Source organism: Camelus dromedarius, chromosome 9, assembly GCF_036321535.1.
Source record: "Camelus dromedarius isolate mCamDro1 chromosome 9, mCamDro1.pat, whole genome shotgun sequence".
Taxonomy (NCBI): Eukaryota; Metazoa; Chordata; class Mammalia; order Artiodactyla; family Camelidae; genus Camelus; species Camelus dromedarius.
The window spans coordinates 50,906,244-51,050,422 of record NC_087444.1 but is presented as its reverse complement, the minus strand read 5'-3'; the positions used below and the strand labels follow the sequence as shown (position 1 = coordinate 51,050,422).

At 43.1% G+C, this 144,179-nt stretch overlaps 1 protein-coding gene, 1 non-coding gene and 1 pseudogene across 2 annotated transcripts; 1 reads left to right on the top strand and 2 right to left on the bottom strand.

Moving 5' to 3' along the window:
* Positions 1-12,926: 12,926 nt before the first annotated feature.
* Positions 12,927-13,063, bottom strand: LOC116155002 (small nucleolar RNA SNORA70). Its single transcript, XR_004139036.1, has one exon. It is a non-coding gene; the product is annotated as a small nucleolar RNA SNORA70 (small nucleolar RNA).
* Positions 13,064-14,711: 1,648 nt separating this feature from the next.
* Positions 14,712-15,738, top strand: LOC105091186 (zinc finger protein AEBP2-like; annotated as a pseudogene).
* Positions 15,739-38,034: 22,296 nt separating this feature from the next.
* On the bottom strand, positions 38,035-88,494 carry N4BP1 (NEDD4 binding protein 1). Its single transcript, XM_031458501.2, has 7 exons — positions 88,225-88,494; positions 62,312-64,002; positions 55,141-55,271; positions 53,541-53,637; positions 46,589-46,696; positions 44,803-44,910; positions 38,035-42,754 (listed from the first exon to the last, which is right to left on the bottom strand). Exons 1-7 carry the CDS (start codon positions 88,420-88,422, stop codon positions 42,397-42,399), a joined length of 2,691 nt encoding a protein of 896 aa, XP_031314361.1. The 5' UTR covers positions 88,423-88,494; the 3' UTR covers positions 38,035-42,396.
* Positions 88,495-144,179: the final 55,685 nt, after the last annotated feature.

The window sequence follows — 144,179 nt, the reverse complement described above, 5'->3', positions numbered from 1 at the left end:
ATATCAATCCTGTTTCCTGCAGGTTTCTCCAGCAATCTGGCAGGTAGGTGTGGCCATGTGACTTACTTCCAGCCAATGAGGTTTAAGTATAAGGTTGCTGGTGGGAAGAGGTCTAAGAAATCTTATGCTTTCTTGATAAAAGGCCACCAACATAGGTCCTAGTTCTTGTCCATTTTCCTCTTCTTCCTTGCTTGTATACAGATGTGATGTCTGGAGCTGCAGCAGCCATCTTGTAATCAAAAGGAGACAAGCATGAACATAAAAGCTGGCCTATTAAGGGCAGCAGAGAGGAAAGATAAAGAGAACCTAGGCCCCTGCTGACAGTTTTTGGCAGCTGAACTAACAATAAACTGGATTTGTTATGTGAGAAAAATGCCTCCTTATGTGTTTAAGTCACTGTAATCAGGTTTCTATTATTTGAGTGAAAAGCAATCACAACTGCTATAGTTACAAATGTAATGAAGAGAGGAAGTAATAATATATAATATTATATTGGTGTGACAGGGCAGGGGAGGAGAGAGAGTAGTATAAACAAGTTAAACATTCATCTCTCATAACAGGAAGTCTAAAGAGATAAATCAAAACCAGCTATATATACCCAAAAGAATTGAAAACAAATGTCCATACAAACACTTGTAAATGAATGTTCATAGCAGCATTATTCATAATAACCCCAAAGAGAAAAAATAGACCAAATATTCACCATCAACTAATTAATGGACAAAGTGTGGTACATCCATCCATACAATGGAATATTATTCAGCCATAAAAAGAAATGAAGTACTTAAACATATTACAATATGGATGAACCTTGAAAACATCTTGCTAAGTGAAAGAAGCCAGATAACAAATGGTCACATATCGAGGGGGAAGGATAAATAAGGAGTTTGGGATTAACATATACACACTACTATATATAAACTAGATAAACAACAAAGACCTACTGTATAGCACAGGGAACTGTAGTCAATATTTTGTAATAACTCATAGTGGAAAAGAATCTGAAAAAGAATAGATGTATATGTATAACTGAATCACTTTGCTGTTCACCTGAAAACTAACACAACATTGTAAATCAATTATGCTTCAATAATAAAAAAAAAGTTACATATTGTGTGACTATCTATATGAAATGTCCAGAAGAGTCAAATCCATAGACACACAAAGTAGATGAGTAACTGTAAGGGCTGGGGGGAGGAGCAATGAGGAATGAGCGCTAATGAATATGGTTTTCTTTGGAGGGGTGATGAAAATGTTCTAGAATTAGTGGTGATGGTCACACAACTGTATGAATATACCAAAAAAGTCACTGAATCGTACTCTTTAAAATGATGAATTTCGTTTCATGTGAATTATACTGCAACAAAACAAAAACAAGAACAGAAACAGCTACGTAGGTGGAGTATGAGAGACACGGACGGGTCCACCGAAAGCCACACTTGAAACTGATTCCCTCTTAGGAGCCGGAGCGGAACTTGAGTGGGAACAAGAAACAACTAACTTTTCATTATTATCCCTTCTGTATCACTTGATCTTTTTAAACATGTTTGTGTTACTTTGACAAAAGAAAAACAAGTGGCATAAGAATCTTTCTTTCTTTGTAGCCTTGGCTAAGTTTAGCGACTCTGGTGAGGGAGAACTTTTTCTCTCTCTCATTCCCAGGCATGTTGCCAACTTACATCCCTTTCCTTTCTGCTGGTCTCTGCCAACGTGGTGTCAGACACTGAAAACTAGCTATGAAGTAAGAAAGCTTCTAAGAAAAATAAAAAGCACATTCTTAACTAAAATCACACATTTATAATTCTTCAGGCCCATGACTAGCACAATGTTTTTCATAATAAGGAAAAAGTGAGAAATATCCTAACTCAAAAATAAACTCCAAATCCCTTTAAGAGCTTTTCACAAGAATAAGAAAGGAGTGTGTTGAACAGCAGTAGCCTGTCACATCAATCGGAATCTTAGTTCCAAACCAGTGGGACCAAACTCTGAAGATAACAAAGTGGAAGTTTAGGCTCCCCCACGGGCAATCTGTTTACCTGGAGAAGGCACTTTCCTCCTGCAAAAGACTAAGAAAGGCCTGTAATCTAAGGCTTTAACCACCTCATCCTTAATCCACAGCCCCGACTTCTTACGAGATGGAACTCCAATGGAGAAGAAAAAAAATAGACATACTTTCATTGATGCCCTATGATGTCAGCACCTGGTTGAACGTTTGATGGCGAGAGTGAACGTGGAGGGGGTGTGTTTCTCCCCAGTCCCACCCCTGCTTCTGCCTCCCTGTGACTTCTGCCAGATCCGTATGCAGAACCTAAAACAAAACAATTCAGAAGCGCTTTCAGCTTCTGCTGGCTACTTCTGGTTGTTGCCCAACCCAGAAGCACAAACTGCCTACGTATTGCTTAGAGCAAGGAGCAAAAGCTCTGGCTTCTAACATGGACAGACTCCCTGGAAGTCGATCTGTGCCTTTAAAATTCTTCAGGCCCAGTAAAGATCTTTTCTCATTCCACCTGCTTCTTATACCACAATCTCACATTTTCTCTCTGCTTTCTTAAAGCATCCTGACCCTCATGTGCCCTCGCCACCCCCACTCACCCCAGGGGAATTTTTTCATACGCTCCAGGAGTTACAGGGGATGGACAGAAGAACTCGGATGCGGGCAGCCGGTCCTTGATCTTGCCGACCTCACTGCCGGCCTTCGTGTTGTTTTCATCAAGCCCCACAGAAAGTGGGCCCAAATGGGAGGATTCTGGTTGATTTTAGTTATTAACCCGTGCAGTGCTTCCTGCCAGCATTGCCATTTTGAGTTGAGAAGGCCTACATGAGCCGAAGGAACAATGACAGTGGAACTTACGATGCCGCGTTTGAGCGTCAGGAAGAACTCAGCTCCCACTTCATACCCATAATGAGAAAAGAGGGCACCCGCCACCCCCGACGTGGGCTGAGTGGCAGGATGGCTGCCGACAGCACCAGGCTCACCTCCTGCCAGCTTGGTAACATTCGTGAAATGGGTGTCTTGTTCCCAGTAGTTCCGGCAGATCTCAGAACTGAATCCCATCGACCTGGTTGGAGGCACTGTGCTCATCCCTCTACCAATCGCTGCGGCCAAGTGGGAGGCTTCCGATTGGCTATGCCTAGGTCACGTGTCCACCTGCCTGGAATACGTGGGCTGATTGTATGGGAGGGAAACTGGGGGTGTAGTTATCAAGAAGAGGGGGAGGTAAATATCAGAGAGACTAGAACAATGGCCTTATATATGTCTACTTAAAAAAACAAACAAACAAAAAAAGATGAGCGCAAACCCTGGGGACATGCACGTCACTCACAATCCCGAGACAGATAGGTCTTTGGGAGCATTGTCTCCGCACTATTTAATAACACGCTCTTTGTCACTTATTTATTGAGCGCTGGATGTACTCAGTGCTCTGAGCTCGGCAAGGAGGTCTGGACAGTAAGACAGAGTCATAAAGTAAGCACATTTGAAAATCTCTTGATATAAATGACCCCCCCCCCCAAAAGGTCATCTGTGTCCCCCATTCACGTTGCCTGGAGCCCTGGTTCCCTACACCCTGTCCCAGAGCATCACAGACGGAAAACTGTCCTCCCACAGAAGAGATCACTTCCCAGGAAGGCATTTTCGGGAGCCTCCACCTCCAACTCACATCTCTGAGGCTGACAAGTTGGAAAGGCTGGAAAATGTGTCCCTCACACCCTTTCACCTCCTTGTGGAAGGTGCTACGCCCCCTTCTGCTGTCCTTCCCCCCCCCCCCCTGCTCCCCTCAGGCCTTGGCTGGGGATGCCTTAAGGCAGGACATTTCCAGGGACATTTGCATTTTAATCACAGGGCCTGGGAAGACTGAATGATGGAATTTCAGACATCTGACCTGCAGCAGAGGAAATCCTGTCTTTTGATGTCAGGCAGACTGAGTTTGATTCCCAGCTTCACTGCTTTTTAAGTATGCGGCTTTGGAGGAAATATTTAGCCTTACCAAGTCTCCAGTTATTTTGAGGATTAATTTAAAAGAACGACTGGATTTCAGATACCTATCTGGTTTAAGTTAGGCACCCAGTAAACATGTTAATATTATCATTAATTAATATTATTTATTCTCAGAGGAATACAGAGATGGGGACCTGCTTTGCTGGTTGATGTTTGCCAAGTCCCTGCCCTTCTGTGGACAATAAGGATTGGGCTAGATGTTCTGTCTGTGTTGGAGCCTGTGGTTCCCAAGTGCAGGGCATGGTAGAAATCCAATGCCAGCAAGCGGCGTGGTGTGTGTACGTGCACCTGTGTGTGGATTATGCATGTGTCCCTTTTCACTAGGTGGAACCCTAAAATCCATGCAGGCAGAGAACCATGGTAATCACTCCAGTGTTTGGGAAAGCCTGAGAGGCAGGCAGGGAGCCCAGTACGCAGAAGACAAAGTTTGGCCAGTGAGGGCTGGTTGCTCCCTCTCCTTCCTTAGGCTGCTCAGAAGGTGCGAAGGGGCTGGGTGGGCCCAGAGTGAGACCTTAGCAACTCTATCTCCGTGGAAAAGGGATGGCAGGCTCTGGCCTCCTGTGGGGTGCTGGCTGGCGGCCAGGCCTTGCTGTCAATGTTCTGCAGCTAAATTGGGTCCAGCTGTTGCCCAGGAATCCGATCTTAACAAACTCCTTCCTGGGGCAGCCTGTCCTTCCTCCTGCGGGAAGCCTCGGCCCCTGAGCTTGCAGCCTGGGTGGAGGTTTTGGAGGGCCCTGGGCCAGGGGGCAGTATTCCCTAGCTGGGCTAATTTGTGGCCAGGTTATCACATTCATCAAGTGTCAGGACGATGGGCTGGGTCCCTTTCAAAGGTGCTTGAATCCCACTGTTGCCGATAGATGCAACTGGTGTTCCAGGTTCTTGTGCCATCCCAGAAAGAATTGAGACAAGACTTAGAGGTTAAAAAAAGGTAAAGTGAGGATTTATTAAAGGATGGATAATACACTCTCAGGGGAGAGCGGGCAGGCTCAGGTGAGCGCAGCTACCATGAGTTTCTTTGGCAAGTTAGCTACACAGGGTGTAAAAATGAATGGGCAGAATGTTCATTGGGGAGGGAAGGGTTTGGGGTCGTATTTCCTGATTATCATCCCAACTCCACCTTCCCAAAGGGAGGAGGGATTTTTGTCCTTATTTAGTCTGGATCGGAAGTGTCATGGCATTGGTGCATGATGGGTACTTCTGATCTGCAAGGCTAATTTTATTGAAATGAGGGCATAATGAGCAAAAGGTTACATTTGGACACTGGAAATTCCTGCCTTTTCTCACCTTTCTTTTTTCTTCTCCAGGCCACTTGTCACCCCAAAAAGCATGATCCCTTATCAGCCCCAAGGTTCCTGCTTTTCTCTCTCTGCTCAGGGACCTCTGGTGCTTACATGATGTGTGGTTTCCTGCATTTGGCCTGTGCCCCTCCTTTCTGCCCAATTCCTGCCATTTGGTCTGTACCCCCTTTCTCTGGTCATAGCTAGCTATCTGCCTGCTCTAACACCACCTCTCCATCTTGGGAGCCATCTCCAGACCAGCTTGATTTCTCGTGTCATTAAATAAACTTTCCTTTACTGAGGTTCTCTCTCCACCAAGCTTGGGAGGGTTAGGCTGCTTAGAGCCTAGGGGTAGGGTGTGGGGGTGTGTTTAGGAGCTCAGAGTTGGTCAGGGTTGGTGCTCCATTGCCCTCCTCGGTTTTGAGCTGTTTCCCAGCTCCTTCCCATCCTCCCTCTTTTTTTAAGTTCCTGCCTTCCTACAAGGCTACAAAGCACCTAAGGAGATAAAGTAGCTCTGCAAAGTAGGCTGTATTATCTGCTCAGAATAACTGTTAAATCACCTGCCGGAGGACAGGACAGCAAAGGCTGGTGGAGCCACAGCTTAAGTCCAGGACCCACTGACTCCAGGCGGGTATTTCTCCCACTCTTGCTTGGTGCGCTTACCCAGCACTGGGCGTGGCACCTGGGATAAAGAGGTGAACTCGGATCCCTGACCTGGGGAGCTGGTAGTGCAGGGAGCCGTGAATAACTAGGAGACAGAGAAGAGGGCAGAGCAGAGCTGGAGATAATGGTGCAGATGCAAACCCAAGACCATCCATGCAGAGGTGATGACCGAAGTCCGAGAGGCTTGTGCTGGGGGTGGGCAACTCTCTGAAGGGGAGCAGGACATGACAACTCAATGCCACAAGAGATTCCAGGTGGCTTTAGAATCAGGGAAAAAAAATGCTTCAAAGGACATGAATTAGGGCAATGGATGAAATTTAAATTCAGGCTGTATGTTAGATAACAGTAAAGTGTCAATATAAAATTCCCTTAGTTAATAATTAAATTGCAGTTATATAAGAGAATGTCCTGCCCTTAGGAGGTACAGCTGAAGTATTTCAGGGCTATGGGTCACGATGGCTCTAACTCCTCTCCCATGGTTCAGCAAATAATAATAGTGAGTATATACATGTAGAGATTAAAGCCAAGTGGCAAAATGTCAGCAATTTAGAATGAATTTAGGTAAAAAGATATAAGTGTATCTACTGCAACTTTTCTGTAGGCTTGAAATTCTTCCAAATGAAAAGTTAAAGTAAGGAAGTGAGACCCGGGAGAGGAGGCCACAAAGGAGAAGAGCAGCGGGAGAGGGCAGGGTCCTGGCAGCCGAGAGAGGATGTGAGTCCAGGAAGGCAGCAGAAGCTGCAGGCTGGTGGGAGTTGGCAAGGACATGGGGGCAGCTGAGGAGCAGCCGGGGTACAGGGGAGAGGGTGCTGCCAGTCTCAGGGTTTGGAGTGCAGGAGAGCTGGGGGTGCCAGGAGTGGAGAGGACACCTTCTAGGTTTTCTCCAGAGATGGGCTGGAGGACTATGGGGCAGGCTTGGGGAGCCCAGCAGGGCCTCACAAAGGTCAGGAGAAACCTGAGCCCTTTACTCAGATGAGGCAAAAGGGGTGATGGGGAGAGATTTGATGAAGAGCCAAAACAGCCCTCGTTTTCTCTCCTTCAGGGCTCTTATCAGTGTGGAATTATTTCATCTTAAGATATTTGTTATCTGCTATGTGAGCCCCATGAAGTGTAAGCCCCCTGGCCTGGCCTGGCCTGGCCTTGGGTGGATCTGGACACCTGAACTCTGGTCCAGGTCTGTCAGTAATGATGTGATGGGCCACGTGAGCCACCTCTCCTCCATGAGCCTCAATTTCTTCATCAATATAAATGAGAACAGTGGTTATAAATTAATGTGGGTGGGCAGCCGTGTCATAGAGGAAGCCTGGAATTGAGTCAGGTCAGGTCTGGGTTTGAGTCTCCGTTTTCTCACTTCTCAGGCTTGTGACTGGGCAAGTCACTTAACCTCAGTGACCCCATTTCTCATCTGTGAAATGGGCGTGATGTCAGCCCCCTCCAGGGCTACCAACAGTAGTGCTTTATCTCAAAGCTCGGCAGTGGGGCAGCTTTTCCGGTGATTCATTATGCTGTGGGTAAGAATTCTCTGTACATGCTAGTCATCGTTATTAATAATCAGCTTAAGGCCATGAACTTGTCATTTAGGAAGGAAGCCTAGGGGGGTGGACATTACGCTGGGGAACCCCCCCAGTCTGGCTGCATCCTTTTTCCTCTTCTCTGCTGGCTGAGGAAATCAGCTGGTACCAGGAGGGCCTGAGGGACCAGACAAGCTCCTTCCCTGAAAGGAAGGCCTAGTTCTTGCTTTTCCCCACCTCTCCCTGAGGGGCCCAACCCCCACCCCCTCACCCCAGTCTAATCATGAGGAGAAATTTGAGGCAAATCCCAATGGATGAACGTTGTATAATACATGTGACCCATTCTCAGAACTGTCAAGGTCATCAGAAACAAGGCAAGTCTGAGGAACTGTCACAGCCAAGAGGAGCCTCAGGAAACGTGACGGCTAAATCCTGAATGGGATCCTGGAACAGGAAAAGGGCATTAGGGAAAATTAAGGAAATCTGAGTCAAGCATCGGCTTCAGTTCATAATGCATCAATATTGCTTCATTTGTGGTAACGGATGTGCCATATATACTCACGACATTAATAATAATAGGAGGAATTGCTTGTGGGGCTGTTATGAACTGAATATTTGTGTTCTCTCCAAGTTTGTACGTTGCAATCCTAACCCAGAATGTGACAGTGTTAGAAGGTGGGGACTTGGGGGTGATGAGGTCATGAGGGTGGAGCCCTCCTGAACGCGATTAGCGCCCTTATAAAAGGAGACACAGGAGCTTGGTTATGGTCTCTTCTCTCTGCCAGGGGAGGATGCAAGGGGAAGACAGATGTCTGCAAACCAGGAAGAGGCCCTCACTGAGACACTGGCTCTGCCAGCACCTTGATCTTGGACTTTCCAGCCTCTGGAACTGTGAGAAATAAATGTGGATTGTTTCAGGCACCAGTTTATGGTATTTCCGTTAGGGCACTGGCAGTATATGGGAACTGTGAGCTCTCTGCAAATTTTCGAAAAATCTACATCTGTTTTTAAAGAATTTGCTTTGAAAGATGCCTGTTTTCAACAGAATAAGAAGATGGTCACCAAAATGGTAATTATCTCAGGGAGGGGGGAGATCAGATCTTTTTTATTTTCTTCCTTATCCTTTTGGGTATTTTTTGGTATTTGTTACAATAAAATTTTTAAATTTAAAGAGAGGGAGGGAGGGAGGGAGTAAGGGTGGGAGAGAAGGAGGGAGTTAGGGTGGGAGAGAAGGAGGGAGTAAGGGTGGGAGAGAAGGAGAGAAAGAGAGAGAATGAGAAAGGGAGGGGGAGAGAGAAGGAAGGCAGGAGGGAGGGAGGGAGTCTAAAGCATATGGGGCATGCAGGCCCCACCCAGCTCAGCCATCAGCTGACTCAGGGTGAGATGCAGGGAGGCAAATGAGCTCTCAGCGGTGCAGAGGTGCCTCAGCCTTTCCCCAGAGGCCTGTGTCCTTCTCAACCCTGGTGCAGATTTGCTTGGGGCCCGATGAGGGTGCGAGTTCCAGCATCTCTGTCCCAAGTACAGTGGCTTCCCCCTCCCAGGGCAGGCTGCACCCCAGTGCGCTGAGGGCTGGGGGGCTGGCCTGTGCAGGTGGATGACTCAGGAGTGCTGAGAGGACCAAAACATTCATCGCCCTGGCCCGGGGCTTTTCAAGTTTCCCCAAAGCCCTCTCCCAGACAGTGACTCACCACCCATCACCCCCATCCAGCTAGACGGCAGCTCAGAGCTGTGTCACCTCCTGCTGTGGGGGACAGGGGAGTCTGGCCTCTGAGGTCCAGACAAGCCAGGCTCCAACCCCCACCATGCTCTGGGGAGTCCAAAGTTCTCAAGTCTGGGGCAGATTCCCCACGGCTTCACTTTCTTGTGGTTTCTTTTGGCCTTGGCTCTTTCTTCTGCGTCCACCGTCTCTGTCCTGCCCTTTAGGGACCCCAGAGAAGTTCAGCTCCTTTGTCAGTTTCTATCACAAAGGATAAAAAGCCATTCTCACCAGTCAGGGCTTGTCTGAGGCATCAAGAGACAGGGTCACACTATAGGCTGCATACCAAGCCCTTAAAATAATCAAGGGCCTTCCTGGTCCCCTCCCTGCTCCTCCTAGCCCCTCCTCCATGTCCCTCCTTTCCCCGAGACGCTCTCGCTGTCCCTGAGCTCCAAAGTGGTCCCATCACTTTGCTGGCCAGAGTGCTGTCCTGGGTCCGTCTTCTATCTACCATTCAAAGCTCTTTCAATGCACCACAGGCAGCCCGGCTGCTGGCTTAACAGGAGATGCTCTCTGCTGGAGGCAGCTGCATCTTTTTAATTAATCAAGTAATTATTTTATTGAAGTATAGTCAGTTTACAATGTTGTGTTAATTTCTGGTGTACAGAGGAGTGCTGTTTATCTATTTTATATATAGTAGTGTGTATCTGCAAATCCCAAACTCCCAATTTATCCATCCACCCCCTCCTTTCCCCCCTGGTAACCATAAGTTTGTTTCCTATGTCTGTGAGTCTGTTTCTATTTTGTAAATAAATTCATTTGTCTCTTTTTTTTTTTTAGATTCCACATATAAGTGATATCATACGGTATTTGTCTCTCTTATTCTGACTTACTTCACTTAGTATGACAATCTCTAGGTCCATCCATGTTAATGCAAATGGCATTAACTCATTCTTTTTTATGGCTGAGTAGTATTCCAGTGTGTGTGTGTGTGTGTGTGTGTGTGTGTGTGTGTGTGTGTACACATACACCACATCTTCTTAAACCAACTGTCTGTTGATGGACATTTAGGTTGTTTCCATGTCTTGGCTATCAGAAATAATGCTGCTGTGAACATTGGGGTGCATTTTATTTCAGTATTTGTATTGAAGTGTGACATCCAGGGTGAGCAGTGCACACATCTATGTGGATAATGTGGTGAATTTATACAAACTGAACACACTCATGCAGCCAGCACTCTGGCCAGAAGGTGGAGCACAGCCAGCATCCAGAAGCCCCTCTCCTGCCCCAAGGAGAATCACCATCCTGACGTCTAATGGGGCAGATGGACCTCTTCTGGTTCTGTTCTTCCTGGTCAGTGGCTTCACACAGCACGTGTTCCTTGCATCTGGCCTCTTCCCCTTGGCATCATGTGTGTTGTGTGGAGATGCAGATCTCCATTCTCACTGCTGCATCAACATTTGGTGACTCTATCACAGTTTATTCTACTCCTGATCGGCATCTGGGCTGTTTCCAGTTTTATTTAATATAGTGCTGCCATGAAGGTCCGTGCATGTATCTTTCGGTGAGCACGAGTGTGGATCTCTGCTGGGAGTGGAATAGCTGGGTCATAGGGGGTGCATCTCTTTCCAAACAGTTTTCCAAAGTGCTTGTAACAATTTACCTTCTTGCCACTGGTTTATGGTAGAGAATTCTAGTTGTTCCACATCCTCACCAACACGGTATTTTCTCTTTCACCTCAGCTTTTCTGTTGGATATAGCTGTGGTGTTAAAAAATTTTTTTTCAGTACCTTTTGACCACCTTCACCCATTTCACCCATCTCCCACCCCTCACCTTTGGCAGCAACTTATCTGTTCTCTGTAACTATGAGCTCAGTTTTTCTTTCTTTTGTTTTTCTCCCTCAGCAGAGGCACTGGGGATTGAAGCCAGGAGGTTTTTTTTTTTTTTTTTAGATTCCACATATAAGTGAAGTCATACAGTATTTGTTTTTCTCTGTCTGACTTACTTCACTTAGCATAATACCCTCAGGATCAATCCATGTTTTTCAAAAGTGGCAAGATTTCCTTTTATCTCATGGCTGAATAACATTCATATATAGATATATATATGTGTGTGTGTGTGTGTATACACATATATATACATATATCTCACATCTTTTTCATATATATTTAAGACTACTGATGGTTATTGTGTGTGTGTGTATGTGTATATATATATATATATAAAATATGCATATATCTCATATCTCTTTTAGCCATTTATCTAGCCATTGATGGGCACTTAGGTTGCTTCCATGTCTTGGCTATCGTAAATAGTGTAGACATCACAAGCACAAACATATGTTTTGGTTAAACAAGACAAAGAAAGCAACCCCAGAGAGAGTGCTAACACTGGCCCGGCACCATGCTGGGCTCTTTACAGGCACTGTTGTCCACATTGCTTTCAGGAGCAAAACCCAACTTGCCGTAGCTGGTCTGGCCCCTTTCTTGCCTCACACCATGCGGTCCCAGCTCTGCCCAGCGCCTCCCTGGCCATCTTCTATTGTCCCTTGGCACCACTGTCCCTCCTGCCACAGGGTGTTACCTTACCCTACAAGTCCGCACCTCTCCACTTCCTGGTTACTCCCTTCAGATCACTGGTTACGTGTGGTTTCCTCAGGGACCTTCCATGCCCTTGCGGAGCTCAAGGCCCTCTATTGTCCACCCTTATGGCACTTCTGTAATTTTTCACTTGTGCACGTGCTTTTTGGATGGCCTCTCACTTCCACCAGACTGGAGGCTTCTGAAGGGAAGGGGCTACATGTGGTTCTTTCCTCTGTTTTATCCTCAGTGCCGAGTCCAGAGCCTCATACCTAAATGGCTCTGTATCAACTAGGATTGGGTGTAGCAGTGAAAACCCAAGATGATGGCAACTTAAACACACATTCATTTTTGCCTCATGTAAACAAAGTCCGGCAGTGAGGAGTCCCATTGTTTACCCCACGATCATGGGAATGGGGACCCCATGGTGACCAGGAACCCATGCATCTTCTACTTTGTCTTCAACACGATGTCCAGGTTGACCACTGTAGCCATCACTGCCAAATCCTAGCCAGCAAGGAGGAGGGAACGCACATCATGCTTCATGCCTTGTTGTAAGTCTTCCCAAGTCTCATCAGCACACATGCCAGGGAAATGGGGAAATGTAATCTACTCCAGGTGGCTATGTTCCCAGCTAAAAGTGGGGGTTCCATTTCCAAGAAGGGAGACTAACTAGCAGTGTCTGCCGTAACCCTCAATAAATATTTATTGCATGGAGGAATGATCTCACTTAACACAACAATCCTCTAAGGTAAGTATTATTATCCCCAATTTATTTATTTGTTTGTTTGTTTGTTTATGACAGGAAAGTAGGATTTATTGGTGGGCGTGAGTAAGGAGGGGCCAGCACCATGTCTCTCCTGAGTGCAGGGCCCACCATGTGTCCAGGGGGCCATGATCAGGGATGTGTTTGACCCCACAGCCATCTGGGATGAGTTGCTTTTCTGCCGTGTTTTCAAGTTCATCAGCATTAAACTTGGTAAATCCCCACTTCTGGGAGATGGGGATCTTCTGGTGGCCGGGGAAGTTGAACTTGGCCCTGCATAAGTCCTCAGTCACATGCTCCTTGTTCTGCAGCTTGTTTGGAGGGTTACAATGACTTGGTAGATCCTGGCCACTGCCCTGAGGCTTTCCAAAGGCACCGCGCATACCTGGAGCCTAGGTTGGGGACAGCATGCCAGACATAAGTGTCCTCTAGAAAGGGCTATCTCTAGGGTCCCTTAGGGCAACCCATATGGGCAACAGGCTGCATACACGACCAAGAAGGCTGCTGTTTGCAGCCGTTGCACACCAGGCCCTTCTACGAGGAGAAGAGCACAGTCGGCTTAAATGGCTGCAGGCATTATCCCCATTTTATAGATGAGCACACTGAGGGCCAGAGCGTTAGAGCAACCTGCCAAAGTAAGGTGGCCCTGGAGCCCTGGGATATTGGCTTCAGGCTCAGATCACCTACTGCCTGCCTGTGGCACCTTGGACATTGTCTTACCCTCTCTGGGCCTGTTTTCGCGTTCGTACAGGAAGCCTGGGAGTCTCTGACCTTCTGTGTTCCCACAACAAATCTGAGGTCCCACAACCAGGAAGAGCCAGAACCCCGCAGTTCCCAGCCTGGGGCTCTGTCCACGGGACGGTGGGAGTCCAAGGCTAGCATCGTGAGAGCCTGGCCTTCATTCCTCCCACCGAGGCCTCTGACCTCCCACTCAGGGACCACCTGCTCCTGACATCAGCCTCCCCCACCAAGACCCCTGACTTCACTGTTTCTTAGGCCCCCCAAGCCTTCATCATCCTGTTGGTTTCCTACAGCTTGCCAACCAGGATCCCAACCTCCCCTCCATCACAGAACCCCAGACCCTGGATTTGGAGAGCCAGTTTCTGCCCCCCGCCCAGAGGCTGCACATGAGTCAGTAGCTTCTGGGAACACTGACTGGTTTCTAGATGTCTGGTCCCAACAAGCTCTCCTCCCACCCGGGCCTGCCCGCTCTCTCCCTGCCTGCCTTTGACGTGAGCTACAGACTGGGGTGAAACACTTCCTTTCCCCACCACCCCAACACATCCACCAAAAACATGCTTTTGCATAATCCACAAGGAATTTGGCCTCCAGGTGCAAGACTGCCTTGCTGACAGTCTCCCCAGAACACCAGTGAGTTAATTCTAGAACAGTGCGTTCCCCACCCTGCCGCCACACAGGTGACATGGGCTCCCAAGTGCGTTTGAACCCCTCTACTCAGTGCAGGACTCAACCCACCTCTCGTCATCCATTCACCATTCACAAAACGTTGGTTGAGCACCTATTACATGCCACATTGTGCTAAATGTAGGGACTTCAGTTATGAAAAAAATAAATCCCCATGGCCTAAAGGGACAGGTGGACATTATATATAATCATCTCAATGAGTATTTGATTATAGCAGGAACCACACACACTACAGAATGGAACACAGATTGATGCACACATTTCTGCCACAAAGATTTATTGAAAGCCGTCTATGAGCCAGGCTCTGTTCCATGACTGCAGATCAGAAAACCCCCAACTAGATGGGGGTCAGGTTGCCTGAATTATTCTGGAGGCTGGGTCAAAGCTAATTAGGAAAGATAAGAGGACCTGGGTTGGGTGGGTTGCTGGGGAGGGTGCTTTAGACTGAGCATGTACAAGTCCTGGAACTTAGCAGGTGCATCCCAGAGGAGGGCAGTGCGGCCAAAGGATGGAGAGTGGAGAGAGGAGTCAGGGTGGTGCTGGTCCCCTGTGCCACCTGCTAGTCCATTTCCACTGGCCAAGTGTAACCAACCTGCACTCCTCAGCACATGCTCTTCTCTTTTGCCTTTGGGGCCCCGGAGCATCGCCTGCGTGGTCCTGTCCATGAGAGCGAGGGACTGCTGGAGGGCGGGTATTAGAAGGCAGAGGAAGGGACTTCTGGTTTCTAGTCTAGCATGTCTGGAGCTTAGAAGCTGCCACTATGTCCTAATAACAAGTTAAACAGCTGAACAAATTGATGTTGATACACAATGGAGGGCGGGCTCCCCAGGTACCCAAACACAGTCAGCAGAACTCCTCAAAAGTTTCCAGCCAGCCAAAGGCCAAAGAAGGGTCTCCTTCTAAAGCTGGAATGAACAAAAGGAGGAAATGAAAGAACAAAAGATGACGCTCATTACCACGACCATAGGATTTCTTAGATGTACAAACACAGGATACAGTAAGACATCAAGCCATATGCTTTAATGTCTCAGCTCATATAGAAAGTTCAGGGAAGGGACACAGTGTTGTTTCTCACAGTACTGTAATAGCTAAGAGAAAAGAGGATTCTGGAAAGATAGAGCTTTCACTTTATTGGATGCCTGAAGACCTTCTGCCTGATGTGTAGGTGAATGAAAGTGTGCGATATCAATTAAAAACTGCCTTGCTTTTGGATCCAAACATATACAGAACAATGCCACAGAAGAGGTTGAAGAGGCAATAAATAAATAAATACATAGAAAGCGAACAAGCGGGGACACCTGCAGTCTTAGTCATCGACAATGGGTTTAGTAAAAGTTACGCGTTAGAGTCAAACCTCTTCCTTTTTTTATTTCTTAAATCCAGTATTTAGAATAATATGCATGCTTAGTGTAAACATTCTGTAAATGAAGTAGGCTTTTCTGTGGAATATATTAATGTATTACTGAATATCCACATTTTCATGGAATGGTACTGGGGGAGACTGAGCAAACACTCTTCTGGCAACTTAGTGAAACAGCTTCTAAAAGCCTTTGCATGCTTGCTGCTTTAAGCTGCTTTTTTTTTTTAAACTTTTAGTAATTACAGTAGTTTATATTGGAACAACAATTACAACATGTACCCTTACAAATACCAAAAGCACTGTAAGGATACTTCAAGTCATATTAGGAAATATTTAGACAATGCAAATTGTCGAGATAATTCACCTTTCAATTATCATAAATAGATGTGATTGGTTGCCATTTTTGTTCTTTCGCAGAACTCTGATAAGAAAAGTGTTCAATTTGTGTTTAAGCAAACAATGAATGACATTTGCCATCAACTAAAAATTCATCGATGGAATTAGGGCTGAAAATTTCTGTTAAAGAGTGTTGCAGTATGTCTGGTGGCTCCCCTTTCAGGACTAGGGTTTTCTCATGGAGTACAGTATGGTAATATTTACCTAGGTAACTAATCTGTTCATGGTTTTTGAAAAACTTCTATTTCACATTATTTAATAGTCCTTATGTTTTCATTTTAAGTTATATAAACTTTCATTTTTTTCCCCTGAGGGAAGCATTTAGTTTATGAGTTGTTGTTTTTTTCTTAACATAAGAAAAATTGTATTTTTAAAAAGGTATCTTCAAACTGAATTCTTTATACACCAAAGTTGGTTTTGAAAAGGAAAATAAAATCACTTTCTTGCTTAGTAATCAAGAAGCCATATGGATTTTTTTTTTAATTACAGAAATGGAAATATGTGTAGCTTGTTAGTATTGTATCAAACAAATGTTGCATAGAGATAATAGAACATTGCCTGTAAATAATTCAGCAGATTTGTAATGTATTTTTCTATTATGAAATATACTGTATATGTTTTTCTAGAGGCATGAAAGTTGAATGTATGTATTATGGTTAGAAATAATATTGAAGGATATTGTAATTCACTAGTGCTGCCAGAGGAATTAATAAAGCACCTTCTTTAATAATAAATGTCATTTGCAACAAAAAAAAACCCTGAACAAACTGAAAAATTAACAACTCTTCTTAAATCCATTGGAGAAGTGGGGTCCCAAGGCAAAAAGCTGCCCCTCACCCCCAAATTGGAGACATAGACAGGCTGGATACAGAGAATCACAGCTTCTTGGAGCAAGAACCTCTATGAGAACCAGTCCAGGGGTAGGAAAACCTGAGCTGTAACTTATGAGTTGCTGGAGGCTCAATGTGAACAGTTCCGAGAGTTAAAAACTCCAGGGGGACCCTGTCATGAGTGTGCCCCATGCGTCTGTGAGTTTTACCTCCAGGAGCTCTACAAGGTAAATACTGAAGGAAAAAAAAAATCCCCTTGTGCTCCGACAGGGGGAAGGGAAAAGTGATCATTCTGAAATATGCCACAGCTCTCTGTTCTCAAGAGGCCAGGAGAATTGATTTTGCCAGAGCCTAAACTACTGGGGTTTTATCAGAGCCTGACCAATTTGGGAGGAGAGAAATATGTAACTCTAGCCCACCCTAGCCTACCATATGGGGGAAGGGAAGCACAGAGATCCAGCCTCCTCACAGCTGTCTCGCCCCACCGAAGGCGGGGTGGGGGACAAATGAGACACTGGTGTAGCCCATAATTCAGGGCACCGGCTCACCAAAAGACTGGGACCTAATCACGGGGCTACAGGTGCTTCCCCGCCCCCTACACCTCACCACGGCGTTACTAAAGGCCTCTTTACCACAGTTTCTTATCCAATATATCACATCTGCCTTTCAACAACAACAACAACAAATTACAAGGCACATGAACAGGCAAAAACTACAGTTTGAAGAGCCTGAACAAACATCAGAAGCAATGTCAGATACGGCACGAATGCCAGAATGACTAGACCAGGAATTTTTTTTTTAACTATGATTAATATGCTAAGGGATTTGATGGAAAAAGTAGACAACATGCAAGAATAGGTGGATAAAGTCAGCATAAACATGTAATTTCTAAGAAAGAATCGAAAAGAGATGCTAGAGATTTAAAAAAGAAGCTGTAACAGAAATGAAGAATGCCTTCGATGGGCTCATATGTCCAGTCTGACAATGAGCCCATTCATGGCTGAGGAAACACTATTTGAGCTTGAAAATATGACAGTGGAAACTTCCAAAATTGAAAAGCAAAGTGAAAAAAGTCTTAAAAAAAAACCCCACAGAATAAAACATCTAAGAATCATGGGACAACTTAAAAAGTGTAATGAGAATAACAGGAGAAGAAAGAGAGAAAGAAACAGAAGCAGTAGTTGAAGTAATAATGACTGAGAACTTTCCAAAATAAATGTTAGACACTAAACTACAGATCCAGGAAGCTCAGAAAACACCAAACAGGATAAATAAGACACCAGACACGAAAACAAAACAAAACAACACCTAGACGTATTATATTTAATCTTCAGAAAATCAAAGACAGAAAAATATTTGAAAGACACCAGAGGAAAAAAATTGTACCTATAGAAGAGCAAAGATAAGAATTACATCTGACTTCTCTCTATGTAAGCAAGAAAAGAGTGCAATGAGATATCTAATATCAATTATAATAATAAAAATAAGGTTTTATTTTACATCTGCTTATTCATTCTCTGATGCTCTTGCTTTATGTAGATCAGAGCTTCTGATCTATGTCATTTTCCTTCTCTCTGAAGAACTTCTTTTAACATTTCTTTCAAGACAGGTCAACTGAGAGCAAATTACCTCAATTTTTATTTGCCTCAGAAAGTCTTAATTTCTCCTAAATTTATTTTTAAACATTTTTTATTGAGTTATAGTCATTTTACAATGTTGTGTCAAATTACAGTGTAGAGCACAATTTTTCAGTTATACATAAACATACATATATGCATTGTCACATTTTTTTCGCTGTGAGCTACCACAAGATCTTGTATACATTTCCCTGTGCTATACAGTATAATCTTGTTTATCTATTCTACATACACCTACAAATTTTGAAATTCCAGTCTATCCCTTCCTACCCCTCTCCTCCTTGGCAACCACAAGTTTGTATTCTATGTCTATGAGTCTGTTTCTGTTTTGTATTTATGTTCTTTTTTTTTTTTTAGATTCCACATATGAGTGATCTCATATGATATTTTTCTTTCTCTTTCTGGCTTATTTCACTTAGAATGACATTCTCCAGGAACATCCATGTTGCTGCAAATGGCATTATGTTGTCATTTTTTATGGCTGAATAGGATTCCATTGTATAAATATACCACTTCTTCTTTAGCCAGTCATCTGTTGATGGATATTTAGGCTGTTTCCATGTCTTGGCTATTGTAAATAGTGCTACTATGAACACTGGGGTGCCGGTGTCTTTTTGAAGTAGGGTTCCTTCTGGATATATGCCCAGGAGCGGGATTCCTGGGTTCTATGGTAAGTCTATTCCTAGTCTTTAGAGGAATCTCCATACTGTTTTACACAGTGGCTGCACCAAACTGCATTCCCACCAGCAGTGTAGGAGAGTTCCCTTTTCTCCACAGCCTCTCCAGGATTTGTCATTTGTGGATTTTTGAATGATAGCCATTCTGACTGGTGTGCGGTGACATCTCATTGTAGTTTTGGTTTGCATTTCTCTGATAATTAGTGTTATTGAGCATTTTTTCGTGTGCCTATTGATCATTTGTATGTCTTCCTTGGAGAATTGCTTGTTTAGATCTTTTGCCCATTTTTGGATTGGGTTGTTTGTTTTTTTCTTATTAAGTCATATGAGCTGCTTATATATTCTGGAGATCAAGACTTTATTGGTTTCATTTGCAAAAATTTTCTCCTATTCCATAGGTTGTTGTTTTCTTTTACTTCTCATTTCCTTTGCTGTGCAAAAGCTTGTAAGTTTCATTAGGTCCCATTTGTTTATTCTTGCTTTTATTTCTATTGCTTGGGTAGACTGCCCTAAGAGAACATTCTTGAGATGTATGTCAGATAATGTTTTGCCTATATTTTCTTCTAGGAGGTTTATTGTATCTTGTCTTACGTTTAAGTCTTTGATCCATTTTGAGTTGATTTTTGTGTATGGTGTAAGGGAGTGTTCTAGCTACATTGATTTACATGCTGCTGCCCAGTTTTCCCAACACCATTTGCTGAAGAGACCGTCTTTATTCCATTGTATATTCTTGCCTCCTTTGTCGAAGATGAGTTGACCAAAAGTTTGTGGGTTCATTTTGGGGCTCTCTATTCTGTACCATTGGTCCATATGTCTGTTTTTGTACCAATACCATGCTGTTTTGATAACTGTAGCTCTATAGTATTGTCTGAAGTCTGGGAGAGTTATTCCTCCAGCCTCTTTCTTTTTCTTCAGTAATGTTTTGGCAATTCTAGGTCTTCTGTGGTTCCATATAAATTTTGTTATGATTTGTTCTAATTCTGTGAAATATATCCTGGGTAATTTGATAGGGATTGCATTAAAACTGTAGATTGCCTTGGGCAGTGTGACCATTTTAACAATATTGATTCTTCCAATCCAAGAGCATGGGATATCTTTCCATTTTTCAAAGCCTTCTTTAATTTCCTTCATCAATGGTTTATAGTTTTCTATGTATAATTCTTTCACCTTCTTGGTTAGATTTATTCCTAGATACTTTATTACTTTGGGTGCTATTTTAAAGGGGATTGTTTCTTTACTTTCTTTTTCTGTTGATTCATCGTTAGTGTAAAGAAATGCAACTGATTTTTGAACGTTAATCTTGTAACCTGCTACCTTGCTGAATTCTTCGATCAGCTTTAGTAGTTTTTGTGTGGACCTTTTAGGGTCTTCTATATATAGTAACATGCCATCAGCATATAGTGACACTTTTACCTCTTCTTTTCCAATTTGGATCCCTTTTACTTCTCTCTCTTGCCTGACTGCTGTGGCTAGGACTTCCAAGACTATGTTGAATAGGAGTGGTAATAGTGGGCATCCTTGTCTTGTCCCAGATTTAGTGGGAAGCTTTTGAGTTTTTCACCATTGAGTACTATGCTGGCTGTAGGCTTGTCATATATAGTTTTTATTATGTTGAGATACGTTCCTTCTATACCCACTTTGGTGAGAGTTTTTATCATAAATGGGTGTTGAATTTTATCAAAAGCTTTTTCTGCATCAAGTGAGATGATCATGTGGTTTTTGTCCTTTCTCTTGTTGATGTGATGTATTACATTGATTGATTTGCATATGTTGAGCCACCCTTGTGTCCCTGGGATGAGCCCTACCTGAACATGATGTATAATCTTTTTTATGTGCTGTTGGATTATATTTGCTAATATTTTGGTAAGGACTTTTGCATCTATGTTCATCAGTGATAGTGGTCTGTAATTCTCTTTTTTGGTGGTATCTTTGCCTGGTTTTGGTTTCAGGGTGATGGTGGCTTCATAGAATGAGTTTGGGAGTATTCCCTCCTTTTCAATCTTCTGGAAGCGTTTGAGAAGGACTGGTATGAGTTCTTCTTTGTATGTTTGGTAGAATTCCCCAGTGAAGCCGTCTGGTCCTGGAACTTTATTTGTAGGGAGATTTTTTATTGCTATTTCGATTTCATTTCTAGTGATCGGTTTGTTCAGATGGTCAGTTTCTTCTTGATTCAGTCTTGGTGGACTATATGTTTCCAGAAACTTGTCCATCTCCTCTAGATTATACATTTTGGTTCTGTATAGTTTTTCATAATATTCTCGTATGATATTCTGTATTTCTATGTTATTTGTTGTACTTTCTCCATTTTCCTTTCTTATTTTGCTTATTTGTGCTCTCTCTTTTTTCTTCTTTGTGAGTTTGGCCAGAAGTTTGTCAATTTTGTTTACTCTTTCAAGAAACCAGCTTTTGGTTTGATTGATTTTTTCTATTTTTTTTTTAATCTCTATTTTATTTATTTCCTCCCTGATCTTTATTATTTCCTTCCTTCTGCTGCCTTTTGGGTTTTTTTTTGCTCTTCTTTTTCTAGTTCTTTTAGCTGGTGGGTTAGATTGTTTATTTGAGATTGTTCTTCTTTTTTGAGGAAGGCCTGTATTGCTATAAACTTCCCTCTTAGCACTGCTTTGGCTGTGTCCCATAAATTTTGTGTGGTTGTGTTTTCATTTTCACTTGTCTCAAGGTATTTTTTAATTTCAACTTTGATTTCATCATTAACCTATTGGTTTTTTTTTAAAATAGCATGTTGTTTAATCTTCATGCTTTCCTTTTTTTCTCCTTTGTTTCTCTGTAGTCAATTTCTAGTTTCATGGCATTGTGGTCAGTAAAGATGCTTGAGATAATTTCTATTTTCTTAAAATTGTTGAGGCTTCTTTTGTGCCCAAGTACATGATCATTCCTAGAAAATGTTCCATGTGCACTTGAAAAGAATGTATATCCTGTGTTTTGGGGGTGTAATGCTCTAAAAATATCCACCAAATCTAATTTTTCTATTGTATCATTTAATTTCTCTGTTGCCTTTTTTATTTTCTGTCTGGAAGATCTGTCTAGTGATGTTAATGCAGTGTTAAAATCTCCGACAATGATTGTATTCCCAAGAATTTCCCCCTTTATCTCTGTTAGTAGTTGTTTTATGTACTTAGGTGCTCCTATTCTCCTTAATTTCTGAAGGACAATTTTTCAGGGCACAGAATTCTAGGTTGGTGATTTTTTTCTCTCAATTCTTTAAATATTTCTATGAGGAAAACTACAAAAACTCTTAATAATGAAATCAAGGAATAACTACATAATGGAGAGATGTTCCATAGTCATGGAAAGAAGATGTCAGTTTAGGAGAGGCAAAAACCAAGAATAGCAACACAACATTGAAGAAGAAAGTGGGATGACTGACATTACCCAACTTCAAGACTTATTCTTAAGCTACAGTAATCAGTGTGGTGTGGTAAAAGAACAGACAGTTCAGTGAGACAGACTCTAGATCCCAGAAGTGAACCCATATAAATATAGTGAGCTGATCTTTGATAAAAGAGCAAAGGTAATAAACACAATAAAGCAAAGGTAGTCTTTTTGGCAAATGGTGCTGAAACAACTGGACTTGTACATGCAAAAAAAAAAAAAAATCTAGACACAGATCTTATATCCTTCACAAAAATTAACTCAAAATGGACTATGGAACTAAATGTAAAATACAAAACTATTAAACTCCTAGAAGATAGCCTAGGAGAAATCCTAGGTGACCTTGAGTATGCTGATGAGTTTTTAGATGCAATATCAAAGGCACAATTCATGAAAGAAATAACTTATAATCTAGATTTCATTTAAATTAAAACTTATTCTATGCAAAAGACACTGTCAAGAGAATGAGAAGACTAGCAACAGACTGGGAGAAAGTATTTTGCAAAAGTCCATCCAGCCGATAAAGGTTATTTGAGATATAGAAAGAGCTCTTGGAGGGGGTGGGTAATAGCTCAGTGGTAGAGTTCATGCTTAGCATGCATGAGGCCCTGGGTTCTATCCTCAGTACCTCCATTAAAGAAAAAAAAACCCAAAATATAGAAAGAAGTCTTAAAATTCAACAATAAAAGTGAACAACCCAATCAAAAAATGGGTGAAAGATCTTCATAGACACCTCATCAAAAAAAAAAAAAGACGTACAGATGGCAAGTAAGCATATAACAAGATGTGTAACATTATGTGTCATTAGGGGACTGCAAACTAAAACAATGTAGTGCCACTGCACACCTATTAGAATGACCAAAATCCAAAACACTGACAATGCAAAATGCTAGTGAGGATGTGGAGAAACAGGGATTCCCGTTCACTGCTGTTAGGGATGCAGAAGGGTACAGCCACTTTGGAAGACAGTTTTGGTGTCTTCCTACAAAATGAAACATATTCTCACCATAAGATACAGGAATCACAGTCCTTGGTACTTACCCAAATGAACTGAAAACTTAGGTCGACACAAACATCTGTACATGGATGTTTATAGCAGCTTTATTCTTAGTTGTCAAAACATGGAATCAACCAAGATGTCCTTTAATTGGTGAGCAGATACAGAAACTGTGGTGCATCCAGACAATGGAATATTATTCAGCCTTGAAAAGAAATGAGCTATCAAACTATGTAAAGACAGGCAGGGAATTTAAGGGCATATGACTAAGTGAAAGAAAAGGCTAGAGACTGATTCCAGCTGTACGACATTCTGGAAAAGGCAGAATGCTGGAGACAGGAGAAGGATCTGTGGTTGAGGAGAAGGAGGGATGAACAGGTGGAGTACAGATGATTTTTTAAGGCAGTGAAATTATTCTGTGTGGTATATGTCATTACACATTTGTCCAAACCCACAGAATATCCAAAACCAAAACTGACCCTAATGCAGACTATGGACTTAGGGTGATAATATAGGTTCACTGATTGTAACCAATGCACCTCTATTGAGAGGGTGTAGGCAGTGGGGGATTGTGTCACTTTGTTGATTGTCAGAAACACAATATGCACTTAATAAGTGGGAAGCTATTATTTGGCCCCAAGAGAGTCTGAGTGTGCTGGCATTGCCCTGAAAACCACGAGCACTTCCAGGGTCGCCCAGCAAGAAGACCCCAGAGCCCTGGGCAGCAGCACTAGGGGCAGTGTGACTGGGGTTGAGGGTGGAGTGGATGTTATAGAAAAGGGCAAGAAGTCCACTAGAGATGAGGTGACCAGGACGAACGAGAAGTCAGAGAGAGAGGATCCTTGAGCTCTAAATACCGAGGCTGCTCAGAACCTCAGAACAGGCCCCCAAATCAGTCCCAGCAGTGAGGCTTGACTGGGCATCCAGAGCAGAACTCCAGCTCAGGGTCCACCAGGCTGAAGGCCCTGGCTCCTGGCTCTAGACTGAGCCTCCTGCGTCTCAGGCAGGCCAATGGCCAGGTGGCCCCTGCCACTAAACTTCACTCAGCTTCTGCAAAGCCATTTGCTGGCCTGGCTCCCGCCAGTCAGAGCCCTGACATTGACATAGAGCACTTAGGGGTTTAATGCCCACCCTCTGGCTCCTCTCCCCATACCTGGCTGGATTCAGGTCTGCTGGGATCCCTAAGGACTCGAGGGAAGTGACCCTCGTCTGCTATCCTTGTTCGTGACTTGCAGGAGCAAGCAGGTGGCTGGAGGAGCGTGTTGGGTTTTGTTTTGGAAGCGCATGTGGGAAGACGAGAAAAGGCAGCCTTTGTCTGGGAGGTGAGCCTCCCTGGGCGGTGGCTGTCTGCCGCTTTGGGAGCCTCTGGTGGGGCTGTCTGTCTGGCCCTGCGCAGCAGACCTGGGGGAGGGGCTCCCTCCATGCTGTTGCTGCTGCATTTGACTCTCCTCACCAAGAATCTCAGAATAGCCCGGCTGGAGGGTCCCTCCGAGGTCAGTTGGGCCAACCCTTCCCTCCACCATTGGGGAAGCAGAGGCCTCGCCATGTTGTCACCTAAGGGCAATGCAACAGGTGATTTATTTATCCATGTAACCTGGAATCTGCTGGCCACTGCGGTCAACATGCAGGATGTCCAAGCAAACCCCAGAATTTGGAAGCCAGGCCTGGGACTGCCCTGAAGCCCGAGGGAGGACATGAGTGGCCCATCTGGGTTCCCGGCAGAATCCTCAGAGAGGCTTTGTTGCTGAAGATGGGGGCTCACTGGCAGGGTTGTGCTGGACGGCTGAGGCAAGCAGAGCCCATGTTGTGGGCTTCGCAGGAGGAAGGGAGGGGTCCAACAGCAGAAGCTGGACTCTCGGAAGCAGGCATTTCTCCCCACCGTGGAGACGCGGCCCTGGGAAGTGGCAGGTCCTTGGGTTGCTGTGGAGTGGGGCCGTCCTGTCTTTGGCAGCCTCAACCACACCCTTGTGCCTGACCTGGGCCTAGAGACGTCTGTCTTCCAATGGGCCTCTTCATTTTAAACAAGGGGCCCTGGCATGGGACACTCCAGCTGAGAGGCAGGGCCTGGCCCCATGGATCTTGGAGGGCATCGTTCTGGAGCCCTTGCACAACCCCACAGGAGTGTCGGGTCTGCCTTGGCAAACAGGGGATCCAAACAGGTTTCATTTTGTTGAGAAAGATCAAGAAATGTCGCTGAGAAGTGCCAAGAAACACAGCACTCCTTTAACCTGGGGCTGACCTCAGGCGGGTTTGTACCTGTGGTAGAGATTTTTACATTCGTCAGCAGGTCCAGGAGCTCTGGTGGCAGCCCTCAGTTTACATTGGCTCCGGTTCCCTTCCGGGACACCTCGCCCCCTTCGCCGGGCACCACCCTGCCAGTCCCACCCAGTCTTCTCTGGGGGCCTTTTTCAGTCACACCCCTGGATGGGATCAGTGCTCGCTCCTGTGATGCCAGGCACGTGGGTTCTCAGATTCAGGTGGGACTGACACTTTTGTCTCCATTCATACGCTCCTGCTCCTCCCAACCCATCTCCGCATGGCAGCTGATGAGCATTTTAGATCATCTGTTTGATCAGGTCACTTCCTGGCTTCATGGTGCCCTCAGGCTCAGAACCTAAACCCAGCCATGGCTTCCAGAGCCCTGTGCCCTCTGGCCCTGTCTAGCTTTCCACCTCACTTTCCGCTCCTGCACACCCTCGTTCTGGGAGCACAGGGCTTCCCTTTGGTGCTCACGTCTGCCCGCCTCCTTCCCACCGCAGCGCTGTCCATATGCCACCCCCTGCCTGGCTGACTCCAGCATACCCTGCAAGCCCTGCTTCTGGGAGGGATTCACTGTTTCCCCAAGAAGGCTGCACCAGTATGTATGCATTCCATCCCTCATCCTCTTATGAGGTGGCATTGAGGCCCTCTTCCAAGAGGAAGGGTCTCTGTTTCCTACACTTGGACCTGGCCAGAGCCTAGTAACTGCTTCGACCAGTAGAAGACGGTGGAAGTGACGCTGCCTGACTTCCAAAGCCCATACAAAGCGATGTGGCTTCCTCCCAGCCCTTTCTCTCTTGGGATGCTTATTCTTAGAACACAGCTCCTATGTTGTAAGGAAGCTCAGGCCTCAGAGAGAGGCTACATGAGAGTCCTAACCATCAAGACAGGCCCACATGGGAGCAAGGGAGCTTCCAGATGGTTCCGGCACTCAGCCTTCAAGTCTTCCAGCTGAATCCCCATGCATCATAGAGACAAGCAGTCCCCACTGGGTCCTTTCTTTCTACATTTCTGATCCACAGAAGCTGTGAGAGATAATCAAAGATTGTCTTTTAAGCCACTACATTTGGGGATAATTTGTTACGCAGCTTTGACCAGCCCCTCTGCCCCGCCCTCCCCCTTGTCATATGCTCACAGTACCCTCTACGTTCCCTCTTTGCTTTATCACCACTGCCATTATGTCTGTTTGCATGTGTATTGGAGGAATGGCTCCTTCCCCCACTGGGACGTGAGCTCCACCAGGGCCAGAACGGACACAGAACGTCTGCTGTGTCCGTTCTGTCCCTGGCAGTGAGCACAGTGCCTGGCTCTGTGTTCACAGCATGAGGCTTAATCGAAGCTAGTGAGAGACAGAGGCCTGCTCCAGCGACCTCAAAGCAGAATTCTGATGCTTCCAGGAATCTCTTGGGCACCAGAAGGTGACAGTGAGTGAGGAGGACCCGGATGGCTGGGGACAGGGTGAGTGGCAGCAGAGGGCAGATCCTTGCGGCCATTGGAGCGGGGTAAACTTCAGACTCTGGTGCTCTGTCTGACTCCGGTCCACTTGGCAACCCCTCCTCCTGCTGAGAATCCTTTGATCTCTTCCCAGGCCATTGGACACAACTCACTAATTCCTGCAGGGGCCTTGGTGCCACCGCATCCTCCCTCCACATCCCCCAGTGAGTGCTCTGTCCCTCTACATGTCCCTGCAGACCATGGTTGTTACAGCTTTTCAGACCCACTCCCACATGTGTCTCTTCCAGGAAGCCTTCCAGGATGGGGCCCCTTATCTTTAGGACCACCCTCGTCACCTGTCACAGGAGGGCTCAGGCACCCAGTGGCCAGTCAGCACTAGGGGGAGGCCGTGAAAGTCTTCAGACCACCTCAGATGAATATAAACTGATAAAGGCTCATGGGGTACACCACAGAACAAGCCAATAGCCTCCCCAACATCTTCCCCTGAGACCTTTCCCCAGTCTCCTAGCTGGACCTTTCCTCTACCCATCACCATAGCAACCTGCATCTCATGACAAGCAGCACAGGGATTGCAGGGGGCACAGGAGGCATGAGCCTTTGCCTCCATCTGTCCTGGGAGGTTTTTGCTCTGTCTCTTACCTTGGAGGTCTCCCCCCACATCAGGAACTGGCTGGATGCCTGTCAGCCCTTGTTTGGGGTAAGGGAGAGCCCGGTGACCCCTTCTGCTTATTCCCAATTTTCTATCTCCTACTTTTCTAGCTTGATGGCAGGTTTATAAGGCCACAGGAAAAACAAACTGAGATTTACATTTTATGATTCTTGAAACAGCTTTTTTGTCTTTTGGACACTTTGGGAGTCACAGTTCCTACGCTGCCCAGCCACCAGCCACTGCCCGGAGGGAGGCTAGCTAATCCTTCTACTGTGCTCTGCCAAGGCTGTGGACACAGCTGACTCCTACGTCCCAGCCTGGGAGAGAGGAAGGCCAAGTGTTCTGAGAACACTCGTTGTTCTGTCCACGAGTGAGAAAACACAGGAGGGGTTGCTGGGGGGCTGTGTCGAGGGCAGATCTGGGGATCAGCCAAGACAGCGTAAAACTCAGCCCCTTTTTAATGTGGGCGCCCAGCACCCCCCACCTAACTTCGATTTTATAGGATGCCTTGGCTCCTCCCTCCGCAAATGCTGACACTTGCTTGGGTCACAAGCCCTTCTGTTCATTTACTTGAGAGTCTTCCCATCGCCTGGTCCCTGCATCGCTCTGGCACACAGAAGAGCTCGTGAGTTTACTCCACCCGGAGGCCCCTTGGGGCCGGCTGGCAGTGGTGACTCAGAGCTGCGCTGCCTATTCCACTCCCCCCTTCCCCCGAGTGTCTTCTTAGCAAGGGATGGGCCCTGCACTCCCCAGGTAGCTTTCTGCACCTGCCCCAACCCCAACTTCTAATAGCTGTCTTTGTGGTAGCCCAGCCTCCTCAGAGGGGGCTTCCGGGCAGCTGCAGCTTGCCTGAGCTTGCGACCCAGCTGCCTGGCGGGAGCTGATGGAAGCAGCGATGGTGTGGGAGGCGCCGGAGGATGCCTGTGCCGCTCTCCAGGGAACCTCAGAATGTGGGCACGAACGGGACTCAGGCCCTTGGTGGGCAGCAGAGGAGGCAGAGGCAGAGAGGAGGCCTGCTTCTCATGTGTCAGTCACAGCGTCTTTGTCATCCAGTGTCCTTCCTGTGGCCCCATGGCAGGTGCCAATGGCTGGCTGTGCTCGGGGTGGAAACTGATCAGACCAAGGCTGGGCACTGACCCAGGACTGTGCATCCATAGATTGGTCAGCCATGCATGAAGGGGCCTGGGGCAAAGAACTCTGACCCTGGGTGGGGGGATATTAGCTAAACCAATCAGATTTGGACCAGACAAGAGAATACAGAATAATTGGGCAGTTGGGACCAAGAGGAGACCAGAGACGCCACCAGAGTTGCCACCAGAGAGATCCCAGAGCCAAAACTGCTGAGGTTTCCAGGCCACCTTGGGAAGCTCTGGACCTCGAGTCCTGCTGGGGTCACAACTCTGCTTCCCCCATCACTGTCTCCGCCCTGCCCCATGGCTTCTATCTTGGCCACTGCCGGTCCCAATGTACCTGTGTTCAGGGGTTTTGTTTTTTATATAATTTCATGGTTTCACATCTAGACCCATGACCCATTTTGAGTTAACTTCTGTGTATGTATGATCTATGGGTGGAGGTTTTATTTTTTGGCTTATGGATTATATTAATTTTCTATGTTGCATCATATATTACCCCACACTTAGTGGCTTAAAACAACATACACTTATTATCTCATAGTTTCTGTGGCTCAGGAGTCTGGGCATAACTTAACTGGGTCATCTTAGGGTCTCACTGGGCTGCAATTAGGGTGTTAGCCAGGCTGTGTTCTCATCTGGAGGCTTGACTAAAACAAATCTGCTGCCAAGCTCATTCAAGTTGTTGGCAGAATTGACTTCCTTACAGCTATAGGACTGGGGGCCCTGGCTTCTTGTGGGCCACCTCCAGCTCCTTGAGGTCACCCAGTTCTTAGAGGGCTCATGCAGTTTCCTGTCACATGGGATTTCCAGACACAGCTGCTTTACTCCATCAAGCCAGCAAGGAGAGTCCCCAGAGCAAGCTGCTAGCAGGATGGAGTCTCATGCAACATGACATAATCGTGGGAACGACATCGTGCCACTTTGCCATATTCCATTGGTGAGAAGTCAGTCACAATCCCACCCACACTCAAAGGGGATGGGTTTACACAAGGGTATGAACACCAGGAGGCAAGGGCCACGGCTGGGGGGGGGGGTCATCTAAGAGTCTGTCACAAGGACATGCCATTTACTGAAAAGACTAACCTTTCTTCATTGAATTGTCTCTGCGCTTTTGTCAAAGCCAATTGACCATATTTGTGTGAGTCTATTTCTGGACCTTCTACTCCACTGATCTATGTGTCTATCTTTTTGCCACTAACACAATGTCCTGATTCTGTAGCTTTATGCTAAATCTGGAAATCACGTAGTGTGAGCCCCCTAGTTTTGCTGTTCTTTTTCAAGTTTGTTTTTGGATATTCTTGGTTTTTCGCTTTTCTATGTAAATTTTAGAATCAGCTCGCAAGTTTTTACAAAAAGTCTTGCTGGAATTTTGAGTGGGACTGCTTTGAATCTATAGAAATGATTTAAAAATGTGAGTCAAGATTTAAAAATTGATTTGAGCTTACATTGAAAACAATCCAAATTTCTAGGTTTTCTTTTTTAAAACAATGGGAAGATGGGACCACAGCAGGCCTGCAGTTCTGCAGGGCAACAATCTCCCCGGCTCGTCCCCCCAGACGGGCCCTGTGCTCAGGGCCCCGGTGCTGACCTGACTCTTGTGCCCACGCTCTCTGTTCCTTCACCAGCACCGTCACCTGCCTGGTCCCTTCGGCCCTGGAGTCTGTGATTCCTGCGTTAGATTCTGGCTTCGGGGGCAGGATGCGCTCCCTCCTACTCTTCACCAGGTTAATATCTTGCACTTGTTCAGAGCTCAGTTCTGTACTCAGGGTTCCTGAGCAGACTTCCTGGACCCAAGCAAGGGGAGAACTCCAGGCTAGTGACCTTGGAGCTCCCTGTGCTTCTCCTTCTCGGTCCTTGGTCTGGGGGTGAAGTGTGACTTGGTGCTCAATGTCTCTCTCACCCAGAGAGCCCCATGAGGGCAGGGACCATGGCTTTTGGTCACTGCTGTATCTCCAGTGCTGGCCACAGTGTCTGGCACAGAGAAGATGCTCAAGGAACATTCAGTTGAAGGACAGATGCGCCCTTCTCGCAGGCTGTAGCGATGAACCCTTCAGCTGCTCCTCATGTCCTCCCTCCCTCCGCACCCCCATCCCCTTGGTCCCCTCGCTTGATGACCTGCCTGTGAAAACAGCCAGAGAGGACCCTCAAGTCCCAGGCCTCCAAACTGCTGGCTTCTAACAAGGCAAACAATCTCCTGAGAGGGCGGGCAGGCCTCCCTGCCTGGCCTGAGGGCTTTGGCTTTTCTTTCTTTCATTCCTTAGTCTTAATGAATTTACCTTTTAAAAACTAAAGCATTCTTTATGTACATTAAAATACATAGATCCTAAATGGTCAGTGAATGTTTTGACAATTGTACACACAAGTATAACTACCACTCAAAACAAAATAGAGTTCCATCGCCCTAGAAAGTTCCCCCACGGCCTCCAGCTCGCTCTGATTGCTATTCACATAGAGTAGTTTTGCCTTTTCTAAAACTTCCTATACATGATTCATGCAGTGTGTACTCTTTGCCTGGCTTTTTTCACTCAACCTAATTGTGAGGACTGTGAGATTCATCCGTCCTGTTGTGTCTGTCCGTACAGCCAGAATAGAATTGTCTGAGCGTCTGCTGAGCAGTATTCCATCCTGCGAATGTTCCACAATTAGTTTACCCTTTCACCTCTTGGACACTTGGGTTGCTTCCAGTTTGGGCTATTAGGAATAAGGCTGCCATAGGTGTTTTTGTACAAGCCTTTTGGTGGGCCTATGTTTTCATTCTCTTCAGTACCTGGGAATGGAACTGCTGCGTCGTAGTGAAGAATGTATCTAACTTTGTAAAAAACTTTTGCTCATTTTCTAAGGAAGGCTCAGTTTGTCCTTCCTGCTCTTGGCCTCCTTTTTTCTGGCTGAGAAAAAGAGATTCCAGGGATCAGCAAAGATGAAAGCTGTAAGACTTTTCAGGAGTCCGCCCTGGACTTCTTATCTCAAAATGGGGATCCAGGCCTGGGGAGGGGAGATGTTCATTCAAGCGACCTCTGAGAGACCTGGAACAGCCAGAGCTGGGACTAGTGTCTTCTGATAAATTTGCTCCTGGCTTCAGCCAGGTAGAGAGGGCATCTGTTCCTGCAACCAAGTTTCTTGACAGAAACACAAAAGAAGTGCAATCTCCAGTCCCTGCTTACTGTCCCATATACACCTGTCCCAGGAGCAATGGGGGATGCCAGACAGGTGAGGACCCAGGCCACGCCGCCTTGTTCACAGCTGTGTGCTCCCTGATGTGCTGAGGGGTTCCGAGCTTTCCTGGAAGACTTCCTGGAAGAGTGGGCTTGGAGCTGATGCCTGGAGAACCATCCCTCCCAAATCTCATAGTGCTGTGAGATTTCTGTGGGTCTGTCTCACAGCCGGCCAGTCCAGTAGCAGTGGGGGGACACTTGTTTTATATGCTGGGACATTGACACCCAAGAGGGGAAGGGAGAAGCCCGAGGGAGTTCACAGCAGAGCTGGGACCAGAACCCGGGGGCCCTGGACCTGAGAGGAGATGGATTTAGGGGTGGTAGGGGTGGGAACTTTGCCCTCGTCCCCTACAACTAGAGAGCAGCCGTGAACGAGCCTGGGAGCGTGAGCTTCGGCCCTGGACAGCTGGTTGCAATTACCAAGGGCAGGAGGACAGGCAGGCGAGGGGTGCCCTCCTTCCTGGAGGGGCAAAGGAAGGAAGGGCCCTGAAAAAAGGCCCTGGAAGGCAGGCCAGCTGGACGGCTCTTCTTTAAACATCCCAACTGAAAAAAATCAAACAGCCTTCTTTTGGCTACTTTTCTCTGGTCCACCAACTGGGCATGTGATTCCAAAGACTTCATAACATTTTGAAAGATAAGAAAAAAAGTGCTTTTTTTCTTGGAAAGCGAGGCACAACTGCTTTGCTGTAGTTTTGCTCTTCAGAGGCGCCTCCTGGGTTCCCCTGGGCAGGGCTGGCTGGTAAAGCCCTGGGGCACATGGGGCTCAGCTGTGCACCCTGCTCTGCGTGGCCACGGGAATCAGGTGCTGTGCACAAGTCCTGGAACCTGGCCTTTCTGCTCTTTCTCTCCCCTTCTAAGGGTCCTGGCCTGCCCTGTGCAGGAGGAGGAGGATGGAGCCTTCTTCAGACCATTGGCAGTCAAGGTTGTGGTTGCCTTGGTGGGGGCAGGGAGGGCACCGGGGCTCCGGGGTGGGGGGCTCACCCGTTCCGTTTCTTCATCTGGATGCTGGTGACATGGTGACACGGTCGGTTTGGGAACACTCAGCAAGCTGCCTATTGATGACTTGTGTCCTCTTCTGTGTGTCACATACACCTCAAAAAAGTTGAAAAAAGCATAAAGGAACTAGCCCACTTGATTAATATGGGGCCAACGACAGGCATTATCTTGCCAAACGGGGGTGACCGAGTGTAGGGGAAACCAAGGCACAGAGGAGGTGAGGCGGTTATACATTAAGTCATGATTAGGAGTGAATCTCTGTCCCTAAAAGAGCCAACTTGCCCTTTTCCCAAAGAGGAGCCAGTGGGTCTTCTCGATACCAGGGTAGGCCCTGGAACGCTGAGGTCACAGGCGGCAGGCAGGGGTCCCCCTTCTGTCCTGGCTCTTCAGGGAGGGGACAAACGGAAGGCCAGAGGTGTTGCTGCAGGAGACCCAGCTCAGGTCTTGGGGAAGATGCAGTCGTGACCATTTGGTAAGAGGCCACCACATGCTGCTGACGGGAGACGTCCTGGGGAGCCCACCCCCTCGACACTACAGGAATGGAGCTGGGTTAGCTGGAAACTCAGGCCGCCTTCCTGTTCCAAGAGCAGGGAGGGCTGGAGCAGGGCTCCTGCAAGGCGCGGGAACAGGCTTTGGAAGGGCTTTTCCAAGGGCAGACCGTGCATCCCTCTGTAGGTGCATGGCTCAGGGAAAGAAGGCAGAACACGTTCCGGAGGAGCCAGCAACTCCTCTTCTCTGACCTCTCCAGCCTCTGAGCTTGCCTTCCTTCTTATCTCTGCCAGGAATGCTCTCCCACCCACAGCCCCACCCTCTCCGCCTGGCTAATCCTACCTACCCCACCCCACTTCTGTCTCGGGTCCCCTAGCCCAGGAAGGCTGTCAGCCCCCCACAGTCGCCCATCCCAACAGAAAGGTAGTCTTCAGAAGGTACTAGAGACTGACATCAGTGAATGCACGCATGGACAGCCAGCTGTGGTCTCCTGAGTCATTTGGTGGAGAGACGGAGTAAGGACCTCTGGGTTCAAGTCTTGGCTCTGCAGGTCACAGGACGGCCCTGCCTCAGTTTCCACTTCTGTAGGGTGGGGTAGCCATTCTTGTCTACCCCATTGGGCCACTATGGAGACACAGCCCAGTAGGAAGACAGTGAGCTGCTGTGGCTGGGACTGTGAGAGATGACATGGGAAGACCAAAGGACGGGGTCTGGGTTCAGTTTGGAGAGGGCGGAGGAGATGGGATGGAGTCAAGTTTCACATCATCAAGTCAGTTTCCACTGGAGGATTCTCAGGCCTGGTGGTCACCATGACAGCGACAGGGGGATGCAGAGCCCCCAAGGGGTGGTTTAGGCTGGGACGATCATTCCCATAAACCTCGGGGTAGCAGATGGATCCGAGCCCGGGCGCTGGATGTCTGAGGTAGGCAGCACCCTCAGCCGCCATCAGCTCTGGGGTGGTCAAGGGCCTCTTCCCACCAGCTTTGCTGGTGTCCTCTTAGAGCCAGTCACCCTCCACCGTCTAACTCAGAGCTACCTCCATCTGCGTGCAATGCTCAGGCTAGTCTTCAGTGCCCATGTTCGGGGTCTTAGGGAAGAAACCTGGAGGTATCAGAAAGCAGGAAACGCTCTGAGGGAAGATACCCGCATTTCCCAGGGAGGCAGTGGAGAGAACCAACGCTGGAGTAAGACCTGGATTCAAGGTTTGCCTCACATAACGGCTGATGGTTGTGGGAGTCTAAGCCAGCCGGCCTCAGCATGCTGAAATGGGAGGTCTCCATGTGGCAGACTCTTTCTGTCCTCTGCAGTGTATGCTGACCCTGCTGCGCTCCCAGGCCCTGTCAGGGCCTTGTTGGGCAGTGACTGGGGTCTGCAGGGCATATGACAGGCAACGAGAAGGCCCTGGTTTGGTGGAAAGAAGCCTGCATGCTCAGTAGGTGCCAGGCGCTCCCCTTGCTCTGTCCTTTCAGCAATGTCCCCAGGTGTGATCAGAGCCAGCTTCTGCCAAGAACTGAGGACACACAGCTGGGCGGGGGGTGGAGAGGAACAACCAAGCCAGCACCAGCCACTTGTTACAGGGGGGAGCTGGAGGGGGGCCCTCTGGCCACCCAGCTCCATGCTCCTCTGTGCACGGGGTCCCCGCCTCTGTGGGGTCTGGGATTTGGAAAACACCGAAGGTCAGAAGAGTCCCTGTGGAAGAGCTCTTCCTGGAGCCACGTACGAGACTGAAGGTGGCTGTCAGGAAAGGGAGGGCCTCACAGAGGCCAGGCCCATTTCTTAAGCTTTGATCTCCATGTCGGTTCTCTGGGTTCTCAGTCTGAAGGCACGTGGGATCCCTGGGGAGTTCTAGAGAGGCTGATCTGCCCAGTTTGGGGCGTGGCCTGGGCACGAGCATGTTTAAATGCTCTGATGTGCATCAGGATTGAAAACCACTAGCTGTGAGGGGCGCATCATCACTTCCATTTCACACAGGAGGAGGCAGGCCTCATCTGAGAGACTAAGTAACTTTCTCGAGGTCACACAGCAAGAAGTGCCAGAAAGCGGTCCACACCCTCACTGCCAGGGCTGGGGGAGCATGGGGTGCTTTGGAAAAGGGCTCTTCTGGCTATCCATCCCTTGTCTCAGCACTGTCCCAGGCACACGGCAGCTGCTCAAGGACAGCTGGTGGACAGGGGAGAGGGAGGCACCACAGAGGGGCTGGGAAGCAGAAGCATGCAGAGGAAGCGAGGGTTGGGGCTGCAGCCCTTCTCCCACCACTCACCACTGGGCCTTGGTTTCTGTAGCCTTAAAATGGGACTAAGCACCTGCCCACCTCAGGCGGCGGGGGTGGGGCACGTTGTGCCCTCATTAGGGGCTCGTGAGGGGCTGGCAGGGGGAGACCTGCTGTCGTCAACAGACACTCTGGTCTGGGGGGTCATGCGAGCAAAGCAGTGCCTGCAGCTCCCTGAGGCCAGCTGCAGGAGGCCTCTCCTTCCTGCAGCCTTTTTTGGTGGCTGAAACCTTAGACTGATCCCGGAGCCAGACAGGCGGGCAGACAAGCGCATTCTTTTCAGGGGAGGCCCCCTTCTCCTCCCTCTGGGAGCCGGGACGGGGGAGGGCAGGGCCTGCCCAGGCCTGACCCCAGACTGGGTTTCAGGCTGTGGGGCCAAGCAGGACTCCCTGGGGACTTGTGGTGGAGGGGTGGGAACTGAAGCCGCAAAGGCCATAGTCTGCAGCTGAGAGTCCTGTGAGAGGAGGTGGCAGGGAGCTGGTTCCAGAAGTGCCAGGGCTCCTGGGTTCCAGCTACAGCACTGGCTGTGGGCTCTGATGCTGTTTCTGGGCAAATGCCTACCTTCTCAGCCTCAGTTTCCCCGATGACTGACACCAGCCTTGGAATCTGAGCTGTAAAAAAGGCTGCTTTCGGTTTTCAAAAACCATCAAAGGTCATTTTATTGCTCAGCATCCCCCTTCACGAAGAGGACAGAGGTATGACGCACACTCCGGACAGACAGAGCTTCTGCAGTGCTGGTCAACTTAAAAAAAATGTGCTCCCGGCATTGTCCCACAGGAACAGGGCTGGAGAAGGGCCCCACTGCTCAGGAAGGTGGGAAGTGGGAGGCCGCTTCCTGCCAGTCTCCTCCTGCCCAGCAGGCTGACAACCTTGACCTAGGTCACAAGCCCCCATTCTGTTCACTGGGTGGGTGGGGGGGCAGGGGGGCCATTCCGGCTGCCAAGTCACCTTGAGCAGTCTGCTTCTTGGGAAGGCGGAATGGCCTGCTGGCATTCACATCTGGCAATCTGGACATGGGCTTGGAGCAGAGCCAGGCTCTGCATCCCTGGGCCTCACCTCCTCGCCTACAAGATGGAGACCTCCAAGGAGAGGCCTGAGGAGCAGATAAGGCAAAGGCAGGCCTGGTGAGTGCTGCGAAAGCCCTGGCGTCAGCTTTCCCGCACACCCTGTGGCCAGGCAGCGGCTCCACTGGCGACCCTCTGGTTCCTGCTCTGTCATGACACCAGAGGGGCTCTCTGGGGCGCCGAGAGTGTGAAAGGAGCAGTGTCCTCTCTAGGTCATGGCAGGACCTCCAGCGGCCCTGCCCAGGCTCTGAGGAAGGGCTGGCCCTTGCTCTGGGTGAGTTGGAAGGGACAGGGTAGAGCGTTCAGAATCTGGGAGATGAGATCTCTGAGCTTTTGGAGACAAGTTCTCTACCTCTGGGATGATCTCTAAGGGTGCGAACAGTTAGCTAAGTGTCTGCAGGGTTGCTGGGCATAACCACGGTCGCCACCATCACTGAACGGGCTCTGGGTAGGGCTCTGTTCTAGGCAGACTTATTCCTCAAGACAGCCCTGGAGCAGGAAGGGTTACCCCCTCGAGGCTTACTGGTGAGGACATGGAAGGGAAGGTCTAACTCCGAAGAAGCAGGCCTGGTCTCTGCCCAGCTAGGAAACAGAGCAAAGAAATTCTCATCAGGGTATTTTTAAGACATAACCTTGAGAGGACGGGACGCCAGGAAGGAAACAGCCTGCTTGTGGGTGGGGGCAGAGCTCCTTGTGGTTACTCAGAAACTACCAGCCTAGCACGGTTTTCTGACTTGGGGGACACTTCCACAGCACTGCTGCACTGGTCTTTGGGATCTTCCTAAAGATTTGACAAGCCTCCCTCATTTAATCTGTCAAGTGTGAGGGCTTGACACTTGATGTAAGGGATGTAAACCTAACTTAAGGAAAAAGTGAAATGTGTCAGGATAATGGGCACCTCGACATGTAAGGGCACATGTGTGTACATTCAGATTTCCATGACAATTTCAGCTTTTCTCCCACCATAGACCACCCCTCCCCCACGCCCGGGGCAGGAAGCAGCCTCCAACAGATCTGGGTGTGACACTCCCCAGCGCCCACCACCAGAGGGGGCAGTCCCACGAGAGGCTCTGACTGGCCTAGCTTGGCCAGGTGTCTGCCTGGGCCACCTGTGGACAGGAAGTCAGAGCACGCTGCTTGGCTCTGGCTGGGCCAGGTGCCCCTCCCTGGACCAGATGGCGTTGGAACCTTGAAGAGATGTGAAAATGGAGAGTAGTGGATTCTGGGGAGCAACTGCTGAGAATCTGATTTCTGAAGACCTTGCTGGCTGCCAGATGCCGCCATCAAGAAGGCACCGTCTTCCAGGTTCAATTGAGCAGACTTTATTGAGCACCTATTAAGTGCAAGGCACTGTGCTAGGTGCTGGGGGAAATACAGAGAGTGAACACAGACAGCCCTGCCCACGAGGAGCTCACAGTCTAGAAAGGGGGGTAAGACACAGTACACAATCAGCTGCAGTGACACCAGCCAGAGTGGCAAGCGCCGAAAGCAAGACACAAGTGCTGTGGGATCACAGAACACCAGAGGCTGCTTACGGTCGGAAGCTCTGGGCAAGGGTACAGAGGACTCAGGGCTGGACCTTGAAGGGGGAAGCCATTTGGGAGAAAGGGCATTTCTAGCAGAGAAGGGATGCACAACACAGGCAGGAGCCCACAGGTAACCGAGGAAATCGTGTGGCTGTAGTGAGTGGGTGGTGGGCTATGCAAAGCGGGCCATCAAGTGCGACTTGAGAGGTGAGCAACTAAGGACACTAAGCTCAGGGAGGCCTGAGCTTAACACTCTGGCCATGAAAGCCACGGCCACTGAACAGGACTGGGGTGTCCGGAAATGTGCTTTTAAGAAGATAACTCTAGCAGCTGTGGAGTCTGGAAGAGGGATATGGGAAGCTGAGAAGTGGGCTCACTTGTCAGAGGCTGATGCCCACAGGGAGGCCATAAAAGCATGACTCAGGGGCAATCATCAAAAAGGGGCAGGAGTGGGATGAGGGGACCTTGTGGCAGGGTAGGTGGGCAAGGACAGCAAGGAACAGATGCAGGCTGGGGGCCTGAGATGTCCCAGGGCTTCCAGGTAGAGCTAGAAATGCACTCCTAAAGGGCAGGGCTGGAGCTGGGACCAGAAGTCACTGCAGAGAGGGGACAGCTGGAGTCAGGGAAACGTGGTGATCCCTAGGGGTGAGTTTCTCAAAATGTGGTCCGTGGACCACCTGCACGGGAGCCATGCAGGGAGCTAGGTGAAGCTGCAGATTTCCAGGCTTTACTCCAGAGCTACCGATAAACATCTCTGGGGTAGTGCCCAGTAATCCGCACTTTTAGGAGGAGCTGCCCTCCCCACCATGAATCCTGGAGCTGGTGCAAAGTTTTAGAACCACCCGTCGAACTGGCCTTTGGGTAAAAGAGGGAAAAGGAATGAAAGATGTTCAGGAGTGAGGGAAATCTCAGAAAACAGGGAAAATGAGGTCAACGATGTCATGCTATGGTGACTGAGTGTGGACACTCAGTCAAGGACTGGGAAAAGGCCTGTGAATCTGGCAATCAGGTGGTCCCCGATGACTTCTCCTACACTATTACTACGTGGTGGGGTGGAGGCCAAGCCTGCAGACCAGGAAGTGGAGAGTGGGAGAGTGAGGGAAAGCAGCAACAGAGATGAGCCTTAGGGAATTCAGGTTATGTTAATCTCAAGGATCTGCAATATGTGGGGAATAACGGAGGTAGATGATGAAGAAATGGAGTTAGAGTAACTGACCGACAAACTACAGCTAAGAGATGAGAGAAGGTGGGCCCAGGGATGCAGAAAGGGCAGGTGGGGACAGGGAAGCGCCGGTGGACCGCTGGAAGTGGGGAGGGATTCCCAAAGGCAGGCCAATCTTGGAGGTGTGTGGGAGGCGGGCGGGGCCTGAGGTGAGAATGGGGCCCCAGCCGGGCGGTCTGCTAGCTAAGAGCATCACGGGTTTCTGGGGTGGCTCCTACTCCACAGGTGCCACAATAAGCCTAAGAATAAAGCAGGACTATGCCTCCTCTCACTGATCTCAAAAACTGCCACAGGCCGACCGAGTCCCTGGCGGCACGGCCACGCCTCAGTGGAGCCTGCCAGAACAATGACGACCCGCCCAGGACAGCTGAGAGGCCTTCTTACTGTCCTTCCTGCTGGCAGCCTGCAGGGTCTCAAACACAGGCTACCTGACACAGAGGTCAGCCCAGCCTCTCTCCTCCGGAGGTGGCAGCCTGGGGCCGGGGAAGCATGCAGGTCCGGGAATCACTCAGCATCACCACCACCTTGCTCTTTAACTCTGGGCCATCTCTCCAAGCACCAGATACCAGTCTACTGAACAAGGATGGCATCCTCTGCCCTGCCACCTACGTCACAGGAATGCTGCTCGACAGCCTGAAGGAGCCACAGGAAGCACTGCTACCGACACTCCCAAGGTAGTTTAGAAACCTACCACAGCGGGCAGACCATTGAGAAATACTCTGTAGCATCAATACTGAGCCTAGTGTTGGGAGGCTAGAGAACACATGATGACTCTTTTTATAATGGTTTGAAAATTGAGTATTTAAATATTAAATTTAACTAAACTTGATAGATTTCAGAAAAAGCTGTGAATTATGTTTCATGTTGTGATTTCCCAAGTGAGTAATTCATGCTTTTCTAAACTCCTCCCACTTAGTCTTCTGCATTCTTCCTGCACCCGCCCGAGAAAAGGGGCAGGAGAGCTCTCAGAAACACTACTGAGACCACAGAGGCTTACATAATTCAAAGGTCAAGGGTCAGCTCACTTCCAGAGCCCAGAAACCTCCTGACCTCTAGGCCTAGCCAGCTCTACCTGGCTTCAGGGGAGACTCAGCCCCCTTCCAGCAAGACCTGCGGCTAAACGCCAGTAATCAAGGCACGCCTCACCTAGGGCCTTCTCTGAAACAGAAGTGCTGGATTGGCAAGGCTGCTGGAACAAACCTTGGCCCAAAAGGTCAGGGTCACTGCGAGACAGCCCTAGTCCTCAGACTTGTGCTGTTTTTAAAAACCATCAGTTCTGAAGCTGAGGCTCAGGAGCTGTGACTGAAGTCACCTCCTGGACTGCCTCAAGTCTTCCCCCTCTACACCCACAGCTGGGTGGGGGACTCGGGCAACCTGCCCGGAAGCAACAGCTGACAACTGGTTCCACATTATTAGGACACATCTTAAAGGCATCCAAGAGAAAATATCATTGAAATACAAGTCTGGCCACCTGGAGGACTCTGGACTCACCCCCGAGGGATGCGGGGGTCACACACGCCTGGAGGGAGCATCACGGGGAGCCACCCAGGCCTGCTCATGGCCAGCTAAGTCCCTTTACCACGAAGGACAAACCAGCACTAAGTCCTCAGCCGTTGCCTCCAGGGCCAGGAGAGATGTGATCTACAGGAGCAGACAAGAAACTGACCATGAGCAGTCTGGCAGGGGGAACAGGTATAAAATACAGAGCCCTTTGAAGGTCCAGATAACAGTAAAAATGTTAGGAATTAATTATCCAGAAAAAGAATTTCACTGACACAGAATTTGGGCAACACTGAAAACACAATACTAAGATACCAGTTGAGAGAAAGACTCACGGGAAGGGCAGTTTAGGAGGACACTAGAGACAAACACAGGAAAAATAAACACGGGGCTCTGGGCCCCTACGGAAGCTACTAATGCTATTTACTGGCTTGGGTCATTCTTGAGAATAGAAAACTATTTTTTTGGCAAAGCTGCACAAACTTCACATGGGGTGTCTCCCACGGTTGGGGACACAAAATTACTATAGCGACAAGGCTTTTCACTAAACTTCCTCGCATCCCACTATCACCTTCAGAGGCTAAGACGTGACTTGAGAGTCAGTGAGGGACAGTGAGGTCTCAGCCTGGTGTGTGTGGCCGAGCCCTGGACGAGGAATCCAGTCCCCAGCAGTGGACTTGGGTGAACTCAGACAGGGAGCACTCGGAGCCCTGGTGTGCTCCCCTGCGGGGGGCGGGGTGCTGGGCTGCGAGAGCTCTCAAGGTTCTTCCAGCCCTGACACTGTGCGGCTAACTTTGCCCTGGTCATTAACAATGGCTGGGCACAAGGTGCCATCTAGTGGCACCACTTGTCCACTCTCACAAATGGCTCCAATGAAAGACCCCAGAGGAGCAAAACTAACTCCTTCGGGCTCTAATTCCAGGGGTGAGGGCAGAGGGGGCTGGAAGGGGTGAGCACACTTCATGTTAGTGGACGTGACACAGTCATCTCAAGAAAATATATTTTAAGAGGTCTTGCTTTCCCTAAGAAAGCAACTCTTTTTTTTTTTTTTATTTAGAAAGGCTAATCATATCCATTTGTCAATATTTTCAGCTTTAAGGAAAATAGTTTAAAAAACATAAAAATGTAAGTACACTCAAGAGTAACTGCTATTAAACAGTTCCTGAACAGGCAGAAAATGTAGACTTTCCTTTTACAGAAAATGTTAAATCTGTAATAGCAGCATAATTTATATATAGAAAAAAGCTGGTTTTGAAAATCCAGATTTTTTTTATACACAAAACATCTGGTTTTTTTCTATATACTACAACAGCATTTCCACCGGGAAATCGGTTTCTTCACATTATGTCACTTCCTGCTGCCACGTGCAGATACCAGCTTGAGTGCGTCTTCAGCCCAGAGCCCCGGATCCCGACGGCCCTCAGTCCAACACCATGGCAGAGAGCGCGTTCAGGTCTTTCATGTACGGGTGAGACGCCAAGATCTGGTCGATTTTCAGTCTTTGCTCTGAGTCAGGGAAGATCTTCAGAAGGGCTTCCCTCAGCTCGTTGGTTTCTGCAGAAGATCTCTGTGCTGGCAGGGGCAGATTCTGCTGGAGGCTGGGAAGGTTTGGCAAAAGTGGGAAGCGGGGTTGCTGAGGAAGCCAGTGGCTGGGTGGGGTGCCCTGAATCCGGGCTGGAGGCTGGTGGCTGGTGCTGGCTGCCTGGGCGCCAGGGACTCTGAAGCTGGGGTCAAACATGCCCACGTTTGGCAGGGCGTTGAGTAGGGGCTGCATATCTCTGTGAATGGAAGCAAGTCCTAGTGAGCTGGGTTGTAAGATAAACAAGAAATCCATCTAAAAATATCTGCAGCTGACCTTGAGGCTCCAGGGGCTGCTCCCTGGCTTCTGAAGACAAGATACAGGCGTGCAGCCCAGGCAGGGATGGCAGCATCCCACAGGGGGACCGCAGGGATGCCACCGACACCGTCCCCAGACTGGCTGTGACAGGGAAGACAGCTCTTCCTGGGCGACTCCACCTCCCTGCTGCTGTAGGACTGATCCCATCCAGCTGCTTGGCTCTAAACCAGGGTGTACCAGAATCACCTAGGAGCTTTCAAAAGATCTGGAAACAGGGCCCTACTCTTCTGCAGATTTGATTCTCTGTGGGGCCCTGGATGATGGGGCTCAGAAAAAGGAACCCACTTTGGGCAGAGAGGCTGCCTCCCCAATCCCCCAAGTCTGGGTGAGACACTGGTGCCCACAACTTGTGTGCACATGAGTGTGTATGTACAGGGCATCTGCACCATTACAAAGCCTTGCACTTGACTCTGGCTTGCAGCTGAGAAATGGGGCTGGCTGAACACTTTCCCCAACTTCAACAGCTCATTCCTTCTGTGGGGGAAGCTATTACTATCTTCTTAACCAATTAGGTAACATTTTTGTAAAGAGCCATTAGGTGAGCAGGCAGAACTGACGCTGCTGCCAGCTGCTGAGGCCACAGAAGGGGCCAGAGAACTCTACTTCCATTAAATCTGACCAATGGACCTTGATGCTTGCACACACGCCTCATCAGGTCTTAACGCCTATCAGAGGATTTCCAAGTTAAGACTTCTGGAAGAAAAATGAGATGTACAGACATCTAGCAGGTGTTAAAAATGACTGCCATTCTCTTGGTTTAGGTAGAGAAGCAGGACCTTGGGAACCAAGTCCTCATCTGTGCAATAAAACCTGAAGGCTCAAAAGAGAAATGATTCACAAGACTGGGGAGCGGAAATCAGGCTGCTACCCTGTGCAGAAGACAGCTGTGTCTAACCACTGGCCCTTTCCAATCCAAACCTAGAGGCCTTCTAAGGACCCCATTATAAATGGAAAGGATCAGCTATGTAGTCTCATTGCCTTAAAAGGCTGGGAGACCTGTGCATCTGACTTCCTTTCAGTTTAGATCCCCACAACACCCCCATGCAAATATCTGCTGAGAAATACACAGAAATGTAGCCTATTTCAGTTTTAAAAGAGAACAGGTCTATCACTGGAGTGTATGATTGGCCAGTTAAGCACTTAGGATGCTTTACTTAATAATGTCCATTTCTTGAGAATTCTGAAAACAAAAACAACCACTAGCAGAGGGAGGGTATAGCTTAGGGGTAGAGCGCATGCTTAGCATGCACAAGGTCCTGGGTTCAACCCCCAGTACCTTTGTTAAAAAATGAATAAGTAAATAAACCTAATTACCACCCCCCTCAAAAGGTCTTTAAAAAAAAAGAAAGAAATGACCAGTGGCAACATGTCTTTAAACACAAATAAAAAACCTCCAAACTACAACAAAGAAAATCTAAACTATCAAATCAATTTTGGATAAATATGGTATACTGGCTTCTCTATTAGTGGTGGTAGAAAGTTGCAGTTCCCCAGATAAAGACTCCTGAAGAGTAAATAAATTAATACAAGCATAAAATATTCAAAGCAAATGAGTTGGGAAAATGAACTTAAAAAAAGAAATTCACATACACATAATGAGCCGAAGCGACATGCACTAATAAGTAACCACCAGCAAAATCTGCTTTGTCCTTTTCAACCTACAAAAAGTTTGGCTCCCCATCTTCTCCTGGGATTAAAACCAAAAGGACTGCAAATGAAGATTTGGTCTTTGGGGTGCTTCTACCTCAAAGCTATTCCACATGGATTTCACGAGCACTAAATCTAAGGCTATTTTAAAAAAATAAAATGCCATTTTTAACCTTGAGAGAGAGAGAGAGAGAGAGAAAGAGAGAGAGAGAGAGCACTTGCACTGCGGCACAAAGAAGTGAAACAAACTCATAAATACAAGACAATCCGGAAAGGAAATACCGAAGAAAGACTTCCTTCCGAAGAAATTCTTCTAATCGAGGTCCACTTCTTCCCAGAGGATCATCAGGAACCATAAATATGTCCCCCACAAAGGTATACTGGAGCAACCTAAGACAGGGAGAATAATTACAATGCTGGAGAAATAATTAAAAGACTGCTTAACTGCCTAAAAAAAACCAAATGCACCCTAGCACAGCAAACCATTTTACTTTCTCTTTTGAATACAAATACAGTAAGAAACTTATATCTATTGTCTCTCCTGTTTCTTATCAAGGCTTTCAGAGTTTTACCTGGGCCTGGGAAGCAGCTTCTTCTCCTAATGTAACTTTCAATACAACTTTGAAAGGCAAGACTGAAACACTGGCAGCTTAGGATACAACAGGTGTTCAACAGGTTTAACTTCTGAATGAGTCCACAGGCAAAGGAAAACAGTATATGCAGAAAGAAAAGCTGAGCTCAGCTGAGCATGATTTTATCAAGTCTACAAAAATGTTTAAACAAGAAAGAAGTCCAAGTGTCTGGTTTGTTGTCAGGACTTTGGTTTCTGCCTTATTTTGTGAATTCTGAGAGCAACAGGGGTGTGCAAATGAGTCTTGACTGCATTAAACCTTCCATGCGTACATGGAAGAGCGTCCAACAAATACTGACAATGAGCCCAGGGCACAGATCCAAGAGAAACACGTCCTAGAAGATTAATGGCTTGTTAACTGTGCCCAGAAGGTCAAAGACCAATTCTCAGTTCAGCTACCAGCAACAGTTTTTTAACAGCAGATGGGTCAAAAGGCACATAGTAGTTAACTCTTACCTAGGTATTATTTTCTAAAATGATGACTCAAATAATAATTTTCTAAAATCCTCATAATGATTCAACAAAATATAAACATTAGACAAGGGGCAACTGTGAAACCCAAGTATCTAGTTACACTGGCTATATACTAGTTACACTAGATATACACAGCCTCGAGGTACATTTTTTAGATTTGTGGCATTTATGACTCATCCCTGGCACTACTACCATGAGACTATTACTGCTTTTCATTTCAAGGTAACTTGTCAGATGACGCTTGTTAACAAAAAAGTCCCAGAAGTCTGTGTTCACTGATCTTAATGCAGTTGAACACATTCAGAGTATCATTATAAACAAAAACTTAAACAGTAGTGAATGCAAAACTCTTTTGACTTTACTTTGCTATTTTCCATGATATTCAACATGTCTGCAATACAGATGACTAAACTTTGATGGTAAAATGCTCAGGAAAAGCATTAGATATTAAAAACAAGAAACATTCGCCTTTCTCCCCAAAGTGAAAACTCAATTAGCATGTTGATTTTGGTCCTATCCTGTGGCTGGAATCACAGTTGCTATTAAACTCAACCTTCATTATTTCATAGCTGAGTAAAGCAGGGATGCCTGATGGCTTTTGCTCAAGTATCCCTCAGCATCAGGGCAAGGTCAAGTTAGGCAGCCATTTCTGCTCCATCACATGGTTAACAGAGAGCTAACTGTGCCACAAAGATGTGCCTCTTGCCAGAACACTGATCTACAGCAGACACCTATGGGCACCAGAGCATGCTCACATAGCACCTGCTGGTGTTGCTGCTTTGTGCTGGGTCCTCCCACTTACCGAGAGGGGCCAGCCATCCTGTGGACTGGGAGTACAGTCCTATGATGCTTTGATCTCCTATACTGCTTCCAAGGTGGACACAAAACAAACAAAACCAAACAAAACCAAACAATAAACAACAACAAAAAATTTCTGACCAAAGACAGAGAAGAAAATATTACCTTTTTGTAATTATTTCTCTCCAAGAGGCTGACTCGGTCACAAATTCTCTGAAGTTATCATTTGTTACAATTATGCCACCAGTTTTGTCCGCTAAGTGTAGCAGAAACCTATGGTAATATAAGAGTGGTTAAAATGGGCAAGCAGGCATCCCTGGCTCAGAGAAGCTGTGTTATAAGAAAACGAAAGGACTTCCTCCTCATAAGGAAAATCAGCGAAGAATTTAACCAAGGCTCAGAAGCAGAAAAGTTAAGCCCTTGTCAGCTGAAGATGAATCTGAAATGTTGAACACATCTGAAATTATTGGAGTGATTATAAATGAAGGTCTGGTTTTCACACACTTTTTAAAAATGATCTCAACCAGAATTTATCCATTTTTCTAGAGAACTTGTACTATCAATAAAGGCCGGTAATAAGATAATGCACGACAGAGCAGAGAATGAAATCAGAGTTGACAAGCCTGTGAAATCACTATTCGTGTTTAGTTGCTAAGCTACACTACTTTGGTTCTAAGATTAGCTACCTGGCAGTCAGCCTTACAATTTTTTTTTTTTAAAATGCCTAAGCTCACATTTTCTGCTCTGACTTAAGAGATATCTAGAACTGCCATTTGGTTTAGCCCAAGTTACAGATGCACTCAAATGCAAATTATTAAAAGATACATGGTGATAAAAAGTGTAAGGATTACATATTAGGAGAATTCTATTTTGTTCTTGGAAATTATTCTTGTTCAAACTCTCTTAATGAGAGATTTGTAAAGATAGCATGAGTTTTATCCCTTAGTTAAGATGATCACATTTGTCTGAGGCAATGTAGACAAAGATAATTAAACAATAAGAGAATCACTGGAATTAAAGGTTTAAACAATTGCTTTTATTAATAGATTTACTAGTAGTGAGTACTTTAAGGGGATTAAAAAGCAAGCCTCATTAGTTTCAGAAATATTAGGAAACCTTGGGAAGTAAATATTATTTAGCATTGTGAATTTATTAATGAATACCTTACAACTTATTTCTAACTGGCATAAACTGCAAGTGGTGACGTTTGCCTAGAGGTATTAACAAAAACAGGCAGTAAGGTTTCTGTGCATGTACTATGAATCAGGACATATATTCATGCCCAGTAAGAACCCAGAGAGCTATATAAATTAAGCAGAAGCCTAGTCTGCATACTTGTGTATGCATTCAAATCCTGCTGGTGTGAGAATGAAGCTGCAGTGTTGGAGCATCTGAAGGCTCTTCATGAGCCCAACGGCCAAACCTGTCTTTTTAGCTGAGCACTTCAGGGTCCCTACCAGTATCTCAGAGCCGGAGCCAGAGGTGTCCCTCCATCCCAGTCTCCCAGGACCTTCCCATCCATGTCCCTCTCCTGGTGTGCTTCCTCCCACACTCTCCTTTCAAGTTGCCTCTGATTGTTTCATTTCAGCCTCGTGAAGGGCAAGGGGCTATCAGTGAGAATGCCCTCTGGATCTTTTGCTGAATGAATGCCTGCTGTCACCCCAAGTCCCATTCCCCTGCCAAGCCCCTCTTTCTATTTCTCACCCGTCTGACGATCGCTCACTAGCTTGGGTTCCAAGCTAAGCACTGTCTTCACTGTGGGGGAGCACTGCGGTAAGACTGAGGCAAAACCAGCAGGGGCTTAAGTGCTAGACACCGGAGTGAGGAGAAGGAGAAGGAATGCAGGAGAGGAGAGAACACCCACCGCTTATGTTCCTGCGGACACTTGAGGGCTCTGAGCTCTCATCACAAAAGGATGGTTTGAAAAACCAGTTTTAATGCCACTGGTTTTGTGGAACCTTCTCTTATTTACCACAGCAGAATTCGCCTCCATTACTTATTTGTGTGCCTTCTCTTCCGGATCAAAAACTTCTTAGGGCAGGGAGTACATGTGAATCCTGTGTTCCTGGAGCCCGGCTCTACACATTGGATTTGGCTGGTGCTCAGTAAAGGTTTTAGAAAAAAATTGAAAGGTGCGTATTAAAGCTGGTTGTCTCAGGTGCACCTGCTCTCTGAGCAACATACCAACCTAAGGAATGCAGCTTATTCCTGTAACTCGAGGGTCAGCTGACACCATCTTCTATTAGGTGGAGGAAATACTGAGGACTCTGGCATCACAATGACAGACTAAGTCACTGGCCAAATATAACCAGGAGGAGATAGAGAGTGTCTGAAAACCACTCTTGAGGCTGCTACACTAAGACAAGACAAGCATTACTTTTAGCAAGTATCAAAAAATACTACAACTCATTATCTGCTTGTACTTATAGATTCTCAGTCATGTTTTACTTTAAAAAATTCTTTTTATTTAAATTGAAGTATAGTCAGTTTACAATGTTTTGTCAATTTCTGTTGTATAGCATAATGTTTCAGCCACACATATACATACATATATTCATTTTCATGTTCTTCCTCATTACAGGTTACTACAAGATATTGAATATAGTTCCCTGTGCTATTCAGAAGAAACCTGTTCTATTTTATATATAGTACTTAATGTCTAGAAATCCTGAGCCCCAAATTTATCTCTTCCCACCCCCTTTCCCCCGGTAACCATAAGTTTGTTTACTTTGTGAGTCTGTTTCTGTTTTGTAGGTAAGTCCATTAGTGTCTTCTTTTCTGTTTTTTTCCTAGATTCTACATATGAGTGATATCATATGGTATTCTTCTTTCCTCTTCTGGCTTACTTCACTTAGGATGACAATCTCCAGGTCCACCCATGTTGTTGTAAATGGCATTATTTTATTCTTTTTTTATGGCTGAGTGGTATTGCATTGTATGAGCATACCACCATTTCTTTATCCAGTCCTACTGTCAATGGACATCTAGGGTGTTTCCATGTCTTGCCTATTGTATATGGTGCTGCTATGAACACTGGGGTGCATGTGTCTTTTTGAATTAGAGTTCTCTCTGGATATATGCCCAGGAATGGGATTGCTGGATCATATGGTAAGTCTATTTTTAGTTTTTTGAGGAATCTTCATACTGTTTTCCATAATGGCTGCACCAAACTGCATTCCCTCCAGCAGTGTAGGAGGGCAACCCTTTCTCCACACCTGCTTCAGCATTTATTGTTTGAGGACTTTTTAATGGTAGCCATTCTGACTGATGTGAGATGATACCTCACTGTAGTTTTGATTTGCATTTCTCTGATAATTAGCTACATTGAGCATTTTTTCATGTGCTTGTTGGCCATTTGTATGTCTTCCTTTATTGGAGAATTGCTCGTTTAGGTCTTCTGCCCGGTTTTGGATTGGGCTGCTGGGTTTTTTTTGTTGTTGTTGTTGTTGTTGCTGTTACTAAGTTGTATGACCTGTTTATATATTCTGGAAATTAAACCTTTGTCAGCTACATCATTTGCAAATATTTTCTCCTATTCTGTAGGTTGTTGTTTTGTTTTGCTTATGGTTTCCTTTGCTGTGCAGAAGTTTATAAGTTTAATTAGGTCTCATTTGTTTATTTTTGCTTTTCTATCTATTGCCTAGGTAGACTGTCCTAGGAGAACACTGCTATGATTTACGTCAGAAACTGTTTTGCCTATGTTTTCTTCTAGGGGGTTTATAGTGTCTTGTCTTATATTTAAGCCTTTAAGTTATTTTGAGTTTATTTTTGTGTGTGGAGTGAGGGAGTGTTCTAATTTCACTGATTTATATGCAGCTGTCCAGTTTTCCCAACACCATTTGCTGAAGAGACTGTCTTTTCTCCATTGTATAGTCTTGCCTCTTTTGTCTAAGATTAACTGACCATAGGTCTGCTTATTCTGGACTCTCTCTTCTGTTCCATTGATCCGTATCTGTTTTGGTGCCAATACCATGCTGTTTTGATTACTGTAGCTCTGTGGTATCGTCTGAAATCTGGGAAGGTTATTTCTCCACCTTCGTTCTTTTTCTTCAGTATTACTTGGCAATTCTGGGTCTTTTGTGATTTCACATAAATTTTAGGATTATTTGTTCTAGTTCTGTGAAAAATGTCCTGGGTAATTTGATAGGGATCACATTAAATCTGTAGATTGCTTTGGGTAGTACGGTCATTTAAACAATATTAATTCTTCCAATCCAAGAGCATGGGATATCTTTCCATTTCTTAAGTCATCTTTAATTTCTTTAATCAATGTTTTACAGTTCTCCATGTATGAGTCTTTCACCTCCTTGGTCAGATTTATTCTTAAGTATTTTATTTTTTTTGATGCAATTTTAAAAGGAATTGTTTCTTTACTTTCCTTTTCTGATATTTCATTGTTAGTGTAAAGAAATATGACTGATTTCTGTAAATCTTGTATCCTAATCAGCTACCTTGCTGAATTCTTTTATCAGCTCTAGCAGTTTTTGTGTGGAGCCTTTAGGGTTTTCTATATAAGAGTATCATGTCATCCACATATAGTGACAATTTTACCTCCTCTCTTCCAATTTGGATCCCTTTTATTTCTTCTTCTTGCCTGAATCCTATGGCTAGGACTTCCAATACTATGTTGAATAGAGTTGTTGAGAGTGGGTATCCTTGTCTTGTTCCTGACTTTAGTGGGAAGGCTTTCAACTTTTCACCACTGAGCATTATGCTGGCTGTAGGTTTGTCATAAATAGCTTTTATTATGTTGAGATATGTTCCCTCTATACTCACTTTGGTAAGAATTTTTATCATAAATGGGTGCTGAATTTTATCAAATGCTTTTTCTGCATCTATTGAGATGATCATGTAATTTTTATGCTTTTTTGTTGTTGATGTGATGTATCACATTGATTAATGTGTATATGTTGAACCATCCTTGTGTCCCTGGGATGAATCCAACTTGATCATAGTGTATGATCTTTTTTATGTGTTGTTGATTTCTGTTTGTTAATATTTTGTTGAGAATTTTTGCATCTGTGTTCATCAATGATATTGGCTTGTAGTTTTCTTTTTTGGTAGTGTCTTTGCCTGGTTTTGGTATCACAGTGATGGTGTCTTCATAGAATGAGTTTGGGAGTAATTCCTCCTCTTCAATCTTTTGGAAGAGTTTGAGAAGGATCAGTATGAGTTCTCTGTATGTTTGATAGAATTCCCCAGTGAAGCCTCCTGGTCCTGGACTTTTGTTTGCAGGGAGCTTTTTATTGATTCTATTTCACTTTTAGTGATCAGTCTGTTCAAATGATCTATTTCTTCTTGATTCAGTTTTGGTGGACTGTATGTTTCTAAAAACTTGTCCATTTCTTCTAGGTTGCCCAATTTGTTGCCATATATAGTTGTTCATAGTATTCTATTAGTTTTTTTTTTTTTGTATTTCTGTGGCATTAGCTGTAATTTCTTCATTTTCCTTTCTTATTTTATTTGTGTCCTCTCTCTCTTTTTCTTGGTGAACCTGGCCAGAGGTTTGTCGAATTCTGTTTACTCTTTCAAAAAACCAGCTCTTGGTTTAATTTTTCTCTATTTTTCTAATCTCTATTTTATTTATTTCATCCCTGATCTTTATTATTTCTTTCCTTCTGCTCACTTTAGGTTTTGTTTGTTCTTCTTTTTCTAATGTTTTTCAGTGGTAGGTTAGGTTGTTTATTTGAGACTGTTCTTTTTTTTGAGGAAGGCCTGTATCGCTATAAACTTCCCTCTTAGGACTCTTTTTGCTACATATCATAGATTTTTGTGTGGTTGTGTTTTCACCGTCATTTGTCTCAAGGTATTTTTTAATTTCTTCGATTTCATCATTGACCCACTGGTTTTATAGCAGCATGTTGTTTAGTCTCCATGTAGTTGTTTTTTCCCTCATTTGTTTGTCTGAGGTTGTCTGCTAGTTTCATGCCACTGTGGTCAGAAAAGATGCTTGAAATAATTTCCATCCTCTTAAATCTGTTGAGGCTTCTTTTGTGTCTGAATATGTGGTCTAATCTAGAGAATGCTCCATGTGCACTTGAAAAGAATGTATATTCTGGTTTTTTGGGGGATATAATGTCCTAAAAATATCAACCAAGTCCAACTGTTCTATTACGTCATTTCGTATCTCCATTGCCTTATTGAGTTTCTGTCTGGAAGATCTGTCCAGTGACGTCAGGGAGGTGTTAAAATCTCCTATTATTGTGTTCCCATCAATTTCTTCCTTTTTGTCTGTTAGTGTTTTATTTAGGTGCTCCTATATTGGGTGAATATATGTTAACGAGTGTAATATCCTTTTCTTGTATTGTTCCTTTGACCATTATAGTGTCCTTCTTTACCTTTCTTTACGGCCTTTGTTTTAAAGTCTATTTTGTCTGAGTATTGCCATTCCCGCTTTTTTTTAATTTCTATTTGCATGAAGTATTTTTTTCCATCCTCTCTTTTTCAATCTATGTGTGTCCTTCACCCTAAAGTGTATCTCTTGTAGGCAGCATATTGTAGGCTCTTGTTTTATTTTCCAATCTGCCACTCTATGTCTTTTGATTGGAGCATTTAGTCCACTGACATTTATGGTAATTATTGATAGAGATGTGTTTATTGTCATTTTAAACTTTGTTTTCCAGTTGATTTGTTATTTCTTCTTTGCTCCCTTCTTTTTGTTTTTCTTTTTGTGGTTTGATCACTTTCTTTTGTATTAGCTAGGTTTCTTTTTGGTTTTTTTGTGACTCTGTTATATGCTTTTGATTTGTCATTACCCTGTTTTTCAAGTATGTTAATCTATTATTATATCTGTTTTAGACTGGTAGTCTAAAGGCTCAGACACATCCTAAAATGAATGAAAAGAAAATCTACATTTTCTTGCTTCCCTCTCCCACCTTTTACAGAAAAAAAAAAATTTCTAGCTTAATAGCTTCTATAGTAATGCCCCTAAACCATACAGCAAAGACCATTGAATATATAACTGTCATGACCATAAATATTAAAATTCTCAACCACTTGAGTCAAGTGCGTCCTTTAAGAATGTGGGTCCAGAAGCCTGATGAACTGTCTGGTGGAGCAGGTGGTTGGCTCCTCACCACCCCATACCCACTTTAGAAAGGAAAAAGGCCTTTCATACCTGTCATCATGAGAAGCAATTCTTTCTCCAAAGACCATCCGTGCAGGAGTTAAAGATAATATTCCGAGCTCCTGGAGCTGGGTTAAGAAGTGCTGTTCTGTTCATGGAATAAGTTGAACACACATTCAGAAAAGGGCTATCTTCCCAGACGTTTAAATAAATGAAAGCACCCCCTATGTTTCACTTGGAGAGTTGTGCGAAACCTTTCTTCTACTTACTCAGAAGACTCAACTTTACTAACTTACTGGGAAGGAAAAGAAAAGTCAAAGAAAAATGACTTGAACTATTTCTTAAATATCAAAATATTCAACTCATTTGCTTCTAAATTAAGAAGAGTAAACCATAAACCAATATTTAATGGATCTTACTATCAAGAAATTTTTCACAGCCACACTGCAAGCAGCAGAAGACAAAAAGAGTGAGGATGAGTCCCCCAGAAAGGGTGGGGCAGGAACAGAGAAGAGTGATGGAGGAGAGACAAACTGTTCTGTCCTAATCCCAAGAAGGCCTGCTTGGTCCCTCTTCCAAGAGTCTTTCAAATCTCCCTCTGGTTGGCATCCTACCTAACCTCTCTCTCGGTTATCTGTACAAACATTTACTGATATTCATGGGAGTGGGTTGTGACAGAGGATAAAGGCCAAAGCCACAAATGAGTAATGGGCAAAAAAGCTAAAAGCTCAGGGTCTAAGATTCCCACACCTGCATTTCCTTCAATGGTACTCACCACTGACTTAAGCTAAAATGCCCAAACACAGTGTTTTTATTGTTCTAGAAATGCACAGCACATAAGGCTGACAAGACTCTTTCAGGGATCCTATTCAAAAATAACTATGAGATGAGTGGATCTGCCACATTTCTCAAATACCTTCTGTTAGGACAAAGACATTCCCCAAAGCGAGGGAAGCTGGGATACTTGGTAAATGTGGTTTTACCATTTTCACTTCAACAGTGACTAAGTTTTACTTCCTGTTGATGAGTTGGATGAGTCCTGTCCTCACCCTTCCTCCTCTCAATCTATGTTTTATTTCTAGGTACTCTGATGTGTTAAGCTGCCTGGCACAGCCCTTTCACTGGTCTTCCGATTATGACCTAAGAACAAAAAACTTTAAGTTGCTCAGAAATATTTAAGGATCCATAGTAAGTTCAAACCTTTTGTGTGTGGCCTGTAGGTCAACCATGCAGTACCATACAACAACCATAATGACTTATATTAAGCTATTAAACAGACTGTTAAAAAAGACTTTATACTTGAGGGTTCCAAACTTAGCAAATGGCCATTTTCAAAAATACTATTTAAAGAAGAAACCCAGCCTAATACAATGACACATTTAATCTAGTTTTTAGGAAGTCAAAGAAAATTTTTTGTGATATATAATGAAATCTTATATAACTTTCTATATAAACATCCTCCCCACCCCCGCCAAGTATTTCTTATGCTGTAACTCAACTATGTTTTTTTCACTGGGTGCAGTGAATTTACAGTTTGATTTTAAACCTACTGCCTATGGCACATGGCTCTATTCTAGATGGTGTGTGTTGTGATTATAAGGCAACTCATTAAATACCTAATTAGAAATCTGGAAAAATCAGTTTGTCTCACCTGTAACATTAGGATCACGCCTTGTTCTCCACTGTGGGACAAATACAGTGATGTTTCTGTTACCAAGCTTCCAAAAATATTCAACCGCAATTGCAATTCCACGACAAGAAAAGAACTTTTTCAGACCGTGGCTGTATGAAAATAAGTAAAATTTATTTCAGTTTAAAGCATGTTTAAAGTGTGCTAAGTTTCACCACGAAAAAATGAAAAGGTAAAATCCATATACAACAAAAACAATTAGAACAAAATTTCCTTTAATATTTACTTTTTTTTGACATTAAGTTGCATAGTCAGCTGCTCTGCAAAGCCAAGAGAGAACACATGACAGGAGATGTGATTCTTAACAGCTTTCTGTTTTTTACTGTAGTTTTGTTCAGCTGATTTAATTGAGTGTGCTTTTGTGGTAGATAGCAGTTTGAGCTTCAGGGCAATACTTGTTTATTGTACCTTTTATATTTGTCTTTAGATAAAGAGCCCATTCTAGAGAGTCCTGCATGGTCACTGGCCTCTAAGAATCTGTGATGACTGTTGTCAAGGAATACGTTGCTGAAGCAGAAGTAGCTACAGTCTTGACTATTCCAATGACAACTTCCAAAGGCTTCAAATGTGTCTGGTTCCAGAGGGGCTCCATCCCCTTTCTGGAGAACTGTGACATCTACTCAGTTTACAGCTTCCAGGAAACAAGTTGAGAGCAAGATTCACGAAGCTACCTGGGGGCCACAGTAAGTGATTTTGTTGAAGGAAGCATAAAGTTGGGGGGGGGGGCTGTAAGCAAATAAGACTAAGGGGGGAAGGTATATAGTGGTAGAGTGTCTGCTTAGCAAGCAAGAGGTCCTGGGTTCAATCTCCAGTACCTCCACTAAGAATTAAATAAGTAAATAAACCTAATTACCCTCCCCCCCCCAAAAAAAACAAAAACAAAAACACAAGAGACAGTATAGAATACGAGTGAGTACACTTTTCCTGTAAAAGGCCAAACATGGTGTCTGCTGCACCATGCGACTGTCAACTGTAAATGAAGGGGTGAAGCTGTGTTCCTTGTTTACAAAAACAGGTGGTGGCCAGATCTGGCCCCCAATTTGTAAGTCCCGGTATAGAGGATTAAAAACTGTCCCCCATCTGAAAACCCGGTAACAAATTTCAAAAGAAACAAAGAAAATATTTAAATTTTACTCTCAAGCAGTTAAATAAAAGTAGAAGTTTTAAAAAAAAGTTTGAAATTTTGCAGGTGGTAATCCACTTGTCTACCCATGAGTACTAGAAAGAAAAAAGAAAATCCTCGTGATGTTATTTAATAACAGTTTATTTAGATTAGCATAATCTGTCTTCACCACCTCAGTGATCATCTATGACTCAGTAACAGTAAATTCTGTATCTTCAGTCCTGTCTTCTCACATGTCAAAACCACTTGGTGGAGAGTTCTTTCACTTGGAGTTCTGCCTCCTCAGGCACAGAAGGACACAAGTCACCCCCAGGCACTGCTAATTCTAACCCATCCTGCAGGCAGACTGAACGTGAAATGCAGCCACAAGGTCTCTGATTGTGCTCAGAGCCTTCAACAGCACTATCTTTCTAGACAAATCCAGTGTCTGGCTTCGAGGTTCCCTCCACACTTGACTAGTCAGATGGGATCTGGCCAAAGTGAACCTTCTACTTCCACCTCCAGCCGTCATCACACTCTCAGGTTTGGCCAGGAGCTTTGCCATCTGACTCTTCCTGGGCTATGAGCTTTTTCTTATTTCTTACACCTCCTCCCCAAATGCCCGCAAGCCCCACCCAGTCTGTCTTCTGTGAAGCTGTCTCTAGACACAGGCCCTCAATCATCCCTCTTCTTTCTCTCTAACTTGCTATCTTGTACTGTGCACCAGAATCACAGAACTTAGGAATGGACTCAGATTCCTTTAGGGATAAAAAGAGTGAAACGCCTCATGAGAGCCAGAGCCACCTGCCCAGCGTGCACTGCCAGGGAGTGGATGAGCTGGGATTAGGCTGATGCTCCCTCACTCCTGGACCAGTGTCTTTTCAACTACTCCACAGTGGTACTGTCCCCAACTAAACCCAAATTATCATGGAGCAGGAATGGGCCGGACCTGCAGTAAGCATCTAACACCCAGAAGAGTGGCTCAGAGATACCTCCTTTTAGAGGCTAAAGTCCACTCCCTTCTCAGTGCACCATAAATAAGAATGCACAGGCATCAGTTATACCCTAGAAAACGTATGTAAACAAATAAACAAACCCATTCTTGATGAAATAACTTAGTAGTGGTCTGTTTACCTAACAGCATTCAAATATGGTAAGAATGTAGCAACATGACATCTGTTACTGGAATAAAAGGCTGGGTGGGGGAGTTTTTGTATAGGGGTCTTTTAAAAAAAATCTCTAAAAAGAATAAAAATCATTTTAACTGCTTAAAAGTAAGGGCAGAACTAGAGTTAAAGGCAACCATAGCCCAAACATGAAAATCCAGACTACATCTGCCTGCTGATTCTCAGAACAAAGTTTTTATGTTAAGTATGTTAAGTCCTGAAAAAAATAACCCTTGAGAGGAATGCAGTAAAAAGCTTATAAAGTGCTTTCCTGGCTTATTCATCATTCACAAATGTGTACAAACTCTTTTCCCTCTTTTCCTTAAATGCTTCTGTTGATGGTGACAGTAGAACCTGAATGGAAATAAAGTCCCCCGTTCTAGTACACTGGGTCACTAAGGAAAAGGAGGGAAATGACAGAAGACAAAAATTCAGCTACCCTGGACCCCTCCCAAGCTTAGAGGGGGAAAGTAGAGTTTCTAGAAACATTAGCTCTAAACAAATTTCCAAAGTGTTAGTTATCCTCATGGATGAGATCAAACCATTTTTGATACCTTGGAAAACCTCTAGAGCTGTTTTAGGAATAAGTAACAGTTCAAAATTCTGGTGGAGAACATACGGACTAATCCAAAAAACAAAACAACAGAAAAAAACATCAAGTAGAGCCAAATTATTGATCTCAAAATAATGAGGGTCCCTGACCCTTCCTACTTTTACTCTCACATCCTGACCAGGCAGAAAATGTGCTTAAATCACTGTCTCCTAGACTCTCTGCAATCAAATCAGAGTAACTTGCTGACAGGTAAACCCAGACCAACTGTCTTTTTTGACTCAAGGACAAAGGGTCTACACACAGTAACACCTCTCTACCTCTGAGAAGGCCAGAGCTCTGGGGCTTCCAGCCCCAAATGCAGAATTAAGAGACAGTAAGCCTGAAAAGCCAGCTGTGCAGGCTCTCCAGAGAGATTTAAACTCCTGCTTCCATACATTTGGAAACAACTTATGTCATCTGGTTGCTTTCCACACCGTAGCAGACAGTCAACTAGAAAGAAGAGGGTCCAAAGGAGAGAGAGGAGATGGGTAATAAATACCTGATAAAAACTCATGGCGGTCATAGAACCGGAAAAGGCAGTGTGGGGAAACAGTGAAAAACCCTTTCTGAGTTACCCAGGAAAGTGTAATTTCTTTCTATAGCTTCCACTTAATAAAGTAGCCATGGAACCCTGATAAAGACCAGCATGAAAAATGGTTAAAATATATAGTTCTGTCAAGTGAAGGGGCAAACCTCATCTACATGGAAAATTATCTATCCAGATAAGTCAGGTGCTCTTATGATGAAGTTTCAGACTGACAGAGACTGAGTGTTATCTGACCACCACGGTGATGCCTACCATACACCGCAAACAATTTCCATTTACTCATCGTTTGACTCATTCATGGTGACAAAGGGGAAAAACCAAGTAGAGATATGCATAATCAGCAGTATTAAGTAGGGTATTTCAGAATTTCTCACGGTGTGTTATAAACTGCATTATTCTGGATAGGCAAATAAACAAAGGTTTTGTAGAGACCCAGGGATGAGTGGGCCTGAGGTGCTTTAGGGTGGGGTTCAAACCTATTGCTTAAGGACTCAAATTTCCTCTTTAACTACTTCCCCAACTAGCTGGATCAAATTAGTGAGGTCTCCTGAGCAGTGCCTAAGACTTATGTATCTGATGTTGCCAAGACCTAAAAATTCAACCTCAACTTCTGTGGGAGGAGGAGGGTGTACGATGGCTCTGGAGAGAGAGATATCATGAGCCCAAACATCATATCCACATAATCTTGGGCGAGACTTTTAAGCCATTTCATGTTATGTACATTACAGATAATTTTTACCTCACAAAATTGGTGTGAAGATTACGTTTTAAAAGGTAAAGTACAGTACCTAACACATAAAGGGTGTTTCAGCTTTAAGATTCCAAATAGTCATTGAAATTTAATCTAAATTAATTGCTGAAATAGCCATTGGAATAGCAAGTTACAAATGGGTGGTGAAGAGTCATTTAAACAATCCTAAACTTTTTTAAGTCTTTCATTCATTCATTCATTCATTCAACAAATGGTTACTGAGTGGCTACTATGTGCCAGGCACCATGGACCTTAGGGGTAGTTCAGTGAACAGAACAGACACGAATCACTTCCTTTATGGAATTTATGGTTTATAATTCACATTTAATACTGAAGCAACTGATTCAGAATAAGAATTAATTTTTTTCCAGACTTCTAAAAAAAATTAAGGTGAAATTCACAAAGATAATCATTTTAAAGTGAAAAATTCAGTGGCAGTTAGTACATTCACAACATTGTGCAATTACCACTTATTTCTTGTTCTAAAGCATTTCCATCACTACAAAATAAAACCCTGTACCCATTAAACAGTTTCTCCCCAGAATAAGAGTTAATTTTGATTACTGATATTTTCAGATCAATCTACATCAAATAAAGTATAAGTTTGTCTTCTTAGGATAACACATCCTTTGTAAAAGAGTTGCTTTTAAACTGAGATAACTGTGAATTAAAAAAAATTGAAATCTTCTCTCAAATCAGTTTTCAAAACAATTAATGAAAGACAGCTTGTGGTTTCCCTTAGTGCACTAACTCAGTGGCTTTCAAAAGAAATGGTACAGTACTAAAGAATGTTAGGAAATACGTGGCAGTGTTTTGGGGTGTCACAATAGCTGGGGGGCATTATGGACAAAGTGGGAGGGACCAGATATGCAAAACATCCTGTCCTGGATAGACAGTGCCATTCTAAATTCCAATAGTGACCCCTTTGAGAAATATACTAGTTACTACAAAAAAGTTTTTAAAAACTGTCATTATCACTGCTCATTTTGTCTTAATTTGCATTTCTTAGTCTTTGAACACCAATTTGGGAAATCTTTCCACATACAGAAAAATGAAAAAGGATTAATATTACTCACAGTCATGACCTAAATTTTATATCATCATTTGGCTGAAGAAATTGTAACAATGAGGAACTGCTGTGGGGCTTGGACTGTGGGTGACTGAAATTGCCCTTTACATTTTTACTTAGATAATGCTATGCAGCTGTGGGCATTTGCTGGGTTTCCCCCAAAAGAACTGCCAGAAAACAAAGTGAAATGACAATAAACAGTATTATTTGGAAATAAAAACAAGGATATTACGTATTTTTACTGCCTACATTCAAACTTTAGCATGTAAAATGCTGGCATTTCTACCCTCCCCCCTCCTTTTTTTGATAGCAAAGTACAGCACCATTAAAAAAAAGAAAGAATCTTTATACTTAAAAAAAATAGATACTAAATTGTTTATAGATGGAAATGATATATTTGAGAATTCCTTCAAAATAATATGGGTGAAAGGCAGCAGGTGCTGGTATAGATGAAACAATGTTAGAAATGATGAAACGAGACAGGCCATGAGTTGATAACTACTATAAGATGGCAGGCATATGGGAATCCCAAATGAACCCAACATGGAACTCACATTATCTTCTTGTGAATTTGTTTGAAAATTCTAATAAAAAATTAACAAAACAAAAAATAAATAATATATAATAAACACATATTTTAATAATAAAATTTAATTTTCAATTTTATCAAATATTCCTGAAAAATCAGGGGATTAACTGATCTTTTAGAACTCCTAGGAAAGAAGTTACATAAATATTCAGCAATTCAGAAAAGTACAGATGACCCTTGAACAACAGGTTTGAACTTCGAGGGTCCACTTAAACATGGAATTTTTTCAATAGTAAATACTACTATGATCCAAAGACATAGAACAGCTTTAAGGAAGGCCGACCATAAAGTTACACACGGATTTTTGACTGTGCAGATGGTCGGTGCCCCCTAACCCCTGTGTCATTAAAGGGTCAACTGTATTTCAACTTCTTCATTCCAAGTCCAGGTGCCTCTTTTCTTGAATTGCAGATACTTAAAATGTTAGACTTTGAAGATGTCTTCAAAATCAATGGCTGGGTCAGTGACTGGTTCTGAAAACTGAAGACTTTACCTAGCAGTTGTAGAAATGGCATGATTAAGATGTCCTTTAGGACAGGGCAAAAGGAAACGGTCTGCAGCAAGTCAAATTTAGTAGGCAGAAACCTGCCTGAGGTCAAACAGCTGGTCCACGGTGGGGCGGAGACTCTGACTCTGACCCCCACACTCTCCTAGTCACTGTATCAAACTACCACTTGACAGAAGAAATCCAGTCCCATCCTGGAAGTATAAAATCAGAATCCTAAGAGGGTTCCAAGACAAGCTAAATAGAAATAATCATTTAACTCTTTCACTAAAAACAAACATACAAACTTTTAGTAAGAGCAGAGACCCATAAAGAAGCTCAATCTGAAGACTATCCCTAGAAAGGAAATTGCTACCATTCTATCAACAACCGTATAACAGAAGTACATCACACCTATTATCACTGCGAGCTCTCGGCTAAAGACCTGGCATACTGTATCATAAGAAAAAATCACTTTTTTGCCTTAAGCTTCATCCTCGTATTCAGAAACTAACGGTGTTCATGGTATTAAGAACCTAATGATTTAAAAGTCTCTATGCTGCTTATCACTGGGAAATGCAATGTGAAAAGACAAGTTTTCCCATCATCGCTTGTCCTCAGAAATACAGGTTCAGCAGAGTGAAGTAAAGTTTACAACACCAGAAGATGGACTACAACTTTTCTAATCAGCAGTTTTTTTCTCTTTTTCAGGTCAGGCTATAGATCAACTACACAGACACACAGGATAGTTCTTACAAAACTCATGCAATTCTGACACAGTACTTAGATCCCTATTTAAAACTACAATATAATTTGCAAAGAAGGGACTTACGTAATTGCAACATTGCTCCCATCTATAACAATGTGCTTCAGATCCGTTCTCCCTGGTTCATTTTTTAATTCCAGCTTGTAGGGCACTTTCAGAGTATCTCGAAACCTCTGGACCCCTGTAACGGAGGAATCAATGTGCTCAGAAGGTCCTGCCAACCTTGCATCAGTAACTGAAGGTAGCAGCTGGGACAGCGGCCTCGGTGGAGAGAGGGGTGGACAATTTGGCTTAGACTGAGGAGAGCTACAACATCCCGGACAGTTTTCACAGGCAGACTTCATATTATTTGGGAGCAAGGGTTCCACTTTCTGCTGCAAACCATTTTCAGGAAAAATGGGAATTCTGGGCTGGTGACTTGAAGCTCCTCTTGAAATAAAACTGACAACTTCTTTGGGACTTGAAGGGGCAACAGAGGGTAAAAGGCCATCAGTTTCAACGTCTATGTTACAAATGTAGTTCTGGTTTGAACTCCAGATTTCTTGTTTCTGTTCTACTGTCACTGATTTGAAAGTATTAATTTTGCAATTTGAGGTACACGGTTTTGCTTCTTTGAATGGTAACTGAGAAAATTTTTCTACCATGTTTTGCTGTGTGTGAGTTTGTGTTTTCTTTGGAGTGGAATCCATTGTAAGCTCATTTATGCTGTTACAAACACTTTTATTTTTGGTTTTACTGGTCTCTGGATACATTGTACCAGGTGAATATTCTCTGTTTTCCTGGCATCTTTTATTTTCTTTTTCAATTTCCTCCAAGAGCAATAATGGTTCAGTGGATGGCCCATACTCCCGAATGACCTTTTCAACAATTTCTTGGGAGTAGCCCATGGTTTTGAAAAAGTTTACGAGGATGTTGTATTCCATTTCCTCAGTAGTGTCTTTTATATCTGGACTTAAGTTTTCAGCATCAGTGGAAGAATCAGATAGGTCAATGATTACATTTCCAGCTGGTGTCTTCCCATCATGTAAAAGTTCTCCCTCTTGAACATTTTCCAAAGAAAACTGTTTCTTGGTATGCCTTTCTTCAGAATCAGAAAATCTCCTTTTGTGACAAACTCTGTCTTTGGAAAGCGCCTCTTCATCTGGGGTTAGACCATTTATTGGAACAAAAAGCACATCTTGTGAACTAGAAAAGATTGTGTCCATTTGTTTTGTAAGCTCAGAAACAGGAGTCCCTGCTTTATTTCTTGCATCTTCCTGCACAACAATTTCATCTCTGGAAATATTCAGCCCCGTGGCAGCATTCTGTGTAAACTCTGTTTGTTGAGAATCTCTAATTTCAATAACATCATCATCTCCTGTTTCAAACAGATTCTCCTCACCTTGGGTGAGTGCCAAAAGTTCTTTTTTCAAGGAAGTGGGCAAAATCAACAAGTCCATTGTGTAACTGTCTGCATGAGCTTCAACAAATTGTTTAAATTCCCTTTTCACTTCTGATTCTTTTTGGCTATTGGGCAGGTTCTCGTTATTCTCAAAGAGCTTTACAAACTGCTGAATGTGACTTCGAGCCATGACCACAGCTTCGGCACTTCCTCTGATGCCAAGAAGACCGATGTCCAGAATGCAGAGATCGGCACAGGTATCCTGAATCAAGCTCTTGAGAAACAGGCTCTGTGCCCCAACAAAAATGCAGTGCATGGCCTTGGGGTAACATTCTCTTTCTTCCAGTTCAGGTTCACAGATCCCTTTAATATATTCCTGCAAAGAGAAGAGAAGAAGTTAGATCAATTTACAAAAGCTCCTTACAGCACACATTATGTTACACAAGAAATTACAAATATCAAGCTGCACAAAAATCAAAAGCGTGCTAACATCTTTGGAAAAAATACCATGTTTTAACTAAAATACTTAAAATTGCAGATAAAAGGTGCTTAATTGTTTACAGAGGAACTGAAAACTTTGCATCATAGTCTAAAAGGAAGGTATTTGTAACATTTTCAACAGTGTATCTTGCAATGTGATCTTAGGGGTTTGCTCAGCTGCCCAGTGGATAATGACAAGACTGGATTTATTTACATCTATACAGAATACACATCTCTGCTTGCTACTAAGTCACTTATTACTACTATGACATAATTAAGAGATAAGATAATGAAGTCAAACAATTTACTCCAGAACAAACCTTGACTTCTGCTTTGCTACTTTGTTTCCAGATAAAACAAACTGATTTCTCGAAGACATTTAAAAATTAACAAAGATTTTTTCCAGCTGGCTGGAACAATGTATATTCTATATAGTTTTATGTCCACTTTTCAAGACCAGACTATTTAAATGTAGACCCAAATATAAAGAACCAGAGAATGCTGAACAGTGCTGCCATTCTCAGATATAAAGCTAGAGTTTCTAGTGAAATCTGGTAGTGAAGGAGGCCTGACCACATAAGAAAAGGAAACTGGGTTCTTCAGCAATTAGGTTGCTACTGGAGACAGAAGTGTGAATCAAGTAAACATGTGAGCACTCACACCAACAGTGGAACATACTTGTTAATAACTTGGGCACTGGAGTCTGTTCCTAGGCTCAAATTCCAGTCATACAACTTGTGACCTTGCTCAAGTTACCTAACCCTTCTTAGCCCAGTTTCTTCAACTGTGAAAGATAAGGCTAGTGCAATCTCGGGTGTTTCGAGGAAATTCAATGACATAATGAATGTAAAGTTCTGACAACAGTGTCTGACAAATGCTTACAAAAAAATATAAACATTGTTACTTAAATTATCAGTGAAAATCTTCTGGACAGACAGTTGTAAGAAATGAGCCTGGCAATACCTGATATATGCTTTAAACTAAAATTAGGATGGCGTTACCAAAAATGGTGCTATTTAAAAGTTCAACCTGTGCAGCACCAGATATGATGAGGCTTTACAAACTTGTACTTACTATGTATTCTTGCTTTGTGTACACAGTAGGTGCATACTCCTGTTCACACATTTAGAACTACAAAATTCCTATGAGGAGACAAAACACTAGAAATATAAGGAAAACATAAAGGGGTAAAGCTCAACCCAAGCACTATGATGCTCAGTTATGAGTTCTTTGCTTCCTTATGTCCTTCTCAATAAACCTGGAATATTTGCGGGCTTGGTGGTAAAGAGTAAAGGTAACTGGTGCTGGACAGAGGAGCTTTTTTCAAAAGAGCAGTTTACTAGAGCTACTTTTGTAACATGGTAATTGTGTTAAACAAAAAAGTACGGTAAGGAATTGTCCTTTTTTTTCTGAATGTGCAAACAGTGTTAAATATGGATGGCAGCATCCTTTAAGATCTCCAAATGGGCAATATTTTGCTACCACTTGTTTGAACTTATACTGAATTTAGACTGTAGTTTGAAGTTGTTTTTTATTTTTACTTTGAAGGGTTCACAGGAAGTTGCAAAGACAGCACATAAAAATTTTGTGTGCTCTTTATCCAGCTTCCTTCAATCATTACAGCATACATAATTATACTATAAAATCAAATCCAGGACATTTACATTGATATGGTGTATGTATACAGTTCTACACCATTTTATCACATGTGCAGATTCATGAAAATACCACTTCAAACAAGAAAGAGAATTATTCTGTCACCACAAAGATTTCCTTCAAGCTATCCTTTTATTGTCACACGTTTATTCCACTTCCACCTACCATCTCTACCCCTGGTGACCACTCAGCTGTTTTTATCTGTATAATTTTGCAACTTCAAGAATGTTTATATAAACAGAATTATACAGTATGTGACTTTTGAGAATGGCTTTTTTTTTTCACTCAACATAATGCTCTTAAAATCCATCCAAGTTGTTGCACGTATCAATAGTTCATTCCTTGTTACCACTGAGTCCTATTCCATGACATGGACGAACTACAGTTTTTAAATCATCTGTCTACTGAGGAACATTTTGATTGTTCCTGTTTGGAGGCTATTACAAATAAAGCTGCTATGAACAATCACATACAGGTTTTTATGTGGACCTGTATTTTCATATTTCTGGGATAAAGGCTCAGGAGTCAATTGCTGGGTGGTGTGGTAAAAACATGTTTAGTTTTTCTAGGAACTGCCAAACTATGTTCCAGAATGGGTATACCATTTCACATTCCCACTAGCACTGTATGAGAGATCCAGTTTCTCCCCATCCTTGCCAGTACTTGGTACTGTCACTATTTTTTATTTTAGAAATCCTAGTAAGAGTGTAGTATATCTCATCATGGTCTTTGTTTGTATTTCCCTAATGGCAACTGATGTTGAACATCTCTGCATGTTCTATTTACCATCTATATTCCCTGTCTGGTGAAGTGCTCATTTTTTGGGTCCATTTTCTAATTGGATTGTGTGGTTTTTACTGTTGAGTTTTGAGGGTTCTTTATGTATTCTAGACATGAATCCTTTGTCAGATATGCGGCTTGCAAATATTTTCTTCTAGTCTGTACTCTGTCTTTTCATCCTCTTAACATGGTCTTTTTGTGACAGAAAAAGTTTTTAATTTTAAGGAAGCTCATTTATTGTTTTTTTCTTCACCAAGCCCTCTAGATTCCTAAGATCCTGCCTATGTTATTATCTAAAAGTTTTATGTTTAAATCTATAATCCATTTTGAGTTGATTTTTGTACCAAATGTAAGGTTTAGTATGAGGTTCATGTTTTTTACCTATGGATATCTAATTGCTCTAGCATCATTTCCTGAAAAGATTATCTTTTCTCTATTGAGTTGCTTTTGCATGCTTGTCAAAAATCAGTTGGCCATACTTGTGTGCGGCCATTCCTGGGTTCCCTATTCTGTTCCACTGACTTACAAATCAATCCCTTCATCAATACCACACAGTCTTGACTGTTGTAATTATGTAATGTCTTGAAATTGAATAGTGATTACTTCTACTTTATTGCTTTAAAAATTGTTCTTAGCTATTCCAGTGTCTTTGTCTTTCCATATACATTTCTAGAATACTTGTATTTAGCAATTATGTTAAACTTGCACTTTGGTTTGAGGATAACTGACATCTGCTGACTCTTCTGATGCATGAGCATGGTATGTCTCTCCCTTTCTCTAGATTTTTGCTTTCTTTCATCACTGTTTTATAGTTTTGAGCACATAAGTCGTACACAGGCTATGTGAGATTTACACCCAAGTATTTCATTTTTTTGAGCACCTGAACATGGCACTATATTTTAATTTTGGTTTCTATGTGCTCATTGCTAATAAACAGAAATACAATTGGTATTTTGTATATTGATCATATATCCTGTGATCCTGCCGAACTTCTTTCTAATTCTAGGATTTTTTTCTTCTAGATTCCCTGGGATTTTCTATACAGACAATTATATCACTCACAATTTTTCCCCCTGATTTATATATATATTTTATTTTTCTTGCCTTTTTGCACTTGCTAGAACTTCCAACATTGTGCTGAAGAGCAGTGGTGAGAGCTGATATGCTTGCTTTGTTCACAATCTATGGAGAAAACATTGTTTTTCACCATGAAGTTAGAGTTTTTTTTTTTTAGATATTCTGTTCACGTTAAGGAAGTTACCCTATATCCCTACTTTTCTAGGAGCATGAACATGGTGTTAAAACTTGTTAAATGCTTTACCGTATCAACTGATATAATTTCATGATTTTACTTCTTCAGCCTGTTAGTATGATAGTATTGACTGATTTTTCAATATTGAACCAGTCTTGTATCCCTGGAATAATCACCACTTGGCCATAATGCCGAATTCTTTTATATACTGATAGATTCTATTTGCTATATTTTAAGAATTTTTGCATCTATAATCACGATGGACCCTGGTGTGCAGTTTTACTTTTTTTGTGTTGCATTTGTCTGGTTTTACCACTGGGGAAATACTGATTACAAATGAGTAAAGAAGTGTTCTCTTCTGTATTTTCTAGAAGAGATTGTGTAGAATTGGTGTTAATTCGTTTAAAAACACTTTATAGACTTCTCTAGTGAAACAACCTGGACGACCCAGTGATATCTTTTATGAGAATCTTTTTCTAGTTCCTGTAAGTGAAAGCTTAGATCATTGATTTGAGACTTGTCTCCTTTTCTAATGCAGTATGTTATAAATTTCTCTTTCAGCACTGCTTTAGCTACAGCTCACAAATTTTGATATGCAGCATTTTCATTTTCATTCAGTTCAATGCATTTTCAAAATTTCTCTTCAAATTATTCAATATTCAGAAGTGCATTGCTGAGTTTCCAAGTATTTTGGAAGAGATTTTCTTGTTATCTTTCTGTTACTGATTTCTAGTCTGATTCCTTTGTGGTCAGAACACATTCTGTATGCTTTCAGATCTTTCAAATTTGTTGAGATTTGTTTTATGCCCAGGTTATGGTCTATCTTGATATATGTTCTGTGTGCACTTGAAAGGAATGTGTATATTCTGCTGTCATTGGGCAGAGTGTTCTATAAACATCTATCAGAACCTGGATGGTTGATGGTGCTGAGCTCTCCTAAATCCTTGCTGATTTTCCGTCTAATGGGTCAATTAATTGTTGAGAAAAGCATGCTGAAGTCTCCAACTATAATTGTGGGTTTGTCAGTTTCTCCCTTCAGTTCTGCCAGTTTTTGTTTCATCTATTTTGCAGCTCTGTGGTTAGGAATATACACATTTCGCATTGTTATGTCTTCTGGGTGAACTGTCCTTCTATTCGCTCTGGAGACCGTTTTGTCTGATGGTAATATTGCCACTCCAGCTTTCTTTTGATAAATGTTTACATAGTATGTTTTCCCCTCTTTTTCATTTTAACTTACTTATATCATTGTATTTGAAATAAGTTTCTTAAAGACACTATATAGTTTGGCTGTTTTAAAAATCCATTCTGACAATCTCTTTTAAATGGGTGTGTTCAGACTATTTAATTTTAAATGAAATTCTTGGTAAATCTGGATTTAAGTTTACCATTAATTTGTTTTCTGCGTGTTACCTATTTTTAATTCCTTTTTCTCCTCTCTCACCTTCTTGTGTTATACAAACATTTTAAAGTATTACAATTTATGTATTGCATTTTTATTGCATCTCTTTATATAGTTTTTAAAGTAGTCACGCTATCAATTAAAATACACATAACTTAATTTTCACAGTCCATTTACAATCAACAGTCTGTCATTTCAAGAGGAAATGTACAAACCTTACCACCCATACTATTCATGTTTTTTATTTTCTACATTTTATGATGTTTTGACATTTTGGGAGGCCTTTCAGACCTGGGGAGAGACTTCTTACCCTCCCAGGGCTAGCTAATTCCTCGGAGCTCTGGACAGCTTGCTTAGAGCATGCCTTTCACGTGCAGTGGCCTGATGCAGTGCTGTGCCCTCACCCATCTCCTTATCTAATTCAAGCCCTGTATCAAGCCATGGCCAGGTACCAAATAACTAAAGACAGCTCCTATGCCCCCAAAGCCCGCAGGAATTACCCAAACTAGTCAATCCTATACTGGTTACCCTACCCCTGCCCTGCCTTTCCTTTCCCCTTGCTCTTGCTTCTGCCTCCTGCCAAAAACCTGATGCTTCACCTATGGCCCTGGTCATCAAAGTCTTCTTTCAATGGCATTGACTTCTCTGTGCCACCACTCAGTCACCTCCATAACTTAAAATCCTGTGAGTATAAATTTTAGAACACCACCATCATATCTGCTCCTTTATCCCTGGTCTCTATTCTCCTTGCCCTCCCTCGTATGTTACAGCTATCTCATAAATTATAGGTACAGACATTCAAATGCTATCAGACACTTAAAAATTTTACTTTCAATCACATTAACTCACTTTAAAGAACTCAAGAGAAGAAAGAGATCTATTATATTTATCCAGATATAGTATATAGTTTCTGTCTGAAGAACTTCCTTTAGCAATTCTTTTGCAGCAGACTACTGGCAATAGTTTCTCTTTAGTTTTTCTTCAACAGAGAATGCTTTATTATGCTTTATTTCACTTTCATTCTCAAAGGATAATTTCACTGGACAGAGAACTCTTTTTTTTTCACCAGTTAAATAATATTGTGCCACTTTTCTGGCCCCCACAGTTTCTGATGAGAAATCTGTACTCATTCTAATTGTTGTTCCCTGAAATATATTTTTCTCTCAACGCTTTCATGACTTTTAACGCATCCTCAGTTTTCAGCAGTGTGGTTATGACATGTTTGGGTGTGGAATTCTTTGAATTTATTAGGTTTGTGTTCACAACTTCTTGAATCATTATGTTTACAACTTCTGCCAAATTTGGGAAGTCTTCAGTTATTATATCTTCTACTTCTCTGCTGAAACTTCTATTTTTCTATTAGTTTTTAGAGTACTTGTTATTAATACATGTTTTAAATTCTTTGTTAGAAAACTTGAACATCTGTGTCATCTTGGCATCCACTGTCTTTCTCATGAGAGTTGGTATTTTCCTGGTCCTTCATATGCTAATAATTTTGTATTGCATCCATTTTGAGTATTATGAATTCTGAGTCTGTTTAAATCCGTGATCCACTTCTGTTCTAGCAGGTAACTGACCTAGTTAGATTCAGGCTGCAGGATGTACCATGTATTCTGTGAGCTGTGATTCCAACAGTTCGGTTTTTAAAGCCTCTGCAGAGCTATCTGTATCTGTCCCACAGTCAACAATCTGGGATCTGGATGGTGGTTTTCTATTAGTTCAGCTCTTAAAAGTCTTTGTTGTGCTGACGAAGAGTAGATCCATGGATGCACGCAGCTTGGGGATGAACCTGGATTATCATAAACAACTTTTATGGAGTCATCGTCCTGGGCTCCTCCCTCCCTGCCATCTTTCTATAGTGTCTTCTAGTTCCCTGGGCTCTTCTCATTCCTCTAGTCAGAAAGCTGGGGCTTTGGTTACCCCACTTCACCTTGCACTTCTGCAACTGTGCCTGGGTCCATCCAAAGGACGGAGAGGGAGAGAAAGCAACAAGGCTCGCCCCATCCTCTTGGGACCACAACTCCACCAATCAGAAAAGAATTTTGGCTCCTGCAAGCTCCCATTGCCACCATCATGGGATTTTTTGGAAGCTGGTGTGTATTGGAATGAAGAAAAACAAAAGCAAAAACGGATTTCACACAATGTTAGCTACTCCATTTTCTTGCCCCTTGAGTTCAAACTAGAGGGCTTCTCCTGGTTCTAGGGTGCCCTAGTGCCCATTTCCACTTCCCGGTTAAGCTGTGTTGAGTTCAGGCTGAGGGATAACAGAGGGGGGAAAAATGGTAAACTTACCACTGGTTTGGTGGTACTTTGAATTCTTGTCTTCTTTCCCAATCTGCCTGCTACTGTTTACTCTCCAGAGTCCACAAATAGCTGTCCCATGCATTCTGTCCAGGTTTTATCACTATGTTCAGTAGGAGTGACAGTGCAGTCTATCTTACTCAGAACTGGAACCTCTCCTTGCTGCCTGCTAATATTTAAGTGATTCTGCCTATTTAGCATAAGTAAGTGTTGGATTCACATGAGTCAAATACATGTGAAACTACTATGCAGCTACTGGATAAGAAAAGCTGATTACATCCACTCAGTGGCATGCCAGCAACAATGAGCCAACCTGGAGAGGTTTCTTCTCCAGATAAAAGACTTCCAAAACAAACATACTCTCAGACAAGGGCTAATTCTCTAACTCATCCAAGGTAAAGCCTACCTATCAACAGATCCTGCCCAGACACAAAGCTTCCAACTGGCTCTTCAGATTTGGTATGAATCATTAAAAAAAAAAAATCCGTAACAAAAGTCTGACAAATATGAAGACAGAAACCAAGAAAGCAGAACACAAAATACAGAAAAACTGGAGGAAACTAGGTAAAGCAGGCAGAAAAGAAAACTTCAAGAAAATTTTAATTAGTGCTTTCAAACCAGATATAATGAATTCACAAAACAGGAATCAAAATCTTAAAAGAAAAAGGAAAATAATCAGAATAAGAATTACTAGTAAATTAAAGATATGACGGCCAAAGTAAAAATTAATAGAAGAACTGAAAGACAAAGTGGAAGAAAACTCTCCAAAAGTAACAGAAAAAGAAAAAAAGCATTGAGAGAAAAGAGACTTTAAAGGTCCATTTAGGATATCCTAAATCCAAAGAACTGGCATTTCTAAAAGTAGAATGACAGCTAATAAAGAAACAACACAAATAATTTCCTGAAACTAAAATATGTAAGACTTTCATGCATAATAAGTGAAAAAAATTACACTAAGTCCTGTTTGGGAGCCAATGCACACAGATCCCATCTTGAAAGGGTTCACAGAACACCCAAGCATGATTACTTCTTAAAAGCCCACAAGAGGAAAAATCCTGGGGGCAGGGTGGAAACAGGACACACATAAAAGAATGACAATCAGAATGTCACATTCTTAACAGTAGTTCTGGATAATGGGGGTGGGGAAGGGTAGCAATGCATTTGAAAGGGAAAATGATTGTCAATCTAAAATTGTATACCATCCACATTACTTACCAAATGTAAAGCAGAATAGAGACATTTGCTAAAGGCTGAGAAAATTACTCCCATGGATTTTTGAGAAACTATTTTAAGATGAAGGCCACCAAAATATGGGTGATGAAGTAATGAGTAAATTCCATCCCAAAGTGGCAAATGGAAGTCCAAAGATTATAGCTGTGCAGCAGATAAGCTGAGCAATCAGCTGATTGGAAGGAGAAGAGGGATCCAGGGATGATCTCCCAAAAAAGGAGGCTCAAAGAATAGTCGATATAAAGGATTACTTGTTAAATAATAGGGATGTGATTAAAGCAAATTTCATAAGTAGACAAGAACAGAGCAGACACAAATTCCAGGAAAAATAAAAAGCTGTACCAGAAAGAGAGCACAATGTAATAAAGTACTTGGCTTCATAATGAGTAGCATTTATATGTCATAATTACATAAACCCTGTTTCATGCTTTAACTAAACAAACAAAAAAACCATGTTGGTGTCTTAGTCTGCTCAGGCTGCTCTAACAAAATAGCACAGACAGGATGGCTTACAAACAACAGAAACTTATTTCTCTCAACTCTGGAGGCTGGAAGTGCAAGATGAGGGTGCCAGCACGGTCAGGAAAGGGCCCTCTTCCAGGCTGCAGACTTCCTGCTGTATCCTCACATGGTGGAAAGGGCAATGGAGCTCTCTTGGGCTCTTTCCTAATGGTATTAATCTCATTCGTGAGGGCTCTGTGCTCAGGACCCACTCATCCTCCAAAGGCCCCATTCCCCTAATACCATAACATTGGACATTAGGATTTCAACATAATGAATTCTGAAGAGAAACAAACATTCAGACCACAGCAATTGAGAAAATGGGGGTAGTTTTTCATCTCATCATCTATCTTAAAGTGAATGATACTTAAAAATGATAAGAAACAGCAATATATTATTTATAATTATTTAGATAAACATTAGAACAGATAGCTAAAAACAGTTAAAAGTAGTTGCCTCTAGGAAACTGGGGTGGGGTAGAAGCTAGGGCCTGCTATTCTTTACCATAAAACCCCTCAGAACTACCTGATTTGTTTCGACCATGTGTAATTATCACTTGAGATTCACTCAAGTCTTTCATTAATAATTTACTCTTGGGAATTACTAAGTAGCAACAACTGATTTTTATAGCCTAGGGTATACAAGCATACCATACCGTATTATCACATTCTAGATGTCTGACCATCAGTTGTATTGATGAGAAAGATTCTGTGGATCCAAACAGTCATCATTTGCATTTGACTGTATGTGGTATCTGAACATTTGAGTTTTAGTCAAAAACTGTTTCCCCCATCCTGCAATGGTCATGTTTATTTTACTCAGACTTCTAAGAAAAAAAAAGGGGAGGAGTATATTTCTATAAATAATTTCCCTTTCATATGGCAAAATGAATTTCTGTCATTCTGCCTTCTAAAAATTCAGCTCTTTTCAACTCACAACATTTCTAGAATTCAGAGAGAAGCTCCTGCCAAACTTTGCCATTCAGAACATAGCTAAAACCAGAAAGGATCATAGTGGCTATTCAAGAGTCTGCAAGTCTGACCTGGGGAAAAGGTTCTTGGCACCACTGTTCACCATCTACCATCTATTATGGGCACACACTCGAGGGGCTTTATCAGTTGTTTCCTGGATCACATTTGGTTTGAAGCAGCTGAGTGAAGGTATAAAAGGAACAGCATAAGGCGCTACCTGCAGAGTTCACAACAGCAAATGATAACTGACAACACAGGTGTAAAAATAAACTTAAGGAAGACATAATAGTTAAAAAACATAGCAACTTGAGATCAGCTATCATGAGTGTAGATCTGGCAGCTGCCAGGAGCATAACTGTGTCCTGGCACAGTACAAAAGAAGATACTCAAGTCCACCACAAATCAGTGAGGAAGGAGAAACTATGCAGGCAAGGAGGCTCTTAATACATTACAGATACACCGATACGTGAGTCCTACAGAATGTATATAAATTAGAAGTGCCTTAGAAAAAAACAAACTTTCAATATCATTAACTTACAAATCTATAGCCGGTCCACTGTTAAGATAACATGTCTCTACCTGGCTACTTAAATTAACAGTATGGCTATAAAATTAAAGTAACCAATTTAATCATTTTTCCAATGTACTTCCTACGTTTGCTTTCTGTTTCATCTTCCTCCTCAATCTCATTTCTAAAATGCCTACAAGTTCTTTCCCAGGAGGGGTACCTTAACTACTCTGCAGTGACCCTTACATGCTCACCTGAGTGTACTTCTGGAAACAGGACCAGGGGCCACACTCAAAGTCTACCTAGACATCATCCCCATTACATCTATAAATCTCTGAAATCCTAAAGCTTCCAAAACTTTCAGCTCTTCTGAGCAATTTAATCTTCACTCTTCTGGTACCCAACCTCATTTCTGTTACTCTTCTCACTCTTAATAAAAGACATTATTTTATCAGAGCCCAGAGGCCAACATATGTAAATTCCTTTGACTACCTCTCCTTTTTCATCTAAATTTCTATTTTTAATAAAGTCTTTCTCTTTCCTTCTGCTTCAAAGCCATGCCTTTTCCAGGCCTTGATTCATGACTCCCCTTTTACCAACCCACCCCTCCCTCTCCGCCTACAAACATGCCAGGGTTTCCCTGATCCTGCAGAACACATCCTTTAGCCCTACTGCCTTATGCATGGGACTCTGTCTTTTCATCTTCACACTTTTTGAAAAAGTAACCTAAACCCCATTTCCCTGTCAACTCCTTGACATCTGGGTTCTGCCTCCATTCAAACTGAAATCACTTTCTTGAATGATACCTAATGCCACATCCAAAGGTCCTTTACTCTGTACTCTCTCTGCTTGGGCTCTCTACCTACTTGGTAGGTAGCACCCTATTGCTGAGCAACTTTTGACAAATCCTTTCCTCTCTACACTTTGAGATACCGCTAGCTATCTTTACTTCCTAATTTTCTGACTATTCCCTCAAATCCTTTGCTGCCCTTTCCCACTGTACCTTAAATGTAATTATTCACCAAGGTTCTGTCCTCGTCCTCTCCCTCAGTTTATACTCACAGGATTTTTTAAGTTCCAACCACAACTTTTCCTTCTCTGGCGATAGCTCCAAATGTCCATCTCTAGCCTTTAATACAGTTAGACTGCAGACACCCCTGGGCATTTCTACCTATTCCACAAGTGCCTCAAACCTCACAGGTCTGAATCAGAGCTCACAGCTCTTCACTCCATCTTTGGTCCAAGTTCCCTTCAATGAAACATAGATGCCAGATTCAAAGTTTTCTTTCCTTGTCCATCAACTGCAGTCCCCTTTACAAATCTAGTCACATGTGAACACTACAACCAACACTAACTTCTTTTGTTGCCAGTCTTGCCCCACTCCACCCCCTTGAAACAGTATCAAAGTTATGCCTGAAAGCGTACCCTTCATTTCCTTACTCAAAAACTTTCCAGAGAGAGAAGCAAGACGGCGGAGTAGAAGGACTCTTGTAGCTCACCCTCTCCCACAAATACACCAAAATGCACATCTACAGACCTACTCAGCCAACCAGAGCACCTGCCGAACTCCAACAGAACATCGCCCTCTTCGAAAGACAAAGACGCCAAAAATCTGGTAAGAGAAAAAGAAAAAAGAAGAAAGAGCAAAACAGTGCGGGACCAATCTCGCGGGGAGGGAGCGGCAAAGGAGGATGGGCGCTCGTTCACTGGGTCTCCCCTCTCCAACGGAGAGGCCAGCGGGACGAAGGGGAAGACTCCAAGGCTCAGATCTGCCCCGAGCACCTCTTGACTGACAGAACTAAGTTAAACGGGCACAAAGGGTCCCCGTGACACCCAGCCCAAGACGCGAGCCAGCAGCTGGGGGCCAGGACAGGCTGCCCGAGCCGGGAAGAGGACTGGGGTGGTTGCACTGAGGCAGCCCCGGGGGAATGCAGGGTGCTGTGCGCCATGGCTGGGAGGGGATACAGAACAGAACAACCTCGGTCCCCCATAAATTGCGAGAAAAGCAAAGCAACACAGCTGGTGTGCCCTGGGGAGAGAGTGCTGTAGCCTTTGTCTCCTCAGACCTGCACCGCCATTACCGGCGCTTCTCATGAGAAGATGGGGGGTGGGGGAGCACAGCCACAGCTGCCATCTCCTCCAGTGTGCAGCACCTGGGTGGGGGAAGGGGTGGGGATGAGCCCTGAATCCTCACCTGGGGGCTCCGCAACCTCCTAGGCAGGACTGAGACTTGTTTACAGCCCGAGGCAGATAGGATCTTTCTGCCCTGGCACCTCAGAGAACTTCCAATGCCAAGACAAACAAGGAGCTGAGATTTGGCATGGAGCAGGGGCGGGGCCGATCCGTGGTCTTCCCCAAGCCCACCTTTGGAGCAATGACCTGAGGCGGAGTGGGCAGCTGCACAGAGCAGTGGAGCAACCGGCGCCCGCCGGGAGAGGGCAGGCGGCAACCTGCTTTCCTGGAAGGAATGCAGCACCTGACCTCGGTGCTGGGAGGGGGCGCAATCTGCCCACCTGCCTCGCCTGAGCGCAGCATCTGACTGTGGCATCGGGAGGGGGCGCTATCTGCTAGCCGAAAGCCACTGGGAGCAGCACAGAAGAGAGCGCCAACAGAGGGCCTCTGGAAACAGCAAGCTGAGTATGTGAAACAGGGCGAAGACACAAAGACCTCTCGATAAAATCATTAAGAGCACACCATCTCCAGGAGAACTAGATAACTCATACTCCTTAAGCCACAGTGCCAGAGAGATATGAGCACTATGAAGAAGCAGAGGAACCACTCCCAATTAAAATATCAAGAGAAATCCCCTGAAAGCACGATCAAGGAAATAGACATTGATGGCCTACTAGATCAAGATTTCAAAAAAGGAGTGATCAAAGTACTGAAGGAACTAAAAGAAATAGTGTTTAGAGATACAAAATATGTCAAAAATGAAATAGAAGCTATAAAGAAGAATCAAGTAGAATTAGTAAACTCATTTGCTGAGATGAGAGCTGACCTAAAGGCTGTACAAAGCAGGCTAGATAATGCAGAGGAATGAACAAGTGACCTAGAAGACAGGACAACAGAAAGCACCCAATCAGAACAGCTGAGAGAAAAACAAATAAAAAACAATGAAAACAATATAAGGAACCTATGGGATAATATAAAGCATGCCAATCTACGCAGAATAGGGGTTCCAGAAGAGGAAGAAAGAACAAAGGGTTGAAAAGGTATTTGAAGAAATCATGACTGAAAACTTTCCAAACCTAAAGCAATCAGATATCCAAGTACAGGAGGCTCAGAGAGTCCCAAACAGGAAGAACCCAAACAGACCCACACCAAGACATATTGTAACCATGATGGCCAGAGTCAAGGATAAAGAAATGATCCTAAAGGCAGCAAGAGAAAAGCAAAGAGTGAGTTACAAGGGAACCCCCATAAGGCTCTCAGCTGATTTCTCTACACAAACAGTACAGGCCAGAAGGGAGTGGCAAGATATATTCAAAGTCCTGAATGAAAAAAAGATGCAGCCTAGGATACTCTATCCAGCAAGGCTATCCTTTAGAATAGAAGGAGAGATAAAGAACTTCACAGACAAGCGACAACTAAAAGAGTTTAGCAACACTAAACCCATGCTAAAAGAAATATTGACAGATCTACTCTAAATAGAAAAGAAGCGGGATGCTACAAAAATGAGAAACTCATAACTGGAAAGGAGATAACTGCAGTGAATTACAAAAAGAATAAACACAAAATTGTAAAAGAAGACATCTAAATCATTAAGAGTGGGAGAGGGAAGCTAGGAAAGCCACTGTGGAAAACAGTATGGAGATTCCTCAAAAGACTAGGAATAGACTTACCATAGGACCCAGTAATCTTGCTCCTGGGCATATATCCAGAAGGAACTGTACTTCAAAATGACACCTGCACCCCAATGTTCATAGTAGCACTATTTACAATAGCCAAGACATGGAAACAGCCTAAATGTTCATCAACGGATGACTGGATAAAGAAGATGTGGTATATTTATATGATGGAATACTATTCAGCCACAAAAACCGACAACATAAGGCCATTTGCAGCAACATGGATGTTCCTGGAGAATGTCCTTATAAGTGAAGTAAGCCAGAAAGAGAAAGAAAAATACCATATGAGATCACTCATATGACAAATCTAAAAACAAAACAACACAAAACAAAACAAAACAAAACAAAAATACAAAACAGAAACAGACTCATAGACATAGAATACAAACTTGTAGTTGCCAAGGGGGCGGGGGGTGGGAAGGGACAGGCTGGAATTTTAAAATGCAGAATAGATAAACAAGATTATACTGTATAGCACAGGGAAATATAAACAAGATCTTGTGGTAACTCATAGCAGAAAAAAAATGTGACAATGAATATATATATATGTTCATGTATAACTGAAAAGTTGTGCTCTACACTAGAATTTGACACAACATTGTAAAATGACTATTACTCAAAAAAATGTTAAAAAAAAAACTTTCTAAAGCTCCTTACTGCACAGGATTAACGTTCAAGATCCTAAGAATTATATTCAAAGTCCTCTGTGGTTTGAACTTTAGCATGTTTTCTTATTTTTGCAGCCTAATTTAACTTTTCTTTCCTTCAAGAATTAGCAAAAATGGGGTGGGGGATGTTAATGTGTTTTCTATACACAACAGTATCTTATTATTTAAACAATAGCATTTATCATAACTCTCTGAGACAGTGTGAGCACTGCCCTTGGTCATTTAACCAGGGGTGATTCTGCTCTTAATGGGGGGGGGCACTGGCAATGTCAGGAAACATTTCTGGTTGTCAAAACTGAGGGGTTGCTCCTGGCTTCTTGGGGGTAGAGGTCAGGGATGCTGTTAAACATTCCACGATGGGACCCTACAACAAAGTATGAGCTGACCAAAATGTCAATAGTGCCACTGTTAAGAAATTCTGAACCAATCGATAAATGTCTAACAAATACATGTCAAAATAGGAATTAGGAAGTTTGGGAACACAGGCTGACATCCAACCTAGTAGTGTCAATGATGTGGGGAAGATTGTTTAAGTGTGACCAAAGTGACAAAAAAAGCTGGGGAGGGTGTTCCATTTTAATAGTTTGCATAGCATTAGGAAAAATAATCAGACACTTCTAAATAAGGCAAAAGGATGGCCTCTCAATTACAATGCAGCACTCTTTGGCCCACCCAAAGATGATTCACTTCTCTGGGAAATTTACCTATGTCCAACACACCATTTATTATTAATTAGGGCCTGGACTGTGATGCTACATGTTAAAATGCAGATTTTTATCCAGTAAAGATGCCAATTATCTCCACCTGGTAGAAAAGATATCCCCAAAGGTTCTAATTTCACTGGTTTGTAAGATATTAGCCAATTTGTACCTAAGCAAGCAATTTTATTCCACCATTCCTTTTTTTAGTGCAGATCCTCAGATCCTCAAAAGCTCTCTGAACCACTTTTACATTCCTGCTGGTTCTCTTATTCATAAGATCTCTGACTGCGTCAAAGTCATGTTTGGAATTTTTGAAAGAAATTTTCACTTTGGCAATTTTGTAGGACCTGTAGAGATGTCCAAGTGGGCTCAAGTGCTTGGAGCTATTAAACTGACTGGTCCAAGAAGGGCATCTCATTGGTTGTGTGAGCCCAAGCATATTTCATTTTGGCTCCCAGAGTGAATCCTAAACCGGAAGTGAATTTTACTAGTACTGTTGTTCTTTTTCCTTCTGATTTTGGGTTTTTGCTTTATAGTTCTTGGCCACATGTCCCTTTTCATACTTGCTCAGAGACCAAATGGCTACAGACTACCAGGTCAGTCTCACGCAGGAACCTAGCCTGCAAGAATCTGATTTTGCAGTCTGACCATGTGGTAAAAGAACAGCTACATGCTCTCCCAATGTCATATACTAGAGAACTGTCTAGCAGTCCCAACCAAGGATTACTTAATAGCTAGGGCAGCAGAGCCCAAGAGAACTGTCTGTAATGACAGAAATATTCTATATCATGTCCAAACTGGCAGCCAATAGCTATGCGTGGTCACTAAGTATTTGAAATACAACTGAAGAAATGAATATTTAATTTCAGTGAATTTTATTTGAACAGCCACATGTGGTCGTGGCTACATACTCAACAGTGTAAACCCAGCCTCCAGATTTTTATACAGCCCCTAAGAATTGTCTTTACCTTTTAAAGGGTTGTAAAAAGCAAAAACAAAGAAGAACATGAGACAGAAACCCTGTATGGTCTATAAAGTCTAAAATATTTATTATCTGGCTCTTTACAGAAAAAGTATGCCTATGTATGAACACTCTAGGAGAGTGTATTTTTTGTCCGACATACCATTTATACCGAGTAAGGCCCAGAATCTGTGAAACTACATATTAACTTGCAGATTTGTCCAGTAGAGACACAGATGACTTCTGTTTGGTATAACAGATAACTCCAAAGGTTATGGTTTCATTACACTGTATGACATTAACAATTTTTATATCCAATCTAGCAGTCTTATTTCAACATTCTTTTTCAGTACCTATATGTGTTCCTTAAACCAGCTTTACTAACCAGCTAGTTTCCTCACAAATGAGTTAAATAAATATTTGGCATGTTCTCACTTGGTATCTTCAGGAATCACATTTTAATTAAAAAAATGAAAATAGTAAGTGCTCATTTTAAAAGTTCCTGTTTACAAAAACGAAACATAAAAATGGCAGGGATTCCAAACATATTTTAAGAAATAAATAATATGATTAGGTAGTCCCTCCTACTGTCCACCAATATCCATGTTCTCCTTTAACAACAGAACCCAGATTCTGTCCAGGGCAGCAATGTGTCTAGTTAGACAGAACATTTCCTAGCTCCCTTTTCTACCAGGACTGGCCATAGGACAGTTCTGGCCAACAAGAGGTAAGGAAAAGTCTGCTGGGGTTTTGCAGAAAGATGTTGCTGCTGCTTCTTTCCTTCTTCAAAATAGAGACCTGGTGGCTGCAGGTGCAGTAGTTATTTTGTGATCAAGAGGGAAAGGCCAAAAGAGCTGCAGGGACCTTCACCCTGACAGCCCCAGACCAATACTCAGCCTTGGACTATCTTCAGGCTTCTTATTGAGTGCAAGAAAACCAAACTCCTATCTTGTATAGGCTTCTATCACTGCAGCCAAATCCTGATCTATCAGCTTAACTCATAGAGACATACATTAGCATTAACCTATTAATAAATGAAGTAATAACTTCATTATCTTAATTTAAAAAATACCAAGATTAATAATGAAACATATTGTGAACTAAATGCATGGGTTCAAGAGTGGATAAAGATCCCAGATGACTAGTAGACAGGGAGTTCCAATCAAAAGATGCCATAATGACAAGTGACTTGCACATAGACAATTTAGATGTGAATCCCCACAGCTCTTCTTCATCAATTAATTTAAGTAACTGATTCTGTCACCAGTAAGACTGAACAAAACATTCTTTAAGTTGAAGGGAAACTCTTAAAATCACAATTAAAAGAAATAACTCAGTTTCTTTAAACAAAAAGATTTCCTTATGTTGTTTCCATATGACGTAACTGATTTTTTTAAAAAAAAAAATCCTTTAATTACTGTAAGGATTTTCGCTCTATAATTTTATTTTAGAAATGCAAGACTGCTAACTTTATACAATTATATTAATCTAGTAAAAAGCCAACACGGAACAAGATGCTGTCCCTGATTTAATTAGAATCCTACAACAGTAGCTGGTAAACAAATAGAGAAGAGGAAACTACAGTCATGAGCAATCACTTTGACTCCAGCTTAATCAGCATGAGTATCCCTTATTGCAACATTCTGGTATAACCCCAAAACATTAACCATAAAAAGAAACTGAACCCAGCACCGTTTCTCAAGAAGACGATTTTCACAACCATAGTAAGTTAAAAAACATCATTCTAGGAAATGCAAAAAGGCCACCAACCTCCTTTCTGGTAAAATCAAAACAAAAATTCTATGTCACTACCCAGTATTACATCTATGAATTATTTCCTCCGTGAACAAATTTACTGTTGAAGAATTCATTCATGAAACCAGGTACAAAGTTCTTCTAACAGAAAAAGACATGAAACAATAAAGGGTCCATTTTAACCCTCTCAAGTCAGTGAAGTAAAACGCCATTTCCAGAATGGCATTTTCTTTATCCTCATCTTTCTCTTCTCTTACTCCACAAATACGTTAGCAAACCTCAGCTAAAGAACAATCACCAACTCTTCATAAGACTCCCTCTTCTTTTCCTCACAAACTAAAAGTGGCTTGGATGTTAGTCTATATTACCATAGTTTCTCAGGTGTCCTGTAATTTCAATGTTTAAGATTGACAAGCCCTCCAAATTACTCTCCTTGTGAATCCTCCAGATTGGTGCTCTTGGTAGGTCACTGGCTATGCCTCACGGGGGCTACTCACTGCCATGAGTAATGCCCAAAATCACATCAACTGATGGGCAGCTATGGTTGGCAAATTCAGCACTCTAAAGGTTCATGGAGAAACCACACAGCAAGCAGCCATGCCATTTACTTCCAATTACTTCTCTTTTGTTTGTTAACCTTCAGGCCAGGATCCTAGTTCGACACTAACTCCAGCTCCCAGTCCTCTGCTGTGGACCTCGGTGACCTCTCTAGATGCCTCACACTTCCATCCTCCATCCTCTCGCTTCTCTAAGTTAAAAGGAATACTTCCACTTCACCCATCACCCCTGAGGCACCACTCCTTCGTTCTTAGAATCACCCTCAGAATTCTTCCACACCTAGGATTCTGATCTCTGAAATGCCTAACTTCAACGTCTAGAACTCTCCAATACTTAGGAAACTTGTCCTCTGTTAGCATGCTTTTCTGAGTCTAGGAGGGGACGAGGTCTGTCTTGTCCCTTCCTTTATTCTCATAGTTCATTAAGCCGCTTCTGCCTTCACCTGCCTCCTCTCCAGTCTAAATCTCCCAAACTATTCGTTCACTGAAAGCAGAAGGTAAGTCTTGCATATTTTGGGGCTGTCCTACCCAAATGAGGCTGATCATTCAGAAACATTTCCTGGGCCCCAAGTGCCTTGCTCAGCTGCACCTTAGATTCCTCTGTGAGTGTGTGCTTCACCAACACTGGATGTGGGCAAAACGATCATCTACTTGAGAACTGCCAGATCAAGCGACACTATAAATTCATACCATCTAACCTTCCCTGGCCCTTACTTCAGGTCCAGTCCTTTTTTAATTCTTTCCAACGCATTTCCAACAGTTCCGCTGCATCCGTGCAAACATACTCAGCTGTCTTCAAGTTCTCACCCTCCCTCTCATAAATGGTCATCCTACTTTACCAAGACAGCACTGTAGACCACTGAGGCCTTCGAGTGCCCTGTTAACCAAATGGGAAATAAAATGCGTATCTTCACTCATCTTGTCTCCTACTATCTAAAGCAGAGGTCCAAAAAAGTAGTTCAAGAGCTGAATCTGGTCCACTGACATGTTTTGTTCACCACGCAAGGTTGCTTTTTGTTTCCTTTTCTTAGAGTATGTTCTTTTAAAAATGTTAGTGCAAAACTTTTATTGAGATATAATTCATGCATGGTTTTTAAAACATAAATTAGTTGCCTCTTATATAAAAACAAAAAAGATTTCCCATCATGAAATGCAGTCTTCTGGCCTGTCTTGGGTGAAAAGATCAGAGATCACCGAGCATGGGCATCTGCCCTCTTCCACCAGGCACAGGCGTCTTGCTTCATCAGTTCCTTCCTACCAACCAGCCCTCTGCAGTCTCCCCACCTGGGACTGGTCCCAGGGTGAAATTCAAATTTGTGGCTCTTTGATCTAAAGGAAGAGTTCTAACTATCTCCAGGGCTGCGATTTCTTCAGTCTCATCCCTCCCCACCACTGCCTGACTCGAAGGATCCCACCCTGCTTTGCATCTTTGCTTTCTTTGTGAATGAGGCAGCCCGTCGTCAGTACCTCCACTTCCTCTCTGAAACTCAATCCTCAACCTCCGTTGTTCCCATGATGTCTGCCACCACTCACTTCAGTGCCCTCCCACTGGGCCCCTATGGACAATGCCTGCTTCTGGTTTTTCTCTCACTTTCAGGCACTGCTTCTCTAGCTCTTGTAGTAATGTCACAGCACATAAATTTTGCTAAACATTTACCCCCAATTTTTGTACTTCTGTCATCACAAACCAGCAATGGACCATACTAGGAAACACAAACCTAGCTAGAGAAACACTGATGATGGAGGCATTTCTTAGAAATGTAAATCTGAGGCATCACTCCTGTTCTTAAAACCCTTCCATGATTCTCCACTGCATGCCTGCTTGGTAAAATCCATGTTCTTTAGCAGGTCCCCCATGCTTGTGACCTAATAGCTTTCCTCCGTTCTTCTCCTACACTTGAGGAATCCACGAAAAAATGGCACTACTATGTGTGCCCATGATTTTGTACATGCTCTTCCATCTGGAACACTCTCATTCATCCTTCAGTGCCCCGATAGGCAGAGTAACCCTCACCTGTATTACTGTAACATCTTGCACATACTTCAACTGTTAATTGTTCTTTCCACCTTTGTCTCCCCTACTAGGCTGGGAATTCCTTGAGGTCAAGAGGCAGCAGGTGGTGTACTTCCTGGCACGTAAGTTTTCTTTAAGTGTTGGCTGCCTGGCCCCATCAACCAACAGGTCAAACAACATATGCACCATCCTTCCTGACACCAGGGCTTAAAACTGCTCCCTCAATCCCCACATCCACTCAGTTGCCAAGACCCAGTGAAAACCTTGTCACCCCACCCATGTCCAGCTCTAACTTGCAACAATATCCCTTCCACAGTTGGGTCTTCTTACCTCCAAACAGTTTCAGGTAAATCCTTCCTCTCCCCAAATCCTCACTGACTCCCTACCAAATAAGGCCCAATGGTCTTAGCCTGGAACTTGGGTCCCAGGAAAATTCTTCTCTCACAAGGTACTCTGACACTTCCTACAAAGACATCCCACGTTTTTCTGGCTTCTAGGCCCGTGCCTGCAACCACCTTCACCTGGGAATCTTCCTGACTCTTCAAAGCCTATCTCAAGTTGGCCTCCACCAACAAATTTCCCCTTTGACAAAAGTGGCACTCTTAGAGAGTGTGCCTTTTTTAAAAAACTTCCCAGGACATTATGACTTTCCACCAGTAACCTCATCTTACCCCTCTTCAGCTAACAGAGCCCTAACTAACTAAACCTCCAGATTCTCCTCCACTCTAGCATTTGCTGAAGGGTAGTGAATGAACATTTTTAAGGCAGGAAAACAACATCAACCACTTGATGGGACCCAGAAAGTTGCCCACCAATCAGAGACTCTACCAGCCAGTTAAAAAAAATTCTTTACTATAAATCTTCCTTCTTCCAAACTTTCTTCTCCACAGCTTAACTTAAAATGTAGATACTCAAGTTGTTTCCTTTTTCTTAATTTTTTAAGATCAAGTTAACGGTTTTCTCTTCCTCAAAAGAATGTAAAACAAACTCCAAAATGAATTAACGAGAAAAAAAAAGCCTTTGAGTATGGCATTCAGCTCTTACCCATGAATTTCAAGGGAACAAAAAGGATTTCTTACAAGTGGGAGGGTTAGATTATGAGTAACAGATCACAAAAATAAATGGGCAGATGATACATACTACCAAGATACTGTAAGACACACCTTTCCCAATCAGCTTACACTGAACTGCACGGCAGAGACAGGTAAAAGAACTGGAGTTGGGAGGGTCCAGCAGGGTTTTTCTGTACAGCAAAAGAAGTACTTTTGATGCTTGCAGTGAGCCTTGAGTAAAGCTGAACTGGGAGGAGGCAGGGCACACAGTAAATGCAGTGAGACTCATCAGACTACAGTGGAGATGTAAGCTAAAAGCTGCTAAGACAGAGAACTGAGAAAATAAAGTGGGGTTGGATTAATAAGTGTTTTGTAAATCAGAGGACTTTGGAATGAATGGGATAGGCAACAGGAGGCCCTAGTAGGTTCCAGGGCAGGAAAATGACTTTTTATGGATTAGTCAAATGCAAGTTGCACCAGGTAGGGAGGAATGGAGTGAAGGCAATGAAGTAAGGGAGAGGGCACATACCAAGAATGAAGGTCTTAACTGCTGCAAAAGTAATGGAAGAGAAAGGAATGAATGTATGTAAGAGATTTTCAGAAGCCATAATAGGACTTTGTCCTGTCAAACTTTTTAGCCCTCAGGAGCTAGAAGAAATTGAATAGCTGGGGAGAAAACAAGGAGGGGACTGGGCAGGAGTTAGACCAGTTGTCTGAAATCAACTGGTTTAGAAAATCAAGAACAGGAAAGCAAACTTGACTCAACATCTGCAATGTCAAATTGTGAAGAATCAAAGTTAAGAGTCTTATGTCCTTTAGACATGTTAAAAGCAAGCATCGAAATTGTTTTTTTTTTAATCTAAGAAAGTCAAGAGTTACAGCGAATCAGATTCAAGGGCACTGTGAAATTCCTGAAGTAGAATGCCAAAAAAGGATTCCCCTCCCCCAACCTCCCCTCTCAGAGTGCTCATCACTTGGGAGATAGGTATCAAGAACAAGGTCTCTAGAAACAAACTCCCTAGGTCTGAATCCTGGCTCTCCCACGTAACTCGATGGGAAAACCTGGCTCCCTCGGGGCGGGGGGGGGGGGGGGGAGTAGCTGCTTGGGGAGGGAAGGGAGTAGCTGAAGGTGTCTGAAGTAGGTATACGTTTGAAATGCTGATTTAGAGAGAAGGTGAGTCACCTCTTTGAGAGTTTCAGTTTCTCCAGCTGTTAATTCAAACACAGGAAGATAATAAAACCTATCTCACTGGATTTTTTAAAGGACTGTATTAGTCAATCCTGAAACGTTTAACATAACGTCTAATGTGCTATAACCATTCAACAAATGTTAGTTGGACACAAAATCAGCACAAGGAATAGTGCTATTTTTAACAGTACGATTAAACGTCCCTATCTCTTCTTGATATTCTCTGAGTATTGTACTACTATCATGGTTTTGTCAGATTCTCCAAGGGGACTGACATCCCCGAAAGGTATAGAACCCATGCAGCGGAGACCTCGGAAGAGAAAAGTGGCTGAGGTGGTGGGCCAGGAGGCTGCGGGCCCAGCCACCAGGCCCTGCGCACTAGCCCCCGGACTGGGGGGGAAAGATAACAACAGGCAGCACTCTCGGCGCCTTCACTCGGTGCCAGCCACCGTGCCGCGCACTTTACACACATAACCTACGCGAATCCCCGCAACAGCCCTTCGAGGCAGGGGCTTTGATCAGCGCCACTTCACAAATGGGGAAACTGAGGCACCCGGGATGAAACCGCTAGCCCAAGGTCACAACGCTCGAGATCTGAGAACGCAAGTCCACGGGCTCCGGAGACTGCGCTCTTACCACAGCGCTCGCCGCGGCCGCGCACGGAGAGCAGGGGGGAAGAGGGTGGGGGCGCCCAGGGACCCCGACGGACGCAAGGCCGCGCGCGCGGGGCCCCGGCCGGGAAAGGCGATCGCGCGGGGGCGGCGGTCGGACTCACCTTGGCGCTGTGCACCGCCTCCTGCGCCCCGCGAAGCTGCAGCCAGATCCGCGCGGGCAGCGGTTCCTCAGCCCCGAGCGCACCAAGCACCGCCAGGCTCACGCCGAACAGGCCCTCGATGCGGCTGCGGCTCCGCTCCAGCAGCGCCGCCTTCTCGGCGGGCGCCGTGAACTCGTCCAGCACCGCCCGGGCCGCCATGGCGGGCGCGGCCTCCCGCGGCGGCGCCGGGGGCCGGCGGCGGCGACGCCCCCTCAGCGTGCTGCTCCGGCACCCGAGCCGGTCGGGCGGCGTCGGCCCTCCCGGCCGCCTCGCCCCGGCCCGCGCTCCGCCGCCTGACCGGAGGCCCGGCTACAACATTCCGCCGCGACCGCCGCAGCTAAGGAACTGCGGACGGAGAACCCCTCGGCCCCTCAGCAGCCGCCACCGCCGCCGCGGGTCGGGCCCCGCCGCCGCGCATGCGCCCCGCCCGCCGCCGTCATTGAAGCTCGCCGCTCCCTGGGGAGGGAGTAGGGTGGAGGCGATGGAACTCGACGTCACGCGCAGTCGCCATGTTCGTTGAGGGCAAAAGTACGGCTCGGGAGAGGGGCCTGGGTGTTCTTGTTTGGTGAGGGCACAACGCTTTGGGGTGACCTCGTAGATGATGAATTTCTGGTTTTACATATGGGGCGATTGAGGCTCCGAGCTAGGAGATGGGACTGACCTAATGTCACACAAGGGATTTGTCGTGCCTTCAGATATCTCTAAGCCAAACCTAGGGCTCTAGCAAATTGAGTTATCCAATTTCCCATTTACTGATAGACGGGTGACTCTCTTCCTCCCTCCCTCTCCCTTCCTTTCCTTTGTCTTCCCTCTTTTATTTCCTTTCCCTTGTTTTTTCAGTAAAAATGGTAACAGGAAGAGAAGAAAATGGGAGTAATGAGTATGGAGAATTGAAAAGCAAAGAAATGATTAAGGAAAACTCAGGAGAGTGGTTTCTTCTGGGAGGGAAGGAGGGGGAATGTGTTATGGGAGAGGTACAAGAAGTGGGGAATTAGGGGTCCTCCGTGATTTTAGTGGGGGACTTGGGCAAGTACACCCTAAGCCCTCTCCAGGTCTGTTTTCCCATCTGGGAAATTCGAGGTTGCCCTCAGTTATCTCCAGAGTTTTTACAGATCTGCGTTTTCTGAGTCCATGAGAATAGATTGTGGATGATGAAATGTTGGTTTCCTTTCTCGGGGCTAAATGTTGTGGATGTAGTAGATGGTTAGGCATCATGGGAATATTACTTAACTTGTCTAAGTCGTAATTCCTCCTTTGTGAATATGGGTAACAATAGTACTTCCTATTGTGAAAATTAATATAGTACCTGGACAGGGTAAATGATCACTAAATATTAGTTATTGTTAAATTTGCAGTATATTTAAAGCTCCATTTTCATGGAAAAGCTTTGTGTGGATTATGCAACCATACTGAACTTGTGGGCCTGGGAGCCCCCTCCAACTGTGTAGATTCCCCCTTGAGGAGAAAGAAGGGGATCTAAAGATGTTGCAGTTGGAAAGGCCAAGGGGGAATGATCTTGGTAGGAGGGATTACCCAAGGTAAAACTCTCAAGGATCTGGGCTGCTGGGGTTTTCCATATGTCTCAGAAATTCAGGCAGGTGTGGTCTCCTGGTGCCCCACCGACGGATGAGTCAGCACAGGGACGAGAACCACTAGGCTCACAGACAGACAACTTCCTGCTCCCCTGGGCTTTTCCCTTGGTGTCCACCCAGCCTGCAGCCTTCCTCCCTCAGGTGGATGACCTGAGATCGGCTGAGGCAGTTCAGGTGGTGATTGTGGCCTTGCAGATAGATTGCACCCAGAGCTGGAGTCAACACAACATGTTATTTCCTGTCTTCTGGGTGCACTCACCTTAAATGGAGTTGCTATTGTTAAGTGATTGGACAGGGCTTTCCCCAGGGCGGTTCCTGTTTGCTCCCAGTCACTTCCCTGGTAGTGATTGTTAACCGCTTAATTGTTAGGGGTGAGAGAAGCTACCTTGAAAAACACACAACAGCTCCTTCCCCTACCACCCCCCCCCAAAAAAACCCACCCTAAAACAACACAAATAGTACATACACACAACCATAAAGGAAAGTTGGGCTATTACACTGTGTTCATAAGTCACTGGGTTGGTATATCACCACAGATACAGCTTTGGGTTTTTTTTGCCCTGTTTAGAAGACTTGTTGGTTCATATCTGGTCAGCGTTTCCCTTTAGGGAACTCTTGAGGTTTCCTCAGTGTAGGGAACAAGGTATGGGGGGTGAGGGGGAGAAATCCCCTTTTAAGAAACTCCCTTGCTTCCTGCAGTTTCTGAACCACAACTCCTTCCGTTGGCTAGCCTTGCCTACCTGGCTGGCCTCACCACCCAGGACGATTGACACCAGGGATGAGGCCTTCATGGTGTCTATATTCCAGACACTTTACCTATTTTTTTCCCTAATCTCCATAGCTACCCTATGAGAGAGTGTTGTGGGATAACCCATTTCCCCTTCTCGTATTTTCATGGCTGTGGGTGGGGGATGGATTCCCACTCTTTTCTCCAGCAGGGCTGACCCCGGAGGAAAACATGCCACTACCGGCTGTCTCTTACCCACTCTCCCCCAGGGCAGGAGGAGGACTTCTCTCTGATGCCACCGACGACGGCTGACCGGCTGACTTTCCGAGAAGGACCAGTGCTAGGTTGGGCCACCCTGCCCCCAGAGTGGGTGTGTTATTATCTGCTGTCTGCGGTCGCCCACTGTGTCAGTGACTGCGTGAAGTATTTTTGCCTCAGCCACATCCTCCAGGCAGCTTCGTCAGTAATAAAGATGAGACTTTGATCTCTACCTGTCTGACACCTTCTTTTATTTCTCAGTTCTGAATGCAGGAGGGGCATAAAAAGTGTTTATTGGCTTCCTAAAACTTCAGCAGTGGTTGCTATTTTTATCATTCCTATTTTAAAGATGAAGAAAGAGAAGCATGGAGAAGTTCTAGAATGTTCCACAGAGCTGGTAAGTGAGGCGGTAGGAATATACATTCGAATCCCGGCAGTCTGACCCTGTGCTGAGTGCTCCTGTGTGCTGTATGTGCAACTGGTCCCGTTTTCTGCCCTTGTGCACAGGCAAGCGAGAGATCGTTCTGTTCTTGTGACCAACCCCCTAGTGCTTGGGCCCTCCTTGCCTTGGGATGCTGTCAAAACCAGACAGACTGGCACACGTAATATTGCTTGACACACCCAATCAATGTGATAAACAGACCCAAGTTGGCGTATCCTCCTGGGTTCTTTGTTTTTGGTGTAATAACACTGAGGGCTTTAGAGTAAGAAACAGGAATCCAACTGTGCTTCGGCCACACACAGAGTGTAATACATTTGCAAACTGTCCTTTGTCTCTTATCTCCCTTGTCACTAGTCCAAGTCACCATCATCTCTCCCATCGAGAAGTGTGGGATCTCCCCCACATTCTTCATGGTGTCTCTCTAAATTTCAGAAGTTACAACTGCTATAAGGTTGGCAGAAATTATTTACAAGTGTCGATGCTGTGGCCAGAGTAATCGTCTCAAATTAGAAATTTTACCTGTTAATATCTTGCTTAAGACCCTCCAAGAGCTCCCCCTTATGCTGAGAATAAAATTCAAACTCTTCCTTGGTTTGCAGCACTGTTTACCCCACCTCTACTCCTCCCTCCACCGGGCCCAGCTTGTTCTGCCTGAGGTTTATTCACAAGCTGTTTTTTCCTCCAGCTTTCTTTTTACTTTGTTATCTCCTGCCCATGCATTAGATCTCAGTTCAGGAGTGACTTGTTCAAAAATTCATTCACTGGCCCCCTCTGTGAGTCAATTCCCTTGTTCCCGGCTTGTGGGGGCTCTGTGGCCCCCTCGCTCATAGCACTAGGGCCAGTTTTACATGTACTGGTGTGATATGGTTGGTACCTGCCCATCACCAGATGTCATCAGAACTTCAGCCCCTGGGGGCCAGCGACCTGGGACTGGACTGAGCTAGAACTACACCACGAATGGAGAGCAGGCCGGTATAAGCCCTTCAATGGCTGGAGTGTGTGCCAAGGCAGAGAAGCACCTGCAGGGACTGTGGGGTTGGAGCCTTCAGAACCTGGTGGGCCAGTTACAGATTTTGTGTTTCATCTTAAGCGCAGTGGGAAGCCTTCCCAGGTTTTTAAGCAGCGCATGCACTATTTATTTTATGCTCCAAGGTCTCTCTCCCTTTCTTGGGGGAGGAAGCATGGCAGGGACTGGAGCAGACCTGGGAAGAGCACTTAAGGTTATTGTTCCAGGAGAGAGATGATGGAGCTTTGGACCAGGGACGTAGGAGTGGAGACAGAGAGGGGAAATTTTTTTTTAATTGAAGTATAGTTGATTTACAATGTTGTGTTAATTTCTGGTGGACAGCATAGCAATTCACTAATACATATATATGTATTCTTTTCCATTATAGGTATTACAAGATACCGAATATAATTCCCTGTGCTATACAGTAGGACCTTGTTGTTTATCTATTTTATATATAGTACTTAATGTCTACAAATCCCAAACTCCCAATTTATCCCTCCTCACCTCCCCTTTCCCCACTGGTAGCCATAAGTTTGTTTTTCTCTGTCTGTGAGTCTGTCCCTGTTTTGTAAATAAGCTCATTTGTGCCCCCCCCCTTTTTTTAAGATTCCACATGTAAGTGACATCATACGGTATTTTTTCTCTTTCTGGCTTATTTCACTTAGTATGAAAATCTCCAGATCCATCAATGTTGCTGCAAATGGCATTATTTTATTCTTTTTTATGGCTGAGTAGTATTACATTGTATACATATACCACAACTTCTTTATCCAGTCATTTTGTCGATGGACATTTAAGTTGCTTCCATGTCTTGGCTGTTGTAAATGGTGCTGCTGTGAACATTGGGGTGCATGTATCTTTTCAAACTAGAGTTCCTTCTGGATATATGCCCAGGAGTGGGAGGGAAATTTGATAGGGATTTTGGTGGTAGCATCTTGACATTAAAGTACAGGGGGCTGGTTTACCCTTAGCTGCAGGAAAACCTTGGCACTTCTGCTGCTTCCCGTCATGTATTTTTCTCCCTTTACAATTCCTTTGCATTTTTGTCATCTATGCTATTGAAAATCCTCTAACAATTCAAACTGCTACAACTGTTGCAATACTGAGAGTTATTTATAAAACTCAGTCATCTTAGGTGGGAACACAGTTTCTGGGCTAAATGCTACTCCAAGGATTGCCTGCTTGCCAACTCCCAGATGCTCCTAATTCACAGTATTTTCCATCACCCTTGACATTAGGGTTTCTCAGCAGTGGCACAGTCGACATTTGGGCAGATAATTCTTTGTTGTGGGGCTGCCCTGTGGGTTATAAGATGTTTGGCAGCATCGCTGGCCTTACTCACTAGATGCCAGTAGCACCTCCCACCCCAATTGTGACAACCACGAAAATATCTCTGGATATTACCTAATATCCCCCGAGGAAGCGGGGGATTAACTCTCCCCACCCACACCAGAAGAACCGCTGGTCTACACAACAGGTTCAGAGAAAACCCAGTCCCTGGATCTGAGCTGGTTGGAATTCAGAGTCTGTCTCCTCATCCCTTCTGCATCCTCCCTGTGGGCCACACACACGCATCAAGTATAATGAAAGCTCCCTGTTGTTCCCTCTGATTTGCTGTCCTGTCTATATTGGATGTGAAACAACACAGGTTAAGAGGGTCCTGGTCAGTTGTGTGACCACCAGGTAAGTGACTGGGCAACTGGACACCTGTTGCCCATCACTGCTTCTCATCAGCCTATCTGTGGAACACATTCTTGCCAGGTCTGCCTGTCTTTAAAGCCCAGCTTAAGTCTCACTTCTTCGTGAATCCTTGGCCTGCTCAACTTCCTGTGGCTGGTGAGGGCAATTAAATGACTGTTTGATTGGTTGATTGATTGACTCATTCAACAAATATTTACTGAGTACCTACTATGTGTCAGGCATTGTTCTGAGTCCTGGGAATATAGCCTTAAACAAAGCAAAGTATTTGCTCTCATGAACTTCCTAGAAGGGAAGAGACAATAAATAAATATGTCAGGGAGTAACTGTTGGGGTTTCGAGGGCTCAATATGCTATTCCCCATCTGTGGAAGGTAGTCTTCAAAGGTGGCCTTTCCCTTCCTGTATGTGCAGACTGCTTTTTACATCAAACATCTGGGCGGGCTCTGTGACTGCTGCCCGGTAGGATTCAGTAGGAGTGCTATTCCCAAGTTTCTGAGACCAACTTTTAAGAAGACTGTTAGTTTCTACTTCTTTCCTCTTGGAACACTTGCTTGTGGGACAGTCCTACTTGGAACCTAGTTGCCATGCCAAGAGGAAACCAATAACCATGTGGAGGAGAACCAAGACCCCCCACACCCCCTGCTGACAGCCCCAGACGAGCTCCCAGCTTGTGGCCAGCACCAAATACCGGCCATGTGAGTGAGGCCATTTTGTACTTTCCAGCTGATCCAGCATCCCAGCTGACAACTTGGAAGCGAAAGAACTATCTGGTCAACCCACAGACTCATGAGAAATAGTAAATCATTAAGTTAAGCTACTAAGTTTTGGGTGATTTGTTATACAGCAATAGATAAGAAACACATCTAAATTCATAACCAATTGGCAGGCCAACATAGGAGCCAGACAGAAATTTAAAGTAATAAGTGATAATGTCGAATGGGGCATGCGGCTAGTTAATTCTTTACTCATGAACTAGACAGAGTCCAGTGACTAGTACAGCTGGATACTCTTGGGCCTTCTCTTCTTCCCTTTCCCTCCTGGGCTGATGGGGAGGCTCCTTTCATGAAACAGGAATTTGCTCTCTGCACAAAGCCTGGCTCCCCAAGAAAAGGAGGGCGAGCTGAGCGTGATCAGTTTCTTTTCCCAAACTCATAGTCAGATAACTCAATCCTCCCACAGAGAACGGGTAGGGAGGCTGAGAGAGATGGTCTGGCTGGTCTCCCTCCACAGGGAAATATGAAGGATGAAGAAGAGCGTGCCAACAGTGACAAAGATTCTGCAAAGGAGAAGCTGTGTTTGCACAGGCTGGACAGGGAAGGCCTCTCTGACATTTGAGCAGGGACCTGGATGGGGAGCTGAGGGGACACCTGGGGAAGAGCTTCTAGGCAGAGAGGGGGTTAGCGTGTTTGCAGAGCAGCACGGAGGCCTGTGTGCCTGGAGCTGGGGGGTGGGCAGTGAGGAGAGGGGAAGGGATTGCCGTTGAAAGGTGGGCAGTGGAGAACACGTGGGCCTGGCGGACCTGGGAGGGATGTCAGACTTTATTTTATATGTGATGGGAAGTCATCAGAAGGTGGTCAACGTTCCTTGATAGATACAGCCTCCGAATCACAGAGGCTAGGGCTTCAGCGCCTGGTGGTCAGGCTTCCTGTTGTGGGAGGTGTGGCTGAGCCAAGGTGAAGGGGCGGCAGGGTTTATGTGCATTGGTGAGGCCGCTAAGCTGGGCTGGGGTGCAGGGAGGGGACTCCAGGTGTTCAGTCGTGTGCACTGCGATCGGGTCTAGATCGGGTCCAACACCTGGCTGGTTTCAGACCCTTTCAGAAAAGAATGGCCAAACAAAAGTCATCTGCTTCATGGGACCTCTGAGCTGAGCCACTTGGGCAGTGGAATTTCAGACAACAAACTTCGTGGGTGTCTATGATGTTCAGGGCATCCGAAAGGCACGGGCAAGGGTGGGAGGGAGGGCAGTGATGACTAAGGTGGGCTCTGCTTGCTTTCCTGGAGGAGGAGAAGGAAGGTGATGTCTCTGTAATGACAGGTAGGATGCTGTCACCACCACAAGGGAGTGCTGAGGGGCGGTCAGAAGAGGCAGAGGGCGCGTAGGAGGAGGGACTTGGCTGAGGTTGCTGTGGCATGGAACATACGCTATACAAACATACGTGTATGTTATAATTGCTGCTTTTCCACCTACGTGCATGTGTAACCCTAGATGAGGAACTGGCTATGCACCCAGCACTTACAACAGTAGGTGTGCGGCAGATTACTGATTGGCTGACTACACGAATGATCCTGTTTAGCTCCCACAATCAACTCTGAAGTAAACATGATGCTTGTTTTACTGATGAGGAAACTGAGACTTAGGGAGGTTAAGGAACTTGTCTGAAGTCTTCACCGCGAGGAAGGGATAGAGGCAGAACTGGCCTAGCAGGTATGCAATATTAAAGACTTCTCTGCCAAAGCAGGAGGGTGGGGGCATGCCTTGGTTCCCCTCCAACTCTCTGGCAGGGTGATGTCTAAGGACCTCTTCACCCTGAGATGCTATCTTGTTTTCCATAAGAGCTCCAGGGTGGGGCAGGCTCACAGAAACCAGGTCTCCACCCTTTTCCTGCAGCTTTCCAGAGTCAAAAATAACTTGCAGTTTCCGGAAGTATGTGCATCCTGCAGAAGGGACATGGAATATCAGACAAGGTTCCCTTTGTTCTACGACGGGGTAAAAAACGTAGTTGCCCCTCTGCCACTCCCCTCCCTTCTCTTCCATCTCCTCCTGTGGTCCCAGTCAGAATTCCTGGGAGAGCTTGTGCTGGAATCCTAGCTTTTCCTAAAGTGTAGTAAGCACACCACGAATGGTATGGCAAACAATTTTGACTGGGAAACAGCCCAACTTTTAAGGACTTGTAATTGTTATGTATTTATTTTTACAGCCCTGTTTTGGCAAGAAATAGCGAGCTTCCAGTTATTGTACAAAAAAAAAAAAAAAGATGTTTCCTTTATGATTACATTTAGCTTTAAAAAGTGAGTTAAGAAAAATGTTAACTGAAGAATTACTCGGGTGGTGTGTAGATATGGCCAGAATCAGGAAGGGGGCATAAAGGACCCAAGTGTGGGAAATACTCCTCTCCATTCAGAACCCATTACACCGTCCTGAATGGAGGAGTATGCTAATACCGGCAAATCTTTTGGAGGAGCCACGTCTGTGGGTCTAAGGGCTGGCTCTAGGCTGGCCCAAGAACCGTCGGGTCGGAAGTCATGGCTCTTCCCTTCTTGCGTGAGCCTCCCTGCTCTGGGCCAAGTTCCCCTTTTCTGCAATGAGGAGGTTCCGGCCGTTCCAGCTGACTCATTCTTTCAGCCTCCTGCTAGTTCTAGAGCTTAGACTGGGTGACCGAGTGTGACGGGAAACGATTTCACGTTGCACGTGCACACTTGCTCCCTTATCAAATATTCATCGACCCCCTCCTAGCACCGGACACCTCTGCTCTCTCTAGGAAAGTCTGTGACTCAAGGCCTCCTTGTCTCGTTCACCAAAGCCCAGGGCGCCACCTGCTGTCCCCATGGCGCCAGTGCAGTCTCCGATTTCGAGCTCCCTTCATCTGGGAGTGGGAGGGAAATCCCTGGGAAATGTAGAGACAGATCTGTTGGGGCAGGTGGCAAGGCCTAAAGGGGATGCAAAGTAAATGGATCTGTGTGATTGGGAGAAAAACCTCCCACGGATGGACCGGGAATCGGAGGGAACCGAAGGAAAGTGGGTAGCGACAGCGGCAGCCCAGTCTCTGGCCCCCACCCCCAGCGCCCCAACTCCTCCACCTAGTGGAGCCTTGAGCAAAGAGCGCAAAGTCCTGTTCAGTTTTGCAGCTGGAGGGGGTGCCACGCGGGAGCACAGACTCTCCACCTTAGGTGTTCTCTTGCTCTGGTCTGTCTGAGTTAAGGAGGAGGAGGAGGTTAGAATAAAGTGCTGTGGTCCCACCAGTAGATTCTGGGGCATTGTGTTTGGAATGGGGCCCTGAGGGCATCCCCCTGTGATTCTCACACTCCAAAGGTTGCACACCACTGCTCTGGCCTGAAAGGCAGTCCTTTGTCCAGGCTTCTTCTGGGTGCAGTGAAAAAATATGTGTGATTGTGGACTGGGAGCTTACTTCCGGCTACGTACTACGCCTGTGGCTTTATGAGAATTCTCGTTTAACGCTCATCACTGCCCTCTGAGGGGGACACCATCTTTCTGTACATTTTAAAGAGACTGAGGCTTAGAGGATTACTTGACTTGCCCCAGACCAGTAAATGACACGGACAGGATTGGAATTCGGTTCATCCTGATTTCAAAGCATGTGTTCTTTTTTCCTACCTCTTTCCATCACCACAGTTCCCTTTATTCCTATCATTTGGGTGTATTGATTTTAAAGTTCATTTTAAAAATAGGCGATACAGGTATGTGGTTCAAAAATTTAAAGAAAAGTGCTAAAACATATTCAGTACCACTGCACAGCAATGTCAATACACTTAACACTCCTGACCACTGCACTTGAAAATGTAAAGATGGTGAATTTCATGTTGTGTGTGTGTGTGTTTTTTTAACCACAATTTAAAAAAAAAGGCATTCAGTAAAAGAATTCTCTTTTGCCTTTGTTCTCTGTCTGTCTGGTGACCTCTCACCATGGGTAACCATTACTATTAGTTTTACATGGATCTTTCCCTTTTTAAAACTATACACAAGAAAATACAAATATTCTCCCTACTCCCTTTTGCAGAGTAACAAACTATCCATACTAATCTGCATCTTGTTATTTTTAAAAAAATTTTAATAGACTTTATTCTTTTAGAGCAGTTTCAGGTTCACAACAGGATTGAGTAGAAAATACAGAGTTTGTACATAGCCCTCCACACCCACACATATCTACTCCCCTACCCTCCACATCCCTCATCAGTGTGGCATATTTGGTACAATCGATGAACCAACATGGGCACATTATTACCAACCAAAGTCCATAGTTTGCATCAGGGTTCACTCTAGATGTTGTACATTCTATGGGTTTTCACAAGTGCATAATGTCATGTAGCCACCACTATAGTATCATACCGAATAATTTTATTGCCCTAGAAATCCCCTATGCTCCATCTACTCATTCCTCCCTCCGTCCCTCTCCTGAAACCCCTGGAAACCACAATCTTTTTATTGTTTCTGTAGCTGTGCCTTTTCCAGAATGTCATTTGGTTAGAAGTGTACAGTTTGTAGCTTTCTCAGACTGGCTTCTTTCATTTAGTAATATGTCTTTTAAGTTTCTTCTATGTCTTCCATGGCTTGATATATCTTTTTTTTTTTTTTTTACTGCACATGTATTCTTTAATTTACATCTATGTACTGCTCATTTGTTCTAAGAACGTTTAGAGCTTTAGTTTTTTTAAACTTATATAATTCTCAAAGGTATAAAGCTAACCACAAAATAAGAATTAACTCAAAAAGATACATATACCCTGCTATTAACAGCAACATTAATTATGATTGCCAAGATATGGAAGCATCCTAAGTGCACATCAATAGTTGAATAGATAATGGAAATGCAGCATGTTTATATTTATATGTAATGGAATACAACTCACCCATAAAAAAGAAGGATATTTTGCCATTTGCAGCCCTTCATTCACTTTTTTTTTTCACTTCAAAAACCAGAATTTTATAACTGGCAGAGACATTTCCATTACATTAAAAACAACAAAATACTTAGAAATAAACTTAACCAAGGAGGTTACCTATACTCTGAAAACCAAAATAACACAAAGAAATGGAAACATTTCTTGTGCTCTTGGATTGGAAGAATCAACACTATCAAAATGGCCACACTACCCAAAGCAATTCACAGATCAAACACAACCTCCATCAAAATACTTGCGACATTCCTCACAGAACTAGAGCAAACAATTCCAAAAATTATAAGGAACCACAAGAGACCCTGAACATCCAAAGCAATCTTTTGTAGGTCCCTTTTTTTCCTTCTCTTTCTTCTTTTTGTTCTCTTTTCTTCTGGTTTGGTGACTAGAGAAGGTCCTTCAACATTTGTTGTAAAGCTGGTTTGGTGATGCTGAGATCTTTTAGCTTTTGTTTATCTGTGAAGCTTTTGATTTCTCCATCAAGTCTGAACAAGAGCCTTGCTGGATAGGATGTTCTTGGTTGTAAGTTTCCCCCTTGCATCACTTTAGATATATTGTGCCAATCCCTCTGGCCTGTAGAATTTCTGCTGAAAAATCAGCTGATAACCTTATGGGAGCTCCCTTGTGTGTTATTTGTTGCTTTTCACTTGCCAATTTTAATATTTCCTTCTTACCCTTAATTGTTGTCAACTTGATGACTATGTGCCTTGGTGTGTTCCTCTTTGGGTTGATTCTGTGTGGTACTGTCTGCACTTCCAGGACTTGGGTAACTATTTCCTTTCCCAAGTTGGGGAATTTTTTGGTTATTATCTCTCCAAAAATTTTCTCAGGTCCTTTCTCTCTCTCTTCTCTTTCTGGGACCCCTATAATGTGAATATTAGAGCGCTTCATGTTATCCCAGAGTTCTCTTAAACTATCCTCATTCCTTTTTTTTCTTTTTTCTGTTCAGAAGTAGTGATTTCCACTAATCTATCTTCTAGCTCACTGATCTGTTCTTCTGCCTCACTTAGTCTATTCTTGGTTCCTTCTAGTGTGTTGTTCATTTCACTGATTTTATTCTTCAACTCTGTTTGGGTATTCTTTATATTTTCCAACTCTTTGCTAAAAACTTCACTCTGTGCATCTATACTCCTCTTGAGTTCTCTGAACATCTTGGCCATCATTACTTTAAACTCTTTCTCAGATAAATTATCTATCTCCTCATCACCTATTTCTTCTTCTGGGATTTTATTTTGTGCCTTGGCCTGGAAGATATTCCTTTGCTGCCTCATATCTTCTATCTTTATATGTGTTTGTGGATTCCTTCCACAGGCTTTGGGATTACTGTTTTCTTATTTCTAGTATCTGCCCCTGGTAGATGGGGCTGGACTAGAGGCTTATGCAGGTTTCCTGGCAGGAGGGGCTGGTGCCTGCCCACTGCTGGGTGATGCTTGGTCCTGGACCTCTGGTGGGTAGGGCTGTGTCTAGAGGCCTTTGTGGCTTAGGAAGTCTGCTGATGGGTGTGGCTGTGTTCCCACCCTGTATGTTGTTTGGCCTGAGGCTTCCCTGTGGGATGTTGGGTTGGGCTAGGTCTTGGTGCTAATGATCCAATCAAGATGTCAGCCTCCAGGAAAACTCATGTAGATTAACACTTCCAGAATGTCCACCACCAGCTTTTATGTCCCCTGAGTGAGCTGCAGTCGTCCCCTATGTCCCCAGGAGACCCTCCAAATCCAGCAGGCAGGCCTGGCCCAGGTTCTTACAAAATCGCTGCCTCTGCCCTTGGACCTGGTGCGTGTGAGTTTCCATGTATGCTTCTCAAGCGAATGGAGTCTCTGTTTCCCCAAGTCCCGTGAGGCTTCCGGAACCAAGCCCCCTGGCTTTCAAAACAAGATGCCGGGACCCGTGCTGGGGAGCCTGGCGTGGGGCTTAGATCTCTCACTCCTGTGGGAGGAACTTCGTGACTTAACAAATCTTCAGCTTGTGGGTTGCCCACGCCGCGGGTATGGGGCCCGATTATATCGCAAGCACGCCCCTCCTAACGTCCTGCTGTGGTTTCCTGTTTATGTTTCCAGGTGCAGAAGGTCTTTTTTGCTAGGTTCCAGTCTTTTTTTGATGGTTGTTTAGCAGTCACTTGTGGTTTCATTGTAGTCGTGAGGAGAGGCAAGCTCGTGGTCATACCACTCCACCATCTTGACTGGAGCTGTGTCTGCATCTTTTTACTGTCATGAGACACTGTATCTTGGAGATCTTTCTATATCAGAACATTGAGAGCCCCTCATTTCTTTTAAAAATTAATTAAAATTTAAAAATTAAGATATAAATGACATATACCATTATAGGAGTTTCAGGTGTACAACATAATGATTCCATATCTGGAAACACTGAGACACAATCACTCCTGTAAGTCTAGTTAACATCTGTCACCTTACATAGTTACAGAAATTTTTTACTTTTTTTTCTGTGATAGGGACTTTTATTATCTATTGTCTTAGCAACTTTCAAATATTCAGTACAGTATTATTAACTAGAGTTGTCATGCTGTACATTATAGCCCTATGACTTATCTATTTTATAACTGGAAGTTTGTACCTTTTGACCCTCTTCACCCATATTTTCCACCCTCCCACCCCTGCTCTGTATCTATGGGTGTAGTTTTTGTTTGTTGTTTTTTTATTTGTCTTTGACTTATTCCATTAGCATAATACCCTCAAGGTCCATCCACGTTGTCACAAATGGCAGGGTTTCTTTTTTTTTTAAAATAATTGAATAGTATTCCATTGCGTGTGTGTGTGTGTGTGTGTGTGTGTGTGTACGTGGGTGTATATATATATACACACCACATCTCCTTTATGCATTTATCCACCCATGGATATTTAAGTTATTTCCACGTCTTGGCTATTGTTTAATAATGCTGCACCTTATTTCTTTTGTTAGTGGCTAGAGTAGCTCATTGTATAAAGAGCGTAGTTTCTCTCTCCAGCCCCCTGCTGTTGGGCATTAAGATTGTTTCCAGTCTCTGGAAGAACTAACAGCCAAAGGAGCCCACTCAACTGAATTGTGACCACAAAGTAAAATGTATTGTTTAGACTCACCCTTGAATATGGACAGGCACACATTCGAGACACCGCTCTCCCTCAGTAAATTCCACTGTTCCCCACCCCAGTGCCGGAAGGGATCGTATGCCATATGGAGTAGCTGGTGTGTATTTAGGAGCCTTAGGTCTCAATCAAGTGTCTTTACACATTGCAGTCACTCACGCTGTAGTCAACTCACATCATGAGAGCCTTTTGGCACAGAGGGCCCAGCAGAGCCCCAGCTCCCCATCTCATGCCCTCTCTGGCCTTGTTGGATGGGGTGGTGGATGGAGTCACTCAAGGTATTATATTTCTTTGGGGAGGAGGACACGTACAAATGGATTAATGTAAATTGCAGGCTGTGGTGCTGGATATCGCCTCTTGCTGTGCTGCATGGCGGTGGTCACTCCTCGTGGGCTCTGATGGCCCCTCCATCAGCACTTTCTCCCACTGTCCCTCATTAAACTGTGAGCTCCTTAAAGCCCAAAGTGGAGACTTTGTTGTTCCTGCAGTTCTCACAGCCTTGAAAGTATGCCCTGGGTGCAGGCAGTGCCTGGGCACTGACCCTGTGCTAGATGCCTGCTAAGTGCCTTATTCAATTACCTCACTTAATCCTTGTAACAACTCCCTGCAGTAAGTGCTATTGCTATTCTCAGTCTTGAGATGAAGAAAATGAGGCACAGAGAGGTCAGGCAACCTGTCAAAGCCACACAGCTCCTATGCGGCAGAGCTGAGACTGTGAGTCCAGGCAGTTTGGCTCCAGAATCTGCCATCTTCACCTCTTTGCTCTGCTGTCTCTTTGTGGGCCTTCCTCTTTGCGCTGGAAAGTGAGGGAGGAAAGCTGGATCCTGTTGACTTTAACATTCGCTTTAACAAAAGTGTATTGTGAGCCCTGGCTCTTCTATGGATTAGCTGTTATGTTAATGTTTTTGTTTCTCATCCATAAAAAAAGGGCAACAGTACTGATTGCTTGGGCTATGGTGAGGGCTCAGTGAATTCGTACACATAAGGAGCTTACAGATAGTAAGCACTCAGAGAGCATTGCTGCTTCCATTCACCAGGCAATGGGCCAGGTCTTGAGGCTCTTGGTACTCAAGGTATGATGGACCAGCAGCATGAGCATCACTTGGGAGCTTGTTAGAAATGCAGAACCCCAGGCCCCTCCCCAGACTAGCTGAATCAGAATCTGCATTTTAGCAAGATGTGTTTTGCATTTACCTTAAAGTTCAAGAGGACTCTGCTCACTGGCAGTGACTTTCACCCTTCTCCATCAGACCTCCAGGCTCAACTCCCGAGCCCCCAGCACGGTGTGTGGGGTGGGGCCTGCCAACCTAGTTTTATCAGCTCCTTCAGCCTCTTCTGAAGCTGGGGGGGCCAGCAAGGCTTGGGGACCCAGCTATGAGCCCACAGAGATGAAAGAATGAAGCAGTTTCTGAATTTCATTTTTTCGTTTTCTTTTCTTTTTGTTTTAGTTTCTGAATTTTTGACGTGACAGGGCACACGTTTTGGCTAAAGCACCCAGACTTTTTATCTATTTCTGAGTCTGCCTTTCATCCTTGCCCAACTTGGCATTTTGAGAAATGTAGCTTTAGTGAGGCAGGAAGGGAGGGAGGCCAGAGACAAGAGTGCCACCCTGTGGCCAGAGCCTGGCATTACCGCCCAAAACGCCGCTGGTGGGGATAAGGACTGACTTCGGTCTGTGATAACAGGGCAGTGATAGCTACATCTTATTGAGCCTTTCTTATACGTTAGACACTGTGCCAAGCCCTCCTCAGTTTTTAGTTTATCTAATACTCACAACAAGAGTATGAAGTAGATACTATTGTTACCCCCATGCTGGGGCGCTGGGAAAGCAGAGATGGAGAGAGATGAAGGGATTTGCTGAGTCCCTGGGAGGTGAAGGCTGGAGCTGGGAGGGAACTCAGGGAAGCCTGGCTCCAGAGCAAACAGTTCTAACAGTTTTGATGTATTTCCTCCGTAGCAAGAGAAGGAGGCCCTTCTGGTGTAGATCCCCAAATTTTAGATTATTTTTAGACCTGTGCTTTTAAAAAAAATTGAAGTATAGTTGATTTACAATGCTGTGCTAGTTTCAAGTGTACGGCAAAGTGATTCAGTTATACGTGCATATTCTTTTTCAGATTTTTTTCCATCATAGGTTATTCCAAGATATTGAATGTAGTTCCCTGTGCTATACAGTAGGTCCTTGTTGTTTGTCTGCTTCATATATAATAGTGTGCATCTGTTAATCCCATACTGCCAATTTATCCCTTTCCCTTCTTCTGTCTCTGGTAATCATAAGTTTGTTTTCTATGTCTGTGAGTCTGTTTCTGTTTTGTAAATAAGTTCATTTATACTATTTTTATTTTGATTCTACATATAAGTGATATCATGTATTATTTGTCTTTCTCTTTCTGACTTATTTCACTTACTATGATAATCTCTGGATCTATCCATGTTGCTGCAAATGGCAATATTTCATCCTTTTTTATGGCCGAGTATTATTCCATTGTATAAATATACCACATCTTTATCCAGTCATCTGTAGATGGACATTTAGGTTGCTTCCATGTCTTGGCTATTGTAAATAGTGCTGCTATGAACCTTGGAGTGCATGTATTTTTTTGAATTAGAGTTTCGTTTACCTGCTGGTGAGCATTTGGGTTGTTTCCAGTTTTGGCTAATATGAGAGACACTGCCATGAACAATCCTTGTTTAAGATTTCTTGTGGCTGTATACTTCCATTTCTCTCAGGGAGATACCTAGGAGTGGGATTGCTGAGTCATATTATAATGGGTCATCTTTAAGGAAAGTGCCAAACTACTTTTCAAAGTAACTTTGTCTTTTTACGTTTCCACTAACAATGAGAACTCTGGTTGCTCCACGCCAATACTGATGCTTGATGATGTCAGTCTTTTTAATATTAGCTATTCTATAGGGTGTGTGGTGGTATCTCTTCATTTTGATTTTAATTTGGACTTTCTTGATGGCTAATGATGTTGAGTATCTTTTCATACACTTTTGGACCATTTATATAAGTCTTCCTTTGTAAAGTGTCTACTCACATATTTTGCTCATTTTTAATTGGGTACTGTCTTATTATTGAATTGTGAGCTGTTTTTATTTTTTAAATTTATCTGGATGCCAAACCTTTTGCAAATACATGTATTATGAATATTTTCTCTCACTCTGTAGCTTGCGCTTTCATTTTCTTTATGATATCGTTAGAAGAGCAGGAGTTAAGTTTTTTTTTGCTAAGTGGATTTTGAAGATTTTATTTTTGCGTTTTCTTTTGGTGATGCGAAGCAGGAAGGCTATTTATTTGTTCACGTAACATGCCCTAGTCCCCAGTCTTGCTCTGACCCAGTCCCCTTTGCTGTGAGTGTTTCACCACACTGCATGGGAGGGATCCATCTGTCCCCCTGACTTGCTCCCAGTCAGTCATGCCAGCCAGGAAGTGCCTTGGCCCTGACATCTCAGATGAGGAGCCTGCCGAAGGAGAGGGGCCAGAGCTAAATCCTGGGTGAGCAAGGTAGGCTTGTGTCCCTGCTGGGGCCCTACCTTTGCAATATCTGACACTGTGAATCTAAATAGAAACACCCTCTTCTTTTTCTCTGTAGCACTTATGCTGGTTTGTAATCTTACCTTGGTGGGCTTACGTATCTGTCTTTCCTACCTGACTGTCTCTGAGGGCAGGGATCTTGTCTGTTTTAATGTCCAAGAATTTGCAAAATACTAGTGACTTTCAGAGCCCTGCTTGCCCATTACTGTGGGAGGAAGGCAGACGGTTCCCATTCTCAGGGTCCGCAAGGAGTGCTGACTCGTGCCTGAGAAGGGTCCCTCGTGGCTCTCTGTTCCTAGCCCAAGGTAAGTGTGCTTGTCCTCTATGGGCAGGAGGCTGGGAGAACCCCACCTCTTGGCCATGTGCCTAGGGTCCTGGCCTTTGAAAACCCTGATTTTCATCTTTACCTTCTTACTTCTGTTGGATCCTCTGCTGGACTGTCAGGTGATGTCTGGAAGGGTCTCATTACACCCATTCGGTCCCTCCTCCTATCCTCTGTCCCCTCTCTTCTTCCCATCTTTCTTCTGGGGGTCTTTTCCCGCCCCACCTACTCCCCACTTCCCTCTTCCCAGCTGACAGATGTGGGAAAGACCTCAAAGACTCACCAGGAGGCAAATTCAACTGTAAGGGCAATAAATGTAAGCATAGATAACTATACAAATTCCAAAAAGATTCTTCATTCTTTTCAAAGTAACTCATTAAATTGTTTTTGCAATGCATTATAAATGTCCTTAAAATTTATTGCTGTCTGCTAAAGTGCATGCGTCTACCTCAAATTTCACCTCAAATATCCAGGGCTGAGACTTAGGCTTTCTGGATGGATTAACCTCAAGTAATCCAAAAGGGCTCAACGTATAGGAAGTGAAGGCACATCTGAGGAGTTTTTACGTAATCCTGGAGCAGTTTTTAACTTTGATGAAGCCCATTTTATCAAATTGTTTCTTTTAAATTTGTGCTTTTTGCCTACTTACTTCAAAATCATCTGCTTTCTTTTAGAGCTAACTTTTAAATGTAGGTCTATGATCCATTTCAAGTTAGTTTTTGTGAATGGCATGAGGTTGCCTTTTCATTTTAATTGTTTCTTTGGCTTACAGAAGCTTTTTAGTTTGATGTAGTCCCACTTGCTTATTTTTGCTTTTGTTGGCTGTGCTTTTGATGTAATATTTAAGAAATCATTGCCAAGACCGATATCAATAAGGGGATTTTCCCCTGTGTTTCTCCTAGAGGTTTTATGGTTTCAGGCCTTGCATTAAAGTCTTTAAGCCATTCTGAGTTAATTTTTGTGTATGTTATAATATAAGGGTCCAATTTCATTTGTTTGCATGTGGATGTCTAGTTGAATTCTCAACACCATCTATTGAATTTTTTGAATAGACTATCTGTTCCCTATCGTGCATTCTTGGCACCCTTGTCAAAGACTGGTTGATTGTATATGCATGGTCTTATTTCTGGGCTCCCTATTCTATTCCATTGACCTACATGTCTGCTTTTTTGCCAGGACCATACTATTTTGATTAGTATAGATTTGTAAATATAGTTTGAAACCAGGAAGTGTGATGCCTCCAGCTTTGTTCTTCTTTCTCTAGATTGCTTTGGCTATTCAGGGTCTTTTGTAGTTCCATATGAATTTTAGGATTGTTTTTTCTATATCTGAAAAATGCCATCGGAATTTTGTTAGGGATTGTACTAAAGCTGTAGATTGCTTTGTGTTATTATTTCTTTTCTTATGCTTACTTTTGATTTAATTTTCCCCTTTTTTCCTATTTTCTCAAGGCTGAAACTTAGATTATTCATTTTGGATCTTCTTTTCTAATGTATGCATTTAATGCTATACATTTTCCTTTAAGCACTGCTTTTGCTGAATCCCACACATTTTGAAAGGCATATTTTCTTCTTCATTTTGTTCAACATATTTAAAATTTTCTCGAGTCTCATTGCCTCATGCATTATTTTACAAGTGTTCTGTTTAATCTCCATGTATTTGAGATTTTCCAGTTATCTTTCTGTTACAGATTTCTAGTTTAGTTTTATTGTGGTCTGAGAACAGTGATTGTATGATTTGTATTCTTTTAAATTTGTCAAGATATGTTTTATGGCCTGAATGTGGTCTATCTTGGTGAATGTTTCATGTGAGCTTAAGAAAAATGTATATTTTGCTGCTGTTGGATGAACTATTTTATAGATGTAAATTGCATCAGTTGATAGATAATGTTGTTGAGATCAACTGTATCCTTACTGGTTTTCTGCCTGTAGGATCTGTCCATTCCTGAGAGAGGTGTTGAAGTCTCCAGCTATGGTAATGGGTTAATCTATTTCTCCTTATAGTTCTGCCAGTTTTTGCCTCATGTAGTTTGGCTCTTTATTGTTAGGTCCATACACTCTAAACTTTCTTGGAAAATTAACCCCTTTATCATTGTGCAACTTCTTGCTTTGTCTCATATAACTTTCCTTGCTCTGAAGTCTTCTGTGTATGAGATTAATATAACTACTACCACTTTCTTTTGATTAGTGTTAGCATGGTGTATTTTTATCCATCCATTTACTTTTCATCTGTATGTATATTTATATTTAAAGTGGGTTTCTTGTGGATAACATACAGTTGGATCTTGTTTTTTGATCCACTCTGGCAATCTGTGTCTTTCAGATTTGTTCATTTAGACCACAGATGTTCAAAGTGATTTTGATATAGTTGGATTAGTATCTACCAATTTTGTTACTGTTTTCTATTTGTTGCCTTCTTTTTTTGTTTCTGTTTTTGCTTTCCGCTCTTTTTTTGCCTTTTGTAATTTTACTTGACCATTTTATATTTCATTTTTATTCCCATTTTTCTTCTAGACTTACTGAGATATAATTAACATACAACATTGTATTAGTCCGAGGTGTACAAAATGATGATTTGATATATGTGTATATTGCAAAATGACTCCCACTATAAGTTTAGTAAATATCCAACATCTCAAATAGTTACAATTTTTTTTTTAGTGATGAGAACTTTAAGATTTACTCTCTTAGCAGCTTTCAAAAATACAATACAGTATTGTGAATTACAGTCACCATGATGTGCATTACATTCCCAGAAATTATTTGTCTTCTAACTGGAAGTTTCTGACTACCTTTATCCATTTTCCTCAAACTCTGCCTCTGGCAGCCATCAATATGTTTTTTGTATCAAATAGTTCCTTCTTTTACCCCCAGATTCCACATATAAGTAAGATCATACAGTATTTGTCTTTCTCTATTTCACCTTACATAATGCCCTAAAGATCCATCTACATTGTTGCAAATGGCAGAATTTCTTCTTTTCTACAGCTGAATAATATTCAATTATATATATGTATATACACATTTTCTTTATTCATTCATCAGTTGATGGACACTTAGGTTGTTTCCATGTCTTAGCTGTTGCAGATAATGCTGCACTGAATATGGGTGTACAGTGTCTTTTTGAGATAATAATTTCATTTCCTTTAGATATATACGTAGAAGTAGGATTGCTGGATCATATGGTAGTTTTACTTTTAATTTTGTAAGGAACCTCCATACCGTTTTCCATAGTGGCTGAAGCAATTTACATTCTCACCAATAAGTGTACAAGGGTTCTCTTTCCTCCACACCCTCACCAACACTTGTTATCTCTTGTCTTTTTGATAGTAACTGTCCTAACAAGTGTGAGGTGATACATCATTGTGGTTTTGATTTGCATTTCCTTGATGATTAGTATTATTGAGCACCTTTTCATGTCCTTGTTGGCCATTTGGGTGTCTTTTTTGGAACAGCGTCTACTTGGTTCCTCTGCCCATTTTTTAAATATGATTTTTTTTTTTTGCTGTTGAGTTGTGTGAGTTATTTATATTTGGGTATTAACTCCTTATCACATAGGTGATTTGTAAATATTTTCTCCCATTCAGTAGATTGCCTTTTCATTTTGTGGATGGTTTTATTTGCTGTGCAGAAGCTTTTTAATTTGATATAGTCCCACTTGTTTATTTTTGCTATTGTTGGGTGTGCTTTTGTTGTCAAATTGAAAAACTCATTGTCAAGGCTGATGTCAAGGAGCTTACCACCTAAATTTTCTTCCAGGAGTTTTATTTAAGACTTTAAATCCTCTTGAGTTAATTTTTGTGTACAGTGTAATGTAGGGGTCCAATTTCATTCTTTTGCATGTGGCTGTCCAGTTTTCCCAACACCATTTATTGAAGAGACTATTCTTTCCTCATTGTTTATTCCTAGCTTCTTTGTCATAAATTAGTTGACTATATAAATGTGGGTTTATTTCTGGGCTCTCTATTCTGTTCCATTGACTTATGTGTCTTTTTATTTTATGCCAGTACCATACTGTTTTGATTAGTATAGCTTTGTAATATGTATGAAACCAGGAGTGTGATACCTACAGCTTTTTCTTTCTCCAGATTACATTGGCTATTCAGGGTCTTTTGTGGTTCCATATGAATTTTAGGATTTTTTGTTCTGTGAAAAATACCATTGGAATAAGAATTGCATTGAATCTGTAGTTTGCTTTGGGTAGTATGGACATTTTAACAATATTAAATTTTCCAGTCAATGAACATGCATTTTATTTATTTGTATGTTCTTTAATTTCTTTCAGTAGTGTTTTTTAGTTTTCAGTGTACAAGTCTTTCACCTTCTTGGTTAAGTTTATTCCTAAGTATTTGATTCTTTTTGGTGCTATTGTAAATGGGATTGTTTTCTTAATTTTCTTTTCATAGTGTCCATTGTTAGCATATAGAAATGCAACTGATTTTGTATATTGACTTTCTACCCTGCAACTTTGCTGAATTTTTGTGTAAGTTTAAACAGGTGTGTGTGTGTGTGTGTGTGTAATATTTAGGGTTTCCCATGTATATGGCTGTGTCATCTGTGAACAAAGATAGTTTTACTTCTTCCTTTCTAATTTGGATAATTTGGATGTCTTTTATTTCTTTCCTTACGTGATTGTTCTGGCTAGAATTTCCAATACGATGCTGAATAGAAGTGATGGAAGTGGGGACCTTGTTTCTGATCTTAGAGGGAAAGCTTCCATCTTTAATCACTGAATAGCATGTTGGCTGTAGTTTTTCATATATGACCTTTGTGATGTTGAGGTAGTTTCCTTCTGTTCCGAGTTTGCTGAATTTTATTTTATTTTTTAAATCATGAAAGAGTATTGAATTTGTCAAATGCTTTATCAAAAGTCTCTATTGAGATAATCGTGTGTTTTTTTTTACTTAATTCTCTTAATGTGGTGTATCATGTTGTTTTTCATATGTTGAGCTTCATATGTTCATATGCATTCCAAGAGTAAATCTCATTTAGTCATGTTTTGTAATGATTTTAATATATTGATGAATTTGGTTTGCTAGTATTTTATTGAGGATTTTTATATCAATATTTATAAGAGATATTGATCTGCATTTTTCTTATAGTGTCTTTGTCTGGCTTTTGTATCATGGTAATGCTGGCCTTGTAGAGTGACTGGGGAAGTGTTCCCTTCTCTTCAGTTTTTTGGAAGAATTTGAGAAGGATTGGTGTTCTTCTTTAAATGTTTCATAGGATTCTCCAATGAAGCCACTTGGCCTGGGCGTTTTCCTTGTTGAGAAGTTCTAAATTACAGATTCAATGTTTTAGTAGGTTTAGGTCTGTTCAGCATCTCTGTTTCTGTATGATTCAGTTTTGGGAGGGTGTGTGTTTCTAGGAATTTGTCCGTTACATTTAGGTTATCCAATTTTTTTGGTATACAATTGTTCATGCTACTCATTTATAGTCCTTTTTATTTCTGTAGAATTGATAGTAATGCTCCCATTTTTAACTTATGATTTTTGTAATTTGAGCCCTCTCTCTTTGTTTCTCTTTCATCTAGCTAAAGATTTGTCAATTTTGTTGATATTTTTGAAGAATCAACTATTGGTATCATTGATTTCTCTGTTGTTTTTCTGTTCCCTGTTTTATTTATCTCTGCACTAATCTTTATTATTTTCTTTCTTCTGCTAGTTTTGGGTTTAATTTATTCTTTGTTCTTTTTTTATTTAGTTTTGTTTTAAGTTCCTCAAGGTATAACATTAGATTGTTGATTTGAGATTTTTTTTCTCTTTTTACAGCTATAAACATTTCCCTTAGCACTGCTTTCACTGCATCCTGTGTTTTGGTATATTGTGTTTTCATTTTCATTTGTGTCAAGATATTTTCTAATTTGTCTTTTGCTTTCCTCTTTAGATTATTGGTTGTTTAAGAATGTGTTGTTTCCATATATTCGTGAACTTTCCAGCTTTCCTTTTGTTATTTTCTAGATTCATTCCATTGTGATCAGTAAAGATATTTGGTATTATTTCAATTTTAAAAAATTGACTTTTTGGGCATAATGTATGGTCTATTCTGGAGAATGTTCCATGTACACTTGAGAAAAATATGTATTGTGCTGTTATTGGGTGAAGTGTCCTGTCTGTTGGGTCCAATTGGTTTATAGCATTAAGTCCTCTATTTCTTTACTCATTTTGTTGGCTGTTATATCCATTATTGGAAGTAGGGGGTATTGAAATTTCTTGCTATCATTGTAGAATTGTCTATTTCCCTCTTCAATTCTGTTAATGTTTGCTTCATAAATTTTTAAGCTCTAATATTTGGTAATTGTTGTATCTTCTTGGAAAATTGACCCTTTTATCAATATATAATGCCCTTCTTTGATTCTTGTAACAGTTTTTGATTTAAAGTCTATTTTGTCTGATATTAGTATGGCCACCCTTTCTCTCTTTTAGTTATTATTTGTATGGATTATCTGTTTCTTTTTACTTTCAACCTTTGTGTTCCTTAGGTCTAAAGTAAGTCTCTTGTAGACAGCATATAGTTGGATCATTCTTTTCCCTCCTCAATCCATTCTGCCAATCTATTCCTTTTGACTGACGAGTTTAATTCATCTATATTTAAAGTAATTGCTTATGGGGAACAACTTACTTTTGCCATTTTGTTACACTGTCTATCTTAAAACTTTTCATCCCTCATTTCTTCCATTACTGTTTTCTTTTGTGTTTAGTTTATTTTTTTTGGTAATGTCACTTTCAATTCTCTTTTCATTTCCTTTGTGTGTGTTCTATAGATATTTTCTTTGGATTACTATGGGTATTAAATATAATATCCTAAATTTATAACAATCTATTTTAAATTGGTATCAACTTAATTTCAATTGCATACAAAGACTCTACTCTTTTATAGTTCTGCCCCCTACTTTATATTATTGATGTCAAAAATTACATCTTTATATATTGTGTACTCATCACATAGGTTTATAACTTTTTTGATGCATTTGTCTTTTAAGTTCCATAGCAAATAAGTGGAGTTCTATATTCTAAAGTTGTAATCTTAGATCATTAATTTTAAAGCATTTGAAACTATAAATTTCCTTCTAAGTACTGTTTTAGCTGTACTCCCCACATTTTCATATGTTATAGTTTCATTTTCATTAGGCTCAAAATTTTCTTATTACTATTGTGATTTCTTTTTTTACTCATATGTTACTTAGAAATGTGTTATTTAATTTTCAAATATTTGGGGGATTTTCCACATATCTTATTGTTATTGATTTCTGATATAATTCCTTTATGGTTAGAGAACATAGTTTTTATAATTTTAATTGATTTAAATTTATTGGGATTTGTTTTATGGTCTAGTATATAGCTTATCTTTTTGAAAGTTCCACATGCCCTTGAAAAAATGTGTATTCCTCAATTGCTGGATGGAGTAATCTATAAATGTCGATGATGTCAAGTTGATTGGAAGTGCTAAGTGTTCTGTAGCCCTATTGATTTACTGTCTACTGTTCTAATAATTATTGAGAGAAGAGTTGAAATATCCAACTGTAATTGTGGATTATTCTATTTTGTTTTTTAATTCTGTGAGTTATTGTTTTATATATTTTGAAGCCATACTATCAAATGAACTTAAATTTAGGATTGTTACATATTCTTAATAGATTGACTCTTTTATCATTATGAAGCATTCCTTTAATTCCTGGCAAATAGTCCTTGTTCTGCTGTTTTCTTTGTTTGATATTAACATAGCCATTCCAGCTTTATTATTTTCTGTTTGCATCATTTATCTTTTTCTATACTTTTACAGTTATTTGTATTTTAATATTTAAAGTGAGTTTCTTGAATTCAGCATATAGTTGGGGCATGCTTTTTTTTTTTAATCCAGTTTGGCAATCTGCCTTTTAATTGAAATGTTTAGACCATTTAAATTTAATGTAATAATTTAAAAAGTTGGATTTAAGTCTATCAGCTTGATGTTTATTTTCTATTTGTCTCATCTGCTCTTTATTCCTCTCCCTTTCTTCCTTGCCTTCTTTTGGATTGAGTGTCTTCTAGTATTCCATTTTATTTCTACCATTGGCTAATTAGCTGAACATCTTTTAAATATTTTTCTTAGTGGTTGCTCTAGGACTCAAAATATACATCATTAACATTGCAGACTACCTTCAAATAATATTATGTCACTTCATGTACAGTATGAGAATCTTACAATAATATACTTCCATCTCTCCCTCCCATACTCTGCACATATATTTTACTTCTATATATGTTATAAATCCCCAAATATATTGTTATTTTTGCTTCAATTATCTTTAAAGACATTTAAAAATGAAAAAAAAAAGTCTTTTATGTTTACCATTTCTGTCTCTTTTCATTCTTTGATGTATATATAATCTTCCAGTTGGCATAATTCTTCTTTTGCCTGAAGTACTTTCTTTAACATTTTTTATAATGCAGGTGTGCTGGTGATGAATTACCTCAGCTTTTTTTTCCTCTGAAAATATCTTTATTTGCCTTCATTTTTGAGGTATATTTTTACTGTGTATAGAATTCTAAGTTGATCTTTTTTTTTCTTTTAGCATTTGAAAGGTGTCTCATTGTTTTCTGGGTTTCTGAGAGGTCTGAAATTATTTCCATCTTTGTTCCTCAGTACAAAATGTGTCTTTTTCCTCTGGGTCTCAGGAATTTGACTAAGATGTGTCTTGGTATACTTCATGTTTATCCTGTTTGGATCCTCTTGGATCTGTCAGTTTGTGTCAAATTTATAATTTTAAAATTTATTTACTTACTGGATAAAGCTGACACATAACTGTGTAAATTTAAGGTGTACATCATGTTATTTTGGTACATTTGTATAGTGTAAAATGGTCACTGTTGTAACAATATTTATTACATACAACATTATTGTCTATATTCAATAAACTGTACATTAACTGTCTGATGCTATTTTAGTATTTGTTGCAGGTTTGTACCCTTAAACACCATCAGTCCACCCTTGCTCCAACATGTGCTGGTAATCACTGTTTAACTCTGTGTTGTTTTTTTTTTTTAACACATTTTTGTTGTTTAAGATTCCGTATATAAGTGATATACAGTATATGCCTCTCTCAGTCAGGCTTATCTCTCTCAGCATAATGTACTCAGGGTCCATTCACGTTATTACAAATGGCAGGATAGCTCCTTGCTCATGGTTGAATAGTATTGCATTGTGTATGTATACTACATCTTTTTTATCCATTCATTTGTTGATGGGCATTTGGGTTGTTTCCATATCAAATTTGCAAATTTTTTGGTCATGATTTTCTTAAAGTTTTTTTTGTTTGTTTGTTTTTGTTTTTCTTTCTCTCTCCTCTCTTTTGGGACTTTAATTTTATGTACATTAAAATGTTTGATATTGTTCCATAGGTTACTGAGGCTCTGTTCATTTTTTCAATCTTTTTTTTTTTGGTTATTCTGTGCCAAATTTTGCATAGTTTCTGTTGTGTCTTCAATTTCATAGTTCTTTTCTTCTGCAGTGCCTACTACGCAGTTATTCTTATCCAGTGAAGTTTTTTTCTTGAGATACTGTATTTTTCATATTTGGTAGTTCTATATGACTCTTTTATAACCTCCACTTCTGTCATCATTATGCTAATACTTTAACTAGTTAGGTATTTTGAATGTATCTGTAAGAGTTGTTTCAGGACCTTTGTTAATTACATAATTTGTCATTTCTAGGTCTGCTTCTATTGATTTTTTCCTTCTTGTTATGGATCACATTTTCATGCTTCCACACATGTCTAGTAACTTTTTACTGAATGCCGGACATTGTATATTTGGCATTATTGAGTGCTGTATTTTGCTGTAACCTCTAAAAGAGTTTGGGACTTTGTTTTGTGAGGCAGTTATTTCACGTTATCTTGATTCTTTTGAGGCTTGTTTTTGAGTTGTTTAGGGATGACTTTAGAGTAACCATTCCTCTAGGATTACTTTAGCCTGATTACAAAGGCACATTTATTTCTTTATTTCTTTATTTAGCCTTCTACTGAAGACTATGTGATTCAGTAAGGTCTCTCCACTATTGCTGGTAGCAAGTTGAATAATTCCAGGTCCTGGGTGAGCTCTGGGAATTATTTAGCTTTCAGCTCTTCAATAATTATTCTTTACCCAGAGTTTGTTCTTCACGCAGCTTTAAGGAGTATTACTATTTACAGCTTGTTATTTGAACAAAGAATCAAGGAAATCCCTGTGCAGATATTTGGAGCTCATTTAATAATAGCTCCTGCCTTCCTGACATTCTGCCCCACAAATTTTAGCTACCTCAGCTTCCTCAGATTCTGATCTCTGACTCCTCGATTCAACAATAGCCACTGGGCTCTATTCAGATTCCCCTTCCCTTTGCCACAATCTAGAAATTGATTCCAGGCAGAAAGTTGGGGTGATTATGGAACTCACTTTATTTATTTCTCTTCTCTCAGGGGTCCCAGTCTTTTGTTGCCTGTTGCCCAATATCTGAAAATATATTTTGTAGCATTTCCCCATTGTTTATGGTGGAGGGGTTAGTCTAGACATTGTTATTCCCTCATGGCTGGAAGTGGAAATGGGACTGGCATTTTTGACCCTTCTTTTCTTTTGCTGTGTATTACCATCTTCAGGTTAAGCCCTTCATTACTCCCTGCCCAGTTGTTCTAAAAGCTGCCTCCTTTTACCCACTAGCCCATCTACCCAGCACATTCATGTTTGTTTTTGTTTTGTATCTTTCTTGTTCCATCATGTTTTATTTTGTTACTCCTTTGCTCAAAAATATTTAGTGACTCCTGGAGTGAATATATGTTGTTTTTCCTGCTCTTTTTTCCTTTCTTTTGGGACCCATCCTTCCCACATTACATTCTAATGGAAATGTCAGTCTCCATCTGTTGCCCAAATGCTACCCACTCAGCCAATCTTGGTACCTCATTTCATAGTAATAATGATTGTTCCAGCGATAGATAATGTCAGTCATAGGCTTCTCAGGGACTGATGTATGGACATTGAAACAAAAGGATGCTCTTCTGGCTGACTGTGTTAGGCTTGGAGAATGTAAATTTGGGACTGTTAAGAACCACCTTCCTTTGTCTAATGGAGAAAGATTTACTTCTATAGGAGAGAATGAAATCAACACACTGAGTGAAGGACAAAGAGAGATACAGAAGAAACAAGAGAGTACAACATAGTTAACTCCCTTGATCCATATGTGTGTGACAGTAGTGAATCCCCACACTTACCAGTTCTTTGAACTCATTAATTTCCTTCTTGCTTAATCTAGTTTGAATTGAGATTCTTTTACTCACATCTGAAAGAATTTCATTAAAACAGTGCCCTTTGTTTTTGTAGTAAAATGTAGCTTCAGGAAAGCTATTCGCTAGCCCCAGAAGATTTCCCTACTTTTGATACTTTGGGCTGACAATCCTATCAGGTGTACCATTCTTTGCTTATCAAAATGCTTGTCAGAGCAGCTCTGTGACACTGTGGAAAGGGCTCAGGCTTCAGAGTCAGAGAGACCTGTGTTGGAGCCTCTTTGCTGCCTATTACCTGTGCGATATGAAAGGTCAGTGCATATATTTTGTTTCCTTCTCTGACAAAGAGTAGAGAAGGTAGGAAGCCCCATGGTACCAGTAAGAATTAGATTTAACCACATACAGCTGAAAACCCAAGATATGAATACTTTGAACAGATAGAAATTTCTTTCTCATGTAAATTAAGCCTGGAGGTAAACATGCAGGATTCACAAAGTCATGAGAGAGCCACACCTAACCCCTTTTCCTCAACCATCCTAAGATCTGGCTTCAATTCTAAAAGTACTACTCTCTTTATTGAAGTTAGCTGGACCCATGGTGTGGACTCAATATGTTATTCCCACCCAGGTACATGGAGAAATGGTTAGGGGGAATGGACGGGCATTTTTCTATATTGGAAATTTTCTTCTCTAAAGGAAGCTTTCCTTTGCTACTATTATTGTTCACTTCTGTTAGTAGAATCTGCCAAAACAGAAAGTTGGATGCTCTCAGAATTCCGATAAAGAGGAGAAGAACACTCCCTTACACCATACACAAAAATCAACTCAAAATGAATCAAAGACTTTAACATAAGACAAGATACAATAAACCTCCTAGAAGAAAACATAGGCAAAACATCATCTGACATACATCTCAAAAATGTTCTCCTAGGGCAATCTACCCAAGCAATAGAAATAAAACAAGAATAAACAAATGAGAATATATTAAACAAAATGACAACCTATGGAATGAGAGAAAATTTTTGAAAAAGATGAAACTAACAAAGGCTTGATCTCCAGAATATATAAGCAGCTCATACAACTTCATAAGAAAAAAACAAACAACCCAATCCAAAAGTGGGCAGAAGACCTAAACAAGCAATTCTCCAATGAAGACATACAAATGGCCAATAGGCACATGAAAAAATGCTCAGTATCACTAATTATCAGAGAAATGCAAATCAAAACTGCAATGAGATATCACCTCACACCAGTCAGAATGGCCATCATTCAAAAGTCCACAAATGACAAATGCTGGAGAGGCTGTGGAGAAAAGGGAACCCTCCTACAGTGCTGGTGGGAATGCAGTTTGGTGCAGCCACTGTGGAAAACAGTATGGAGATTCCTCATAAGACTAGGAAGAAACTTTTCGTATGACCCAGGAATCCCACTCCTGGACATATATCCAGAAGGAACTCTACTTCAGAAAGACACCTGCACCCCAATGTTCATAGCAGCATTGTTTACAATAGCCAAGACATGGAAACAGCCTAAATGTCCATCAAGAAATGACTGAATAAAGAAGAAGTGGTATATTTATACAATGGAATACTATTCAGCCATAAAAATGACAACATAATGCCATTTGCAGTAACATGGATGTTCCTGGAGAATGTCATTCTAAGTGAAGTAAGCCAGAAAGAGAAAGAAAAATACTATATAAGATCGCTCATATGTGGAATCTAAAAAAAAAAAAAAGAAAGAAAGAAAGAAAAGAAAAAGACAAATGAACATAAATACAAAACAGAAACAGACTCATAGACATAGAATACAAACTTGTGGTTGCCAGCGGGGAGGGGGTGTGTGAAGGGACAGACTGGGAGTTTGAAATTTGTAGATACTGACAGGTATATATAGAATAGATAAACAAGTGTATACTGTATAACACAGGGAAATACAAACAGGATCTCGTGGTAGCTCAGTGAAAAAGTATGCGACAATGAATATATGTATGTTCATGTATAACTGAAAAATTGTACTCTACACTGGAAATTGACACAACATTGTAAACTGACTATAACTCAGTAAAATAAAATATCAAAGACTATGTGATAGTAGCAGCTATGAGTTGCAAGTTTTTTTATCAGCTGAGGGAGATGGTGCTTTGCTTAAAATGATTAGGTTCAGTCATGTTTGTGGGGATAGCAAGGAAAGGGAAGATACAGAGGCACTAAATGATTTGGGGACTCTAGAAATATGGGCAAAGGAAGGGTCAAAGTTCATATGGATGCCTGAGTCTTTAGGACCCCCTTCCCACCATCTGCCATGATTCTCACGTTTCCTTTAGCATCATTGTATGGTTTCTTTTTTCATGTATCTTTATCATTCCTAGCCCAACTTGTTCTCCAGCCTTCTAGTCCCTACCTCCTCCAATTTATCTTCATATCAGAACAAGAGGGTCTTTCAAGAATATAATTTTCATTATGTTGGGTTTCTGTTTTGGTAACTTGCACTTTTTGTTTTGTTTTGTTTTGTTTTGTTTTGTTTTGTTTTTTTGCCTCCTGGCTGCTGTGGTTTGATTACTAGGATCTATTTCTTCAGGAACCATGGCCCCTAGGATCCTGGAACAATATAATTTAAGAAATTAAGACAGATTAGATAGTTAAATGCTCAGATGTTATTGATACTCAATATGCAGTGTGCCTTTGGAATTAGGCCATGCTGCAATTCATTCTGGAACCACATAGTCAGGATGGTCTAAATTGTGCTCTGTTAACAAACAAGTCTGGGCAAAGTGGGCTGGCAGGCGGTTTGTCTCCACACAGACACTCAGGGGACCAGAGTCACCACCTTCTAGTAGCTGTATCACCTGGACCCCATGGTCCTCTCAGTGTCTAAGGTAAAAGGAAGCCCTGGAGAGTGTCCTAGGGTCTGCTCCCATAATCAGAGTAAAAGTTCCCTGAGGTGGGGACTGTGATGAGTCAATAAATATTCATCTATTTGTTCATTCTGTCAGATATCCTAATGAAAGATGGTGTGATGATGAAGTTTAGCCAAGAAGACAGGAAAAGCCCACATTCTGCTCATTCTTTCCCACCAGACCCCTGCGGCCACTGTCATAGTCAGCAGGAACTGGCATTTGCCTGCAAATGCAGAGCATTCTGGAAAGTGACCTGGGCAATACGGACCACCCTTTTCTTAGACTGCTGTGGAAATGCAATGGAGTATGGGTCCTGCTTTGCCTATGTGGTCCCTCAGGGGGAAGACTGGAGGCTCAGTTTTTCTCATCAGGAAGACAGGAGGATCCATTCCACCCCTCTCAGAGCCATGAGACTTACAAGAGGGGCCGGTGTAGAAAGACAGCGCTAGTCTCCAGTGCCTGATGCCAGGCTGGCCTAGTCCTATGCCAGGGGGTGAGAAGGGCGGCTGGATCCCAGCTCTGGTCTCCTTACCCATCTCACCTCAAGCGCATGAATCTCCTAACACAGGGTGTCTCCCTCATAGTGTTCACAGATCTGATCAGTGCATGGAGATTCGTCCTTCCTGGGCAAGTGAGAAAGTGGATGGGGAGAGGAAAGGGATCTTGAATATTAACTAGTTAATTCCAGGCAACATATTAATTAATTAAATTAAAAATTGTATCTAAACTTCTCCCATGGGCCAAACATTCCTCACAGTTGCCACATCGGAACTGGGGGCAAATACTAAATATCTAGAGATATAACAGGCTACATTTTAATTTTCCTAATCAAATCTGACTGGAGTTCAGAGAGGTGAAGTGGCTCACCTAAAGACACACAGCAAGTGACAGTCAGGGCCAGATTTGAATTAACTTCTGCCTGGGCTTACAATTCTAGTTTCTTCCCTTGCCTCCTTGAAGAAAACATGACTTTGAGGACAAGTAAGCATTTAAATTTACCTAAAAGAGGGTTGTATTTCAAGTTTCAGTAATAATCATTTTAATAATCATAATCACAAGCATATTAAATGAAGCACAAACTTATCATGTGCCAGATGCTGTTCTAAGCACTTGACGTATTTCCATTCATTGAATCTTCATAACCACCTGGGGAGGCACGTACTGTTACCCCATTCTCCAGATGAGGAAGCTGAGGCTGGAAGCTTTATATCTAGTAAGTGGATCCTGATTTGAATTACCCTAGCTGGCTGGATAATAATAATGGTGTACTCACAATTACAGCAGTTATGTGTGTAAATCTGTAAGACTGTATGTGTGTGTGTATTTAATAATTATGTTCACACCCCAAAGTGCTGAAGTTGCAGGACATCAGGGCAGATTTCCTGGTGGGCTTCTAGAACTCATCTCACATCTGTGGTGTTCCTCATGGGACTACACACATGCACGGAAGCTCCATGAGGCAGAAACCTATTTTGTTGTTGTTCCTTAATATTTCTGAGCCCCTAGCACAGTGCGGGTCAGATGGAGGGTGCTCAGTGGCTCAGTGGCTCTTCTGTAGTTCCTTTATGCAGGTGTATCGTAGTTGTGTACAGTAGTCGTATGGTGACCTGGGAAAGAGCACTGGGCTGGCAGGTAGAACTGGATTTGAGCCCTGCCCTGGCTGACCTTACCGGTTGGGTGAGCTTGGTCAGGCACTTCAGTCTCTGTGAGCCTCGGTCATCTCACCTGTCACTGTGCTGCCTCCCACTCCGGGCTGCCTAAGGGTTTGATGCCAAAGGGTGTGAGAGAGCTGTGTAATCCCTGAGGTTCACTGTTTGATTAAAAGCCCTGGCTCATTTGGTGGCTTCGGTGTAAGGAACAGTACCATACAAAGATTACTGCAGCAATGCAGTTTTACTCAGAGGATACACATAGCAAAAAAAAGAGACAAGACTTGGAACTTGAGCTGTCAAAGAGTCAGACTGAGGCATAATTCAAGGCCTGGACGGGTCTGAGATCTTTCTACCAACAAGATTCTTTTGGCCTCTCAGTTGAAAGGTAATGTAACATCTCGTAATGTTTGCCTTTACCATTCTTGCCATTACTGACATCCTTCTTCCTTGTCCCCTGAGACTCCCCCATCCCCACCAGGTATTTTCCTTCTCCAGATGGCTTTTGCTTCTGCATAACTTCAGCTCACTTCCACCCCCTGCTGCTTCAGGGTACCCCTCCAGTGGGCACCCTTAGGAATTAGGCTCTGACCACCAAATATTCAAGATCAAATTCCCGAGGGATGGAATCTGATAGGCTCCATTGTTTCCATTTCGTCTTTTTTAGCAGAACTTTTCCCTCCAGGACACCTCAAGGGGTCAGTGTCCACCCCTGGTCCAGTCACCTGTGGCTATGGGATGGGGCTGTGTCTTCACTGTACTCTGTTGTGGATCACTCCTGCTCAGGAAACCCAGCCACCATATTGTGAGCGCACGCAAGCAGCCCTGTGGAGAGGCCCATGCGATGAGTAACAGAGGCCTCCTGCCAACAGCCGACACCAACTTTCCAGCCATAAGGCACACTATCTTGCAAGCACATGCAGCAGTCCACAGTCAAACTTTCCATTGATTTATCCTCAGCTGACATCTTGATTGCAACTTCGTAAGAGACCCTGAGCCAGAATTGCCCAGCTAAGCTGTTCCTGAACTTCTGACTCACAGAAACTGTGAGAAGTAATAAAAATTTACTGTTGATTTAGGCCAGTAAATTTTATAGGAGTTTGTTGTTCACTAGTACTGAGTGAATCTTAAGGCAAATAGTCATGCCCAAGCAAGATGGCAGGTTAAGTTATCAGAAGGCTTTTGAGTCTCCTAGAAACAGGAGGAGGTGCTGCTCCTTTCTATTAAAAAAAAAGAGGCTCAGAACAACCCACAGTTTTAGGATCTTCAGCTTCCTCCAGGCCAGACTCCTGTTTTAAGTCCAGGGTTCCACTCCTTTCCAATCAATGCCTAAACTTTTATGTAAGAGACTTGGTGAATCTGAGAATTAAACCTAAGTTGTAATTCTGCAGCTCAACCAATTAAATTTTGGGTTTGTTTGCTTTGTTGTTGTTGTTAAGGTGGGACCTGCAGCTGCAAGAAATAAGAATTTCTTTTAAGGCTGCGATCAAGGCTCTCTGATTTTCTCTGACCATGACTTAAGCTGAACATTTAAAGCCCTGAGTTTGTCATTTTCCTTCTTAATTTCTTCAGTGTAGTTAGAAGCAACCATCCTGCCGTGCAGTCTTTGGAGGAATTATTACTCCTCTAAAGGTCCAGTGTAGCAGCCATTTGACTCCCAAGGCAATTGCTTCGGTAGGCATGCCAGCACTGTCAATTACAGGTGATAATTTGATTAATCATGATGTCATCACCCACTAGAGCTTACTAACATTCCATTTCTCAAGGACCTTAGCACTGCATTCAAGACCAAGGACAAGACCAAACCAAAACCAGAATCCCATCTTTGAGCGTCAACTTCCTAGGACCACTTTTGGTATCAAATATGGGGTTAGTCAGAGTCAAGTTGAGACAGGCTGGGACCTGGGACCCTTTGCTGCAGCTTGCACCTGACAAATGTCTCCACGAGCAACAGAATACAAAGAAACTATAAGGGACTAAAGATAACTTCATGCACAGGGCATATTATGAACAACAAGATACAAAAAAGTTCCAAAACCCAGCTGCCACTTCTGGGGTGTCAGGAGCAAAGGCAGGGTACTGCGCATGATCACTGCACACAGCACCACCAAGGGGGTGGGCAGACCACCTAAGCCACTCCTCTGGCCCCACCCACCAATCCTCCCCTACCCTCACCTCATTTAAGGGACCAGCTCATCCCCCCTAGGGAGTGCCCAAGGGAATCTGTTTCTTGTTTTTGCTCCCTTGTCCTGCAGCATGAGTCCCAGTAAAGCCTTGCCTGAATTTCTCGTCTGGCCTTTTATCAATTTCTGTTGATTATAGAGTCCAAGAACCTGGGTTGATATCAAAGTCAATGAAAAAAAAACCTCACCAGCTTTCTGTATATTAAATTCTCTTTTTTAAAGGGACTAAAAGGGCAAAAAGGGAATACTGAGGTATCAAAAGGTAGTAACTGCAAACAGCATGGATTACTTTTAAGGTTTGAGAAACAAAGTTAAGATGAGGCTATTGGAACCTAGATTCTTGGAGGAGGGGCCCTATGGAGCTGGGACTCAGAACTCTCAGCAGGAAGTGCTCCCAGCTGGTGCTGGTGGATCTGAGTGGGTGGGGAGGATGCAATGAGTTGGTATCTGGGCGAGCGGGAAGAAGCTGGAAATGGAACCAACTGTTGTTGCTGACATCAGGGGTTATCGCTTGATTGATGCCAACAGGAAGCAGCAAACCAGAAGAGAGTCAGTCCTTTCTCCCTCCTCCAGCTTTCCAGTCTCCATTTAGTGCCCACTGTCAGGAGCATTTAATAAGAAGCCAGCTGGCAAAGGAGAAATGAGTTTGCAGTCTTAGCCCCACACCACAGAGAAGCGTGTAGAAGGGTGGGCCTGTTGCTGAGAACAATAGCTTAATCTGAAAGCTGGCTCCTGGAGGCCAGGGCATCTGTAAGCCCTGATTAAGATGCTGAAAGAAAACCCATGGCTAAGGGAATTTTACTTAAGCCTAGGGGATTCTAAAACATTGCCTGGAACCCAAGGACAAGATAATAGGAGAGGCTCCACTCTATTTTGTTTCCTTCCTCCTTCCCCCAGTGGCCTCCTTCACCTTCCTCCTGCTCCCACTGGCTCTACAAAAGAGGACAGCTCACCTAAGGGGGGAGGGCCACTCGGAGTTGGCTATCTTCTGCACACCTGGACCACTGTGCATCCCAATTAGAGTTCTGAAGAGTGCACTGCATGGGAACGTTTTTGTGCCTTTAAGTAGCATTAGCAAACTTGCTTTCTTTTTTTATCACTTGAACTTCCTTTTCTCATTAGCACAGTCTTCTGGAGGGAGACAAGGGGCAGAAGAGCTAAGTAGTGAACCTGGGTGACTGCCTCATAGCTCCAACCTTTCCCAAACATCTGCCCCCCTGCTAGAGGAAGCCAGAGCGCGCTGCTAGCCGACTTTCTCTTTTTGAGAAACTATCAAAAAACATTTGCAAATAACTGTGATTGCCTTAAAATGGAGGAAAGAAGCACATTTTCCAATTACAGCCTGGGTGATTGCTCCGGCTTGTTTAATTAATGAAGTGGGCATCTGTTTGCTGAGGCCCTTTTGAATGTGTTTTCTGGAGTTCCTTAATTAGTTACAAAAAGCTGCAGGTGTACTGGCTGGGGAGAACAGTAGAGCCGGGATGTTTCCCAGAAGAGAGAATCTTTTTTAATGTAAATATTTAGTCGTATGATGATGAGGTTCATTTTAAAGTCCTCATCCCTGTTTGGTCTGTGTGCAGTGGTGTTGGAAGATATATTTGGGCTCCATTTGGATTGTTGACAAAATAAATTGAAATGGAAGAGACCAATTTTCATTATGACAGACACTTACATACAGTTAGGCCATTACCAGGATGACAAGTTATTCTCGTGCTGTCACGATGAGGCTGCCGCCTGATTTTTAAGGCAAAAACGCTTGCGATGGGAGAAGAGAGGTTGCATTCTAATTCTGTGCGTCGAAGTGCACTGTTACACGTGGTATATGGAGGGACCCACAGGGGCAGCGGGAGGGGCTTTTGTCCCCCTGGTATGTGAAGATCGTCTCGGCAGCAGGGATGTGTTGGAAAGGATAACTCTCCCCTGAGGTGACTCTGCCTGTTATTGCTTATGAGAACCCAAAGCTGTTGCTTCTTACTGCAGTAATTACCACCTCACAGTCTGAGAGGTGATGTTTTAGGCTGAGTTACAGCCTGTGATGGTAGAGCATGTGGGTGTTGGAGGACACACTCCGATCAACTCTAGCAGAAGTCAGCGAGCCCCAGCTTTGGCCTACTGTTTATATTAAATTATGTTTTACTCGGAGTGGGGGAAGGCATAGCTCAGTGGTAGAACATCTGCTTCGCACGCACAAGGTCCTGGGTTCAATCCCTGGTATCTCCATTAAAAAAATTTCTAAGTGAAGTTTTACTGGACTGCCCCCACTCCCATTAGTTTATGTTTGTGGTTACTTTCACCACATGGGTGGAGTTGAGCAGTTGTGACTGTATTGTACAGCCTGAAATATTTACCATCTGGCTCTTTATTGAAAAAGCGTGCTGACCTCTGATCTATGAGGACTCTGTGGTTTACTGGATAAAGCTCGGGGAGAGGGGCTGCGACTTCTGTGATCTGCTTTCCAGGCCTCCATTTCCAGATCTCTGCACCAGGCTGAAAATTCCTACCCCTGGTGTCTTAGAGTGAGACATTTTCCAATGAATTTTTCTATTTTTCTCATTAAGAAACAGCTACTCAGGAATTGAGAAAAGGCAGGATATGTTTTCATTCTTTCCTTGATGTTCTCTGTCTTGTGAAGCCAAATGTGACTTGGATCAGCCCCTCTGTTCCCCATTACTGCTCCCCTCCCACGTCTTTGTAGCATGTGTGGGACAAGGACTCTTTTTTATTCTGGGAAAAATGATGTGCACATCTGACTGTCCTATCAGCAGTTCATTGCCTCTCACACATCTCCTGTTCTACATCAGGGTCCTCATTGTTTCATTCCAGTAACAAGTGGAGGCAGCTCTCTACTGTAAATCTTAACTTTTTTAATGTCCAAAACATCTCACAATGTTGTTCTTAGGATTTCGTGAATCAGGGTTGCACCTCTGGGCCAGAGTTAAAGTTTGAAGGCAGACTAATTTGAGCAAAGCACCTTGTGAGCGTTTTGGCAGTTTGGTGAGCAGAAGCGACCCCCCTCTTCTACTTAACCCCAGCCACACCCTGGTGCCCACATAAGCAATGCAGATGAGCAGCTGAGATAGAGAGGCTTGTGACCTTCCACAGATCACCTGCCTCCTCTGGGTTTCGTCTGTCAAACGAAGAGTTAGGGATAGACGTTCTCTAGCATCTCTGTCTGCTTAAAAACTTCAGTACGCAGAGACCGATTCCTGTCACTTGGAGGGGAGTGATAATCTCATCTAACATGTTTCTCTTCTAATTCCGCACACCCCATTAAGTCTGGCCTTTGCCAGGGACCCTTATGTGACAAAACAAGGTGGGATAGGCTGGTGAGAAGAGGTGTATGATCAGGGCTCCACTGGACAGACATCAGAGGTGCAAACAACAGAAATGGACTCCTGCAACCTTAAGCAGAGAACGGACATGTTGGGAGGATAACGGGGAGCTCATGGGATTGGCAGGGAGGTGGGAGGCCAGGGATGGAGGGAGGCTGGGTAGCTGAGGACATAGCCAGTTTGTCCTGCTGGTGCCTCCACCGGACCTCTGTTTAAGAGCTCTGCTCTTCCTCTGTGTGGGTTAGAAAAAGAAGCCTACTTTGCTACTGCATCCTAGAAGACCAGCTTCATGAGCAGAGTGCAGACTAGATTCAGCACTTCAACATGTCCTTACCCAGGCAGGGGCCACCCCAGAGCAGTGGTCGGTGGCATCCCTGCTCCCCCCACCCCACTGCTGGCCTCTCAACTTCAGTGCTGCTGTCTTTTTAAAAATTTTTTTTTTTCTCTTTGTGGGAAGGTAATTAGGTTTATTATTTATTTAAAATGGAAGTACTGGGGATTGAACCCAGGACCTTATGCATGCTAAACAGGCACTCTTCTACTGAGCTGCACCCTCCCCCTAGTGCTGCTATCTTTGATGGTTTCCACTTAGTCTGCAGTTTTGTGTCACAGCTTGATTTACTTATTTATTTATTTATTTAAAATTGAGGTATAGTTGATGTACAGTAAGTTTCAGTTATACAACATAATAGTCATAATTTTAAAGGTTATATTCCATTTATAGTTATTATAAAATGTTGGATATATTTTGTGTGCTGTATAATATATCCTTGCAGCTTATTTATTTTTTAATTTTCAATTTTTTAAACTTTTATTGAAGTGTAGTTGATTTACAATGTTAGTTTCAGGTGTGCAGCAAAGTGATTTAGTTATAGATATATATACATACATATATACTTTCTTTTTAGATTCGTTTCCATTATATGTTATTACAAGAAATTGAATATAGTTCCTTGTGTTCTACAACAGGTCTTTGTTTATCTATTTTATATATAGTAAGATGTGTCTGTTAATCCCCAACCCCTAGTTTATCTCTCTCTGCCCTTTTCCCTTTGGTAACCATAGTTTATTTTCTATGTCAATGAGTCTGTTTTTGGTTTATAAATAGAATTTGTATCATTTTTTTTTAAGATTCCATATATTAGTGATATCATATGATTTGTCTTTCTCTGTCTGACTTACTTCACTCAATATGATAATCTATAGGTCTGCTCATGTTGCTGCAAATGGCAAAATTTCATTCTTTGTTTTAAAAACTCCTTTACTATGGTATGGTTCCTGTACAGTAAACTACACATATTTCAGATGTACAATTTGATAAATTTTGATAGATGTATACAGTAATGAAACCACCACTACAATCAAGATAGCTAACATTTCCACCACTCCCCAGGAGGTGCAATTTTTGAATTCCCAATTTATCCCTTGCCACCCTCTTTACTCCCTGGTAACCATAAGTTTGTTCTCTATGTCTGTGAGCTTGTTTCTGTTTTGTAGATAAGTTCATTTGTGCCCCCCTTTTTAGATTCCACATATAAGCGATATCATATGGCATTTTTCTTTCTCTTTCTGACTTACTTCACTTAGTATGACAATCTCCAGCTCCATCTATGTTGCTGCAAATGGCATTATTTTATTCTTTTTTATGGCTGAGTAGTATTCCATTGTGTGTGTGTGTCTATATATATGTATCACATCTTTACCATTCATCTGTTGATGGACACTTAGCTTGCTTCTATGTCTTGACTATTGTAAATAATTCTGATATGAACACCAGGGTGCATAGATCTTTTCAAATTGATGTTTTTGTTTTCTTTTTGTGTGACTGCTTTTAGATTTAGAGTTCTGGGCTAGAGCACTGGCTTACTTTGGCTTACTTTGAACCTGGTCTAGATCCAAGCCCTGGGGAAGGGGAAATATGTATCCCCTTTAGCTACCATAATGGAATGGCTTCCTATGGTTTGGGTTCCCCTCAGCTTGGAGGGCTATTTCCATGCCAGGTAGCCAAACAAAAGACAACAGTACAACTTACAAACTGCACCAAGTACAGATGTGCAGGTTGTTCACTGCAGAATCTAGGGGTACCATTCACATTGTGGTCTAAATGAACAGTGCGCCCAGGTTCTACTGTGAGCAGCCAATTCGACCATGCAGTAATCAAAACCAGTTCACACATTCACTTACTTTTTTTTTTTAGCATTCTGTGAATGCTGACCCAGCAGCCCAGTTCTCTTTGTCTTCAGAGAACATCGCATCAAATTCAGAATTACGTGCATATTCTGAATACATTGAACCAGAGCAAGGATTTAATTGCTGACTCCTTGCATATTCTGAATACATTGAACCAGAGCAAGGATTTAATTGCTGACTCCTTGATATGACTTGGGTTGAAAGTATGCCAATTGTCATTCAGATGTTTTCACAAATACAAAGTGACCAATCGATCATTTGCCTGTTGTCAGAGAGTTTGCTTCACTTAGGTGATCTCTTTTCGACCTTTACAAAATTCAGTATTCAAAGGAACACTCTGTTCAAAGGAATTTGCTCTGGAAACAGCATAGGGATATTATGAAAGAAGTTAATATTTAAAGTTGCCGTAGACATGTTTGTATTTAATGCTCACTTTTGAACGCTAAAGAATGGAGAGAGATTGCTAGTGATTTCTATCAGCAAGTGTGCCCTCAACAGTTGTTAAGGGTTTGAAAACAGAGTTTAGAAGGTGATTGTTTTTCCTCCAACCATCCTGCTGAAATCCTATACGTACTTTGTGCTCTCCTTGGTTGAGCTGTTTATATTTATTTTGCCGAGTTTAATAACAGAAAATTCTCTTTCCATTATTTCATCTAAGAAGCCTGTATTTTGACATAAAACCAAGAAGCATTTCCACTTCTTACATTTTTGTTTCCTCACTTCTCTAAGCAAAAAGTACTTCAATTAAATATCATCTAAGGGCTCCTTCGAGGCAGAGGCCTTTGGAAATTGCTCTAACCCTTTAACATTTAGAAAAGCATATTTATAGAAGCAGAATGTCTTTGCAGTGTGTGCTTGCTGTTCAGAGAGGGAAAAACTTCCCCATGCTCTCCTCTGAAGAGTGAAGTAATTCCATTCCAAGGCTGGCCATTAGGAGTAATGGAGAGGCTGCTTAGATGGAGCCTGGAGTGTCACAGGCCCATCAGACCAGATTCATATTTGGGTTTTAAATTAACTACAAGCCAGGGAGGGAAATAGCTCAGTGGTAGAGTGCATGCTTAGCATGCATGAGGTCCTGGGTTCAATCCCCAGCACCTCCATTAAAAAAAGTAATAAATTAACTACAAAGAGAGTGTCCATTTCTGTTTCCACTGGATTAGGGGAGCATCAGGGTAGAGATTTTGGTGAGGGCATCTTTGAAGTCACAAGAAGAAATTTCCTCCATGCTAAGGGTTGGGGGATGGGGAGTACCATATCCATCCTCTCATTTATCTAATTGAATGATCCATCCATCAAATCATTGAGCCACCCATCCATCCAACGATCCTAGCATCTATTCAGTACATATTTAATGAGCACTTCCTGTGTACCAGATGCCAAGTGTGAATGGTACAGAGAAGAGAGCAACACAGATCACCAGAGCAACAGATCTGGGAACAGAAAGGGCTAATGGTGAATGAGGGAAGGCAGAAGGGTGGAGGGGCTAGGGAGGTGGGTCCATGGTGAAAGGAAGTAGGCCAGTGTGTTTTTACATTATCATTTTAGGCTCTTACAGATTCATTCTCCAATTATTTTACGTGGACTCTTTGCTGTGTAGAATTTCCATGGACAAGTGCACTCTTGTTGGATAAATTCCTTTATTCATTTAACAAATGTGTATTGATACAGGGACTGTGTCAGGCCTCGGGAACACGGTAGTAGATAGAAAAAAGACACGCTCTCTGGACTCATGGAGTTTACAGTCTGGTGGGAAACAAATACACATGAATAAATATCTATTTATGATTGTAATATGGGCCACAAGGAAAAGTAAAAGGTACTGAAATGCAAAACAATAATTATGGGGAGACTTTATTTTGATTGGAGGTCAGAGTAGGCATTCTGAGGAACTGGATGGATGAATAAAGGTTGGCTGGGTGAAAACTGAGGGCAGGAATGTTCAAGGCAGAGGTAACAAATAGCTTGTGTGGTCCTGGGGTTGGGAATGGAGGACCTTGTCAGCTGGGCAGGGAGGAGTTTAGTTTGTAAGAAGAATGGGGTGTCAATGAGGAGTTTAAGAAGGGGCTGCCATGACGGCACAGCTCCAGGTGGAAACCCTGACATAGAAACATCCCATGTCTTGGCTGTTTCTGTCCATTTGTGGCTGATGAACTCTCTTCACAGTGTCCAAGGTAGATGCAGAGTGACAGCTCCAATAATTCATGTGTTTTGGGTTTTGCATATTAGCATTTCATCACTTTTGAAATGCTCAATGTGAGAAAGTTTAATTAAATTAATTTAATTAAATTAAAAACAGTTTGCATTATTACAAGAAATTTCAACATTCAAAAGAGCCATAAGAGGGGGAGAGAGTATAGCTTACTGGGAGAGGGCATGCCTAGCATACATGAGGTCTTGGGTTCGATCCCCAGTATGTCAGTTAAATAAAAATAACAATAATAAATAAATAAACCCTATTATCCCCCTCAAACAACAACAACAAAATTTTAAAAAGCCATAAGATTCTGTGTCATTTCAACAATTTTGGAATTATTGTAAAGATACTTAAAAAATTTCATCACCACCTGTGCATACATTTTTTTCATGGAGGGCGAATACCAGGAATTTGAAGAGATTATCATTAACAAGTCTTTATCAAGAATTGTGTGTGGCCATTTCAAGCATAAAATGTAATGCAAAAAAGTTGTATTCACCAAAGGAAGCCCCAGTTTCTCCATCAAAACATTAAAAAGGATTTTAAAGGGAGGGTTTGTCAAATTTAATAGTGAATATGTTCACTAAATCTTTGAATAGTACATAATCTTTGAATATTCTATAACATTAAGAAAATAAAATGATGTTTTCATCAAATCCTATACAGGTATTCCCAATGTCCCTTCAGTGTACCCCAGGGTGCCATACATATGTTAATATTTTCTACATGTGCCAAGATGTGAAAAAGGCAGGAAGTGTCCTACTCAACCAACACCAGCACCAGTCTGACTCTTTTTCCAATCAATTCAAGAAGCAGCTAAGCCCCGCTTACCTGATGCAGCCTCACAGATCCTCTTTGGATTTCAACATTCTTCTGAGTAGAAAGTTCTCAACCTGTGAGCTCAGATGATGAGTCAGTCGTAACGGACTAGGTTATGCCGGATAACAAACAACCCCCAAATCTCAAGTTTTATTTTTCTGCTATGGTCCATGCACTTGCAGTTTGGGGCCTGGGGGAGCTCTGCTCATTGTGGATAAAAGAACTCTGGAAATTCTTGCACTTATGATTAAATATTCTGACTTCTGCTCAGAGAGCTGCCTGGAACTATTCACAAGGTCCTATCCAACCACAAGGGGGGCCAGAAAGCATTCTCCCAGTGTGTGCCCAGACAGTAGGGAGCCAGGGCTACTAGGGGAGGAGCACTGTGGACTACCGCAAGTGGTTCCTTTGAGGTGGTCCTGTTGATGGCTACTGTCAGCTTTGTCCACTCTGCCTGTTGCTGATGCCCCTTCCATAATTGTCCAAGACTGGCTCAATGGATCACTGGTTTTCCCTTCTCTAGGTCACTTAGGGAATGACGTGTTCCTCTCAACTGCCCATGAAACGACTCCTTCTAGTGGGATCTGCAACTGGGGCCTCGAGCCTCTAAACTGTAAAGTGAGCTCTGGGCTTTGAGATCAGGAGTGGCTGACGTGTATGGTACGAGGATGGTGGGTGGCAGTACTCCCTGCCGTCCATCCAGCCTTGGCAGACATGATAGAGTTGGAGGTGGCGAGTCCATCTGTGTCCATAAGGAGCAAGCTTTGGGGCCTCACGCTAGGAAGGAAACACTGCCTCTCACTCAGACTCTGTTTTGCAGATATAAATGCATCCCCGGCCTACACGAGAAGATGCTCCTGCTCAGTGTGAGCCTCAGTCTGAAACGTGCTCCTGTGGGACCCTGGGTGCCTGCAGCTCTCCAGGTGCCCAAAGCAGGCTGGCTGTTCTTCTTCCTACCAGTAGGGGTCATCATATCCCTTTTGTAATTCTTTGGAGACTTGAGCTGATACCTTCACAGGCTTAACTATATATTTCCTTTTTGTCTATGGCATTAATCTTGAGGTTAGGGTGGGCCTGTGGTGAGCAATAATGCATTTAACCTTTGACTTTGTGCACTAAGATGTAATTGATCATTTGTGGTCTCATTTCCAGGAGCTTAGGAGCCTCAGTTCAGTTTAAGATAAATGAAGACAGAGGGGGACCCTCGATTTTAGTGATGTGTTGAAGAGAGCAAACGATAGATCTGACTGCCTTATTTTATGAACTCCAAGCTCTCTCTCATCTTTGTTTAAAAGCAAAAAAAAATTTTTCACTAAGTGGTTTGTTATTTAACATTTTACAACAGTAGTCGGATCCTGGTGAGGTTAATTTCCCTTCGAATGCACATTAGCGTCTAGTTGGTAAATAAACTTGAGGCATTTCTGCATTGGGCATAAAATAAAGATGGAAATGCTGAATTCTAAACCAAATGGTAGCATGGAATTAGAGGTTCGACACAATGCACGCTGTGTTGTTCCTTCGATTATAATCTCATTGCTGTTTATGTCTGGATTGCTAAACAGTTATCCAGTGTGTTTTAATTGGAGCATAAAGGACCATTTCTGGTGAATTAACAATAACTGTGACTGTTTACTGGAAACTCTCTATGTCTCAGGCACACTAGCTACTGACATACTATTTTTTTTTTTAATATTCCCAGTGTTGAAGAGTAGGTATCACTAGATTTGATAGACAAAGAAAGTGAGGGAAAGAGAGATTAAGCACGGAAAGAGAAGATGACAAAACTGATAAGGGGGTAGAACCAGAGTTCAAATCCAGGTCTCAGGCTCACAAGGCCCCTGGTCTTACCACAATACCACCCTGAGCTCTAAATACTTGCATGAATGCTTGCCTTTCTATCCTTTTTAAATTTTGGCTTGTTTTTCTAATTTCCCAGTTTGAGGCTCTAGATGTGTGAAATTTTCAATTCCCTAATGTGTGTCCGGACTTTAATTTGGCCTGAGATGTAAAGAACGTCCCTAGAGTAGTCCAGTTAGTAGCTTGCTCCCCGTAAGAGGGAAAAGGTATGTGCTGGTATATTTTTAATCTTCTCAATGAACGCAGCAGCTGTTCGAATTCTGCAGGGATTTGGTTTCTTCTGTCCATGGGGCATTCTCCCTTCATCTTTGAATGATAAAACTGGCTATTGAAAAAGAACCTGGGTCCAGCATGGTTTATCCCCCGAGTGGCCAGCCTGCATCAGGCTATGAATGAGTCTCCAGTTAGTGCCCTTGACTGGAGCACCCTGATTCTGAAGAAGAATCTGTGGGCAGGTTCTATAGATTTAATGACTGCATGAGGCTCTCTGCAAGGCCATCCCTGGTGTCCGAGGATGACCCTGGTCTCTGGCCAGGCAGAAGACATCTCTGTTAATTCCTGCTCTTCTGTTTAGTAGGAAGAGTGGGTCAGAGGACTCCCATCCTTCCGTAGTTAATACTTTCCCCATCTCAGAGAATAGCCTGCCCACTTGCCCTTCCTCTGATGCTAATTCTAGGTCCAGACATTTAGGTTTTGAATCCAACTGTGCCCTCAGAGTGATGCAAGATGCCATTTTTTCCTACCTTCCTACCCCTTGCACACTGATGTCCCAGGAGCTTCTCTGTTTTTATTGAAACTCCAGAATATAAGATTCCACAATCTTCTATAACACCATATTTGATTATTAAATTTTGTTAAATATTTGTCTTTTCTTACAGCTAACTTAAATAGTGCATGCTGTAATGTCAAACCATTTCCCATTACATCCTTGGACAAAAATATGAAGAAACTTACTGATACTCACTGGGGCATGAATCTACCAGATACTTTAATAACAATCAAGAAATACAAGGTCCTTAAGTGTATAAGGTGCCTTCCAGACCCCACAAAGTAGGCTTTTAGCAAGGAGTAAACTGAGGCTCAGAGAAGTTAGAGGATTTGCCTAGGTCACACAGCTGGGCACTTGAGCTAGATACGAGGTTGGAAAGGCCTGGGAAAGAGAACAGAGACAGAATCAGATCAAAATCCATACCCTACTAAGGAAATAGAGGGAGTGAGCAGGGTCCTGTTGAGTGATGCTTGGGAGAGCTTTTCTCATCTCTTAATAGAAAATTAGTCTCTAGGGTCCTGCTCCAATATCAAGAAGCACTCCTTCATACTCCTGTAGATGGAGCAGTTGCTGCTAGATGCTATGCCATTGGATCCATAAGGACCATTCTTAGGGAGACAATTAGTGTGCTATTTTCTGTTGTATTAACCAGAGTTCCCTAGAGATATACACACATATTTATTTAGAGAAATATATATACACATTTATTTATTTATTTATTTATTTATTTATTTATTTATTTATTTATTTATTGGAATCGGTTCACATGATTATGGAGTCTTGTCAAGTCCAAGATCTGATGAGGTAGGCTGAAATGCTGGAGTCTTAAGGAAGAGTTGTAATTTGAGTCCAAAAGCCTTCTGCTGGCAGAATTCCTTTTTGCCCAAGAAGAGGTCAGTCTTTGTTCTATTCAGGCCTTCAACTGATTGGATGAGGGCCACCCACATTTCACAATCTGCTTTACTCAAAGTCCACTGATTTAACTGTTAATCTTATCCAAAAAACACCATCACAGAAACATCCAGAATAATGTTTGACCAAATATCTGGGTACCACGGCCCAGCCACGCTGACATATAATTAGCAATCACATCCCGGTTCCAGGATCTGTCTTAACTGCTGGGCTGTGGGATCCCCCAGGGCAGGCACTGTCTTATGTTTCTCTCCAGTCCTCACTCAAAGATGAACATGCAGCAGGTACTCAGAAAATGCATTTTGATTTGAAAACAAAACCCCCAAAGAGCTTTCAAAAATAGTGTCCAATTTTATTCCTACCACACTTCTCTGGGATGGGCATACCTGTCCCCACTTTCCATAGTAGGAAACAGAGACTTATGAAAATATGCCCAGGATCACAAAACTGGTAGGTGGCTGGACCTGGGCCTCAATTGTGGTCCTTCTGCTTTCTGCTTTTGCAAAGCCCTTTTGTTTGATCTGAATGTCAGGGGAGGTGTTCTGGGACATGCAGAATCAGTATCTTACATAAATGGTTATTCAAAGTCTAATCCAACTACCACCAGCAAGAATGAGTACTTTATTGAAGTCTACCATTTGCCTGTGCACATCAGTCAGTTATTTACTGAACGGCTGTTAGGTACCGAGCCCTGACTGGAGGTGGGCAGTGGATCTATCTTCTGTCCCTCCAGTCCTCCATCTTTCTCTCTCTCCCTTCAGCTGCTACTTACTGAACATGTACTATGTACCAGGCACCAGGGCAGGTGCTGGGAACACAAGGATGGTTTAGACCTTGTTCTGCCCTCAAGGTGCTCACATTTGAGGGGGTACCCAGACATGTTACCCACCAGCCACAAGGGCTCAACTGCAGCATGCATCTCTAGCAATAGGGCAGCTTGTGAGCGTCACAGTGCCTGGGACCCCAGCAGTGACTCAGCACCAGCAGAAATGCCCTCACACCTGAAGGGCTGGCCGCCTGTGGGCAGTGAGACTGGCCCCTGGGCTTCTCAGGTGTGTCATAGGCATATCCTTTATTTGAGGCTGAAAAAAGACCACCTACTTTTGCCTAGGACAGCATTGCCCCCTTGACTGCCTGGTCTCTTGGTCGTTTTTGTCATCATTATTATCAATTATTATATCAACATTTATCATCAAATATTCAGAGTCGTCCAGTTGTAGCAGATTATCTAGAGCTTCCATTTCCTTCCATCTTCCCTTCTCAGGTCTTAACACCAAAGCCGCACAAGAGACAGCTGTCTAATCACTCTCCATCAGCCCTCTTGTCAGCATTTCTTCCTCGTGGGCAGCTCCCCCTGCAAAGCCTGCTGGTGGGAAGACAGCTTTCATCCAGTGGGCCTTGGGGGACCTCAGAGCCTCCTCACTTACTCTTCCATATGCTTGGAACACTCTCCATGTGGTTCCTCCTCATTCTTTCATGTTCTCACTCACATGTCATATCTATGGAAAGATTGTCCCTGACCTCCTCCCCACCCCTGACACTTGCTATCTGAAGTAGCTAATTCCCAGTTGCTTCTGTCTCTAATTATCTGGTTTGTTTCATTGTTGGCTGCCTCCCTCACTAGAATGCAAGCTCCCTAAGGCTTTACCTGTTGTATTCAGACTAGTACAGGGCCTTGCATGTTATAAATGTTCAACTGACATTTATTGAATGGATGCAAGAAACTTTGGAGCCATATATCCTGTCTCTGCACAGCATAGCGCCTTGGACCCCTCTCCCTGCAGGAACAGCCCCAGTGACAGGGAACTCATACCTCCCACTCCTCTTTTAGGTGTTCTGAATTGGGGCTGACAGCTTACCCCTGGTAGACAGCAGAACCTTGAGTTGAGGTTGCTCTGCCGAACCATTTATTCTGAACTCTTCCAGCACTTTCCTTATGGGCTGCCTGGTGATGTCCCATTGCTGCATCCTGCCCTTGTTCCCAGGCAGACTGTAGGCTTCTCAAGGGCTTGATACACTCTTTCACATCCCTGACAGCACTATAGACTCAGAAAATACCTGTGGGGTATCCAAGCACGATTGTTTTAAAGCTTATAACTATCTAGATTCAGATAGAGCCAAGCAGCTCTCTGATCATCTCAGCTGAGGTGATGGGCTCCCAGTAGTATAGCAGAGTGGACAGGGCTTTGATCTTGGGAATCAGTCAGTCTGGGTTTGAGTTCCGGTTCTGCTACAGTGACCTCAGGAAAGTCACTTAACTTACCCGAGATTCAATTCCTCACCTATAAAATGGGAATAATTATAGTTCCCACTGCCCAGAGGCCATGGATACAGGAGGGTATCCAGGGCACGTCTGGAGAGCCAGAGGATGAGGAAGAATTGCTGTCAAGATGCTGCCTCATTACATGTGCTTGCTGAACATCGTGGCTTGTTGGGAGCAGGCAGAATCTTGCTGCTTGTGAGTGCAACAGAGAAAGGAACAATAAGAGTACAATAAAAATCACAGTTGGGACTGTGGAGGGCCGCTCTGCATCACTGGGTCATATAGCATTTGGGGCTTGCAATCACAGCCTTGGAGCTTCAGGCAAAAGGTAGACTGTGCTAAGCTACCTGCTCCATTTAAGACATAGTGACATTTATATGAATCTTAGAAAGGTTTCCATCAGGAATGATTAAAATAAAAATGCGTCTATACATTCATAGTCACATAAATCGGCATGTAAACAGTGAAACCTCTAAATCTACTAGGTTATGAAATCTTTGAGGGTAGCATTAATGGAAGTTTCATTCTGGAAATTCTGATGCCTGCAAGGCACCAGACACAGCACAGGAACTTAGGAAACATTGCTTGATTGAATGAATGAACCTAGAATTTGGTATTTGAGAGGCAAGGCATTCCCATCCCCTCCATAGCCATGGCAGCAGCTAGCCACGGTTGGGAGGGTTCAACTTTGCAGAAGGACCAGCTGAATCAGATAGAGGATGGGCTGGGTGCCCGATCAGGCTAGAGAGCAAGAAGTGTGATCCTCTCCATGCGCAGAACCTGAGGAAAAGCAGGGTAGCGGAAGAGAAGCCGCTTAGAACCCTGGAACTGGGAAGGACCTACAGAGATCAGTGGTACCAGCCCTTCCTTTAGCACATGGAAATCTGACATGCCCAATTCTCGTTGAAGGTCTCCAAGGAAGAGGGGAGGGCACCATTTCCCTCCTTTTCCTTTTAAAAGATACATTTCCCTGGTGACTCTTTCTTAGGACTGATCACAGTCTCTTGCTTCATTGAGAGTTTACAGCTCATTCTTTGGGCCCCTAGGAGAATGTAAAGGAGAGCTCAGCACCCTCGAATACTGCATTGACCTCATTCACCACCATGCCTTTCAAAATAATTGGAGCTGGGTATGATGTCCAAGGTGGGCCTTCCTAATGAAGGTTTAACTGGACAGGAAAAATCATGGTATTCTGGGAGCTCAACCACCAATCTTTACTAGTCTGACTCATTTGAAGTTCTCAGTTCTAAGTGGCCAAGTTGAAATAACCAAATGCTCTAAAGGTGGGTAGAACACAGCATGTGGCTCCCAACACAGCGAGCCCCACTGGCTTGGGAGGATGAGCAGATATCTTGACACCTGGGAAGCTCCAGGGTATCTGGGGATTAGAAAGACTTCAGTTCTGGGGGATACTATGAACAGTAAGGCTTTCTGGGAAAACTATGTGGGTGATTGGTTTGAACTCAGAAGAGTGATTAAAGGAGGACTCCAAAACAAATAGCGATAATTGCAACCAGTCATTAAACTTTAATGATAAAAATAGCTTTTTGGTTTATTTATTTTCCTTTATGAAAGATAGCATGTTTTTAGTTCTTTCATTCCCCTAGCTTTATTGAGCTGCGATGGACAAATAAAAATTGTATATATTTAAGTTGCACAATGTGATTTTTTAAAATGATTTACAATGTAATGATTCAATGTATGTGTACATTGTGAAATGGGAGATGATTACCCCTATCAAGTTAACTAACACATCCATCACCTCACACAGTAGCTTTTTGTTTTAAAAGCACTTGCATATACAAGATACCCTGCTAACTTCTTTATACATATTATCTCATTTGCCCCTCACACCAATCTATGAATTAGGCCCCTGTTTCACAAGTAAGGAGCCTGAGATACATAGTGTAATAAACTCATCAGGCATTCTGTTAAGGACCATGCCAGTGGCTATCAACTGGCAGTGATATCATGACCCCCAGAGTGAATTTGACAGTGTCTGGACACATATTTGGTTGTCACATGATGCTGAGGGGCACCAAAGCATTGCTACTGGTATCTCGTGGCTAGAGACCAGGGATGCTGTTACACATCCTACAGTGTATAGGACAGCACGCCCATTCTCCACCCTAACAAAGAATTACCTGGCTTAAAATGTCAACAGTGCCCAGGTTGAGAAACCCTGCTCTGTACAAGGGATCTACTTTAATCCTTACAGCAACCCTGATGAGAAAATGGAGGCTCACTGAGATGAAGACATTTGCCCAAGGTCTCACAGTGAGTGAGTGGCAGGGCTGGAGGCTGAAGCTAAGCGTGTCTAGCTTTCAAGCCAAAGCTCTTAACCACATAGGTGGCTATCTCCAAAAGAGTTGGTACACAACATTTCAGGGATAGAGAAGAGGCTTGGGCTTGGGGAGTCGGACACTGGAGTCCTCTTGTCAAGATGTGGACATCACAGTGGATGAGCTGCAATTCGGGATCTATCGTGGGAGCTCAATGGTGAGCATGGTGGAACTGTGTTCCTGCTTGAGACCAAGGGGAGGGCATGCCAGCACTAAACACCTTCTGATGGGAGGAGGACAACCCATAAAGAAATAGGAATTGATTTTGGTTGAAATTCATTGACCCTTTCTGTGTCTACTGACCATTCACTCTGTGCCTGATTCTGGTGATGTGATGGCAAAGGAGACAGTCCAGTTTCCTGCCCCCATGGGACATATATTCAAGTGGGGAGATGAACAGTATGTGAACGAATAAACAGACTAGATTGTGGTGATCCCCTTGAGGAAAATTAATAGGTACTGTGATGAAGAATCATGAGTTGGTGGATAAAATACACAGGGAGTCAGGGAGGCCTTTCTGAGGTGGGAGCATGTAAACCATATGAAAGCTGGGAAGGAAAACAATTTCAGGCAGTGGAAAGCAAGGATAGAGGTCACGTGGTAGGAGTATGCTCAGTGTGTTCTAGCAACAGATGGGGGATCATTTACAGGGCTCTTCAAAGTGCCGGTCTCTGACCCTGTGCCAGGCCACGGCATGGGAAGGAGCTCGCGCCAGAGTGCAGAGTAATGCACTATTTTTGTCAGTGAGAGAGTCTCGCTATGAAGAAAATTTCAGTGGAACCCAGCAGTGTGTGCCATGATGCCGTTGGTCAACATTCTGGCCCAAGCTCCTCATCACAGACTGGCTACATTTTGTGGATGTCACTGGTCTGGGGACCACACAGTGAGTAGTCCTGAAGAAACAGAGACCCCTCAGTCTATCCAGGCAGGCATGGCCCTGTGTCTTCTTGATAAAGAGTGTTCCCAGCCCTGAATGGATACCAGCATACCTGGAATCAGTGTCCCCAGAATAATGCTCAACAGTGAGGGACAGGACATGGTGGATAAACTCCCCAGCCTTCTCACTCCATGTGGGGACCACTTTGAGGCATGTCTGCAGTGTGTCCCCAGGAGAGCTGAGCCCCTGTTGTCCACAAAAGTAATCTGCTCATTAATGTCCCTGTTAACACTTTTTCCATTCCCTCACACTTCTGGGATCACCTCTCAAATTATCTCCTTGAACCCAAATCCTTGTCTCAAAGTCTGCTCCTGGGAGAACTCCAACAGAGAGCGTGGCTGGACTGGAACATATGTGGGCAAATGGCAGCTGGGGAGGTCAGGCAGCTGGGCTGGGTCAGATCACACAGGGCCTTGTTGATCATGGTAAGAAACTTGGACTTTATTCTAAGTGTGTGGGGGAACCACCGAAGAGCTTAAGCAGGAGATGGATAGGATGTGATCCAGTGTATAATTTAAAAAACTCCTCAGGCTGATTTGTGGCATGGGTTGGGCAGGAGCAGGAGAAGAAGCAGGGGACCAGTTAGAAGGTGTTTGCAGCAGTGCAGGGAGGAGCTGGTGGTGGCTGGGGGTGGTAGGACAGTTGGAGGCACATGCATAGATCTGAGATATATTTGGGAAGATAAGCCAATAGAACTTGATGGTGGATGGACCATGGAGGGCAGAGAGAAGGAGGGGGTCAAGGATGATGCCTTGAGTTCTTGATTCCCAGTGTGGATTGAGGGAGCTGTGTGGTATTCTGCCATGAAAGGCACTCAGGAAGTCAGTGATTAGGAACAGCTTCTCTGCTTTGAGAGTGCCCCACAGTTAACGAAGCTAGCTGATTCAGGAATCCACTGCAGGCAGTGAATAAATATGAACTGTGTGTATCTGGGTAGAAGCTCTGAGAGAAGATTAAAACCACTATTACAGCCACAAGGAGAAGCCGTTCCCTCTATTTCACCAAGCACGGGAGCATTAAACTTAACAGGCTTAAAAATGAAGTGTAAGACCAGCCCAGTGACTGCGACGGCTGCTGACCAGCTCATGCTGAGAGGATGTCCTCAAAATGGAACAAGAGACATGGGAGAGGTGTGGTAGGGACCTTGGACCAAGGCCAGGGGCTGCCAATCCACTACCCTTAAGTTCAGAAGGCCACCTGAAAGGCACGGGTACATTTCCCTAGGTCAAACTGCAAAGGGAGGGAGTAGAGACCTGGGGCCACATTTTATTCAGCGTGTGACCTCTCCTGAGAAGGGATATCTGAGCAGCACACCAACCAGTGATACCCATATTCTAACAAACAGACCAAGACTTTGTGTTGTGGAGGGTTTCAACAGGAAAAAGTCTCCTTGGAAGACCCTAGGATTATAGACTTTCACAGTCAGAGACGTGCAAAGTTAGCACAGGCTGCCCCGAAGTGGAGTGGGCATCCGGCTGCTGGATTAGATGAGTATTTGATGGCATTTTAAGAAGGGTTCTGATGGGGAATGTCTGATTCTGGTCCTGAAATTCAAACTGCCTCAGTATTCCCAGTGGGTGAAGCTTACAAGGAAACCAGTTTCTATACTTCCTGTAGTACTTGGGATTAACCACAATTATGGTATCTGGATTTTATGTCTTGCTTTTTGCACCAGACTGCTGTCCATCTGTCTGCCTGTCTGTCTGTCTATCTATCTACCTATCTATCTTTCATCAAGTGATGTTCAATTTGTACCAAAACCAAAATCTCTTTTCATCATGAAGTCTACCCTCCAGTGAACCTTGTCCGTTGCAGACTGTAGAGATTAAGAACACCTGCTCCAGAGTTAGACCGACAGGGTTTAAATCCTGGCTCTGTTCCTTACCTGCTGCTCACTCTTGGGCAAGCTAGAACTACTTTGTACTTCAGTTTCTTAATCTGTAAGTGGGGGAATACCTCATATGACTGTCGTGAGGACTAACTGCATTAAAGCTTTAGAGCAGCACTGGTCAGCGCTCAAGTCTCAATAAGGGTTAGTGA

Coding starts and splice junctions, on each gene's coding strand:
- N4BP1 (XM_031458501.2), bottom strand. CDS start 88,422: ATGGCGGCCCGGGCGGTGCTGGACGAGTTCACGGCGCCCGCCGAGAAG. Junction 64,003..88,224: donor AGGCGGTGCACAGCGCCAAG/GTGAGTCCGACC, acceptor TTCTCTTTGCAG/GAATATATTAAAGGGATCTG. Junction 46,697..53,540: donor ATTGCTTCTCATGATGACAG/GTATGAAAGGCC, acceptor ATATTACCATAG/GTTTCTGCTACACTTAGCGG.